At 42.4% G+C, this 142,093-nt stretch overlaps 2 protein-coding genes and 1 long non-coding RNA gene across 8 annotated transcripts in view; all 3 read right to left on the bottom strand.

The window, feature by feature from the left end:
• tmem161b (transmembrane protein 161B) overlaps positions 1–4,748 on the bottom strand; it is a 14,573-nt gene extending 9,825 nt beyond the window's left edge. Inside the window, exons 1-3 of the mRNA XM_079269702.1 lie at positions 4,560–4,748; positions 389–492; positions 1–78 (exon numbers count right to left, since the gene is read on the bottom strand). The exon at positions 1–78 is cut by the window's left edge and continues 3 nt beyond it. Coding sequence (XP_079125828.1) covers positions 1–78; positions 389–492; positions 4,560–4,562 — 185 coding nt within the window. The 5' untranslated portion in view covers positions 4,563–4,748. The remainder of the gene's footprint in view (positions 79–388; positions 493–4,559) is intronic.
• Positions 4,749–20,877: 16,129 nt separating this feature from the next.
• LOC306778863 lies at positions 20,878–58,097 on the bottom strand. Its single transcript, XR_013772075.1, has 4 exons — positions 57,912–58,097; positions 43,748–43,843; positions 25,852–25,950; positions 20,878–21,573 (listed from the first exon to the last, which is right to left on the bottom strand). It is a non-coding gene; the product is annotated as an uncharacterized lncRNA (long non-coding RNA).
• Positions 58,098–64,177: 6,080 nt separating this feature from the next.
• mef2cb (myocyte enhancer factor 2cb) lies at positions 64,178–136,365 on the bottom strand. 6 transcript variants are annotated; one of them, XM_079269589.1, is made up of 12 exons: positions 136,121–136,365; positions 128,487–128,616; positions 105,335–105,548; positions 95,311–95,514; positions 79,397–79,540; positions 79,071–79,208; positions 76,455–76,635; positions 75,603–75,650; positions 70,212–70,384; positions 68,750–68,879; positions 68,251–68,386; positions 64,178–67,962 (listed from the first exon to the last, which is right to left on the bottom strand). In XM_079269589.1, the coding sequence occupies exons 3-12, from the start codon at positions 105,386–105,388 to the stop codon at positions 67,620–67,622; spliced, it is 1,551 nt and encodes a 516-aa protein (XP_079125715.1). In that variant the 5' UTR covers positions 105,389–105,548; positions 128,487–128,616; positions 136,121–136,365; the 3' UTR covers positions 64,178–67,619. The 6 variants fall into 6 exon arrangements, with proteins under 6 accessions (XP_079125715.1, XP_079125716.1, XP_079125717.1 ...); XM_079269590.1 differs by having other exon boundaries at positions 76,455–76,632; XM_079269591.1 differs by lacking the exon at positions 79,071–79,208.
• Between the last annotated feature and the right edge of the window lie 5,728 nt (positions 136,366–142,093).

The following is a 142,093-nucleotide window of genomic DNA, read 5'->3' as shown; positions in this document are numbered from 1 at the left end:
TCTTTCTTCTTCTGTCCTTTTTGTTTCCCAGCTAAGCTCCTCAACTCATCTTCCGTAGGGTGCTGATACCACCGCAGACTGTGAACAAAGAGGAGAGAGATGTGGATTCAGGCTGGGACGTGGACAGACTGAAAGACTGAAAAGAGGACACTATAAAGCACATGTTAAAAAAAAACATTTGTGGCATTAATTAGAGGAAAAGATGAGGGAACTTTGTTCACCGTCCTCTCGGGTCATCCTATATGTTGATGCCCTTTGGTCTTTGCAGAATGATTTAACGATGACTTCTCTTTGAGTTCACGTTTAGATCCTCATTGTTCTGAACTTTTCACAAAACAACTGAGAAAACGGTATCACTCAGAACAACGTGTACGGGACTCTTCCTCACCTGCCACTGCACAGTAGCCATCTCGCGAAGGAATAATGAGGTATGATTTTCTGAATTACACTGGCCATTACCATGGTAACCACCAGCTGCACACCAATCACACCCTGTGGAAAAAAAGGACGGGAGGGAGGGGGGGGGGGGGTTAAGATCACATCGAAATATGAATTACACATGCCATAAAGCAGTTACACATATGAAGTACAGCTTTATGAGGACTTGAAGCACGTCTTCCAAAAGCCCCATAAAAAGTGTCTCAATCATCTCATCGTAAATAGACTTGGTTGGTTGTGTTGTTGGTATTGTGATTGTCCTCAGAGAAGGATGTAGTAATACTCTCAGTAACCATGACCTTTGCTCTTTCCTATAGCTTGACCATCAGGTCCACAAATCTATTTGTGCATTGACATAAAATGTGCTCAACGCATGCATAGTCCAAAGATGATAAAGACTGCATGGCTGTCTTCTATGTTTGGTGCTTGATTAATAATGGAGCCTGAACTAGATTGTTCCACATGAAAGACCACAGCATGTTTCTTGAAAAACACTGTGGGAGGGAAAGTTGTTGAAAGATTAGGCTCCATAATCCTGATTAAGAGCCAGCGCTCCGACACAGAACGACCTTAACTTTACTGTAAACAGAGTGCACTCTGTGTTATTGTTCAGTCAAACCAAAAACATGAACTAAGCCTCGTTAGATTCCTCAAATCGCTCCTTTTCATAAACATATATTGCCACATTTACATAGATAACATATGTAATACAACAATTTTTAACACTCCAGTTTGTCTGAATTTTGATAATAAGGGATTTAAATCGTTAACTAACCAACTACTGTAATTTGAGTAAATGCAATGGTGTAAACACAATGTTCACTAAATTACACTCTGTCTGCAACATCTGTCACAATGTAACAGGAGATTGAACAGCCAGCGCTGCTGCGGTAGGGACCCAAAGATTTAGCAACATGACGAGCTCAATATCAACCCGGCACACTGAGATCAATATTCACTTAGGCTTAAGAGGCCAGAATCATTTCCACCATGCTGCGCTTTCATCCTTTCACTGTAGGTAAGGTCTGCGAGTGCGTTTATCCTTTTAGCAATCATTAGGAATCATTGATATCTGTGCCTGCAGACACTTGAGCAAAGAGAACCAATTAGCTAACTTTTCCCCAATTAAATATTTCCTTTTTTTCCATCAGTCTCAGGTCTTTATATCTGCTATAGGACCTGGGCATGTACACGTTAATCTACTCATCACCTGAATATAAAAGCAATGAGTCCTGCAGCCTTCTCTGTTTTGTCAACATGATGTTTACACATCAATATATTTGGCTAAACAAAACCTCCCTCCCATAACTCTGCTCAATAGAGCCTACAATTCACAGTGAAAGGCTCATTTAAAATGCTAAATTCACTTTGCCTAATGTGCGCTTTGGTGGCAATTTAAGAATAGTTGAACATTTGGTATAGAATGAGTCCTGAATTACTTTCCCAAACTCTTAAAAAACAGTAAAATACAGACTCTGCTAACATGCAGATTCTTAAAATGTGTCCACTGGGTCAGACCGTCATCTAGCGGGTGCTTAGCCTGTCCTGGGAAGCATGAAGGATACGGTCATGTTCATAGTGTCTGTGTCGTTCTCTTTTAACTGAGCCTCTCCTGAATACAATGCCCCAGCTGAGCATTCTCAGCTTTGATAATTTTCCACTTGAATTGATTTTTGCACCATCACCCCTGTTTTGTTCGTAATGCCTTCAGCATCTTTACTTGTGATGTCAGCTCATTCTTATAACAGCCTTGTCTAAAAATGGACCACGCATGTCTGAATTTCAACATTAACAATCCTTTATTTGAATATTTTACAAGAAATCTGGTTTTGGGCTTCACTGCAATTAACATGCTAACCTAATCTCACATAGATCCTGCTTATAGCATCAGGCGAACTTTCATCATAGTTAACAATTCTGCGGACAATACTAGTAAATATATTTCTGAGAGACGGTTTCTGTCAGACTGCTTTAGGTTCAGGAAGTGAATGACATCGAGGCAGGACAGATGATGACCCGTACACTAGACCTACATTTGGGATTGGTCATGGGACCCCCAGTGACACTCAGCATGGGGTTAGCTCCAAAAGCTAAAGTCCAGACCTCTTCTGGAGTCACAGAGGGGAGAGTGGGTGACATTAATTTGGCAATTATACTTGGTAAGATGTGATGCGTGACCAAACACAACCTCTGACTCAAGACATCCACCGTGCGAGTAATGGTCACGATATATAGGTCAAAAGCAGATGGTCTTAAGTTTGGTGGATGTTGACCATTCTCTGTGGGAGCCCTGCAAAGATCTCAGGCCTGGGGGAAATTGAGCCAGCATGGACTCTCTTATCTTTCCAAGTCCGTTTGACCCCCTCCACACAAAAACCAAATGAAATCTGCAGGGGGTAGAGAGTCGGCGCTGCAGTGATAACCACCATCTTTAAGAGCTCAAAGGCCTCACTCCTACTTTGCCCATGAAACTAACTTTGAAGCAGTGAAACCTCTCATTGACCGACGCTTCTCCAGTGTCATTCATCTTGACTTTTGTTTGGTGTATTTAATCCTTTGAAACTTTTTTCTGAGTGGTGGAAATATTAGACAACATTTTGTAATCGAACTATTGCAGCTGTGGTTAGAAACGTGACATACTCCGTATCGGAATGGGCTAGGGAACGATGGTAAGGGTTGCCAGAGGCAACTATTTTGAGAAATTGGCAACCAATTATTGGCCTTTGTTAAAAAGTGGTTGCCACTGATGGCAACCACTTTTTAACATGTGAAAAATAGGGACAGCAAACTGCAAAACATGCACTCCAGTCTCTTTAGCTGTGTGTGAGAGGAGACAAGCTAATCCAAGAATTTAATGCTGAAGGGCTAATGGATCTGTGGTGAGAATCAGTGCAAAGGGCCAAAAAACAGTGATTCCTTTTTGAGGGATCTGTGAAGAACATAACAGCTGCACTACTGGTATGTTGTACACCAGGAACAGAGAGTGGACACATCAACACTGAAGATTAAAATGATGTAAACTTTGTAAAGAAACAAAAATTACAAATAATTGTTTGGTTACAGAATTTAAGGTTGTATTCATTTATATTACATCTATATTATTAACCTGGCATATAACTGCATAGTATGACTGATGCTTTGTATTGTAGGCAGAAACTAGATGACATCCTGGATGTTTGTTATGTCTGCGATATAGTGTAACTTAAGGTTGGTTTTTTTGTCACCCCTTCCACTAGTATTGTATACACTGGTGCTACACTAAACTGGAGAACGTTAACTCAGATTGTTAACGGCTTGTTTTAAAGATGACCTGCCTGAAATGTAACTGCTGTAACAGCTGCTGTAACAGCTGCTGTAACAGAGAGATTCAGCAGAATGTGGACATTATGATTGACTGATAGGAAGAAAAGTCACTCACCTAGTAAATAGTCATAAAATAATAATTGAGTTCCCCAAATTGTTAACTAGCATCCCATCTTACTGTTAATATTGTCAGATTTAGTACTGGGTGTGTTGAGATTCAAGACACAAACTGTGTTTTGGAGGAAATGTGAAGATTATTGGCATTATTATGCACACTGGCATGGATGAATACAATCAATCATAAGTAAAAAAGGTAAGGAGACATACACACAGTGCTGTAATTAATTAACTATCAATTTCACTCAGTAAGTTCACAATGCAAACATTTTCCAGACAGGTGAAGTGAAGGTGAGCACACCTTGACTTCTCCCAAAGGTATCCTGCTGCCAGCTACGTTAAGCTAACTGCATGCTGGTGCATTTAACTCATTTTCAACATCTAACTTTACCCTGAAACTCTAATGTCAGCAAAGTTACCCAAACACACTGTATGTGAGTGAACCCAGTGAACGGATCTAAAATGTCTAACATTAGCTAAAGAGCTAGCGTTACACTGGTCAGCCGGCCACAAGTACCTGCTCTGGCTAGCAAGCTAAGCTAACGTCACACTGCACTCGCGATAACAAATTGGCTGAAACATCAATTGCAAAGCAACGTTACCGTAATTTCGGCATGAAAATTGATGTCAACGACGAATCATCTCTCAATGAAGTGCGAGGAATGTGAGAAACAGTTAGGTCCAGGTGCTGTCATACTCACCATGTTGATGCAGTGCAGCTGAAACGGACTTTACCCCAACAACACTGAGCACCCCGAGTCGGAAATCAAGCGGCGAGGAGCACATAAGCCTTTCTTGCGATGGTTATGCACAAAATGAAGGGGTTTCTTATTCAAAGTGTCAACCTTATTCTTGCAGAGATGGGTTACATCGTCAAAAAAAGCAATGGATTCAACCTCCGCTACCAAGTGTTTTCAACTGCAGTAGAGGTCACGCTCAAACTCCGGGTAAGAAGGTGTCTTCAGATATGCCTGTAAACAAAGAGTACAATCCGAGGATTCAATTATTCGCATTCTCACAAATATATAAAATAAAACTCTTATTATGAATACTTTGCACTCACTTGTATGTCCTGTAATTCTTAATTTGATTTAATAATTTTACAGACGTTTTATTTTTTTATAGGATTAAACAAGACCACTATAAGCATTAGGACCTTGACCACCGCAACCGGAAGAGAGAAAAATATACACCACTACACATGACTGGCAGTGGACAGTGGTCACTCCGACGACTTGGCAAATAACACAGTCTCCCAGTTTCTCCTTTTGTAGATCTGCCTCTCTGGATGTGATTATTGACAGCATGCATCGTACTTTGCGGCTGTATCAGCTGGTTAATTAATCAAGCACTGTGGGCTGTTTCAAGGTGACTGGTTAACATTCAGGGAGGCTTGACCCTCACAGTCTTTGCTAATCAAGTTGTTGAGTACTATAAAGTCAATAACTGAGCTGAAAGGCATATCAACTAATAATTACAAAAGACGGGCTACGACAATGTAGTCCTAACGAACCAAATGAAACCTGTCAGAAGGAGTCATGCATCTTATGCATCTTAAGACCAATGTCCACATAAAACCATCACAAACGACAAAGAGGTTGCTTTTAGTGATTGCATTTTAACATTCATGACCACAATGCATGGCAGTTATTGTATGAGCTCTCAATGATTCAGGGATTTTTTTTATTTTACTGACATTTAACATGAAATCCTAATAATGCACAAATGTTACACTGTTCTGATGAACAATGATGGTTTCATGTAATGATAAAGAGCCAAAAGAGCTTCCCTGTATGTGAGTGAGAGGTGAAAACCCAGGATACATTAGAATAAGCAGCTCTACCCAAGCACTAAGTATAATTTCAGGGTTCTGGCAGTTTTCTTACCATTTTGTGATACAATATAGTTTTTCATCACTATATCTGTAGTTTATATTTTATGTTGTACTCCTAAAGGAGTTACTAGACTTGTTTTGCAAAACACAGTCTATGGCATTTGCATGAAAAGTGAAGGATAATAAGTGAGGTTCTGCTCAAGTTTTAAGACAATAGCTGCATCACTTACAGCATTAAAACAACACTTAAACAATGAATGTTGATTTCATTTCATTATAAATCAATAAACTGTTGTACTTTTGATACTTAATTACATTGTAGGCCATTGCTCATACTTTATAATATAATAAATTAGCTTTATTTAACATTCAGAGCATTACTATAGCTGCAAACAATATTAGTGAAGTGATGTCTATCTGAGCAGAGAATGAAGCCAGTCTTCCTCTGTGTGTGTTGTTATCAGAGCTTCTCCTTTGTTGACATAATAAGGCCGGCCACACGTGCATGTTAGTGCATGTTAGTGTACGAGAGTGTGCCCCGCTGGTGAGCTCCCGACCGCTGCTCTCTAATACAGCTGATAACACCATCCCGACCGACAGCGTTATCCCCAAAAGTAAACACTGTTAACTTTGTCAGCACTTTTGCCAAAGTTAGCATCGTGCATCGTTGAGCCGGCACTTTGAGAGCCGTTGAGAGGCAATCAAAATGCTTTAAATCTAACTTTTTTAATGCAGTAGGATATACTGCATATGGAGTACTTTTCCATTAAGTACACATTTTGAGTACCTTTTTCATCACTTCAAATAACATTTTGTTTGTTTCATTGTTTCATAATGCACTGAAGTGAATCAGTGAAGATCCCAATAAAAAATCTGTGAGTGAGGAATTATCTGTAAAGTTAACCAACAATTTACCATCAGTGGAATTTACTGTCAGTGGTATTACTTACAGTGACTCTCCTGATCATTTCAGGGAAAGGAGACTTTTCTCATTTAATGTTAGTTCTTCATATATTTAGGAGAGGATTAGGCACATCAAGTATCAAAACTTAATTACATTAATAAAAAAGTGTAAGAATAATATTTTGTATTCTGTGTATGGTTCAGACAACAAATGCTGAACACTCAAACACAGTAAACAAGCTTTTGCATTTGTGCTTGCAACTGTCGACACAGAGTGGCTTCTACATCAACATGTGGGTATAAAAGGGGCTATGCTGTATTTGCACATGCGCAAACGTTGGCTAAGCCCTCCTCTCTTATTGCAGGGAGACCTACCCCACCCCTTTGATGCATCATATCAGCCCCATATTGCATGTAGACACACACACACACACAGCAGGAGTGCGTATCCGCGCTGTCTCAATCTACTCTCTCACACGTTTCCCATGTAAGAATACATAAATTCAGCCCAGAGGCCTAGAAGGTATCTTTCTCAATATTGCTGTTTACTAATGATGATGTCGGTAATGAATGCAATTAAGTTAAAGTAATACACTATTTCTTTAATTTACATCAAGACACACAAAATCGATTTTGAAAAAAAAGGATGTTGTTTCACAAAAGTGGCTCTAGAGAGACACTAGCGATGTTTTATTTCAGTATCTGGGTTATTCCATACAGTAACACTGATTTCCTTTTCATTTATAATTGAAGGGAGTCTCATACTGTACATTCTCCTCATTGTATTCCATATCACACTCAGCACTATTACAGCTGCTGTTAGAACTGTATTCTCGATGGAGCATGCTTTTTTCTTTCATTTCTTATTTCAGTGTTGGCTTGTTCTTTTTAGTCAGGCTTGTTATTTTTAGATGAAACATAATAGCCAGGATCTTCAGTGTACTGTTATAGTTTCACACCCTTTCCTAGCGTTTAATCCATATGACATCTCCTCCATGCATACTGGTTCATTTTGAGGTTCAACTCACGAGTCTTACAATAGAAATAAAGATGATGAGAATATTACAGTAAAAATCTCAGACTAGTCAATCAAATAGACTCATTGTTCAATGTCACGATTCATTTTTAATGGCAGCGCTTTTTGTGTGCGAGTGCTGGTGAGCATTAAACATCGTTTCCTTCTTTTATTAATCAAACAACAGTTTGAAAAGTGTGTCACAGATCTCAGCAGTATACCTCGAAGCAGAGGAGGAAAGTGGAACAAAAATCCATGTCAACTCGTCACCAGTGAGACTGAAAATGGTTCAGAATGTAATTGTCTTTGGTGCAGCACCTCCTTCTCCATTCTCTGTAATCTAGACGAATGCAAATCACAATGCAAAATGCAAATACGACTGAATAATTTATGTGCAGCGTAGACTTCCTTTACAGAAAACCGGGAGCTTTTTGCTTAAATAGAGTAATGTGGCATTCAGAACACACATTTGGTCAACCGCAAAGATGTACCATAGAAATTCACTGTTAAAATTTCAGTTCAACAATTTAGTGACGGTTTTGAAGGTATCCGGATTAAATATCTAGTATGCACAATCTATTTCTGGATGATATTATCTCAAATGCAGGACTCTACTGTGTGCTCTCTATATTACTGAATGCTGGACAAAGTCAAGCTCTGCACACATCAAACAACAGACCTGTCTTTATCTGACTGGTTACACATTCAATTTGATTGTCCGTTCTTGATTGCTTTGTGGTGTCGATATGTAATTGGGCCCATGTAACGGCAACAAGAAACTAAATTATACTTGAAGTGATTGTAGGTCATGTCTAACAGTAATTTATTTATTTGTCATTTATTTTTGCGTTTAGTGCAGCGGATTGTTAAATACCTCCAACGTACTGCATGTAAATGTCAATCCAAACCACAGTTGACATTCGATCCCACTTTCAGACACCACGGTGCCTTTGCATCCAGCACAGTAGCAGCTCCTTTGAACGTTCCTTTTCAATACGTCAATCAAATTTTTGTAAATCAAATTGAAGCACATGCAGATTGCCTTTGTATTTTGTTTGGATGCTGGGAAAAAAAAAATGTACACCCATTACAATTAATGACGTTCATAAACACTTGAACACATACATTTAGTCTTTTTTGAGGAAAAGAAAAAGCTTCCGTTTCTATCCTAACGCGTGGCTTTGTTCAGGCTTCTCCCTCGGTGGTTTTTCCATCAGGGATTGTAATTAAGCAACAACATTCATGAGTGGGCATGCTCATTTAGCCTGCGTCTGGGCTTATACAGCTTTAGAGGGATGAAAGAACAAATCCTGGTGGAACAAGGCAATGTATGCTATAGCTGAAGTGAAAACATTGCAGGCAGAATAACAACTAATCCAAAACTTATCTGCATGTTTTTTTCAGTGACATTCTGCAACATACAAGTTGTTTTGTCATGGGAAGAGTATATATTTTCTATTCTTGATGTGCTTTAGGCTACTTTGCAAATACCTTACATCGTCATACTATATATTCGTACATGGGACTGAAATTATTTTTCTAAACATGTTTAAAATATCCCTATATTCTGAATTATTTTCATATTTTTGCTTATGTATAAACAGGTAGGAGAGCATAAATATCCTTGTATTTCACAAGTGTCTTTTATATGCATACTTTCATGCCTAAAAGCTGACATTATTGTGATTACTGGGGTTAAAAATGTAAATTTGGGTGCATGGTAGTTGGACAGGTGGAACAATTGCTTTGGAGGAGGGCAACATAATAAGACAAATAACAATAATGATAACAACAATAAACAACATTGCTGACATTGGTGATTTTTTATAAAAGTAACATTAAATCAGGTTTTAAAATACTGAAAAACAATATGGTACACTACAACCTTACATAATGATGTTGTATTCTCATTTGAATATAAAATGGTCACAGAAATGTAATTAATTTTCTGCTTGGTGAGGCTGGCTCGGTAATAACATCTCAATATAAAATCACAATTATATTCTGGGGCTTTCTCTTTGTAAACCATGAGATTAATCTGTTCAGACTGAAGAATTATATCTCTTTTTCGGCCTCTCCTTAATTGTTCAAGGATTTTGATATTTCATATTCATAGTATGCTAAGCTACCAGGCCATGTTAAGATACAACAATGAACGAATATGTAAATTTCACTTTTGTTAAGTGTGACATTGGAACTTTTATGCTCTTTATTCTTATAAATTCTCAACTTTACACTGGCAGAGTTTATGATTTTAAGATGTATCAAAATTTGCAACCGATATCTTGTTTTAATTGAATTGGGTTCTGTGGTTATCCATTAGGTCAGATGAACCATGTACAGCATAGGGTTTTTTTTTTCATCTTCTATGTTTCACACACAGAAAGTCAACAAACTCCGAATGCAACATAAGGCACAGTGGTGTGCTCGACATCACATTGGCTTACCGGCGGTTACCACCTGTCTGCAATCCACAAAATCAATCAATTGTAAAAGTGTTCGGATGGGTGTCGCCATGGCTCGTTTAACAGTATTTTTGTTTTTTTACTGTATATTTCATTTCCTGCTATAAACTCTATTGTCTGTTGAAGTCACAGGAAAACACTGCAGAGCGCCATTGCAGCACCAGATAATATGAATGCAGATTCCCCCCCCCCCAATTGAAGACTGATTTATATCGGAATTAGGCTAGTGTGTGAATGTGTATGTTTGTGTGTGTATGTGTGTGCTCGCATCTAGCAACAGACACAGAGGAATAAAGGCAGAGCTAGAGGAAGAGAGAGAGAGAGAGAGAGAGAGAGAGAGAGAGAGGGAAAGAGAGAAGCTCATTATAATCAGGCAATTATGCTGGCAGAATTAGAAGCGTCCTTATTTTCTCTTGTGGCAGCCTGAGTGTGGAGACGCTTTTTAAAGTGACTGCAGACTAATCCATGGATATGATTGACTGTCGTGTGCTAAAATGGAGCATCTTTAGTCGTGTATGACAACAAGATTTGCAGGTAAAAAGCCTGTGATTTTGGCTTTTTGGAAAACCGGTGACTCAAGCAGGTTCTGGGCTCTAATTTGCATTGATGAGGATTTTTTTTTCTTTCTCTCCTGCTTGAGGTTTTCGCTCAGCGGTAGTGAGAGACGAGGGCAGTTATACACGCCTACAACTCAGGACCATGGCTGTACATAATCAGTGCTTTCCAAACTCTGGTATATAATTACACTGCATGTTTTTTTGAGACATTTTATTCAATTTCATGTGGTATAGTATGTGCATTGCTGCTGTTGTTGTTGATGTTGTTAAGTATCAGTGACAAAGAGTGTGTGTATGTGTGTGTGTGTGTGTGTGAGTGCATCATGTATGCTTTATCCCTAAAATTGGAATACATTTTCATTATAAATCAGAATGTTTTGAGGACACAAAAATATTTTTGAATAAATGGGCTGTCAAAATATAATGGGGTCAAGAAATATTGTAAAAAACATTGTGATGTGATTTATTTTGTACAATGTATAAAAAATACAATAAAAGTCTCACTAAGTACACCTATTTGTGAAAACTCTTAAATCCAAATAAATGCTCTGTTGTCATTATTGAGTCAAGATTTGACAAATATGTGATTGTGCACTGATGGCATGTTTGAGCTAAAGACTTTGACCTTAGGTCAAGGGTGTTTGACCAGCATTTGACTCATGACCTCTACTACATGTCCTATCAACTGGCCTGTTAATGTGTATTGATCTTCGCTCCCTTGAGACAGAAAGACTGAAACATATTTTTGTCAGTCTTTTTGGATAAATAGTTTTACCCCTCTTTAAACACATGCAAAGATATTGAAATACGATGTTTTTTTCCATTCCTTTATAATTCAAAAAGTCCTGACATCACAACAAAACAAACAATGATAATTATTTGCAACATTTTGCTTGAAATGACAACATATCGAAGATATGAAGACATCCTGAATGTCTGTCGTGACACATACCAAACACCCCACATCTCCCACCCGTTTTCCACTTGCAAAAAACTTGGCAATGGTGATTGTCTGCCTGTGTGTTGGGAGGGAGGGGGGGGGGTGTTAAGATGAAGTGGAATGACGACTCCCTGAAAGTTCTCAGGGAAGTGCTTGTGTCTGGCCATGGAGCAGGCAGCTGATTTGGGATAGGGTGTTAGCATAACAAAGGGCCTGAGCCTGTGAACTTGGGGCACCTTTCGACCCTGGCGCTGTGGGTATGAATAGACTCCGGGCCTCCCCATAGAGCACCCCCATGGCTAGCCTGATCATGGCTAAATTGTTAATCAGGGTAATTTAATATAGTTTTCAATATGCCTCATCTCTCATCGGGAAAGCATTCACCGCCTTCTCGCCTTCCCGTCCAAAAATAAGGCCCCCACTATTCAACCGGGGCGAGACAGGCAGCTGCAGGTCTTATAGCCTTCTCAATTAAATTGTTCAAACATCAACAACACGAAGGCCTCAGCCCTGTGTATGTACGTGTGCGTGTATGTGTGCATGTGCACTGTTCTGTGTAAATCTGGACATACGCATACAGTTGTTGGTGAATGACAGTGTGGGTGATGGAGAAGAAAAGGCGTGTGATAACTCCGACGCATTTTTACTGTACAGTTCCTGGCCTCTGAAACAACTGCGGGGCCTCACCATCTTCGCTTTCCCAAAGTGCAAGGCCACATATTTACTTTGACCTGTGCTCGGAAAATGAGGAAATGAGGCAGTGTCTTTAAGCTCCTACATGACAGACAATCGCGGGCATTCTTTTCTCTCTAACCTGAGAGAGAATGAGGTCACTGCGAGCAGTAACTCTCGGTCTCAGGACAGATCACGTCAGCTCTCCTGGTAGAAGCGTCCAGTAGTTGAGGTGAGTCATCGCACTCCTGGCCCTAGTTTTAGGCAGTGCGAGTTAGAACAACCCATCCACCCACACACACACACACACACACACACACACACACACACACACACACACACACACACACTTAATATCACACATGCACCACACAGGGCCTGCTGGGTCCTGACTCTACCATCTATAAATACATACTGTAATCGAGAATGACTCAGACACTTCATGGCTCTCTGTGGGGAGGCAGAAGATGGAGTTGGGAGGACAAGGAGTCTGTAGGAACAACAAAAGAAAGCTAGCGTGACCCTGTGTTGGTGTTATCTTCGTGTACATTTTAGCTCCAAGGCAAGCTCAGCAATGGCATGGTGGCAGTAAAATGGAGGACAAAGAACAGGAAGTAGTTTTTTTTCAGAAAGTGAAAGCATCCCGAAGCCACAGCACCATGTCCCGTTTACTTTGTATCCCCACCAAAGCATGATTTATTAGGATTATCAATGCAGGGAACATGTTTCTGTTGGTGGTGGCACTTAACATTGATTTTCAAAATGTTTCTTTCTCGCCCCAATATTAAAAGTAATTTCTGCACCACTGCTATTTTTGGCAATGCAACGTTACACCATGCGTTCATATTTTCTGTATAATTTAACAGTCATGCAAACACTGATGCAAAAATACTTTTCAATACCTTAAAAGTAAAGTACTTAAGTTAAAATACAGATTTTCAAATTCAGGGAGAGAGTTATGACATACAGTGATTCAATTAATCTGTGTGTCACAGCAACACTTTTGAACATGAGGTCCAGTAATTTTACTTTTGTATGTTTTTGAGAGAACATGATTGGATAAAATATTGAAATCTGAAATCAGACAAGTTTTTCTTTTTGATTTTGGGTAAAATAATCATCAGAATAATCAATGAATTAGTTGTTTATCGAGTAAGTGACAAAATAATCACAAGATGAATTGATTTAAAAAAGAATTGGTAGGTGCAGTCTTACACATCACCGACACAGATATGAAGTATAATGTTTTTTGTTCGAAAAAAGAAAAAAGCACCCTAGAAACGTTGCATATAAAGCCAGTTAGTTTTGCCCATTTATAGCATTTATGCAGTTTTGTGGTTATAAACTGCTATATTATGCTTTGTTTTCAATCACTCATTATGTGCTTTATTACATACCTATTCCGATAGAGTCTCAGCCAATATAAGATGGTTACGAAGTGCAGATGATATGATTTCGAATGATGACACTCTGTGGCTGATTTATTTATGCACTGTCGACACCAAAATGTATCCCCCTTATTTAAAAAATATTCTCACCTTTTCGGTTACTGATAAAAGGTTTTGTTCACATCCTTGTCCTTTAAAAGTGTTTTTTTCAATATAACAACGTATTGATGCACACATGTAGTGCAAGCAAACTAATTAGCATAACACCTCGCCACGAGCAGACACTACGAGGAGTCTCAGGCCAGCAGACCGTGTTCCCTTGTGGGCCATTGAATAGAAGTGGCCTGCTCTTGTGTACTCGATCTAAACCTGTATGTTAATTTATGCTGTGTGACGAGATGATAATTCATGCCTAAATCATCAAACTGCACCCCCCAAACCCCAAAATCCAGACATGGGTCTGTGGGAACCAAGGACCATAAGTCAACATGACACCTGACATATTCGCATCACCCACATTGAAACAAATTAGTTAACCAAATTAAAACAAACTGAAGCATCAGTTTAACTAAAGATTGCTTTATTCTTTATCACCACTTATTGTTCCATATTCCTCCAAACTGTTTGTACAATAAATGAGCAGCATTTACTATGTGGTTGATTTTGTTGGTTCTTATGTGTTAATAAATGGTAATATTCTCAAAATATTGTCATATCGGTAAAATACTGCCTCGATTTTTGTTCTCCTCTGAAAGTCAGTAACTGCTACGTACATGCTTGTAGTCCAAGTTTCAGAGTTTGGATGTCACAGTGTTTGTTGTGTGGCTAGTACGACAGGAAATAGAATTCATTAACACGGAAACAAAAGGTATTGTAGGCCCCTGGGGGGACAGGGTCTAACTGGGGTCAGGGCTATGGGGCCTTGTCTAGACGACCTGCTTTTGTGGTTGCCAGGTCTTAGCCTCCATCTCACCCTTTCAATAGGAGAACTTGACCCGTGTCTAGCTGCCGTGGGACTCAGAGACAAGGAGAGATGGACTGACGAGACAGTGGGAAGTGGGGATTAAGTAGTGACACTGAACATTTTAGTGGGATCAAATTCGGAAATATATTTTTACTTTTGAACTCTCAAGTTACTCTGTCTCACAGCTGGGGATTCACCCCAAAATGGGCATGACTGACTTCAGGTCTTCCTTCAAGGCTGAACTTCTACATCTTTCCAGTTCCTCTGTATGGGTGTGCCACTCCAAACAAAACTGAATACAGAACATATCTTTTCATAAAAGGAGTTAGAACCAACGAATGACAACACCAATACGGAAAACGCCAACGTAAAAACACCCATGATTGTAAACGCCAAATTCACATCAATCCCTCCTACTCTCTTAGCTCCTGTCTTGGTGTATGTGGAGGGTGCAGCGTGGTGCTGCGGGGCATGGTATAATTGAAAGGCAGAAGAAGAATACTGCTTGTTTAAACCAACCAGCAGGCAGTGAGAGCATGATGGAGAAACAAAGCCGGAGCCCCAGGAGCGCGTGACACGACATCACTAATGGCAGAGCAGAGAGGAACACTGCCTCTTGTTTAGTTACCCGTAGTCCTTGTGACAACCAGCAGCTTGAAGATACCACACAATTGGCAACAATTCGCAAATTCAAATCTGAAGTTTGCACAGCTATGTTGAGTTGGTTCACCAGGATCTGACGGAGCTCTCCTGGGTGCTGATTCCAACGCTTTTTTCCATTTTGTTTAGGAAATATATTGTCAACCATCAGTGTAATATAAAGAAATGAATATGTATTTTGTAGCCATGATGGCTTCATAAGTGTTGCTGTAAATTGAAATCCATATTTTTACCTTTGATACAGTTTTCAGGCCGCCACAAACACATGATGGAGGGCAGAAGGAGCACTTATGGATTCACTTGCTACGGCACATATCACTCCCTTCCATGTACAGTATACTGTAAATACACATAGCGGTGGACAGTAAGTGATAGGTGAGTGAACAAATTGTAGAGAAAGCAAAAAAAGCTCTTCTATTTAAACCCTTCCATTCCACATTGCTGTTGTTTTTTTTCATCCTATGGATGAGAGTTTGACATGGGCTGTATCTCAGCAGTATATGCGACAGCAGCTGTGAATTCCCTCAAAGCAAATCACCTGGCATGTCTGTCTCTTATTGACCCACATCAGGAATCCCCACCCACCACCTGCAAGACGGCGGCTCATTTTAGCCAGCAATAAATATCAATATTACATATCAATAAACCCATCTGAGAGGTGGGGAGAAATAGCGGGGAGGAAAAGGGGTGAGATTGAAAGGGGGGTAGGATGGATGTGAGGAATGAGAGAGGGTAGAGGAAAACGGGGAGAGAGAGAAGAGAAAGAAGTAAGAAGAAAGAGAGAAGAAGAAAGCGATGGCTGCTCGTCTGTTTCGGCCCTGTGGTCTCGTGCCTCCTGGGACAGCCGAACACTGTCAAGATTCTACACTTCAAAATCAATCACTCTCGGCTGAGCACAAAGAGAAAGACACACACACACACTCGCACACATGTCCACACACGCAAACAAATGTTCATTCGCAGAAACATGTTACAAGCAATGTCTTCTGTCCAGCTTCAACAAGGCAGCCTTGGCAGTGTGAGACAGTGGGCTGCTGGGAGAAGAGAAAGTCAGATCACCAACTTTGTCTTACAGAGATCGTCGATGCCCAATCGGGGGGACGGGTACCTCGGGGCGTGTTTCTAAAGTTGCTATGGGGGTATGTGGAACGATTGTGCAGTAGCTCTCAACTAATTAGTGGAAAAAATGATGACAATAACAAACAAGAACCCCCATATGGAGTCAGCTGTAACATTTGAACACTGTTGCAATTGAGGGTGCGTGAAAACAATTTCGATAACGGTCAGAGAAGTCGAAATGGTTGGCTAAAGGTAATGGAAATAGTTGAAATGAATGGTATATGATGGATGGGGTCGATGAAGCTGTGCTTGAGTTCATCGAACAGGGTCGTGGACAGGGTCGGACTAAAAATGAAATCCAGACCCGGCAAATTTCGTCTGAACTCATTTTCATGGGCTATTGCTGATGAAATTATTTCAAAGTTTGTAGCCTATTTATTTCATTATTATTATTGATTTTGTCCTCATCTTTCATTGGCCAAGTTTGATGACAGTATGACACATTTTGTTGTCGTTGACGCTTCGAACAGCCTCGATTTTTCCTCATTGGTAGCTCTGCTGCTAACCGGCTAGCTCCATTCACACTGTCGCTACATCAGCTAGCTTAGCACTATCAGTCTCACCTGAGGTCCTCGGCCTCCTCTTGACCCTCTTCTCCGATGGATCGTCAGGAACTTGCTGTTACTCTGTGTGTCCCGTTAACGTTACTCTTTGCTCCTCTTCATTTGGTTCCCCGGAGAACTCCTATCACTGCATCATCGACGGCTAGGACGTTGCTTTTTAATAAGGAATTGGTTATCTTTAAACATTTTGCAACTTTAGCCTCAAGTCATTTTCTTGTTCCTCGCTGACCTTTTATTATTCATTAAATTTGTCTTTTCATTCAACTCCATTCTTTCTGTCTAGATTGTATTTAACAGAAAGAGTGTAAGTAGGCCATAGGTAGCCGATTGACAAGTTTGTTACTGTATAACCCCTAATCAGATGTACCATTCCAACATAGTGAGCACCGGCAGGTCCATTTCTTTCACACTTTGCACCTATAGCTAGCCACTAGGTGCATAGCTGAGGAAGTACATCAGAGGAAAAATATTGGGAACAGCTGATTTGCAGAATAAGACATTTAGGTTGATTTGGACAGAAAAGTCGGTTAATTTGTGACATTGTCTTTATTTGAAAATATCTGCTTTTTCAAATAAGCCCCTTTAACCCTCAACCACTTTAAATAATCCAATCAAACGCCAGTTTCGAGCAGCAGATTTCAGTTGTGATCTTAAACAAGCTGCTTTTTAAAAATCTGCTCACATCTTTGTAATGCATTTTATAGCGCCATAACACTATGTAGCCGGCAGCCTCTTTGGGTTCCAGATCTTCTTTAACCAGAGATTTAAACACACCAAAGGTAGTTTCAGCAAGACCTCATTTTTCTCACTGTGAAGTTTCCAGACTTGGAGTTCTGTATCTTGTCACCTGTTGGGATCATGGGGCGGATAGTACTTGTGAATCTTCTCCCAAACAAAATAAGATAACACAAAGTCCTGCTATCTGTAGATAAAAGTGAAATACTGTGCCGTCTATCGTGGAAAAAAAAGAGCAGGGAGACAAAGAAAGGAACAAAAAAGTTCTATCACATAATGGAGTTTAGAAGTTTCATTCTTTACTTTTCTTTGCCAGCAGCTTCCAAGGTCATGTTCCCGGGCCAAAAAACACCTTAATGAAAAAACAAGCATTTTGATTTTAGCTCTGCATCAAGAGTATAATTCATGCATTTCTTTTTTTACTGCCTTCAGGAGATCAATGCTGTGTAAGTGTCATCTGAGATCTTTGTGGTTCCCAAATGCTGTTGGCTCAATTCAATTGTACTGAAAGATGCAGACAGCTGCGTTGTGATTCAAGGAAGACTTAAACTAGGCCCATGTCTTCACCTGTTTGAATCTGTCTCTATTAGATTTCACTTCGCATTCATCGACCAGCTAATGTGATGCAATATGATATGTGATGAACATTGTGTGTAATGGATGAAGCCATGTTATAAATGAAGTATCATCCAGATACTGAATCGTGTTGTGTGTATGTACAGTATATGTGAGACCCTGAATGGTTTTGCATGTTTTCCAGCCCAGGATCTAAATGACAAACGTATTCTCATGCTGGAACCCAGGCTCATGAAAACATATTAGTATTCTTGTCATGTCAGGAGAAAACAGAAAGAAGCTTTGGGCTCTAAGAGTTAAACCAACCATGATTTTAACAGTTTCTATAGCTGCTTAGGGAATCCCAAGTAGTTGGATTACAGTAATTATATTATTAAAATAATCATAATGTAAGTCTAAAACACGACTAAAATTTGATGTGTGGATTTGTTTAAACTGACAAAACCCACAGTTGACTTATATTGTGTCCTAATTTAAATTACAGTCATTGTGTTACCCAATAAATGTTCTACATGGGAATATTTTTAGTCCACTATTCCCGTGGATATACAGTAAAAGAAGCATTTAAGCATTTGTGAGAAAAAAAGCCAAGGCTCTGTGCAGCTTTGATGTGGAGTAGATACCATTTAGAAAGGCAACATACAGACCATTGCATTTGGTTTTCAATTAGAAAAATTGAATACCAATATGTCCTAAAATGAAACTTCATCTGTGCACATAGTGGTCTTTTGACATTTGACCTGATTTAGGCCTTCAGACCCATTTAGTGAAACAGCATACTGTATGTACTGTAAACACAACAGTAATTAAATGGACATGTGTTTCTCCATAAGCATCTATGTGCATTCTGTGAATATATTTATACATACACACACTAATTATGACTTTCATTGTACCTCTCTAATCTTTGTTCCTTTTTATTTTGGAAATAGTGGATAATTGTTGGCCTCCAAAAAAGATTTACTCTTTAGTTTAACTGCTCACAACTCACACACATGACACACCTGTCATGTGTGTCATGTTGGAACTTCTACTAAATGAATACGCTTTGTGACCACCTTCATATATATTAAAGCATTTCTGTTGCTGGAAATTGCCCGCGTTTGATTCAGGCCAGACCTGCAAACAGTGGTACAAGAACCAATGTAAATTAACTTTTATTCATGCACTCTAAGATCAATGTTCAAGTGCAAACACTTGCTCTTTCACAGATGTTTCTTGAATATCCAAAATGACATGATCATGATAACATTTAATATGAAAGAAATGGCAAAAAGTAGATTAAGATTGTGCAGCTGTGTAACACCATGTCAGTCGGGGTTCAGTTGTATGCTGCACTCTGTAGATGTGGCCTCTGTGTCATTGCCTCTTTTATTTAACTGGATTTAGGTGGCCATTGGCGAACACAAATACAGTATAGACCAGAAACCAATAGCAGTTTATTTCATTATATGGCTAATTGTCTCAGTATTTTTGAAGCATTTTCTGTCAGCAGCAGGAAAGACTGGATATCTTGCAGAAGATTTCGTGCTGCATCCTTCAAGTTGATGCCAAGACATGTTGGAGCTATTTTAGCACTCCTGAGACACTTTTTGTTGAGGTTTTCCTTTTCCTTTTGCTAGTTACCTGTAGATGTGACACTGCTGGCTCCAGGGCATCCTTTGTCTCATCACAAAAGCCACTAGCAGTTGATACGAACATCAGTGGACACTCTCGGAATACACACCACCTCACCTGTCACACTGTAACAATCACATCGACAACTTGGTGCAAACACTGTGTGTAAAAATGTACACAGACACAGCCATCAGCTTGGATCATGTCCTATGCGACCAATGACGTGTGTGCGTTTGTGTGAGTCTACAGTATGTGTGTGTGTGTGTGTCTGTCTGTCTGTCTGTCTGTGAGGGGATAGGTGGAGGCCATCTTTCATCTCTTGCTGTGATCAGGTATTCTACATGATATGATATGATGATACAGGCCCAATTAAGGGATGGGGTTGTGTGAAAAATGCGATGACAGGGCAAGCGGAAGAGTAGACTGTGATCTGACATCTGAGAGGGAGAGAAAGACAAGGGAGAGAGAGAGAGAGAGAGAGAGAGAAGAGAGAGAGAGAGAGAGAGAGAGAGAGAGAGAGAGAGAGAGAGAGAGAGAAAGGTAGCAAGATAATGCATGAGGGTGGGGGAAGACTAGGGGGGGCAGACAGGACTGAAAGACGGTTGTAGGAAAGAAGGGAAGAGTGATGCTGGTAAAGGAAATGAAAATGGGGTAAGCGTGAGAAAAATAGTGAGTATGAATGTTAAGTAGGGAGGGACAGAGAATTAATGTGATTAGAAGGGAGAAGGGAAAATGGAGAGGACCAAAAAGATGGCGAGTAATGAAAGATAGAAAAGGGAGACAAATGAGGCTTCTTTCCCAAAGGAAATAATTTGTCAAAGATGTTATGGATCCTACTTTTGATCCATCTTGTAGAAGTTTAAATATAATTTTAGGGAAACTTTGAGAGGAATACAAAAGTTAGATTGTTCTACTTTTCTTTCAAAAACATAAACCACGTCAGGCAGCACGGAGAGGAAAAGGCAGCAAAAGTAGATGTAGTAGTGGAAAAGTAGTGGAAAAGAAGCATGGCATCATTCTTGTCTTTAATTGTTGTTCCATATTTTGCGCACACAGGTACATTTTATTTGGCAGACATATACAGCACACACTGTGAAATGGAGCTGATTTTAAACAGGGAGGCTTCTTAGTACTGTCTGAACCTGTTTCCCCACATTTCGTTAGTCTGTCAGGATAAACTACAACTGTGTCAGGTGTATGATTTTGATCGGGACGCATGGTGCTTTGATCACCCTTTCAGCTTTTATCAGCGTGCATGCTCTCTTTTCATAGCCAAATAGGACCCAATTACGTCAAGCACATTGTTCTTTACCTGGAGTGCCAAAGCACTACACAGAAAGGAGGAAATAACTCACACTAAAACATCACTTAAAAGAAAAGAAAAGCCTTTATTTAGCTGTCAAAAAATGTACTTGTTAGACTCAATCAATTACATGAAACAAATACAAGTTTCAATGTGAAAAATATTTTCAACCTAAGTATCCTCCCATTTAAAATAAATGAGTACAAGGTCACAGAATTTGTCTGTTTGACCGGTAGTACAGTATGATATAACCAGTTGACATAAATACAGAAATGGAGAGTACAGTGCAGGTTCAAGTGTTGTCGAGCAATGTGAAGCTTAAGGGAGTTATGAGTGGACATCTTGATGCTCCTTTCTTGATGAAATTCAGGCTCCTCTCTCGTTGATCAGGATGACTCATTTACCTAAAAAGAGAGAATACACAAATAATAACACCTTAACACCTTAAAGACATTCCAAGAATCTTTGTAGCTGATTTACATACTATTACATATTATTACATCAAAGCTCCATGAAGAACCTTTGGTGAATTTTCACCACGTGTAACTCGACACTTTCGAAAGCAAATCTTTTCTTAGAAACTATATGTGTGAAACCAAGTAATTATTCCCAGCCAAAAGGGATCTTACAGCAACCTGTTAGTTGCAGTTTTTCTGTGACAAACACATAACCTCTGTGTGTACAATCTGCCTTTGCTGAGGGACAGCACTTGTAGAGTTTCATCACATCCCAAAGCAAGATCCTTGAATGAAAGGAGTTCAGTGAGCTGTGAGTTCCCGGTGTACTTGACAGTGACAAAGGCCTCAACAATAGCCGCTGACATTAGTCCCCCTCATATCACGCTGCACTTTCCTCCCATTGTTTGCGCTGCACTTCTCACATGTATTGTCTTACGTGATGTCCTTAGAACCTGATAAGACCTACGGTGAAAGTTTTTGTAGCTGAGGACACAGGCCTGGGAGTGTCTCAGGGTTACAGCTGCTTATTATTCTCTCATAGCGACTGGGACACTGCAGGGTCTGGGGAACGCCTTATCGGATCCCCTTTACACCCGGCCTAACCTGGGTTACCTGCACCTCCAGCCCTTTCTCCATTACTCTTGCCATACCTGACACTCCTTCCCCCAGAAAGACATTATGGTATTACATTTCTCTGAAACTATAGAGCGTGTTGACAAGCATGAAAGGTATTCTGGGGTCCAACATGAATCTATAGGCTGTGCAGGACAGCTGGGGTCATTTGAGACAGCAAGGACTGGCTCAGTTAAATCTTCAGTGTCATTGTCTGCATAAGACAACAAAAGAAAACCAACACGTCATTTCAGGATCCCATGACGGACTTGTTCCTAAAGGTTTACTCCAAATGTATTTGCTGATTTATCCTGTCAGACACTTGAAATCTCTTGAAAGTTGCTAAAAGTCAGCAACTCCCTTCAGTTTTTTCCAAGGATTAAAAATAAAAAAATACAAAAGTACTGTTTTAGCCACGTTGTCTCATTCAACAAATCTCTCTGATGTTTGGCTGACAGTATAGAACAGTTCAGGCTTGGTAAGGGGTCCCTGGAACATCAACACCCACACTCAACTCAAATGCAAAAGATGAAGGGAGGTGCATTCAGACAAGCCAAGCAAACCACGCAGCCTGCACACAGCACCTCAAGGGCACACACTGCCTTCCTGGCCTGCCTGTCTATCTGTGGCAGCTGATCTTCGTCAAAGCTACATGTGCCTCTCTCTGCATCCTCCTCATCTTCTCTGCTGACACTGTAGTTGTGCAATGTGTGGAGCTGTGTGTCAATTGTGTGTGTGTGTGTGTGTGTGTGTGTCCAGGGCTTTGCTGATGGTTCTCAGTGCCTCTGATATTTGGGTTACATCAAACAAAGGATTTGACATTCACCAGTTGAACAGGCGGATTAGCGCTTGATGTTTATAAGGTGAATTAAAAATAGCTGCAACAATGCTGCACAAAACCAGTGCAAACAACACTATACATGAAAATCTGTTGCAAATTTAGGTCCTTTCACAAAATGATCTACATTGTAGAATCATTATTTTTGCTCTCAGACCCTCTACATCAGGGGTCTCAAACTCATTTTCACTCTGGGCCACATCAGCATCATGGTCGCCCACAAAGGGCCGGTTGTAAATGTAACTACGGTACTCATAACATATTGTTAAATAACTGTCTCTGCATTTGATTATTGTTTATTCAAGTGTAAAAATGTTGTACATGCAGTTATATAAATGTAAACATATATTTAAGCACATTTCTGTTGTTATAACTTAAATCCTTTTAATTGAGGGTTAAGAAACCCACATTACTCTATCAAAGATCAAACTATTAAAGAAAATATCAAAGACAAATATCAAACACAAGTTATTACAATAACTTTGTTCAATGCTTAAAATCCTTTCAAGGGTGTGTTTGCACAAAACACATGAAGTATTTCATGTGTTGTAAAGCCACGTTTAAAGTAGTCTTCAATGTACTCACAATACATTTCCATGTCAAATGTACAGTAACCAGCCAAAGAGCTGCTTCTATGACTGTGTGTTTAAGTATCTCATCATTTTGACTTTCTATTTCATAACTTTGACTTTCAATCTCATAATTTTGACTTTCAATCATCATTTTGACTTTCTATCATAATTGTAACTTTCTATCTCAGAATTATGACTTTCTATCTCATAACCTCGACTTCCTATCTCATAATTTCGACATTGGGGATATTTATTATCAAGTCTAACTTAATAAAAAAAAAAAGATCATTTCTTTTTTTTAAACTTTTTTTTTTTTTTGCTGGCGGATTCGCGGGCCACATACAATGATGTGGTGGGCCGGATTCGGCCCGTGGGCTGGGAGTTTGAGACCCCTGCTCTACATGTTTCCACTCAAACATCCAGACAGGTGGACATGTAAAATGCCTGAAATGTAACATACGCATGTACTTCTGTCTTATAGTATTTAAGGACACAACAGTTACAAAGGCCTGTTAGTAGAAACTAGATGCTTTACACAAACCATCTTCTCAAAACAGAATAATGGGTGTGAAGTCAAAGTAAAGTCAACTCTTTCAAACTGGGGCATATTTGTACAGTCAGTTGTGATCAAATTTCATTGACTCAACTGTAGAAATGTATTCTACTTTACAGCAGACCCACAAGGCACTGCAACATGTTTGTTGTCAGTTTATCTTGTATTTCTTTCTTTTTGATTGCCAGATTGACCCAGTTTGACTGAATCAAACTGGTCATTATTGGTGGTGGGTAAACTTTTCTGATCATCGATTTTCGCCTTGCTCCACACAATCTGTGTTCAGTAATGTCATTGTCCTGGCGCCTTTGCAATGAAACTGATGAAGATTAATTATACTGTATTAGCCACGACAGGAACAAGAGCCAAAACATGGAAAAGGGAATATTGCTTAAAGTGTAATAATTTTCAACACGTTGTAAGCAACATATAGGATTTTAAAAAACTATATATTTCTTTTGTCATTCTAATCTTGTGCATTTTTCAATGCCAGTAGAACCAGATTTTCCAAGACCAGATCCACAAGCATGGATAGATGTCATGCTCTCCATCACAATGCGCATTTATGCGGAAAAATGCAAGATTTTTTGGGAGTGGTCTCCCCTCATCCACAAAAAAGGATTTCATGTCAAAGTATCCCTCGGGAAATCGACAAAGGCAGAAAGTAGTGCCTTGTGTTGCCCACGTCTAATAACAGGGTCGAAGAGTTGTATGCCTTGCTCTCCTTCTGCTAACTATTCCCAGTAGAGTGCAGTCAGATGCCTCCACTCTCCATGAGGAGGCAACTGATGCTGCTGCTAATCTGCAGAGAATAAGACTCAACTGAAGCCTATCAGAACTGAAAGAGACTGCTGATACAGACTCAGTGCAGGATAAACCTGATGAAGACACATGCATGCACACATCCAGGTGCAAACATGTGTGACTACTTCATTTACATCATATAATCTAGGACTCGGGTCACGTTGGACAGATAGAGATGCCAACAAACAGACTGGGGGCAATAAATACACACACATGTATACAAATATACAGATATTAATACCAAAGATGCACCACATGCAGCTATGACTGACACACAAACACATCTCTCCGCCATCATATTTTATCCCTCTCCTACTTTCTCTCTATATCTCTGTCCATGGTTCTGAACATTAGGGAGGCATATTCTTTTTCATCTGTCAGTATGGATGGAAACAGACATGTTCAAAACACACAACAATGGCCTCGCCAGCACCAAGGAGGCTCTATGTTGTGTATGCTTGAAACACTGCATTACCTCCTAAGTGTCTAGCAACCCCAGTATAGTAAATAATGGATGCTACTCTTCCTTCAGAAACAAACCCTCTTTCACTTCAGGCACCAGTCATGGTTTGCCTGTATAAATGCCCTGTCTGTGTCTTCGGAGAAATGGATAGCACTAAAATATGTGGGTCAGACGATTTCATTAGCACAGCATTTCTCTGTGTGTCTCCTTCAATCAGCCGTCTGACAGAAGCAATGTCACTCAAAATACAGACACATTGATACAGAATTCATGGAGAAAAAGCATGCAGCGACTGCTGATCCATAGCAGGGAATTCGTAAAATACAGCCCATATTACAAGATGGCAGATATGGTGATGCTTGAAAGGAGAGAGCGCAGTCACCTCTGAGATCAGCTGAATATCCTTGACGTCTTCAGCCTGAAGACTCCACATGTTATGCCATTCGTTTCTGAGTCATGATCTACGAGGTCTCCATCCAACCTAGAACGACAGGATAGGCGTAATGTTTAGTGCTGTAGACGTACAAATACACTGAAACAAGTACACACACATGCAAGGTATCACAGCATTTTACAGACCCCGCTAAGAATCAGACTTTATTCGACGATGAGAGTCCACGATTACTTATTGCTTTTGCTCTTTGACCCACTACTTTGTGCAGTTAACTCAAAACACTAGGCAGGAATGAACAGGACTACTTTGTGCCACCACGCAACTCTCTTTGGTCTCCCTCCCCCATTCATTCTGAGGTTACATCGAAAGAGTTTCAGCTATTGTGAATTATTTACTTGGTTCACCATTCGGTCCTTTAACCCCTCAGCAAATGCACAGGCAGTCAGGGTTAAAAATACACTCCCACAGGATCTGAGTTTGAGTCTACATGCATGTGTGTGTGTGTGAGCGTGTGTGTGTGGGCAGGGATGTGGGTTTGAAAAACACACGATATAACCCGTGACACATAAAGCAGCTTACATTCTCTCTTGTACAGACACACAGGAACTCATCAGAGCATCATTATGTGGGTACTTTCTGAGTGAGAATCCAGGCCGTCCCAGATGGGATTATTATAACACAGCTTGATCTGTGCAAGACAAGAGCTACGAGTGTGACTTTGTAAGTCACTGTGTGTGTGTGTGTGTCTGTGTGTGCGTGTGTGTGTGTGTGTATGAGAGTGTGTGTCAGTGTGTGTGCATGTTTTTTAGAGAGTCAGGGAGTCCTGACCTGTGCTTCATGACCTGAGTGAATGTGAGGGCGCACCTCTCTGTGACTGTGAACGTATAAAATACGGTAGCACAAGAATAAAACTGTGCCACGCCGAATCATAAGAAAGAAGGCGCTTTTCTTGACAACCGTGTCATGGCCAGCATGTATCCAGTGGACATATTCATGCTGAGCCTCTCAGTCAAAGGCTGAAATAAAGGTCTGTGATACATGCCTGTCTTACAACTGATAGAGGCTGCAGCAGCTTCCCTGCCTGACTCAGTGAATATGAATGTCACCGAGATATGTGGGCCTTAATGGATACACACACACACACACACACCGACACCAACTCTACAAGGCCATGTTGCCGTGGTATGTCCCTGGCATGCAGCAGTGTTGTCATGGATACCCCCAGACACATCCGCCATCCCATAAGCGGGGGGATGCTGAGCGCTTCAGAGGGGTTGGCGCAGAGGCCCCCCCCCCCATCCCCCAAACCCTCAACCCCCATTCTCTATCCCCTTCCCCCAAAACTGAATCCCTGTCCCTTATTCTCCCAGAAAACCAGCTCAGCCTCAAAAGAGGCTCTCTGATTGTCAGCTGGGTAGGCCTGGAAGAACACAGCTGCTATCTTGTCCCAGTGTTGGGGCCTCCATTGCTCTTAACTGGAGTGGGTTGTAATGTAACCGGAACAATAAGATACAGATCGAATACCTCGTATGCTTGCGCCAGTTTAAATCTTGTCTGAGAAAACTTAAAATATATGTTGAACAGGGAAAATGAATGCCGTTTTGTGAGTGTATGGATGTGTGTGTTAGCTCTCAGGGCCTTGGTTAAGCCTGGAGTTTATCCTGATCCTTTTCATTAGCCATTGTCAATAATTCAACATTGCACTTGCTTTAATGGTTAAATGTGGGCAAACCCTCAATTCGCACACATCCACACTGACACGCACGGACACTCTACTTAATAGCACTCCCTCTCTTGGCCTGCGCCCAATGCCACTGAGGTGAATATAGATGTGTAAACGTGCACATAACACAGTGCACCTAAAGCTTTCAAAAGCAAATACCTATCAACCAGAATTCATTTTCCCCCCCTACTGGGCAGTCATGTGATCTCTTGATTTAGAGAAGAAATGGTTTATTATTTCCCTACGAAAGTCTGTTTTACTGTATATCAAGTTACATTTGCAATAAAAAAGGCACATCAATTTTCTACTCTGAGGTAATGAAAGGGTTAATCTTTTATGATGCGTCCCCTCTTGCCCTTTCTTTCATATTCTCCAGTATGGCAGTGCTCAATGTCTGCACATATACTGAAAAAAAGGATCCTCTTTCATTGGAAGGCTAATTTGAAGTGTCAATTATTCTTATGCAAATTAAGGTACAGTTTCTCACGTCTGAAATGGGTTCGGGGCACAGATGGGTGAGTGTGTGTGTGTGTGTGTGTGCCTGCACAAATCTCCCTCCAAAAACATACAGCGCCATTCCATCCCCCCCCCTCCAACTCTTCATCTATACCTCTTAGGGAAGAAAGCTGACGTACAAAGACAGCCGGCATAATGGGACGAGGATATTTGCATGCACATTGTCCACACTGAACGCCAAACAGATCATACATTGAGAATACAATGGGTCAAAACAGTAACAAAAGCATAGGAGTGCAAGTAACCACCCAAAACATTTTACGACAATACGGCGGCGTGGTCTATGTTGTCATGTAAATAATGGGATGATGTTGGGTAAACAGGTACACCACAAGAGATGTATCACGGGGAGTGTTGTCGGCAAACAAAAACTATTTACTACATTTTATTTACTACTTACTACTTTTGTCATTTAAACACTTTTCAGTGACATTCTCTTTTGCTTTTGCCATACCAGAGGTGCAAGCGAGAAATATAATCCCAGTGCAGAGCGAGAGGAACAAGAAGATCCTGTTCAAAGAAAAGTGCGAGAGAAGGAGGGAGAAATAGAGAGCGACAGAGTGTGTCTAAAAGCATATGTTCGTGTGTAAGTACAGTATGTGAATGAGGGCACGCTCCTCTCTACGGTAATTAAAGCTTTGGCCTCAAATCTGAATCTGGATGAGAGATTTAGACTGACAAAGAGGGACAAAGTGAGGAAGAAAAAGGAGAAAGAAAGAAAAAAGAAGCAGACAGACAGAGGACTCTACAAATAGAGTCTGTTGTCTGAACCTCTCAGCTGATGTGATGGTTAAAAAAAGAAGAAGAAAAAAACCGGCTTTTCAAGCCCAAAACCGGATCAAACAACCTGCTGTGGAGTCCGGTTACACCATAACAATGGCTTACATTCACTCTCAGCCTCAACACACAAGCAGCTTTTACCTCAAAGGGTGTAGAGGGAGAGAGTAAGTCTGGTTTGGAGGGTGGGTGCGTACGGGTATGGAGGGGGGTATAGCGTTATCTTAGACGATAATGGTGTTCAACAGATTAGATGGATAACAGCCCAACATGTTTGTTTTCAACTGTCGACTTCTGCAGCTCTACTGAGATCTATGGTCAACCCCGCAGGCACTCTCAATCTCAACGAAACTTTTAGATATTGCCGGAGAAAGTGGAGTACTCTGATAGATAGCGTTCAAAACTCTTAGATAAAGACAACGGGTAGAAGAGAAAGCAGTTGAGGAGAGATCATTGCCCAAAGTAAAATATAGAGAGGTCTTTGTCAGAAATCAGTTATTGCCCGACTGATCGCGTTGAACATTTGATGGACTGTTAATTGACTGGTGAATGAATGAGGTTTTTTTTTTACACTTCCCTTCATTCGCTCAGATTTTAAACTCGGGCATATTGACGGATTCCTAAAGATATCTTATAGCCAACTACAACAGTCGTCGCTGTAAGCTTCTCTGTCCACAGCAGACAATCTGATTAATTACAGACACACAATAGACAGCTACTTTCTCCTAAGACCCTGCCTCTCAAGCAATGAAAAGCAGGCCTGGCAAATTGTATTTGTTTTACATTGGTCCAGTAGTTCTGGAGAAATTAGTATGCAGTCAGGGATGGGAGAGCTTGTCAAGATCAGGGGGAAATCTCTACCCACCCACTGGGTGGATCTACATTCATGAACAAGGTTGACAAGAAAGCTGACTGGTGTAAAGGCAAGGAGCAAATAAAATGGCAGAGACCATGAATATTCTTTTTCATAGGAGAACACAGAGAACACCTTCGTAGACAGGCCCTTTCTCTATCTGTCTGTCTTGTTTGTCAGTTCATCTGTCAAGACGTTCACTCTCTCTTTCTCTTCTTCACACCCTCTAGCCCCTCTTCCCTTTTCCCAAACTATGTGTCATGCATGTCAAAATGCTAGTTTCCGGCCCTTTTTGAGGGTGTTCTGCTGGACCATAGAGCGAATAAACATCCATGTCAGGAGAAAGTGATCTGGGGCCCTTCTCTCACTGAGCCCGAGCTCTCCTGGGAAACACACCGCTCATACAATGGATAGAGGAGGCCTTTTGTTGAGTCTCTGGGAGCTGTAGGGCTAGCTCTGGATCAAACAGGGGAGTGTGTACATTTCTGCATTTTTCAAACACACACATACACACACACACTCTCTCAAGAGCAAACCACATGCGAGAGTGAACACACACACACACACGCAAACACACACACACACAGATTCACAGACTTTCCTCTGCTCCTTAAACTCAGTGTGACTAAGTTAACTTCTTCACTCTTTTGCAGTATTACTGAGGGCAGCAAGATGCATTTCAAACAGCCAGCAGGAAGGGAGAAGAGACAAAGAGGAGAATGTTGACGTAAATCAGCGTTGGACTGATGTAGACTGGTTTAGTGTCAGTCCAAAGGGGCTTTCTGTTGCACTACATACAAATCACAGTTCAAAGCCTGTGACTGGGCTCCCTCCTGGGGTCCAAGGCAGGGAAATCCTCAGAGGAGGTATCCAATTATTGTGGGTAGCCTATGTGTGTGGCATAGTTTTTTATTCCATGTGCTAGAGAAATTGCTCAAATATTTGATCTAATATTTGGCATGAGATATTAGGGGAAGGGCTGCACAGAACAGCAAAGGAGGAGAAATTGCAATTGTATTTAAGTCTCAAAGAAAAAGTAAAGTGAGTACAAACTAGTTGCACATTAGTACAATTCTGTATAGCCCTATCAGCTAGTTATGTTGTGTTTATCATGGTTGAAAAGTGTGACCAAATGTTGTGGCAATACAGACACTGCAATACAGAACTTCCGCAGTTTATCCCCTCTACCCAGAACGCATTTTAATAAATTTCCATTCGGGCCTCTGCCTTGCTCCTGGTCGTCTGCCCCTCGTGTAGGATCTGTGGGAATTCTCCTCACTGAAATGAACTCACACCGTCTGACCCTATTCATCCCCAAGACTGCACTTTCTCTGGTACTCCCCCTTTTCCAGCCCCCCCGGTTTCCCACAGACCCCCTCTTTCCTCTCTCCCTCTCTCTCTTTGCATCCTCCCCTTCTTTCTCCCAACCTTCCCACTGCCCCCCTCCAAAGTCTCTGCCTTGCTTTCAACTCCAATTTTGGGCACAATGAAGTTGTTCTGGCTGACAGTTTGGCCAGTAGAATAAGTGTTGTTTGAGCCTGCTGTGTGGCCCTGTAGTGGGCCCATTCTCCCCCTCCCCGGCTCAGTTACCGAGAGCCTTGTTGGTGGGACACGGAAGCCATCCGTCCCCACGCTCCCACCCTGACCCAAACAATTAGCTTCAAACTGCACTCAGGCTCACCTGCGCCTCCTCTTTACATACTTTACATTTACTATTTAATCCTCCACTTCTCAGCAAATGAACAGCACTTTTTGCAACATGAGATATGAAAGTGCATAAAGGTCTTCAAACTTCTTTCTTTCACATTCTTGTTTTTGTTATTCATAATACCGAGTTCTTCATGATACCATGTGGCTCTCTTCCATATTGCATCTGTCATGGTGCAGTCCCTGCTATACCACAGCCAGGTTGGCCTGATTTACTCAGTTACTTCATGTCTTGTAGGACGTGTCAGAATGGATTCTGTATTGGGGTCAGCTGGAAAGACAATGCCTGCAGCCCTCTCTCCTCTGTCGCTTTCAGTAAGCATCAACCGGTAACCCCCCCCCCCCCCCCTTTTTGCCCCCCTCCACTCCCTGTGTTTCTATGCCAGTTCCCTGTTTCTCTGTTCCAATGAGTTATCAAACAAGCATAAAAATTCACACTATAAATATTCTTCTTGTGAGTACCCCCTCTGACACATACACAGACAGAAGTACACACACTCACACACACACACACACTCACACACAGAAGCCAGGACATGAGAAAGTGGCTGAGAGAGGCCCTGATGGGGGGGGGGGGGACCATATGTCCAGGCGTTGTATATCAGTCGGCTCACCCTCAGCGCTCTGCCAGACCACCATAACTTAGTTTGTCTTCAGCACAAAGTTTGGTCCAAGCTTGGCTGGGTTCATTAGGAACCTATTCTCTGGAGCCAATGAAGCTCAACAGACCTCCAACAAAGGAGCTAATCACACCCACTGCTGCTCGCTCTCTCTCACCTTCTACCGTCTTTAAAAAACTCTATCTCCACCATTGACACAAATTCTCACTCCTTTACGAAATATAAACCAAATATGAATAATCAGTTGGTCAAATAATGGTCAACTGTCGACCAAAAGTCAGACTATACAACACAATCTGCACACTTCAGTGCACGTAGAATAAACAATCACAGCAGAATAGCTAAATGATGACAGAAAATAGCAATGGTCCAATAGACATACCTTTCCTGCTTTTGTGTCTGGACAGTCTATGCTACAGAAACAAAGCTGGATAATTGTGTCTCTACTGAAGATTCGCACCTGCGACGGTAAGTGCATTTGAGTGGACTTACGAAGTGTTATGTTCTCACCTGACAGACACTTTGGTGTCTCGGATGCGAGCGTTAGTGAGATGCGGTGTGTAGAATGTACGACCTGCCAACAACAATGTGTTTGCGCGTGCATCTGAGTGCATGTGTGTGTGTGTGTGCAAAAGGAAGCGATGCACTGACAAAGGACAGCCCCAGGCTGCTGAATACTTGAAATGACCTTGAACCTCAGCATTCTCCATCCCCATGGCTGCAGGGACGGTGAGCATGTCTGTACGTTTGTGCGTGTGTGTGTTTGAGAAGAACAATAATGAGGCTTTGCACTTTGTGTGTGCACGGAATAGCTTCCCAAGATTTTGTATCACAGTCAGGGTCAAAATATTTCCCAAGAATCTACAGTGAATATTGTAGGTGAGATTGTACGGCCAATGAAATAGTGAGTGTTTCTTTCTACAAAAGTGGACATTTTAGACATTTTCTTACAACAAAGACATTATTGGACAAGTTATCGCCCTCATGAGGATAGACCTCATGTGTTTGTACGGTCTTATCACATGAGAGTGAGCTATTCCCTTTAACGTGTGCCCCACCACCTCCCTGCCTGCAGTGACTGTATTTGCTCACCCTGCATCCAGCAGAGAAAGAGGCTTGCGCCATACCATGTCCCCTACTGTGCACACAGGCTTCAGGCAAGCACGAATGTGGCTGATCTGGACATGGCTTAAACACACAGGATGGTCCCAAAGTACACAAATACAAACACAAACAGACACATATTTGGTGTGCATGCGGATGAAAAGGACTTGGTGGGTTAAGAATGGCAGTAGGGGGTAAGGATGGCGAAGGGAGACCCAGCGAGGGGTGGTAAAGGCCATGTCGACCGGCCCTGCTCGGACACAAATGTCAGCAGCATGACGACCTGCACATGGAGACCCAGCGGTGAGGGAGCACGGGAGACACTCAAGAAGAAACAGATAGAGGAAAGAAAGATACATTACTGACCATGAACAAACATAAGGTAGAGAGAAAAGCGTGAAGATGTAAAGAACATATTTTGAGGGCAGGTTTTAAGAAACTTGTTAAACCCAAAATGATTAATTTAAAGGAAAGTGAACTGAAAGATGTAACACAGTGCATTTTATCTTTCATGTTGTGTGTGGTTTCTAAATGATTCAGAAAGGAGGAAGGAGTCAGCAAAACATGACAAAGGCAAAGTTTTCATGCAACCGCTATGAAACAATTGTTTTGTTTAACTTATTTGTACACTAGTGGAATATCAATTGATTGGACTTTACTAATTAAACACCAACACCTAAAGTATTTTTCCAAACCCTGCATTACTCAAACAGATGCGATCCTGTGTGCATCCCTCCCTCATGCCCAACCATTCCTGCTCCCCATTCATTGGATGTTCAACATTTCAACTTTTAAAGTGAAGAGAGAACACAATGCCCTCTGCAGCCGAGAAACACTGAATACATTATAAGCATTTTGCACTCGCACTTGAATATTCCAACAGGTACAAACAAACAAGCACGTATTCAGTACACACTGAGGAAAATGCAATGTTATTTTCTCTCTTTTAAAGGTCAAAACACAACCCTCTACCATTCTGTAGCACTTTGAAGACCAACAAAACACTTCATGCACTCAATGTTAAAAGAGATAACATCTACTTTAATGCTCCTCAGGTAAGAATAGAAAGTATGTACAGAATACATTTCTATATCCATGCGTGAGTGAAGAAGCTCCTATATACAGTGCAAGCGGACTGTAAGCAGGAGCCTTGTATTTCATGTACAATGTAATCAACGGGTGTGTCTTTTTTTCTATAGGTACAAACAGCACGAGTGTCGTGGGATTTAATTTGAAAACAGAAAACACACATGCAAACACAAAGACACAAACGTGTAAACAGACAAAACAGACAAAATGGTAGCGATACAAACTTAGATCCCAAAGGACAATAAAGGGGCAAAATCAGACAATAGAGGAATAAATCTTTTGAAAAATGTGAGAAAGATATGAACTCAACATTGACTTTGCGCTACATTGTGACATATAATGTTGTTACCTACACGCATGGCATCCGCAAGCTACACACTGAACAACATTGTTGTCAAGGTCAACGTAAAATAATGTGAGAAACGTAAAATAATATGACAAACCCTCTTATCACATTTCTGTTGACCTGAAATTGCACTTTTCTTCCAAAAACCATCACACAACCAAACGCTATCATGATCAGACACAAACATCTTCTGGTCCTTGTTCATTTTGCTCCCACTTAGCATTTGATCGTGAGATTGGCTGAGTTGTCTGAAGTTTACGGTTGAGAAGGAAGCTGCTCATGGTAATACACATGGGGTGTTAAATGTGACGGTTGTAAAAGTTGAATTGAAACACGAAGTAGTGCTGAAACACCAATCATTTTTCATGTTGGAAAAAAAGAGAATTAGCTGTTTTTCAAGCCTACAAGATTGATTAGATTGGTGATCAGACCAAACACACAATCTCCGGATGGCCACAACATGTGTAAATGTCAAACAATAGATTCCCTGAACCCAAACCAGAGGCCACTTTCTTTTCAGCATGCACCGTTTTTGGAAAATGAAAGTCCTACATCCTGACTCTCAATACAATTTTCCACTTTTCCTTCATTTCCTTTTGTTTCCTCCTTTTCCAACCTCTACCTGGAATCACAGCAAAGTTCCTCAGTGAAAGCAATGTGTTCTACTTATCACCGACACTTTTACAGATCCCCAGCTAGACAGTGGTGATTTGTGCCCGTGTTAAGGCAGAACTACTCCTTGCCTCTTTCACAATATAGATTGCTGCCATTATCTGGAGCTATTCGTCGAGCTGACACAAAAAAAGACGAAGAAAACATGGGATGGGGGGGGGGAAAGGATGAAGGAATTTCAGCCAACTGCTGTATGAATTGCTGATGAGATTGATAGACAATTTGCTATGCAATTGTCAGTGTGAGTCACAAAGACATTGTCATGTCTGATTCCCATCTTGTGGAGCCAAGTTTTATTGGGTAGTGTGTGTTGTCAGAGGACAGCTTTCCATTGAGGAAGTCCAATTAACATTACAACACTTTTATTGGTATAAATGGTCAAAATAGGGTTTGGGGATTCATTTGATTAATTAATATATTTGCTACTACATGTATGCACACACAAACACACACACACACACACAAACACACACACACACACACACACACACACACACATTCTACATCGAGCCCGGACCTTTGACTGTAGCGAAACCTGACTAATATTTCAACTAATTTGGAGTGAATGTGGCGGAAATGCAAATGCAACACCGTCCCCTTTCACATTGAGGAATGAAATCAAATCTTTTGTGGCCCCTGGGCATTGAGGGTGGGAAAAACGGCGAGGCGAGGGGGTTCCTTGGGCCACTCGCTTGGGCTGTGAATGAGCCAGTAGCCAAGCGGGAAAGATGGTGTGCCAGTGGTGTGCTCTCTGCTAATTGATTGCCTCAACAAGAGCATAATGTATTCTATTGTGATCATCCTTTGCCCATGTTCATTAAGCCAGGAAGCAGCGTGATCTTTTCTTTTCGTCTCGCTCCTGCGCCTTTCCTCTTCCCTGCTCTTCTCATCCCCCCTCCCAATCCTCTTCTTTCTGTCTCTCTCTCTCGCTCTCTAGCTCTTTCCCGCACCAGATGGGAGAGGTGATGCAAAGGTGGTATGACAGGGATGCATCCCTCGCCATCCCAAATGCAAAAATGAAGAGGAACAAAGGACAGATGGAAGAAATAGAGTAGGTGGCTGGTAGGATGATGCAGGAAGGAAGTATATGGATGAAAGGATGAGGGGAAAAGACAAGGACGAGGTCTGAAGGCTGAGAAGATAGAATGGTAAGGACACAAGAGGAAGATAGTGTGAAACGAAGACACAATGCAAGTGTGAAAAAAATCCAGATCAGAAAGCAGCTCTCCCCTTCTTCCTCCATCCCTCTCTTTTTCTCCACTTCCCCCTCCTACCCTATCCACTGTTCCTGTCAGGTTCCCAATCGCTCCTGCTCTCACCCGCACCTCTTCCTTTTTACCCACCTTCTCCCCACTTGCCCCTTTTACACCCACCTCCCTTTCCCACTTCCGCACCTCACCCCGTCTCTGGTTCGCCTCTTAATAAGAGTTGGCAGGACAATAGCACCATTGTTGCCTGTGTTTGGGAACCCTGGACTGAAACAATCGCTGTTTACCCAAGCAGTGGCACAGCCTGGACCCTCTCGTTCATTACAGCTGGGCCAAGTCTGATTAAGTCTGTTCCGCAAATGCTACAATAAGCCACTTAGCCAGCCACTACGACTCATCCACTCTCCTCTGCCTTCTCGCGCTACCTCCATCTCTTTCTCCAACACTTCCTCTCGTCTGTCTTCCACAGTCACAACTTTATTTACTCTGTATATCCCTGTTTCCACTTTATAGCATTGTCAACCCCTGATTTACATGCTGTCCATTACCAGTGACCAGGAGAACCACATTTACTGTAGGAGAAGGGAAATAAACCCAAAGAGAAAAGAGATACAGAGGAGAGATGGTGGATACATTGCAAAGTATTTCAAAAAACGTTAGTTGAATCTGATCTAGTTTCAAAATGACCTTCATAATCTAGGACAAAGCTAATTTCTTTATTAAAAATTCCCACTAGGTTTGAACATGCTGCAGGCTCTGGCAATATGACTGACTGCAAGAAATAGGAGAAAACTCTCTTTCCATAATAGTCTCAGATCATAAAATAAAAAAGATTGACATGGAGGTAGAGACACACAGAATCAGTGGATTGAAAGCATTTTCACTCAACCACATCCCTCAGCTCTGTGGCTTGTAACAGAAGTATGCTACCAGCACTATGCAAAACAGCATCATGAATATGCGTAATTAGGTGGGACTGGTGTCATTTTTCTGGGTTATGGGATGTGACATTTGTGGGGCAGGAGCATACATCAGCATAAGCACGACTGACAAATGCATAATCCCTTCCTCTGCAATCAGGCATTTTACACTTTGCAATACAAAATATACAATTTGCCTTCATACACTTAACAGCTGCCTGCAAAAAAAAATGCACAAAGTAATTCAGGTAAACACACACAGGCATGCATACGTACAGCCACGCATGCATAGACATGCAGTAAAGAAACTGGAAAAAGCTGTGTGCATATGGCACTAAATGTTTGAACACAAATATAAACTCAAGATCACAGTCCAATTGTTAAAAGGACAAGTAACACAACAACAGAGAGACAGAGTACAAGCAGAAAGTAAAAGTTGCACTGTGTCTAAAATCAGGAGACATGAGGATACCAGAGGGACACAATTACTCATTGATGATGGATAAAACCTGAAATAAAATAATAATAAATATATGGACTTGCCTTGAAAGGCAAGACACAAAGACTGCTATAGGCAAGCAGCGAGGTTGAAGCAGGACTGATACGCATGAATGTTTAATGTTCGACTAGATATCAGTTGGTAATGAGCTTTAGACATTGTTTTTGACCAGGAAATGCAGCGCAGCTGATGAGAGAGTCCAAGCTGATTTATATCCTCACATTTGTGTGCACATTGTTGCTGAGAAAAACCTGGATTATAAGATTTTCCGCTTTTGTACAGTGACATTGAATCACTAAGCATCTATTGTATAGTGTGCTTTTTATTTTTTCTGCATTAGTGTTGAATTTAGATGAACCTTCAAAAAACCAAATATGTGAATACACAAATAAGGACAGGCACATAGTGACAAAAGCATCTATTAATAATTGGATAATATTCTTAAACAACCAGACACACTCGAACACACACACTTACACACGCACGCACACTTTCAACACACCTCTCTGGCTCTTCAGAGAGAGCCAATTTATAGATACTGTACTGAACCCCCCTCACCACCTCTCATCTCCCTCTTTGCCTTGCCCCTTTCCCTTTCCCCATTCACCCATACAGAGACACCCACACACCCACACACACACACACTGCCACAATCTACCGCCCTGCCACACATACCGGAGGAGGGGAGGACACATCCCTCATAGCACCCAGGAAATTAACTTGACATTTGATGCAGACAGAAAAAAAATACATTTCAGTCGGGGGGAGGAAAAAAAACAAAGTGTACTAAAGCAGAGATAGCATAAACCCATCCCTTGTTCACCCTTCCCCACCCTATCCCCCCTTAAGCCCAGGGATGCATTCGAAGGGGATTTCAGCGATCTGCAATGCAGACGCCACTGGGTGCCCACGGAAAAATGAGCTTCATCTTTTGCCTGTCCTTCTCAGTGTACGCTGTCTGTCCCTCTTTGTTTCCATCTTTTATGATGCCGGCACTCCATCCATTTTCATATCCACTTCCCCTCCATTTGAGTTTGTGTCTTTCTATTTGGGATGAAGTTGATAGAAAATGTATAACAGTATTGCAGGATCACTTGATGGTGCCTGTGTTTGAAAATGAAAGCACACTACTCCTTGTGAATACAAATATTCATTAAGTTAAGATGAGTACATATATTTTTTAAATTGTCGTTGCCATGCCATTCCTTTAAATTTAGCATTTGTCTTCTAAAATCTCACCCCTGATTCACACAAAAATGCCTTTGCTGAGTTGTTAAATTTAAACAGCTTTGGAAATCCGGGGTAATCCCTCCGAAATTAACATCATTTGGGAAAATAAACAATAAACATTTGCCCACCGGTTGCAATTTTGTACGAAGCAATAACAGCAGTCATTCCTATTGCTCACACATATACTTATATTACAGTGCACCTACAATTTCATCTAAGCAGACTAGAATATAAAGTGCAGCGTGATCTTGCATATATTTGATAAGATTAACGATCGCATCAAAGGCCGCCTAGTAACCTCGGCAAGGAACCCAAACACCACGAGCTCGAGCAGACCACAATTAATACATCATTATGCTGCTACAGTTTATACCCGTGAACACACACAGCAAGACCGCCGACCAGCTAGTGTCTGTCTCAATACCCCCTGCATTAGACATGCAGGAATGTTAACATCATTATGCACAATTGTGAATGTCTGTCTGTGCCCTCCCCCCTTTTACTCCCCTACCATATTGTGTCTGCGGGTGAGTCTGTGTGTGTGTGTGTGTGTGTGTGTGTGGTGTCTGGCAGAGGGCAGCATTATTTAAATATGTTTTTTTTGTATGCAAGTTGAAACAAATTACTTATTGTTGTATGGCTATGAGAACCTCTAAATGCAATATTGTCGAACCATGTCAACATTAAGATGTTGTTAAGGGAAGTGATGCTGCAGCAATTTATTTCAGGAGAAAATACATGCTTTGCAAAAACTATTGAATATTAGTATTTTACTACTTACTCTCGGATTTATAAATTAGGATTTAATAACAATTTGCATTCATTTGTGATAAAACACACTGGCATATTTACACACACACACACACACACTTTGTTTCGTATTATGAATCGTGAAAAAAATGACGATGTGAAATTTAGGAACGAATCAAATGTACTTTAAACCTCAAATACACATTCAATGTTTTTGCACTTTCTGTGCAATATCAGTGATATTGTCCTGATACAGTATAAAGGTAACCCAAGTGTTTTAAATATTCATCGTGAGAACCAAATCAAATACCCAGGAAAATAAATACAAGCATATTTTTCTTTTCGTGGCGAAAGCAAAATGGCGACTGACCCATTTCATCATCGCCTAATCCCCCCCAGTTACTGATCACATTCATAAAAATGTCACATGTTTGATAGAGTTGAGGTTTTTACTGGGAGAGCGAGGTGGGAAGGAGGAGGACATTCATTAGCACTAGTGTTACTAATAACTGCTCTGCATTTCTCTGAGGCGGTACCGTCACAATATTTCATCATCCCAACACACACGTACTGCAATGCTGTTTGCAGCCATTGTATTCGCATTCAAGGTGTTTTAGAGCAGCCTCGAGAGTTAACGCTATTCATTTTGTTGCATCGTTAAAAATAAAGAACAATATCCAGCAGAAAAGAAAACAATACAAAGCTACTGCACATATTGTTCAGGCATTGGGAGCAAAACACATCAATCCAGTATTTATAAGCAGAGGAAACTTTACAAAGTTTGCTTTACAGAGCAAAATAAATTTGGAATCATATTGAAACCACTATATTTGAAGATTGTCCGGCAAGTGTTGTATACAAAGTGCTTGGCATCCCTCTGCTTATGCAAACTCCCCTCCTGCCACCTCACTATTCCTTGCTGCCGGCGATTTGCATTCATCTGCATGATTTTACAATGTGCATATCCTTTGTTCTGACTGTATGATGATGCAGAAGAGCCACCCCCCACCCTAGCAGCGCTATTACACAGCCCGCTGAGCGCTACTTGGATATTAAATGGGAAAAAAACCTGTAGTTGTATCTGTTTTAATTATACATTGATAAGATTTCCACAAATACCAGACTCACTCCGTGGTACCCCAATGAAGATGTAGTCCATTAGAATGAGAAAAAAGAGGAGTATGTTTTAGGTTTGTGGAATTTTTTAACAACTAAGGAAAGGACATATTGTACCAAGGGATTGCACCCAAGCATGACATATTGAATTACTTGACAAGTAGGAAAAAAATAAAAATGATCGATGGAGGGTGAATCAATAAAAAGGAAAAAAAAACCACCTTCAACATATTTTACAATATTTTCATAAATAATGTGTATTTTCTCCCTCTGTTGCCTCCCCGGCTTTAGTCATGTCTTATATGTGTTTGCTACTGTATTACGTCATCATCAATAATCAAGCCTTTGCATTGAGCATGCTATCTTCACTGTTCAGAATTGTTCATTTTGATGTTTGTGAACAGACCTGCTGCAATGCTTTCGTGAAGTCTTTTGTTCTCTGTTGTTGTTGTTTTATCTGAGACAACATGCACACACACGCTGACGCTTTAGCACTCCTTAATCATGCAGACAAATGCGGACGACTTCATTAATCGCGCTGGGCTTGCACTGATGACACAGAAGCCGGCCTACAACTGGAGGCTTTATATCCACGAATGCGGGCGCCACATTATAAATACTTACCCCCGCTAGCACCCTAATAGTAAGCAGCTGCACTCTAAAATATTCATGTCTGATGAATAATTATGAGTATAGTGTAGCTAATGATGAGATGCAATGTCAACAAACTATACTGTATCCATTCAATGTTTTCATGGGGGCTTATCATTTTGGTATTGTCGGAGCAGTGACAAAAGATCAGTCACGGCCATAGAAATGTTAATATAGAGTCCTTGTCCTTATTTCAGGTGATATTGTCAAAGTACATCTGTAGCTGCGAAGATTAAAAGCTGCTCTGGTTTCCTGTTGCAGCTTCAAACCCATGACTCTGCTACATTCTGCTCACAGGTAATGGCTGGTGGGGGAAAAGTCTACCACTCTAACTAAATAATGCAAAGTTTGATATAGGGGTCTAATGACCCTGACACACTTTAATCTTAGCAGAGGGGATGAGGTCTATCTCAAGATGATACTTTTGTAAATGTTTGCAAAGCTGCTCCACAGCTGTTGCGTTTACTGTATCTTATTAGGTCATCTAGTGAAACCCTTTGAAACTGAATTCAAAAGTCAGCTTTTTGATGCTATTTAGCGAGGTGTTGGATGTATAAAGGTGTTGACCTGCCTCTATTGCGCAGTGAAACAATCCTGGGGTCTCAGTTACAATAAAAATATGTGGACAGTAGATACAGAAAGATACACATTGTGAAGCTGTAAGATATTCCGTTTGAAGCTGTGCTATGGTGGCAAAAGCGTTAATTTCATACAAAAAGGTCATTTGTGGAAATGCACTGCAGAGTTCGCTATAAGGCTCCATCTCTCTGTGGTATATTCTAGATGGCTACAGACTTGAGAACTGACTTTTCCTACCCAGTGACTTGCCCTGCCCTTCTAATTGGCCCTTCTGAGCAGTCCACCAAATGTGTGTAAGAGTATTGGGAGTAATTAGGACGAGTAACACCACCGCACACACTGAGGCCCATGGGCGCTGACATACCACCTCTTTCGTCAGCCACTTATTTTTTTTTCGAGCGTCACCAAGAAATAAACCTTTGAACACTGAGAACTCTCAACAGAGAACATATAGAATCACCAGGGTATTTTCATTTGGTTCAATTCTTTCCTACCAAAAGGTGTCACTCTGTGGTATTGTCTTACCATTAAGGGCATATGCATGGCAAAACAAGTGCTACTGTATATGTTCTGCTGACAGTGACAGTCAATCATTTCAGCTAATTGTGCACAGCGTGTATCCAACGCTTTGCACCACCTCAGCCTCTGTAGAGGTCACCTAGTTGTCATAAAAGTGGAGTCAAAGCTGAAATTAAGACAGCATGGATGGTAATAAGCTGCTATAGAAATAGAAAAAATATTTCCTTGTCATGAGAGCGAGCTCAGCTCATTAAAATGTTTTTCTCTCTTCAATAACATAAAACGTCACATGTAATAATGGCCGGAGGGTCTAATTGATGGAGCAAGATGTCCTGCACGTAATGCAAACAATGCCAGGGCGATGGCAATTACTGTTACCACGTGGATTGCAATGGTTGATGCTACTGTTGCTAGTGTGTGTGTGTGTGCGTGTGGATGTGTGTGTGTGTGTGTTTTGTTGTTGCGATGATGAACAGTGAACAGTAAGCTCTGTTTCCCCCTTGCTTTTTGTCTTTGGTATGGATCACAGGGCAAAGAATGGGTCATGGGATTTGATATTGCCCACATTGCCTGAGCTCCCTGTTATTCTGTTGCCTGTGTCCTCTGGACCACGACTAACATCTATGGCTTCATCCAGCACACACATGGGCTAACTTTGCTGCAGGCAAACAGACACACGTGAACACAGACTCACACATGAGCAAAGATAGGCACAGGGGGAAGAACAAAACCCCTGCCAACAAAGAAATCTGTCCGTTTTTGACATTTTCAATATTGTATTTAAATGAATCATATAAATATCAAAATAATTTGCCTAGTAAATATTTCAGAGCTCAGTGACGATGATTATGTTGCCAAACTTGCAACACATTCTTCGAGTGAATTTCATTGAAGAAAAAAGATCCACCCACATACATGGAACAAAACAGACATGCAGAACTTAGCCCATACAGGCTAATACTGCACAATCACACACATATTTTGGTTTTATTAACCCAAGCTTACCTCATGTGGGTCCAATGGACAGCAAAATCCCAGAGATCTCGTCTTGACCTCTACTTCCTGCTGGCTGCAGTTCTCCACAGCTCTCTTTCTCCATCACTGCAGCAATAAAATCATACACAGGCAGGGAGTGAATGTGTTTACTTCGAGTTAACCTTTACATGTTGAATAACTCTTCTTGAGCAAATCACAAGTAACATGTTTCCACTAAAAAGAAAGGAGGGGAAAGCAAACGCACAGTTATAGGAGAGGGAAACAGAGGTAGCATCTACCATTGCTAAGTTGACTTGCAGTAATTCAAATTGGCAAATTGTGCAAATGTGAAAATGTCTTCTCAACCTTTGCACCTTGCCACAAATAGCAAGTCAAACTTGGTAACGCTTTTATGGCACAGGAGCAGCTGGTTTGCAAATCAGAAGGTCATTGGAGTTATGTTTTTTCATACTTGAAAATATCAATGTGAGACTTTGTTTGATGTTAAAATAGACGTCTAAAGTTGTATTATTGACGCAAAGACAGTCTACTTAATGATGTCATATTCAAACTGAGATACTTTCAGTCTAAGTCTGGTGTATGCTGCTTGACCTCTGCCCTGCCTCCTCTCACTAGCCGTGTTTCCATCCACATATTCCATGCGCATTTTGACAAATCACATTAGACACGATGTATGCAGACGGGAAATTCCATAAAACTTCCTCAACTGCGAAAAATAAGTTTCTACGTTCACTTAAGGAGTTTTTTTTGTGCTTGACGCAAAAAGAGTTGATGAGCTTAATCGATTACAGAATGCCATAGCTGAATGATGTCATCATCATGCTATCATCTTCAGATGGCATGAAACGTGATCAATACCAGCTGACATGAATGAACGATCAAAACTTTCCCAATTGAAACAAATTGAAATTCAACATCAAGGTCAAAAGTCAAATGTCAAGGCCCAAGGACAAGTCCATTTGAGGTCGAAGGTATACCATTGTAGATTGTAACCAGTTTGATTGTAAGAGCAGTTTGAGACAAATATTTTGAGCTCACAGAGCAACACACCAATGAACTTGAATGCATCCTTAAAAGGGAGTTACAGTCTTTCTATTCATTTCTGTCCTTTAACCCTGCTGTGACTGCTGACACCATCCCCGTGTAAAGATAGCTTTCAGAAACTGGTCAGATGTAAAAAATACTGCAGCTGAACAAGAATCACTAAAAAGTGCACTTTTGATATGCGATAGAGCGGTACATTTTATCATTTGATTTTCATGTGGTGGCTATTATGACTCATTGGGAGGCCATACATACATACATGCGAACACACACACTCACACTCACACACACACACATTGTACGCAATTTCCTAAATAATTGTGAGGCTCTGCTGGCATGTCAATATCAAACTGACAGATGCCACCTTTTATTAGAGCTCCATATCAAAGCGCAAACACTCACACACACATACATAATCAAACACTTGCACTTGCGCTGACACACTCACTGTCACAACGCTGCATGTCAATATCAATAATACAGCACACAAGATTATTATGATTAAGGTCTATTTTTTCCTTTTTATTTATGGTTTTGACACATAAAATAGCCTACAAACTTTAAAAAAAAATGCATTACAATCAAGGATCCTGAAAAGAATAACAATCATAATCTTTAAATTCAATTAACACTTCAGGAGTAACAGGAAGAACCAATAAAAACAATTAGGATATCTTTATGCAGGGAATATTCTCATACTCCCATTGCAATGATTTACGCTGTTCAGAGTATGTTTTGCGGTTGTGTGGCAAACCAGTGTGTGTGTGTGTGTGTGTGTGTGTGTATTTCTAGCCCTACGGCAGGGTTTAGGGTAACTATACAGCTCTCCCCCCTCCACCTTCACCCCGTTCCCTTTGCGGCTTGTGTGGCTTGTCTCATCCCATCTCCCTCCTGCTCCTCTATCTCCCTCCTCTGCTCTGCTCCCCCCTCTCCTCACCACTACTCTGCTTCTAGCCTACATGTGTGTGTAGGATGGGTGGATGGGTGGGCTATGCTGGCGACGACAGCGGCAACAATCATCCCATGCTTTCTCTAAAGCAGCAGTGTGGTGATGCAGAGGGTTCTAAATCGAATGTAAATTGCTTCTGTATAGATATCATACGTATAGGAATTATAAGAAACGTGAGGAGGAACACATCATAGACCGACAAGGACTCTGTTTATAGAGTGGGAAAATAAAAAAAGCATGCTGAGTGAGCTGCACTGATTTGAAAAAATTCTAAAAAGAAATTCAAAATTGGAAAACCACATATATCTTGACTTCAGTGATGCAGAACTGACTGTGCCTTTCTCACACGGTGCGACTCCTCAGTAATTGCACCTACATATATTACAAAAAGAAGTAGTCAAAGAACAAAAGCACCTCCTTACTCTCCACCTCAGTGTTTCATTATCCAAAGTCGAGGTCTGCTTTGCCACCCAGCTCCCCCACGCTGTCTGTCTCATTTCCTCCCGGTAACAATCCATTAGCCAACGCCAGGCTCAAACACGCAGTCGCTTAATTATTCCCACTTCTTTGGCAGCACGACGGGGCGTACCACTCATCAGAGGAAACAGGGGAACAGCTGATATTGTATATATACTTTATGCATGTAAAAAGGGGCAACAGGCTGATGACGAGGACAGCTCAAATATACATAATACCCACGTACATACTTCTAGTATATAAACATAATCACTTCCAGATAGATACACACAAACACAGCTATATACATGGATCTACAGAAACACATCTTAACATCAACGAACCATTCTAACCGAAACTCTAATAGTAGTCAAATACCTTCCATGACATATTTCTGGTGAACCGCATGATTGTGTGTCGATGCCCAAAAAATAGGTATTATGTGTGGCATAATTCATCTTGAATAATTTCCTGCACATTCTTCCTAATGCTACGCCTCAGGAGCACTTCAGGATGAAAGAGAATGCTAATGCTGTGTCTGTATCTCACTGAACAATGTGTGTTTGTGGGCTGTACGTGTGTGTATGTGTGTGGGCGTGCCGGTGTGTATGCCGCCTAACTAAGCACAGTTATGACAATTAACAGATCTGAGAGGTCAGCTACAGTATGTATATGTGACAGTGATGGTGAGCGAGACAGAAAATGATAAGTGGAACAGTATAGCACTGATTTAATAAATTAGCAATATTGTCACTGACTTCTTTCTCTGCTCTAAAGCATTTGTATTGTAGATTTTTGGTGTAACAAATGTAATACTCTCACAAAGAGAGCAAGTGTTACCAGTTCCTGTTGACAAAAGGTTAAGTGCTGCACCTTTATCATATTGTTGAGGTAAGCACATGCATTTGTGATGACTTTGATTTATATGACGAGTAGCACTTTAAAGTGGCAAGCTCTGGTTAAAGGTTATGACGATTAAATAATGTAATGAACTATTTAACACCTTAAATTAACACGGAAATCTGTAACTTGAAATATTTTCAACATTTGAAGATTTGATTTTCAAAAAATGCTTTGTGTGTCAAATCACAATGTTTCGTCAAACCGGCCTCAATAAAAGACAACATACAAATAGCTTATTGCGCAGGAAATGCACAGCAATGGTTGATTTAAATTCTTAAATATTACCAAATACCAGTTTAGTTCTGAAGACGGTGCTAGCGTTAGTGCTCGTATCTAATAAATGTCGTGCATTAGAAAGCTAAACACCGGCCGATCTCGTAGGTGACAGTAATCGAGGGAATTAATACATGCAAATGAAACACTCAGCATGCAGAGCCGCCGATGACAGTAATTGAATAATCGACTTTCAGAGCTCTGCGTTCCTCTCCATATACCACACAGAAATTTGTATGCGTTAATGTGTATGCGTGCGTGTGTCTATGCCAGCGGACATTTTAGGTCTACCCTCCTCACACTCTCACTACTGCCAAACGCCTTAAGATGGTGGCACCTTGAGGCAGAGAGAGACACTCATAGAGAAGCCAACCTCCTCCTCCCTTTCCCCCTTCTTCCACCTCGGGTCCTCACGACAACACAGGACAGGCCCCCCTTCCTAACCCTTAGACCCCCGAATAAATATTTAATTCACCCCTCTCTAATAAGGATATTAGGCGAGTACACCCCAGCCCTGGCGTATATGCATGAATCCTTTCTCATCAAATTTACATAAAAGGGCCAGATGCTAATGCGAGCATAGCACCTACTGCTCACTATTCTATATGCACTGGTATGGCTCCCTAGTCCGAGAGCCCATATAATTGAATTGCCGAACAGCATATATTTTTCAAATGGTTCCCCATATTTAAATTGCATCTGGGCCTCAATACCATATGCTTTACAGAGAGCGCGAAGACGGGCATATTTTAATTATAGCGGCGGCACGACTACAGCACTTATGCTTTTTTAATGTTTTCTGAAGCCCCTCCTCTTCTATGAAATGATAATACCGACGTGCTTGTGCATAATGTGAAAAATAAAGAATCTGGATGTTCAGACGATGAACAGAGGTACACGTTGGGTTTTACAGTTGGGGCTTATTCAAACGTTAATTGACATTTCAACAATAAAAGCCAATTAAGGTTTGGAAACTGCATTATTCTGATAACGTTAGGAGTTTACCAATGGGAAACTGAGAGCGAATACAGTTAGAGACAATTAGCATGATCATTTAGAGAAAGGTGCCTTGATACTGACAGATTGTGGACGTACATAGGGTGCACTGTACATAGAAAAAACAACATGTAGACTACAGAGTATAACATATTTCATGGTGAGACTGAGCGCCCCGATGTTTGTAATTAATAGAGGATGAATAATGCAGTGACACGAAATATATTATTTACACCCTTTTATCTTCGAGGAATATTCAAAGCATATTTCAGATGCAATTATACTAATTTATTTATAGTGCACAGTATTTGAATAATCAAAAGCCTGCAGAGCACAGATATCCTTGAAGACAGGCTGATAGCCAGCTTTAGTGCAAAAATAGCATTTATACACACAGCCTTATTGTGCACTACTGCTGCCTCAGTGTTGTTATATAATAGTGCAGCAACATCACTGAAAGTATAATGTACTTGTTGCAATTATTATCACTGGCAATATAGGTAGAAAGTGTAAAACATGGCATTTGTATCATATTCTAAAGCCCTACAACATTTGCAGTTAGATTTTGTATTACGTTAGTACGTTGACTGTAAGTGTCATCATATGACTATTGAATCATTTAAGCAGCAATGCCTAGATATCTTACACTCTGACGTATTGCGAACATCATTATCAGCTCCCACAGTATTACTTGCATTACACTTGTAATTCGACAAATTATGTTGACAACAATGTCACATGTGTTTACTAACAAGAGACACTGAGACAAGATTATGTTATCTTAATAATGTCTACAGATGATTATAAATATATACAGTATGTTCAAAAGAATAAAAAGGACAGTTGCTCTCCTGAAAAATCAAAAGAGTTACAGAACTGTTGAGATGGTTGGACTCATCTCAAACATTTTCTGTTATTTTTTACTCATCTCTTGACTAAGATATTCGTAGAATCCATTTTGGCACAGCACCATTTTGGCTTCTTGACACTTCACTTGTAACGGTCAGCATAATGTACAAATAAAGGAATAAGTAAAAGCTAACTATTTGAAATAGGCTGACCATATGTGTAATATTATCTTCATCTTCATTAGTTTCAGAGTATCTGTGCCATGGAAGTGGTGTTTCACTGACACATTTTCTTGGACTCATTTTTAGTTCTGGGCTGAAGTTTCACTGAGTGGTAAAACTGTAGAAGTCTGTTTTAGTTGCATATTATTCTGTATGTCATAACAACCAAAAAGATCATTTTACAACACAACTCTATCACTTTCAAAGACAATCACAGTATGTTATGTATGGAAAAGATCTTTGACGGTCTATTAGCATGCCGGCCATGCATATTGTCGCAGTTAGCTGATAGGGAGGGCCGTACAGCGTGGCAGAGCACAGCATGCCCGCTGCTCCCCACAAGACGCTCAAGTGGCCATGCATGATGTCATTAAAAAGGGCCCAACCATGACATTCCTTTGTGGCTTATTGGCAAGTTATGGCTGGCTGGTCTGTTATGGAGTGAGGTCGATCGGATCCCTGTTAATCGGCAATGACACCATTAATGAAGCCGATGGCGCCCTTTGAGTCAGTATGTGTCAGTATGTGTATGTAAAAGACCAATGTACAATCTCAGCCTTTGTTTTGCTTTATATATATATCAGCCACAGCTCTAGAGAAAACTAGAGACACTTAAACTAAATCAATTAACCAATGCATGTGCGGTTACCTGACAGGAAACACATTTGAACACTGTAATGTGTCTGCATTAAGCCACGGAGAGAGGGAGTTGGTGGCATTATGGTTTCTTGCATAGAGCAGTCTACACACACACACACACACACACACACACACACACACACATACAGAGAGAAAACAGGAATCTGTCCTGCATTGGCAGGGGCTGATGCTGCCATGCGCACGGTGATCTCACCTACCGTTGCCGTGGCGACACCAACCAGAGGGAAAAGCCTTATTGTGTGTGCGCATGCGTGTGTGTGCGTGTGTGTGTGTGTGTGTGTGTGTGTATGCGCTTGTGATTGTGACAGAAGCTTGAGCTGGAGGAAGAGAGGAAGGAGGAGGAGGAGGAGGAGGAGGAGGAGGAGGAGGAGGAGGAGGGCCTGCAGGAATTCACATTGTGCCTGGCTTGTTTAAGGTTTATGCCTCATTCACTTACTACACTTTATCAGGGGGAATACTGAACCGGCCCTTTCAATTATCAAGGCAATAAATTCAGCATGGCTGTGTCGTTAAAATAGCAGGCCAGTGCTTTAATAGGGAAAGGCCAGTATATGGGAAGGGAAAGGGTGCATGCAGAGTAATTTGCATATAGCTATATAGTGAGACGAAGATAAACAGGAAGAGAAGCATGCAGGGCTTCATGAATACATGATTAAACACTGACAAGCATACAGCTGCATGCAGGCAAACACGCATACTGCACACATGCATGTAAGCTTCACCACTACTGGCACATCACTGCTCTTATTTCTCTTTAGGCAAACAGACAAAGTGAACTCCCCTACTACCAGCTGGTATTGTTGAATTATATTAGTGATGAAGCGCTAACTCAGACTCGGGGTCATCTGCTCATCAATGGGTGGCGGTGGCCTGGCTTGCACCACAGCCATGAATGCACTGAATTCATTACCTCTGGTGCACAGATGGTGTCTGGCTGCCGGTCTCAAGTTCAAGTTCATGTCCAAGAGACACACACACACAGAGAAGTAGATAGACATGGCCCAAGCCAGACAAACAGACGTTGACTGAGACGCAGCTATTGTTCCCTTTCATCAACATGATGTAGTGGCCTCACTAGCTATCCGAGACGCCTGGGTCAGTTAATCGCAGAGACAAACGCACAGGAAAACATACACACATGCAAACACAGACATACAGATGCACATGGAGTCTCTCGCCCGACCACAAGCCTCAGCAACATGATTCCAGCCCTGCATTTCTGCTCAGTTAGCCTGGATAAAATAGTTTTGACTGTAGCTAATATGGCAGATGACGCTTCACTGAAGAGCTGAATATGACAACGTTTCCGACTGAAAAAAAGGAGCCACATATCTAACCATTTTGTTATTGCAAAACAATCTGGGAGTAGGCCGCAATGAGACAGCCATGCAACACATGTATTAACAAATGGCACCCGTATGACGACTATATCCACATCCTTTGTCTGGCACAGAAATGACCCTGGGCTGATACATATTATGAAGCTGCTACTGCACCTGCCATACACAGCACAGAGGCAAAGAGGAAGCACATAAAAACCCCGGGAACGCTCGTATAAAATATGCTGATTGCCCATCCAATGAATATGAAAACACCTTCCATGGTCACCATGGTTTTGTTACTCAACAAATCACGTGACAACAATGGCTGCGGCCCACTGTATGTGTGAGCGTGGAAGATGGGCACAGCCAAGCGCATAGCCCCCGTTTACTGAGGAGAAGGAAAGGCGACCGTCACCACCCATTTCTACACGCATAGTCAAATCACACGGCTATATTGATACATATGGAAATGGGGCTCTTTGAAATGAATGGCGGGGCCTTTCTTTCTCACCAACATGCAGGAACACTTCTATAAATAATATAAAAGCATACTTCTGGCCACCTCACACACTAGAAGACACAATTCAGGCTCATTTATAGAGACACAGGGAAGAGTGGAAATGCACTTTACAGTATCAGGTACATTTTTAAATTGAGAAATGTAGTACACGTCATCATCACAGAATAGAGTTCATTCATTTTAAGGACTCGCGGCTGCAGTGGTTGTCAGTGTTCATAAAAAAGCACTAATGTGAATTATATTGGTGAGATGTACTCAATCTCTAGAGACAGGCAGTAAAGAACATGCCAACTAATACTGCATCTCTCCTCCAAGCAGCCCAGGAGTACTGAAAGTAGCTAAGAAGAGAGATGCATGCAAGTGTGATTTGAACTTGTTCAAACATGTGATGCTGCTCTCTCCTGGCAACAGTATTTCAGCATTGCATTTCCTATTGAGTATGTGGACGAAAGCCCTTTTTGATTTGATGCCTTGAAAGATCATGGACTTCCAGTTTAGTGGAGTGATGAATTGAGCCAGATATTTAGTCTATCTTGTGTATCTAAAAAACATACTGCATCTTATAAACATGCAGCTTGAATATAAATACACAAGAGCAGTTGTTGTCTCAATTTCTTGCTTGACTGAAGAACTCAACAAGCCTGTGCTAAGAAAAGATAGGTCGAAAAAACTGTACAGGTTTTATGAGAGAAGCATACTGGGAATTCTGGAAAAACGTAGGGAATGGTATGAAGTGGAGGCTTAGTTACAGAAGTTTTTTCCCTAGTCGGGTTGTCATTTAGTGTGGGCCCCAGACTTGAAAACAGTGTTCTCTTTCATAAAGCTAGACGACTATTTCAATCGACTTAACCGAGAACAATACAACGTGTTTTATTCATCGCTTCTCAACCCAAATTGTGTTCTCAAACTTTCTTTCGGGTATTGTATGCAGTCTTTGACAGGGGTCGGGAACAAGAGACACTTGTCTGACGGTGTGAGAGAGTCGGCAAGAGACTTTTTCAGCAAAGGCAGTGTTGAATTCAGCCACTGTGGCTCTGTTTAACGCTGCACTGAATAATCCTCTGTTGCAAAAGAAAAAGCCAGAGTCACAGATTTCTGAACATACGCTAAACTTGAACTATATGACTGAATCAGATATTTTTAAACCCGAAAATGTAAAGACATACACAACTTAAACAAGGTTACGATCAACGTGGATGAATGTTAATTCTCACCAGGCATATGTTTCGAACACGTGGTCTACGCCGGAAACAGCCTGTCATCTGCGGATGCAACCATCAAGTGCGTAACAGCCACCTCAAGTTGTGTGGGGTTGGGATGAAAAACATGTATTTATGATAAAATAATTGCAACTAAGCCATGAGTGCTGAAATAAACCATGAATTAAAAAATACATAAATTATATTATATTATTTTTACATCTGAGACCTGCCATATGTCATATGACTCATTGAAACATATGTCATAATATGTAAGTGTTGGATTTATCTGTAAAGCGCGGATCTATACCAATATTCCACTTATATGTTATTTTCCCACATAATATATGTTTCTGGAAATTGCATATGCTTCTGACAAATTTTCTTCCAGAAAGCTTCATATCGCAAATCCATTCACGGCCAAGTTCAAATACAAACAATGCACATAAACGTCACCTGTTGAAAAACCCCAGACTTCTTTATGAAACATCATCTGCGCTATTACAGATTCTCAGGAGAAGTACAACAACGGGATCCGAGTGCTGAAATGGGGCCATGAAGGATTCCATACTTGCAGCACATCCCTTTCAAATTCATACACCCGCATAGTTTTAGGATAATGACCCAAAGTCCTCATTATCAGTACAATTGGCGAGACATTACGCATTCAAAACCGTTACTACTCCAACTTTAGGAGCGCCGCGTCTGCTGGGGCTGGGAAACGTCGCCTCTTTCTTTGGGGATGCAGATGAGTCTGGTGCACTTGACGTCTTTTCATGACCCCTGTCGGCCCCCATCCCCCATCCCCCATCCCCCCTCCCAGCCCCTCCAGGCCCTCACGGCGCTGCCTGTCATATTGGGCCTGGGCATGGCATTGCCACTTGCCCCACCGAGCGTGGGAATGGGATCGTCCAGTCGTTCACATCTCCTGCACTGCGGTTAACGGAATCAATTAAGCAGGCCCGACCCCCCCACACATTTCCCCAATCCCCTCACTCTTTCCCCCCTCCTCTTCTCCCCTCTCTACTGCCACCTCCCTCCTTCTCCTAAACCCACTCCCCCACATCTCTCCCTCTCCATTTTTGTCAGTTCAGTATACGTCCTAATTATTACTGTTTGGGATGCCAGCGCCGTTTCCTGGCCGGACTTGATCATGCTGAAATAAGAAGCACACGTGGGTTGCTACAGAAGCCATAAATGTCACTCTTTCATTCCCACGAAATGCTCAAGATGAGCCTATGAATTCAAATTGCATTCAAATGAAATAACATTTAAAAGCATACCCTATGTTAAAGGATCACATATATTTAACATGCAATATCAGGGCTGAAGGGAAGTTTAGTGTGTGTGTGTGTGTGTGTGTGAGAGGGAGAGAGAGCGAGAGAGAGAGAGAGAGAGAGAGTGTGTGTGTGTGTACATGTTTAAATCTGGATAGGTGAGCGCGCAGCAATGACATTATGCTCCCTGAAAAAAGTGAATCATAAAATTAAAGAAAATGCTAAAACAAGGCTGTCCATACTGTTGGAAATATAAAATAAATAAATGTATGTACATTGTGGGGGGAAAGCAAACATAATCTCAAGATGAATGTCATTTATGAATAACACTTGGTCCATGGGAAAATTCAATAATATGTCATGAGTCCTCCACAAGTCCTCGACGAGTCTGGAAGTAGTTTTTACTTTCGGTTATCTAGCTTTATGACGAGCAGAACACTCATACAGCTAGATAACCAAAGATAACAACCCACTTCCCAATCTTCAGCAATAATCCACATGTACATTTCCTCTTCTGGTCTCCAAGTTTCCAGCTCTCCGAACTCAAATGTGTTTAGCAAAAGTAATCAGTGTCCTTTTTTCAAGTCACATTGTGTATTATATTCCTTATATTCCCCTTTTGTCATGGAGGGCCACTATTGCGCAGCCCGGAGTGTTATACACTCCACGTAAAAAGAGAGCAATTCTTCGAAAAAATGATATATAATCCCAATGTTAATGTCATAGTTGAAGAAGGCCTTGAAAATCGCGGGTAAAGTGCAGTCATCCTTGCACATGGGCCCTAATTTGCAATGCAAATAGCTCCAATCCCACAAAAGGCTCTTTCGCCTCTATTAAGTCGTTGTGGTAGCAGCAATATATCCTGTGAGGCCGGCGGAGAAGAAACACGGTAGAGATGGGGGGAAATCCGTTTTCCTGTGGAAAGTGCAATAACGGCACAGGGAATTACGACGCAAATGTTTCGGATTATGAAGACTGGAGGTTGTTTTTTGGCCAAAGATTCTTAAATTGTCCGTTCACATCCTGCATTTACTTAAGGAGAGATAAAGCCGATGACTCTGAGCCAAAGGGTCCGTTCTGCGGGCTGCATAGGCGGTCGGTCTGAAAAGAGTGGGGGAATAAGGGCCATCCCCAAACGATAGGGGGGCTGGGGGTGGCCAAAATATGGACCAACCCCGGTGAGGTCAAAGGCCTCGGACCACGGCAATGTAACTGCGGTGATGTCATGAAAAAAAATCGCAAATGCACCCTGCTATCCATGCACAATCTCCATCCATTACAGTGAGCGCGCTGGAATAAGTCCGCCTTGCACCGAGCAGTCTGCACGCACTCTCACTCACACGGGGATGAAAATGGATGTAAGGGAAACCATATGTTTTTTTACACAGAAAGAGAGCAATTCAAACGCTGTTAATGGAAGATGCGATCAGATTTGGTATCTACTAGATAATACAAATGAAACAACTCTATTAGAGCATCCCGGAGCTTCCTGAGCGCCAGCGTCTTCTGTCTCCTGCGCAGGCTGCCTTTTCTATTCGCAATAACACGCTACTCGCTCGCTCATTGCGTTCCTTCTCACATAAGAGGTACCACTGTGTAAGTTAAATTTCTCTCGCGTACTCGGTTTTGCATCAAATTCTTTACTAACCCCGTGTGTTTTTTTGTCATCGTCGCATCCGAAGGGTAGACTACAATGGTATTCAGGTCGCCTGGCGATGTCGCCTCACGCGAATTAACCCAAGCGCTTCACCCTGTACGAGCGTGAGTGAACTCGCTCACTTTTCCACAGAAATGAAAGCAGTTAACCAATAGCTTAGCACAAATGGCTTAATGTATAGGATCTCTGCAAGTGGGTCAACAATAACAAGCAGTGGAACATGTGATGGATCATGCGCAGGAGCATGCAACTGCAGGATAGTGACTCCTTTTATGGTACCTTGTGCACATCTTTGATTCTGTTTGGACCATAAAAAACTCCTAATTCAGGAAAGAAAGTTAGCCTCTGACAACAATCGACTCAATTAGTGTGTGGCTGCATGTGTGAGAGAGCTTGTTTGTGCATGTGTGTGTATGTGTGTCTGCACGCGTGTGTGACAGGAGAATTGAACTATCAGGTGGTGATACATTAACACCGTATTATTTGTCAATGGCATCATCAGCTTCTTTTTTTCTCTGCATGGGTCGCATTCACTTGCTACAATTTATAGATCTGGCTCTCAAGTTTACTTGTCGAAGGGAGGGGCAAATCAGAGGTGTTTTAATGAGCAAACATGAGTCACAAGGCCTGTGCATTTCAATAAGGGATCTCTTACAACAGCACTTTGTCCCTCACATGTTCAGCCACAGCTATTGTATTGTTATTTATTTGTCTCACTCATCCCTTTCTAATTAACATATTCCACCTGCAACATGTGACATGTGACACACTAATTAGTCCAAATGTCACTTGCACTGTGGAAAATATTCCAAATTCACAAATTTACGGATATACTGTTCAGCTCTTTTTTTCTCGTGTGCCAATTTCTACACATCCACAATCAGGCTGTCCCCCTGATATGGAGCTGGTGAATACTAAACTGTAAGGCCAACTTGATATCATTAAGATCAACACTATAAAGCACACCTCATTAGGGTAAATGAGGCTTCAGAATAGGCCTCCCACACAGAGGCCATGGTTTAATCACAGCACATCATTTTTGAAACTTACAACCTGCTGATCCTCTAGAAATTATAATAAGTTGCAAGTGTTACAATGCTGAGAAGCCAAAAAACACCAGAAGGGCGCGATTCTATGCGTATTGTTAGCTATATTATTTGAACAAATGAGGCTTTCGTGCGTAATAACGCATTGATGAACAGTACAATGAACGGTGTGTATTCAATACATTGTGTGGCGATTTTATTGACCCTATTCATGCAATGTGAACCGAACTTTCTACTTTTGTTTGAGCACATTTCATCTCGTTTCCGGAAGAATAAAAATGCTGACGTTTTTCTGAACGTAAATGAATTTGTATCATTTCTAATCTCAAACTCATCGCTCCCGAAAACACATTGATGATAAAAATATATATATACAAATAGATGATCTTATATATATATATATATATATATATATATATATATATATATATATATATATATATATATATATATATATATATATATATATATATATATATATATTTATTTATTTATACACCTGAGCCTGAGGCCGACTTTGATAAGTTACCGGTCAGTTGGAGTGCAGTTGCTTCTAAAAGGTGCCGAAAAGTCGAATCAGTGCCTCCTCATTCCAAAGTGTGAGGAAACACTCACAGTCACAAACTTTACATTTCCTTCTAATGTAAACTCTCGCCATGAATCGTCGGTCATAATCAACTTTTAATATAACAAATACACTGATCAATAGCCTTATATTCAACTTTTGCGCACACGGGACACCTTTACGCACACGAGTGCCTCTACGCACCCTATTAAAACAGGCACAAAAGTTACACTTACTTCCTCGAGGTGAGTCAAATCACTGCAATCGATAAGAAAGCGTCCCAAGCAGGGGAAGAACAGCGGCGTTCAGTTGGCTCCGTGTGTACCATGGTGTGGTATGTTCCCCACAAATATCCCAGCCGTAATATTTGGTGGGGGGGCATCACTTTAAAATTGCCGTTAACACTCAGTTGCCTGCATTAGTCGTGCTTCGGCTGCTCTGTGCAAAGCATGAGCATATCCCAAGACGAAGAGAAGGAGGGGGAGGGAGGGATGGGGAGAGGGAGAGAGATGTAGGGAGAGAGACAACTTTCCCATAACGTCTACAAGCACCAAATAAAAAAGTGCATGCACAGTTGAGCTCTCGGAGTGTGCAAGTTTTTTCCCCCTGTTGGTGGTGGGGTGGGATGAGGAGGGAGGAGGTGATGAGGAGGAGGAGGAGGAGGAGGAGGAGGAGGAGAGGGGAGGGCGGGGAGGGTAAAGTCCATCCTTCTGTGTGAGGAGAGGACGTGCTCTGAAATTCAAACAAGTTCCCTCGGTTCTTTTGTTGCACGCACGAACTGAGGCAGCATTGTTCGCGGTCTGGCGTGGACCTCTCCCTCCTTTTCCCTGACGAGGTTACGAAGTGAGCCTCGCAGTTGGGTGGTAATGAATTTGCTGCAGGCGCTTCGCTAACACGCTTTGACAAACGGAACGCATTTACCGGTTTCCAGACAGAGGGGAAATGATTTGCTACATGCAATTCCCAAACTAAGTTTAGAATGAGGTCTATAATAAAAAGAAAAGGGAAAACACCGCGCTTTCAACTTCTTTAAATTGTTCTGATTGGATATGTGTGTACAAGTTATGAATTTAACCTTGCTCCCAGTGGCCTAATAACAAGTGATATTATATTATAAGACACAAGCGCGCGTGTACCCTCCAAAAGTGGACACATACACACACACATACACACACACAGCCTTGGGAGAGAAGGGAAAAGAAAGATAAGAGAAGTATTTCACGCAAAATAAAGTTGAATGAGGTGACCTGTCTCGTCTTCCGCTAATTATTGATGACATACTTTTATTTGTTTAGTGAATATGTTATAATGCTTGACTGTTTTTGAAAAACGTGTAGGAGCGCTTTATTGTGCAAGAATATCAATTATCTCTGTCTTTGGCGCAAAAGCTTTGGGCTGCACATGATCTGTTATTTTCCCCGGTCACATTTTTTTGGATTTGTAGCTATTTTTCTGTTATTTTTCAGAATGTCAGATAAAAATAACAATGTCAGATAATCATCATGTGACTGAAAGGACAGCAGACTGGGAACGCAAAGAATCCTCTCTCATATTACCCCCCCCCCCCCCCTCCCTTTGCCTAATTGCAGGCGTAACCATTAGATTCAGCCGGATTCACGTTTTAGTTTAACAGCGAGGGCACGTTCAATGACGTAGACAAGCATATCAGCTACGTGCAGCCATATTTAAATACATCAAGGCAATTAGCGCATCAAAATATGCAAATCCCGCTTACTACATAGTCCGCCTGGCCGCAGTCGGAGTAATTTCTCCCCAGCCAGTTCTTGGGTTTTTGTTTGCTGTTTTGAAAGCCAACATAGCCTTGTTTGTTTTTCCAAGAGGCTTCGTTAATGTGAACGGGACAGACGGGAGAGATGAAGAGAAGGGAAACCGTGGCTCCTGCGTCGAAAACCGCCCATGCGTAATGAGACGACCAGCTCCGCCATTCTCAATACTCCGACGCCGTTGGCTCTGGTGTGCGTATTATTTTTCATATTGATGATTATTCGGTTGTTAGATTTGCATTGCACACTTATCGTTCAGTGTTTATGTTTCATGCTTTTGTCTTAAGATCGATGTAAAGTCCTTGTTTATCCGCTTATAGCGATTCAATTTAGTACCTAAAATGTCAGAATTCAAATTGTAGGCTCATGAGACGTTGGATGCAGTGACACGATGTCAGCGGCATTGTGGTCTTCTGAAGTTATTCTTTAATCTGAATGATGCAATTCGAAAGGCTTTGAATACTCATATGCAGCATGCATGCATGAACAAAGAGCTATCTGTTGGGCAAACAATAGAGGAGATTCAGAGGTAATACCGAGGAGGTGATACTTTAAGATGGAGACGGCTGGCTCATAATAGGAGAATGACACGGGCTGTGCGAAAACTAATAACCAAAAAGTCTCCTGCCCAGTTTGTAAGAAATCCAGTGACGCAGCGCTGACATTTAGGCGACAATTGCTCAGGCTGTCTCTTCCGTGTCCGTGCACGCGCACAGTGCCAGGGACGAGCGTGCGCATGCAAGTGCACTGCGCTTAGAGAAATATATCTACTATTACGACACAATATAAAATAGAAGACAGACATTTATATTCAAGTTTCTCTATATGTATTGTTTCTCCGCTTGAGTCGCACTCACTGCGTTTGTGTGATCTCCACAGAGAAAGTTTGTCCTAAATCAAACGTTACAACTTACCTCCAATTAAAACAATCCAACTGTCCGACTGCTGTAACTCGATGCTTAGCTGCGTGCGACGGTTCTTTCAAGTTGGTGGGACGTTTTGCGAACTTAATGGCATCAGCTAAAAAGGATGCAGTCCCGATAGGCTACTCCCCTCTCATTGAACCTTGCTCTTAAACTGCTCGTGGCTCAACACCAGTGGTCGAGCTGGCTCACGTAAAGATATTCAAAGCCACAGGAGTCCAGTACAACCTATGGGCTCCTCACTCTAAAGTCATATTCACTCATTACTTGTTAGAATATTACTTCTACTGATAGGTTGCTCGATGGGAGCTTAAATAGCATCCTCTGTTGTGCACCCACGTTTTTTATCACCACCTTAAAGGTTTCACACTTTTTTTAAAATTAAAGTATAATTTGTCCAGTAAAATACAGGTACATTCATTTTAATGAGTTCATAGAAACGGAACGGGAAAGTGTCTATGAGGAGGTTGTTAATTCAACTAATCTAGGCCAACCTCTAATTCTTTCGATTGGTGGGTGTCATCTCATTAAAAAAAGAGTTCAGTTCGTTGAGCCAACATTAGCAGGCCAAGTCGCACGAGGTCTTTACTCACCTATATATTTTTAATACCACTATATTTCTCTTGACCAGACAGCTCAGTCTGTAATGGGAGTTAGAGAGGAGAGCAGTGCGCTGCTCAGTGGTCCTCATTTGAATCATATGGATAGGAGAGACACAATTTATGGACACCGGGTATTCTCCGTGTTCCTGTGGATTAAACGACTTGGCTGCATTTAATAGCCCATCACGGCGTTTTGTGACAGTGCAGCCACAGGCCGCGTGTTCGAGTCAAAGCAAAACAACAGGCTTCTTCCAAACAAATAAGATAAAACAGGGGACAAACAAATAAGACAGATTTCCGTATTTCAATTGTATATTATAATGCTTTCATATGGAGCTGTAATGTGAGGCAATAATTTGGCAAATATTTCATTTAAAACGAGGCAAGCAAAATAAGTGTGCGCTAATTTCTCTCCAGAAATCACCTGTGAGACAAAAAAAACATAATTACATGACATCAGCGTTATGATGCATTGTGATGCAGTTTGTAACAGAAACATACGAGCCTGGAAACACTGTTTTGAAAATGGTGGATGAAACACCTCCAAGTTAAATAACCCATGCTGTTTTTTCAACAGCTTACCTGTAGTTTTTAAGGTTTGAAGCTTTTTCGCTTATAGTTATAAGGGACAAACACAATATGTGTATTATACGTATAAGCGTATTTGTATTATTATCATGTATTATTATGTATTATTATTGTTATTATTATTATTATTATGATTAATATTTTACCTCTTTTCAAAATCGAATCTTAAACAATAAAGATTGCAACGGTCAGGGAGGAATATATATCTTACGCTTATACTCTCACAAGAAAAACATTCGTTCGTGAAGCAGTTTGTTTCTACAGCAGATCTACAGCAAGGAGATGAGGATGAGGAGGGTGAGAGGTTTTTTTTGTTTGAGGGGGGGGGGGGGGGGTAAGACGATTAAATGGTGACATCTAGTGGTGATTCTGGAGAATGTTGATGATGGAAATGTGGCCAGCACACTGAAGTGAATGCAGGTATAATTACATACACAGTGGATGCACGTGCACATTCTTTAAATACAGTTCCCTTTTTGTTGAATTGCCACAGCCCAGTCAGATAATATGTCACACCTGACTGGTGTCTGCAAACGGCACTAAACTGGACCTATTCATGCTGTTACAGTTTAGGTTTCTGCAGAGTTAAAACATTATTCAGGCGTACTCATTTATATTTTATTGGCTATGAGTTAACATAGATATGTTGTCATGATTTTTTTTGCAATGGCATTTAGATTGAACCTGAAATGTGCTTTTTCCTTTCATATTCTTTGGCCTTGTTCTTGTTTTTTATTTGCCTTGATCACATTGAAGCAAACAGTTCAAACGGTGACAAGTTTTGCATCAGCCTGGCCTTTTGAGAAACTGTGAGAACTGTTGTCAAAATCGATTATTTCGGACAGATAATAAATGATGGTGCCTCCACTGGCTTTATCAACCTTCTTCACCACAGGCTTCTGGAATTACCCCTTCAAATTCACTAGACGCTTAATGTAATAAAGCAGTGCAAGGACTTCTTGGAGTGCGGCCTAATTCAAACCATGCAAGACAGTTTAGAATTCATATACTGCAGGAACATCGTCGTATGTGTACATTTATTGCAGTAATACAGCAAGTAACAAAATACCGTTATTATATTGGCATATAAACCACCAATTGAGCAACGTAAATCATAGTATGATTTTTAATCAAATGATTTGGTTGCAGCCTTCAGTAGACTGTGAAGGGATTTCACTGGCGTTAGAATTTCGTTATCTTCGATTTCGTGCACACTTGTACTGAAAAAGCCACGTGTTTGTAGTTACATTACATGTGAAATTTAAGAAAGAAAAAAAAGATCCAATTAATGTTTCATCCGCTTTTTTGATGCAAGGTTGTAACACACACTTTCGTGAAAGTGTTTCTATTGAAATGATTTGATGTATGGACTGATTCATTTAAAGAGAACACAGTTCATAAAATATGTGTCCAAACCTGAAATGATTTAAAAGATTCACGTATCGTCACTTCAAGCTCGGGTTGTCGTATGAGGAGTCAGCCTAACAAGATAAAGATTTGATATGAACTGCATCTTATAATGGCGTGAGCCTGTTCTTTCAAACAGTATTATCCTAGACGCTAACGAAAAAAACAAACAATAACTCTTTAAAAATCATAGATAGTATATTAGCTATATAAAATAAGTTGCTACAGAGATAGGCTACATTGTGAATACAGAAAAAGTGCGAAAAACTCACGAACAAATTCGATTAGAAGTTTTAATATTTTTGCGTGATTGTTTTTATCTTAACTCGCTGTGAATTATAAAGAAAAATACACTTGATTTGTAGGTCAATTAAAATATCAAAATGCGAGCCATGCAGAAGAGAAAGATCGCAAAGAAGCGTCACACCTCCAGCTCAAATGTGTCTAAATTGTCTAAGTGTTTGCTTCTTGACACCGTCGTTTAATCACACCATCATCTCTTTGTAAATGCGTATCTGTTCTTAAGTATTGCATTTTCAGAAGCCACAAATGCATCATCCACTGTCATTATTTAATACGCAGTTCTTAACAGCTCCACTGCAGGTTATGTGCGTCAGACAGTCGCACACGATTGTTACAGGGTAACACAAAAAAGAAGAAAGAAAAGGAAATTATTTAACTGAACTTCTCCCTCTTATTCTTCTCTTTCTCCTTTCCTTTCTTTTTCCTTCTCCCTTTTATTTTGGAATGTAACATCCTGAGCAAGCCTAGATCATTTGAATGTTTCCACATCTCTTTGATAAGCACATCACTTTTTGCATTGTTTATGTACATGTTTTTCCCTGTGACTGTAAGGTACATTTGTATTGTCTGTGGCATAATGTATCACTGAGAGATGATGATGCAACTGTACTATTAAGTGAGATAAAGCTTGTCTTTAAATGTCAAATAAATGTCTTCAATATAAATACTTGTGTCAGAAAGCCATATTTTTCAAGTGAAAATGAGGCCGTTGTCATTCTTTCAATGTCACACAATGTCTTGACTTAAAGGGAAGCTGCTACATGGCACCATACCCTGAGATTCATTCAGTAAATATTTTCATGTTGAGTTTTTTTTTTCTGCACAGAAAGTAGAGCCACCGTTTCGAGATGCATGCAGAAAAAAGTCAAACACAATGAAATCACACCAAGTCACATCAGGATAACTAAGAAAGCCAGTAACTTTACTGAAATCTCTGCAAAATACAAAAAGCCTTCCCCTCCATCAGAAGAGACTTTTATTTCATCCTCATACGTTTTCACTACATAAAGCTTGAATCAAGTGCCTTGAGTTACAGAGATGTGGATTTAATTATCTTAGTCTCAAGTGGCGACAAAGGCCAGCTTATGCCGCTGAAAGCCTCTTGCCTTCCAGAAAACATTAGTTCCAAACCTCCACCATTTTCAGGTTTATACAAGCTACATTTGACACTACCAACTGACTTTTTCAGCATTTTAACATATTACTCTTTTGAAAGAAATGTCCTTTTCAGCTTTTGAATACAACTTAAATAAACCACAAACACGGTGGAGCAACAAAGAATCCCATGTGAATGTAGGGACCTTAATCAATGGTATTACATGGTTATTACACATGGCTGTACAGGTGTATAGTCTCCTCTTTTCACTGCAAGTGACTTCTCAAAACATCAGCTGAGGTACTGCTTAGGTAAATTTTGAGGTACCAACATTTAGTCCATTATAATAATGACAAAAGAACAACTGGTCAACAGGTGATGATGAAGAACGCCTTGAAATTGAACAAACAGAAAAAAAAGATATGAAGACAAGTTTTCTTTGTTGTCTTTGGTTCAAATTATTGTCAAAACTACAGCACTGTAATCAACCGTGAGGACATGTTGGCATTATTTCAATCAGTGAGCAAGTAGCATGGTAATTAGTTTGTGGTCGGCTTTGATCAAGTGGACAGCAAGCATGCGTTTCACATGATCAGGCCTGAATGATGTTGCCGATTCAGAGCAAATAACAAATTGTAAATACAAAATATGTTTTTTGAATATAATCTTTTCAATGCACAGGGAGACAAATGAGCAACAAAAGAGGTAAATTGCTGTGGTTGGTATTGACATCTAAAGCTACATTTGACTGACTGAAATTGAAATGTGAAACCAATTGTACATTTGAGCAAATTCTTTTATTGTCTTGTTTCAATGCTTGCAAAAACCATGAATGAATGTGAAAATAAAGTTGAGTTTACAACACAGAAATGCCACTGGCTTTGGTTTCTCCACACGTTTGCTGCCTGAAACATCATGTTTATTTTTTTTCTCAACCTCTTTTGTATTGAATTAACAAAAAGAGAGAAGAACACCATTATAGAGGCTCTGCCCCTGTTTGACTACACATACTGTATACAGTAACAACATAGTGAACCTGCATGAAATATGCACATAGAAATATTATAACACTTAAGTGACAGCAGATACGGGAGTGGGAGGCAGAGAGATATGTGGCTAGTTTCATTGTTTAAAAAAGAGTAAATCAAAACAGCTATTTATTTAAAATAAACAATTGTGCTTCTTTCATACCAGCATGATCAATTTGTCCTTGTGTATGTGACGCTGAACTGTCGTGTGACATGTGGTAAATGATGTGAAACCCTGTTCTGAAGAGTGGAACATGAGGCGTCACAGGACGACACCGAATCAAATTCGCTTTGCAAATGATCGGGGGTAATTAATCACAATGCACTCACAAAATTACATCATATAAATATGATTCAAAAAGAAAAAAATGTTATTGATTGGGTCAGGGCATGTGCAACATCTGGAACACAAGCTAAGATTTGAAATTGAACTGAACATCGCTATTGTCAATAACATGTTTTACGAGATTAACATTATGAAATTAGATAATTAAGGCTAAGAATGAAATATCTGATGCATTCAAATGCATCTAGACATGGATGGAGGGTCAGTCATATTTCCTCATCAGTATGACAATCATGTACATCATGTGTCAACTTTTATTTCTTGTGTCATCCCGTTCCAGCCTCATGACATTTTCCACTAACAGGTTGTGTTTTAGCATCCCGGCCTGTCTTTCCCTCCGTCACACAAACCCTGGCAATGCTTTCCAGCCGGTTTTGAAGTTCAGACTGAATACACGCCTGAACAGCACTGTTCAGGGCTCAAATTAAACAAACAAGACAACATGTGCAACTGCACATAGAAACTCCACTAAGAAACCAACAAAAAATTAGTATATATATTTATATATTAGAAAGCTATACACAAGCATGTTAATTTCACAGATTTTTTTTTTTTAAAGAATCTTAATATTACCATTATTATATATAATTAGAAATACACGTTTAAAAACAAACCTCTACAAAGATAAAACAGTTTAGCAAAGCATTGGATCTCAGTCTGTCTTTAATGGCTTAGGGCAGCGACGCCCTGTCGATTCCCCTCTGGGCGAACTATCCGTCTCTTATTAGCAAAGCTATCAAAAAACACATTCTGGCTTATAGAAACTACAAAAAGCCACAAAAATGCTTTGCATTGTATTCCTTTCATATGAAAATAGAAGCAAGTGTATCGTACAATTGTTTTTTATTTTTCCTTTTTTTTGTTTATTCATACTGAATATTAATACTGGATCCAGAAATTTCTTGATTACACAAACGCAGCTCTTAGATCAAAGGCTGGTCCTCGCTCGGCTCCGTTGGTTTAAGGGGAGCGCTGAGATCATCAAAGGTTCCACACGTCTAGCATTGGGTCTGCCTGTTTACCTGTACAATTCTTCAAATGTTGCATAATAGCTTTTTCATTTCGTGAGTAAATAAATCTTGTAATGTCTGGCAACTTTTGACCCCTGCCCTTCCCCCCTCGACCCTCTATTTACATAAATACGTTGAACCTGCAACATGACATCATCAAATGTCAACACACATTTTTGCAAGGGAGAACTGCAGAGAAGGTATATAGCAATGAAACCGACACTGTACACATGTATTGTTTGTCCAACTCAAGTGCTAAGGTGTTTTCCATTGGACACACTCGCTCTCATGTTAATGTTTTTTTTGTCTTTTTTTTTTGTCTCACGTCACTGATATATATCGCTGAGGCAAAGTGTAAGTACGTTTTATGAAACAGAGTACCTGACTATTTTTTTTGTTTATTTGTTGATATGCATATATGTACACATACACACACGTGTAAATATATATGCATACGTGATTCTTTTTATCCACACACAATACAATTTATGCATAGTTCCCCAACAGAAATACCCCCAGATGCCATCCCAACCCACACCCACCCTCCCAAACCCCCATTACAACACCCCACTGGTTTATATAATGTCAATATGTATAGCACACACACTCAGCAAAAAGAAAATAAAAAAGGAAAAGAAATTACAAACATATTTCAGAAAAGGGCTGTCCCTTTCATTTCCTTCGGCGTTAACGAGATAAAAGGAGAGAGGCCATGGGGTTGGGTGGTTGAGTGACTCGTGATATCAGGTGAGAGGAGGAAGAGGATCTGACTTGGGGGGGCATCGTAATGCTGCGTTGTCGGGGGCTCGGGGTAACTCGGGGTAACTCGGGGTACTGCCGGGGACAGGACAGAGCTATCATGTCGCCCATCCTTCTGACAGGCGCACCCGTTTGATGGAGGGGCTCTCGCGCTCGTCCAGGGTGGGCCGGGCAAGTCCCAGAGGTGAGTGGAACTCATTCCTGTGCTCATCACGGTCGCTGCCCTCATGGGAGCTGCTACAACTGCTCAGGCTATCAACGGGGGAGCGTCCCGAGTCCTGGCGGGACGAGGGGTTCTGGGGAGGTGGTACCCCACCGTAGCCCCCCGTGCTGCTGGTGCGATCTCTAGGAGGAGAAACAGGTTCGGACTTGATGTGCAGGCTTTGAGCAGAGGGCAGGGAGAGATTTGAACCCTGACATAAGTGAGAGCTAGAGCAATTTCTGTAGGAAGGAAAGGAAACGCAAAGGGGTTACAGAGTTACAGAGCAAGAAACAAAGTGATTTTAAAGGCAGTCTGTCACAACCAAACATGCATGCAAGCATGCATACACACACAACACACACACACTCATATTGAAGAAAACAAGGAGTTGTGATATTTATGTTCGACCTTGCGAGTGAAAGTTGAAAACAGTGAAGGACTCTCAAAAAGTCATCTCTTGTGATTTGTGTGTTACATCATGCATTTCACAACAGCACAACACCTCAAATTAAGTTCAATGCACTCACCCTAGCTGGCCGAGGGCTGAATGCTGCATGTTCTGAAGGTGTTGCTGTTGCCACCCGCTCATTGAGCCGAGGTGAAGGGAGCTGCCGCTGTTGAAGCCAGACAGGGAGGACAGGTCTGCACTATTCAGGGAATACTCTGAAAGGAAGGAAAGAAAGGAAGAGCAGGAGGAGGATTATAGGTTGTTCAAAGACGTCAAAGTACAGTTGCTAAGAGAAGGCAGCTCTGATGAACGCTGCTGTGATGTTACATGAATGAGTTGTGTGTTTGTTGGTGTGACAATAGCACCCTCTGCAGTTGGACCGATGTATTATATTTACATTTGGGAAGTATGTGCAGGTTGGGTTCAAAAACAACACATGTACCTGAAATGGGTCAAATCATTTTTACACAACTTCTACAACAAAACTTGATGAGTTGGGTTGTTTGGGTATAGTACAGGTGAACTGAAACTATACTAGACGACACTAATTGAACGTATAAAGATCACACAGTACGTACCGGTACCATAAGAAGTAGAGATGGCAGACGGGTAACCGCCCATGCCCTGTCCCGGAAGAGTGGGGGTTGCTACTGATACCACTGGGGTGGCCAATGACTGAGCAGACTGAGAGTTGTTTATTCTCTGGTTCTGTGACAGAGGAAAGGAAGACACAGAGAGCAAGAGAGATGGAAGAGGCTTGAGAACATGAAGCCAACTCACAGACAAAAAACAAACAAAAAAGTGCAACGAACCAAGAAACTTTTTTTTCTTTAATTTTCTTTCATTTCTTTCTTTCGCTCAACAGATGCTGAGAGAATGAATGTGATGCCAACTTCTGGGGAAATTAATCACTTGACATGCGGCACGGCTGAACCCTGCCAACCCTATCATTTACCACCCTTTTCCGAGGGCCCGCTGTCGCTATAGTAACACCATCGGTCTCCAAGGCAACGCAGGGTAGCGACGGCAAAGGGAGAGACACTTTACTGTAGCAGAGGGGCAGGAAATAATGGAGGTTTGATGCGAAATGAAAGAGAACTCTTTTGTTGCCCTTCATTTCTGAATTCTGAACAATACAAGTTGTGAGCTATACGTGTGCGACGCGAGACTCTAGATGAAGGTGAAAAGATGAAAGGAAGGAAGGAAGGTGACAAAACGGCTAAGGCAGAAAAGAGGCCAGGCTGCTTTTACTCTGACGCACCACTGGATGGCACTATGTGCCCTCACAAAACGTCCTCAGAGGTGACATTGGAGCCTACAGCAGAGTCAGCAACAATAAAGGTTAAAGTTACTCTGGAGTCGACACGCCTTTTCCCCAAAAACGCTGTATTTTGATGTAATAATGTCAGTAGTGAAGGATACAACTGAATGCAAATCCAGACATCAGACTGAGGTGACTGCAACACGCTCAGTTCTACAAGGCACATTATGCTCCCAAGAACATTATCTTAACCAGTTTCTTATTAGAAAAGCTTTCAAGTTTGAAATTTCTAAATCTGAGTGGCAGTCTGACTTACCAATAGCAGATCCACATCCTCAGACTGACGGCATTAAAAGGGGAGGGTAATCCATTTCAATTAGTGAGTGCGAGTGAGAATATAGAAGTGGTGGCTAAGTGCGGATCAAGGGATGGAGCAGCTGTAGGATTGAGCCAACTGACTGAACTAAAGTGAAAAGAGGATGCAAATAACTATTGTAATATACACACCTTATTAGAAAGACAGGAGACATATTAGGGCCTATTGTATAAGCGTCCGCTTACGTATACAGACACAGCAGAGGAAATATATCTGATATCAGACTTGGGCCAAAGAACATGAAAAAACAAAAGTCCAAGCGTATCTCAAACATGATCTCATCAACCCAAGTCTGATATGAAGAGATGAAAGCAGCAGAGGGGACATGAAAGGAAATCAACAACAGCAAACACACCCGAATAGATAGGAAGACATACAGTGGGGAAATGGAAAGATTACTCACGATGGAGGGCATGTTGTTCTTGACGCCAGGGGGGATGAGCACACGTAGGTCAGGTTTGCGGTTGTTCATGCCTAAATTCATGGGCGGGGGAGACTTAGCCTGCATGTTCTTGTTCATGCCACCTGGAGAAACCAGCAGACCTGGTGAGTTGCGATGGTTCCCATATCCATTTCCTGAGAGAGCAAAGAGAGGTGGGGGAGAAACATTTAATATTCTTGAATCTATATGTTATCAAAGCTGCTTCTGAAGTTTCATGAATCTTGGAAAGCCTACTGTTAATGACGGTGTAGCCTAATGAAGAACTACAGGAATCCATTTTCACCGTGAGCTCCTTTTCACTGTTTCTGTCTCATCTCTACTTCCTGTGGCACACGTTTTATTAGCTCACCATTCTGAACAGAGTTGCAAATTATGTTTTAAGAAAGTGGTGTACACTGGCAAGGCAGATAGTCAAACAAGCGTGCTGTTTTTTGCCTTGATGATCACCACTGTTTGCTTGGCAGTCATACAATGAAGGCACCCACTTGAGAGGACCTCACCCTCCACCTCTGTCACTGTCAATTAAGGCAACATGTGTCCTGCAACAGCCAGTGAATCGTGTAAAAACATCTAATTACGGGTAGCAAGACCACAGAGGGATGGGACCCATCATTTGGCCATCAGAGCTAAACACATGTGTGGTTCTTCCAGACAAAGACCCTGCCTTGGGGTTTCCACCGGATCAGTCCCCTAAATACGGAGGACCGAGTGCAGCACCCATTTCCTGCTCAGAAACCGGTGGGGCGAAATCACAGCACATCATAAAAAAAAACTGAGAGTGGAGCATTCTTGCAAGCAACATAGTCTTTGTTTCTAACCCAATCCCACAGGCTGTTTTTCCCCTTACTTTTCCTTCCTTCTTCCAAGGGGTAGAACACAGGGCACTGTGTGGACGTTCCCACTTGAAAGACGGGCAGGAATTATACGTTAGACATAAATGAATTTCCTAATCATATACTCCGGGGGAAAATGAGTCGCAGATGTCTTCCTGGGCAATTTCCCTCGCTGATCTTTGTTTAATTTGAGAGCGAGGTTTTTGTTGTTTGGAAATGAAAAGTCTCAAAAGCTCAATTTGAACAATCTGAAGAGTAAACGACCGCTAGCGGTGAGAGAAAACGTGTGTGTGACTGCTGGAGTGTGTATGTGTCTGTGCCTCTGCTGGCATGTGTGAGCACGTACGAGTCGATGTTAACAAGCCAGACTTTGTGTGTGATTGTATGTTTTGCTGCATACAACTTTGCATGTGCAAGGTTCTACAGAAGTAACATTTGTCTGTCACACTGAGAGTATACGACTTGAGACTCTACGAGACATGCTGTATGACTTCCTTTGCACGAGCCATGCATATGGATGCACGTGTGTGTTTTGTATTGGACCCTCTTAGTTCCAGTGTCAATTTCACATTAGCGAAGAGGCAGCTGCCTCTTCAGTTTTCCTACTCTCTCATTCTCATGGCTGGCCCTTTGTGAGATTGAGTGGGTGCATGTGGAGATAGATGAATGAGACCTCACACACACACACACACACACCCACACAAAACGCACACACACACACACGCACACACACACACTTTAGTAAATAACCCAGCAGGAAGTACATCAGTGTTTCTGTACAGATGAATGAAAAAAAGAGACTGAGCTTTAGAGAGACATTAATACACACTTTGGTCAAGATGACACAGACTTCATCTTGGTGACAGTTAATCAGACATCTGTGTATTGCCGCCCTGTGGAGATGGCTGCAGTCCAATCAATTATCTGCTAGATGGCTATGATCATGAGTGGCAGAGGCCAGCCCTTAAGCGCTTCGAAAGTAAAATCATTGGCGAATTAAGCTCATGAAGCAAGAACTGTGACTCAAATCATTCTATTCTGTAGCTTTTAGCACAGTTGAATTCAATACGGACACATTGGCTCAACCATAATATCAGCTGAAGACACTGCAGCCAGAATCCATTTCAACTCCCTTCTTCAAATGCTACTCTGCACGCTCGAGCTGCGGCGCAGGCTGGCATCAACCGTTTACAGGAAGTACCGAAATTAAACGCAGCTCAACCAGGGGTCTGTTTTGCTGCAGTTTAAAATTCACACATAGAGAACAACATCTGATCGGAGATCACGATAAACAGCTTTTTGCTATTTCTGAGGTGTGAAGGGGACAGCTGAGGTCAAAGCTGAAGGATTGCAATCTGTCACTATAGGTGTCATGGTTACAACTTATTGCACCTCGAGATACATGTGTTTGACAAGCCACCCCTAGAGTGTTTGTTCTCGCTCTCTCTCTCTCTCTCTCTCTGTCACACACACACACACACACACACACAAAGGAGAGGTGTGTGGTTAAACTCATACATTTTACTGTTGCTGAACAAATTTCTGATGTCCTGTTGTGGTCTAACAGGCGCACTCCGTTCTATTCCCCAAACACACACACTCTTCCGTTGCGGTTTGGCTAAATGTGCATTCAACCCTGAATTATCCAACTGAACTAAGGTGTCACACTCACGCTTACAACTTGTACAGTTGGTGTGAGGTGCTGCCAAGATGGAGACAAACGTTGTATGATCTACTGAACCCGACTTGTTGTCAGTTCTTGTATATCTGCTCTGTAGCTTGTATTTCTGTGTGATTTTGACCAGCGATGTCTTCAAGATGTAGCTTGTATGCAACTCATTTGCAGGAGTAATTGGTTCCGTGATGAAGGTGAGAGGTGACTAGAGTTTCTCGTTAATTCCTCTCAGTGCTTTGCTGATTGGAGCATAGATGACAGCTACATAATTGCACAAATGGAGGTGGGAGATTTTTACAAGCTGGGGCCTTCGTCCGGAGCTCCCTTCATCAGCTCTCTTTCTCTCCTTCCTTCCCGTTCTGTCTCCTTCTTCACCTCGCGCTCTCTCCTAGCCAGCAAAGGAGTTGACAGATTGAACACATACGGTATATCAATGAGCGAATGCACGTGCACACTTCCCATAATATTTCCATTGAAGAGACATGATGACTCAGCCTTTTAGTAACATGCCCTATTTGTCCTGGACATGAATTACCTGGGGAGCTCGTGTGATTTAGACTTTAACCCATGACTGGCTTTCACGCGGCATATTTGTACTGGATAAATAAAAAGTCTGTGTGTCAATTCAATTTAGTCGCCATATCCCAAGGATTATCTCCAGATATGATTGAAACATAGCGTATATTCATGAAATATTTTCATGATCTGCCATGAACAGTAACTCTTAAGTTTGTATTTTCTACATGAGAAGTGAAGTACACGATACACTCAAGTAGTTCGAGTAGTTTCAAGTAATCATAACAAAAATAGACTTTCCGTTGTTTCCTTAAAAATTCAAAAGAGTGAAGGATTTTATAATTTATTGCAACTTTGTAATTATTATGAACAGCATACAGACAATTTGAAAGTCATTTGATAACTATACTAACTAAGGCTTTGACATATTTGAAAATGTCAGTTTGTGTCATGACTGTTCAAACGGACTACTCTCACGAAGGTGAAACCATTAGCCATACATACTGTAGCTACATGAGCCGACTGAATTGTTGCTGTAAATCAAATCTATTATTTCCCCTGTTACCTGCATCATTGTTAGCCTGGAAAAGGAAAAGAAATAAAGGAATCTTTTGTGAAATGACAACATATATAAAAGACAATTTACTGAGATGAGTTTGGTCAAATGTATATTATCAGCAGTTGAAATGTAATTTTACAGATTGAGGACATGGCAGATACTTACGGGATTAAGAAAAACTTCCCTCCAAACTACAGGAGGACCCAAGGCAATGCTAATTCCATGTAACAATCTGTGATGTTCTCTCTTTACAGACTATGACATCTGAGGCACAAAAGAGGTGTTATGTTTATGTGCATGTCTGAACCACACACTCATCCACACGCTCACAGACACACACATGCAAGGCACCTCCTATGTCACTTGGGCCAGGCCACTTAAGACACTCATACACAGGCCAGACAACTACTTGTACTATCAGCTTATCAAAACTTACTGTGAGGAGAAGAGGAACATTAAAACGGTCTTTGTGGTGCCACAGCGGCTGGGCCACCTCACACTGAGTCACTTAGAGGAACATCATTAAAACGGCTGACCAAGTTCATAGAACACTTCCATCTGTGTTCCCCCACTGTTTCTCCTTTGCACACATGCTTCCACCATCAGTGGATAATCATCACTGGGGTTTCCCCCCCCCCCACACACACACTCTTTTTCTGCCCCCCCTGGATGAGATTTAAGAGAGCTTTGAATGGAATCTTTTAGCTCCCACATGACTCTCTCTCCACGTCGTGTTTTTCGCTGCTGCTGAGCAACGCACAGCTCTCACAGAGCGCCTCTGTTCATTCGCCGCGGTGACACAAAGGCTACATTTGAAGCATGCTCTGCAGCACGCCGTCGCCGGAACACACGCCACAACAAATGGCCCTGTTGTCTGTGTGTGTGTGTGTGTGTGTGTGTGTGTGTGTGTGTGTGATGAGTGACCAGACAGAGAAGCCAGGCATTGACCCTTTGTGATGGAGCCCTAGGGGCCAGACAAGGCTGCCCAGCTGTACCCCTCTGACCCCCCCACTCTCCATTTTTACACTCTGCACTGTACGTCAAGGCTGTACAATTTAACCCTTTAAAAGGGAGTCTCTTTGGCATAAACTTGTGCCTGACATGTCCTCAGGGACAAATCCACCGACACACAGAAGCTAATACATAAGATTCCTTACATGTTCCTCAAACATGGGTTGCTCCACAGGATCATTATGGCATGGTGAGCCACTCCTAACATTGAATTAATTTGGTTGCAGACATATGATCGCGGTTACTGTGTAATGGGTTTGTGTGAGCTCCAAATGGGAGCTCGCGGTGTTGACATTTTGAATTATCATCCAAATCCAAGATGTGGTAGACATTTTGAATTATCATCCAAATCCAAGATGTGGTAGACATGAAGAGATGGCTCATCTTATAGAGAAACAGAGACAATTCAAGAGTATATTCAAAAGTCCTGCACCCTTTCTGACTGCCCGTCAGTCAATTTGCCGCTTCTGTATTTAGTATGATTTTATTTCTGTTTCCCCACACTTGTTCTACCGTTTTATAGCTGAACGCAGGCCGGATGTGTCACAGCCCCAGCACTGGGCAAACATTCCCAGATGAACTCCACGACCACTAACATCAACACATCATGGGCAAATCTCCACTCGGGTTTGGGTTACTATTAGTCATGCATTTTATGGCGCAGAGTGGGTGAGTGGGTGCCATATGTGTGTGTGTGTGTTTGTGGGTGTATATGTGTTAGCAGACAACTGTGTGCGAGAAGAGGAGGCCATTCTTACCAGCACTGGAGCCTGCGCCAGTGGTGAGGTCAGCACCCATGAGGCCACCTGAAAGATGAAAGAGAGAGGAGAGCAAAATAGAGAAAACCATTAGAAGATAGACGCCCACGTAACATCCACGATGCCTCCTGTCTCTTACCTCGGTGGCCTTTCAGAGAACTCAATTTAATCACGATCCACTTTGTGTGTGTGTGTGTTTTACGTGTCAGTACATCATATGTGCAGTGATACTAGAAGTAATACTGCTTCCCACTCAAATCGTAACACTCTGAGCAACTGGACACTGCGAGTGGATACATCGAGCTGCCGTCCAAGAAAAATGACACATTATTATTTTTAAGCCATGCGAGGTGGAAGAGTGGGAGGGTCCAGAACATGTGCGGTTTGGTGTGGATGCTGCGAGCGCCAAAACTCATATTTAGTTTGTGCTAGCGCTTCTAGCATCCAGTTGTAATGACAGGGTGAGGGTGTGGGCAGCAGCGCTCAGACCAGAGGGACAGAAAAAGGACTTTGGACAACAATAACAAACCAACAGGCCTGATTTGCTTATGTCACCACTCAAAGCCTGTACATAGACATCCCATGTGTTGAACCTCACCCTAAATCAACGAGACTGTGGGCTGGGATTTAATATGCAAAAAAATTACTGAGCGAGCAATATATGAATATAGATTTGAATGAATTCACTGCTTTTAGATTTAGGAATATTACAGGTAGCTGTCATCAAATAAATTCGAAGTGTGTGTCTATTAGCATCACAGAAGGGTACACGCACAGTTGAGAAGGTAGAGAGATTAGATAACAGCGTGGACATGGGTGTATGGAGTGCATGTGAGGCTCTGCTTGTGTTACCTGCGCTGGGGGGTCTGTGTGTGACTCCGGGAGACATGCTGTTTCTCTGTAGGCCGTGGTGCGCCAATGGCAACAGGTTGTGGTTGCCTAGGGAACCACCGGGATGGCTGTAGATGAGATTGTTCTGGTTGCTAACGGGAAGGGACACAGACATGTCGTAGTTCGACTGGGGCACGGCCTGCTGAGAGAGGGAAAGAAAGAGAGACACAGGAACAAGTTTGATTAGACTAAAGAGAGTAATTATTGCAGTGAGTGAAGAAACTAAAACAAGGCCTTCGAGCAGAGGAATGGACACAGGATGAGAGAAACAGACGTGACAATTCACTCCAGGAACACGAAGGAATTCAAAATTGTTTGACTATCTGCAATAAAAACAGTCAAACAAAAGTTCTAAAGGACAACATTGAACAGCACGGTATGAACGGTAGGAGAGCAGCTTCCAGGACAAAGACTAAAAAGGCGAGACAGTATGGATGGAGGAGGGGAGCACTGAAATTAAAGGGTAAGCATCGAGAAAACTCCTCCCAGAGTTGCTCAAATTGCCGCCAAGATGATGGGTTTGAAATACTTTGTCACTCAAACTTGAACCAGAATTGGTAACTGTATCTTTCTGCCCAAGGCCGAAGATTTTGTCGCTGATTCGTTGTGACATTTGTCATTGTGATGGCTAACGGCCGACCTGGAAATATTATTTTGTGGACATTTATTTCCCCTGAAATACATTCCCGGTTTTTTTATATTAGAGAAATAAGAAGGATTTACTGGGAGGACAGCCAATGGCATCCCATTGTTCTAAAAGGGCTAAATATAATTCAGTCTGTCTTTACCTCACGAAAAAAGTCTGCAATATTTCTTGCAAAAGTAGCTTCAACACTGGAGAACTGAATGCAATTAGGTATAATGTATTTGCCTGTCACATGGAGCTAATGCAAAGTGTAAGACAGGGGTAGACTCAGATCAGTCAGCAGTCTCATCAGGAACATGAGAAGAGGTAGCCTGTCGGCCCCGGGCGTCTAGTTTGTCATGTTTATTGTGTCACTTGGCAGAAGGGCTTAACCTAGGGAGTGCCCTGGAAGTGGTTCATCCTGCATGTTAGCTTTAGGAAGTAGAAAATAGGGCCCTAAATTACTGCCATGTGTCTCAGAGCCATGGAGGGAGTGCATCAGGGGGATCATCAGCCTGGCTTACTTGGAAGTGGAATATGTGCCTTAGCGCTGCTTTGTCTTGTTCTTTTTGCAGGCCAAATATTATTTCATTGCGGGTCTCTAAACGTTTCGCTTTTACTGCAACTTCACATAGTGGTGGGCTAGCCAAAAGCTGTGGAAGCTTCCTTTTATAAGTGAGGGGTTGCCTCTGGTTATGTTATATCTTTTTTAAAGACTTTCAGTAATTTCTTCCATCTCGAATTCCTTGTTGGAGTTTTTATACTTCAAGATTTCCCTATGCGGTGTTTTCTAAGAGTGAGGGAGCTGTCTCAATGTGTGCACATTTGCGTGAACACACATCCCTTCGCTGGGTGTAAGGGCCCCGTCTGTAAGCTGTCCTTTAACTGGTGCCATCCTTCCTGTTTTTAACTCATCTTCCTCCTCGCCTCTCCCCACACTCCCCTGCAATCCAGAGGCCCAGTGCTTGGCAGCCACCCTGACCACACGTTGAACTGCCACTTGTTGTGTGCGGAGCCCCCCCCCCGCCCCTCCAACGCCACCACCCTGCTGTTCCACCCCCATCCCCACCCAGCTCTGATCCCAAACCCACCCTACACCGCCACGCCATCCCAGCTCACCAACCCCTGCCTTGCTTCAAACCAAATGTCCCCCTGCTCCACGTGGCTTAGACACTACTGTTCTTCTCTGAATGATCTACCATGGAATTATCTCTTTCTCTGTAAGGCTACAGCACTAATCATTCCAGTATGGCGCTTTCTGAACGACGGGCAGGCTCAGTTTACATAGAGAGCAGCCTTTATTTTGTGGTTTCTGGCTTCTGGCTATAGATTCGATTATTTGTAAAATGAAGACAATATAATACAAATTCAGCAGCTTGCATGTTTTGACGTCTATTAACGAGATGCTGTTAGGCTACTGAAGACTTTGCCTTCAATTATTCCAGCAAGGAGTAGAGATAATTGAGTTTTGTGAGGTACAGAGATACGCTTAAGAGTTTCTGAATGTCTGCTGCTGTTTCATTGCCACAATGCCTGTCCTTGTTGTTACGGGTGACTGAGCGCTGTGTTTTGGTGCAGGAAAAGCGCATGCAGACCACACCTCCCCTGAGAGCCAGGCAAGGCATTATGGGTAACGGGTTCAAGGAGGGAACCCAGTAAGGTTAAAAGAGAGAGAAAGTCTGCAATTATGTAGCGAAAGTGCCTGCTCGTTATGGTTACAGTTGTGTCAAATTAGAGGACCGTTTCTCAACTATAATCAAGCAAAATCAAAGGAACTGTAATTCTTTTTACTGTAAGTATACAATATCAATTCACTCTTGTCTCACTCTCACTTTGTGTATTTAGTCTAGTGGCAAACAATGGTGGTTAGCTGGGTTAGCTCAAGAGTTACTGGCAAGTCAGCATTTTGTTAGCCTGCTGAGGATGCGGCGTAGCGTCAACCCAGTACTTACAGGTATCTTATGAGTTTGAATCATGTGATCAAACTCCTCGTTAATCTGTTTGTATTTCTCCTCAGTGCGTGGGGAGAGGACGAGAGCAGACTCGAGCTCCGGGCTTTCGCCGCCTTTGTTCTCCTTCTTGCTTAATGCCTGCCAGGTCCCACAACCACAGAGACGGACGGAGGGAGACACAAATGAAGGGACGGAGAGATGGGTGGTAGGAACAGATGACAAAAACGAGGAGACGAGGACGAAGCGACAGAAAGCATAAGGGGGGAAAAAAGGGAAAGAGAGGAAAGAAAGGTGAGAGGAAGGTTCGGGGTTTAAGAGGTACTTACACACAGTCTCTGTCTGCTGATCATCAGATCAATGTCCTCGTTTATTTTCCTGTACTTGTCCTCGGACTCGGGACTGTGGCCGACCGAGTCGTCTGCGTCGGGGTCTGGGCTGTCACAGCCGTTTAGGCCCTTCTTTCTCAATGTCTGCAAACACAGCAGTTGCACAAAATAGTTGAAGGGCTTTGGGATCGGGAACATGACCCAAGTGAACAGCTTGGGAGGGACACATGGTGATGACCTGTGAAGAGGTACCGTTTACAATCCATCCTGACAAAAGACCCAATTACAAAACTATAACTACTGTATTGATATATTTCAATGAATACATTTCCAAAGCACTTTTTCTCTCTGGGAAAATTGTGTCTGTTTCTGAGAAATTGTTCCGCAAAAGAAAGTAATCATCTTGGCAGGCTCCGCCAAACATCCATCAACATGGGGGAGACACGAGGATACACCGACCGCTTTGTGAACGAGAAAACATGCAGCAAAACATTAAAATGGCACAAAGGATTTAATCGCATCCAATAGCGAAACATAACAAGTGATCAAGCTCTTCACCCAATGACATATCATGGACCTTGAAACCTCGTAATTACACAGGAAAAGGAAAAGTCGTAAAAGTAAAATACATTTTAGAACCATAATCATCAGTGTTTCAAGAAATAGAATTAAAATGCAGTTGAAGGACTTGAGTTCATGACTGTGGTATTATGCGCTATTAGAAGTGGCAGTTTCTGTTTTGGCCACCTGATGGCCACCTGCCCCCATTAGACTGGCCAGAAAACAGCAGACAGGCAGACAAGCGCACACTCCACTCGCTCACCACTCCCTCTGAGGGGAAGAGAGACGCAGACAAAGAGAGCGTAAGAGGGAGAGCGCTGCCTCGGTCCTTCTTTAGATATTGTTGACAACCATAACAACAGGGATAAGTTTCAGAGGACATTACCGTGTGTGATAGCACGAGGGTATGTTTGTTTGAGCAAGTAGGCATGTACCGATAGGTGCTGTGTTCATTCGCCCCGTAAGAAGAGACAAAGACAGAGCGAAAGAGAAGCAAAGTACAGTAGCTGACAGTTAGAGATCTCATCAAAGGCCCCCCCCCACACACACACACCTCCTCTCCTCTCCAGCCCGCTTTCACTCTCCTCCTCCCCCCGCTTCCCTCTCTCCTCCTGGCTTTAATAAAGGGAGATTAGTCTACAGGAGGAATATCACGGGCCTGCTCCTGTCTGTGCAGTCGTCGCTTCACACTGCGCTCTCCTACTTTCATCTGAAGCTCCATATCAGACAGACGTAATTAAATTTACTTTAGCACACCCTGTATTTGATGCTGATCAAGTGTGTGTGTCTCTCGCTCTCTCTGTATATGTTGTAGTGTGTGTATGTGTCTGCTGGTGTGAGTGTGTGTGTGTGTGTGTGTGTGTGTGTGTGTGTGTGTGTGTGTGTCTGTGTGTGGGAGGGGAAAGAGGGGAATGAGTCTGTGCATGTGTGTGCATGTGTGGGTGTGAGAGTGGGTGTTAGCGTCAAGAAAAAAAGACAGAGAGACTGAGCAGGAGCAAGGAGGAAGATAGATGCTAAGATAAGTTAATCCCAGTGAACTTCTTCCTCTCATTTGTTTGTCTCCGTCAGTACTCACTCACGGAAGAGATACGAGTGCTAGCTACTCCATCACAACCAGCAGCCGAAGTGACAGGGAGCGATCTGCCTGCTTAGAAAACAAATAACAATCCAGTCATCTCTCATGTCAGCACAACAAAGGCCTGTTTTGAGTGTGGTTTTAGTGAACTTAGAGGGCTTCTTTTGTGTGTGTGTGATAACTGTTTGATTCCTGAGGCGTCTCGTGGCGAGGCAGCTACTGTAAGCGTGTCAACATTTGCTGGCTCTCCTCTTCTCTCTCTCTGAATTCTCACGTGGCCCCCAGAGTGGAAATCTGGAATTCTGAATTTGAAAGCGTCTCTCACATCTTTTGACAGTCTTCAGGAAATCACACCAAACAAATCAACCAAGGCGGTGCAGGATATCTGACTTCTAACAGACCCACAGTGAATCAGGCACTCTTGCTCCATCAGAGGTGGATGAGTCAAAAGAACAAAGGGGTTGCAAAGGTTTAGCAATGCTGTCTTTTTTGGCAATGGCGTGAGATGTAAAACTTTTGCTATTTCTTTGGTGTAGTTTCATTCTGGCCTCGGCGATGCATCATATCGAACTGACAAGAGCTGAACCAGTGGCCTTTTTCTCTTCACATGAGGATGCATGCAAGGAAAAACAACTTTTCTTCCTACTTGCACATATTTCCCCCACCACCTACCGCCGCTAGCACTGATTGCATGAGAGATTCATTTCCACTCCTTGGAAGAATAGCAGTGGGGCATTGCTGGGGGGGGGGGGCGGACGAGGGCTGGGGTAAAGGTGACACCCATATGGGGCAACTGAGCGCTGGTCTCACAGGGGGTTGGGCAGTGGTTGCGTTGGGTGTTGATTGGGTGCAGGGCATGAGTGTTATATGACTTTGAAGCATGTGGCCCCGGCTAAGCTTTCCATCGGGGCTCAGCACATTGAGGGTGCGGTACAAGGACGGTATGCCACTCATCCCAGTTATGCCCACCTGTTTAAAGACATCACACCTGTTGCCAAAGGCTGACACAACCCAACAGCGAATCAGATCCGTTGGAGTGCACATATAGCCAAAGAAGGGCCTCTCACTCTTGCGCTTTCCCCCTCACCGCCCTACTCTCGTCATCCTATATATCCTTCTCCAATAGCCCATTGCTTAATCTGTGCCCTGAATTTGTTATGTGTTTCATGGCTCTGCGCCACAGAGTCATCGACTGCTGCTCCAAACAAGGCTCTGAGTCTCTCATTCAGTGACATCATCACGATATAAGACACATCAAAGACGTACAATTCAAAATGACGGAGAGAATAATGATCATTGGAAAAGGAGCTGCTACAACTACATTGAAAAAAGTTGGTGTGGGTATGAAGCGCCAGCATGAAAATAGAGTCTTTGGGGGATATGCTAATGAGATGAGGATTAAGCAAAAACACTTTGGTGCAGTTCACTTGTACCAAGGATTCTATGCACAAAATATTCCCCCAAATGATCATTCTCATATCCAAATTATTCAGTTTCACAAGTATCTGGAATTTTCTGTTTCATAAAGAAATGCTCATTATTTTATTCTTCCAAAATCACTGCTGGCATGAAAGCCAGAGCATTTCTATGGAGCATTGTTCAAGTTTATGGCAATTGTATTGCTTATGATTACAGTTAATTCATTAATATATTCTTTGGTCAGTCAGTTCATTTTGAACTAAAAATAAGACGAATCAAACTAAATTTCCTGTACAGTTTAACACAACAGCAAAATGTGGAAATGCAATGAAGTGAGAAACCAGTTCAAAAGAGAGAGACTGATGGAGAAAGGGGGGTAAGAGAGAGAAAAAAGCTACACAGCTACAATGAACAGTCACCGGGCATGCTACAAGAGAGTGAGAACAGTAAACGTGAGAAAATGAGAGGAAGGAGAAAAAGTATTACAGAGAGGAGAGACGAAGCTGTGTATGCTTGCTTGGCTCTGGTGTCTTTCTCTGTGGCCCCTTTGGAGGCTTGCTCCTAATTAAACTCCTTCTTCATGATGCTCCCTCATGGCTCGACTTGTCACAGGGCCTGTGTGAAGCAGGCACAGCATAGACGCGGCGTCCTACATATTTAGACCCCCGTCTCATCGGTATACCCTTCAGCTCTGCCCCCTCAGCTAGGCTGGCCTAGACTGGGCAGGGCTAAGATGGGCTGGAGGACTACAGTGAGCAAGGCGGCCAGGGCTGGATTGAAATAATCAGAGGCAGGTTTGAGCTGCAAGGGAACTGAATCATATTGTATATTGCTTGGTGTTTGTACATCTGTCAAAGATTTGAGTTCTCTGATGTTTTAATTGCAGGAACAAGTCCAGCCTTATACTCCTTTCATAGTTTAGGGTGTGGGTAATAACTTCATGTAGCTCTTGAGAAAAACTGTGGAGGGTATTTGGGTGTGAATTCAGGGTGGCCCCAGGGGGTCTACGAGGGACAGCTGACGCCTGCCCAGAGCTCCTGCCATACCAGGATCCGTCTGCTCGGCATTCTGCCGCCCTGCTCACCCTCTCTATCCCTCTATGCATCTTTCTGCCCCCATCTTTCCGTCTCAGTCTGTTTCGCAGTCTGTCTCTGTCTCCCTACCTCTGTCCTCTTCCCCTCGTTTTCCGCAGCACTACCACGTCTCAGCAGAAGCCGAGTCAAAACATTGCTGGCTTGATGGGTACATCTTTATTTCTGATAGACTTGGGCTAGTTGCTGGGTTGTGTTTGGAAAGAGCTTCATTGCTGACCATTCCCCTCTGCAGTTATCTTGGCAGTGGCTAAAGGGTACGACACATTCAATATTGTGTTTATGGCTGTTGGCGACAGCCAGGCCAGTGAATGTTTCTCAATGTCTTCAACCCAATGGCTGACAGCTTCAGCGAAAAAAAACCCTCTACCAAAACAGCCAGTTATAATAGGCCTTTTATATCTTTGCCAGCACTGTATGGTCTTCAGAATACACATACTATTGTCAGCAAAACCCAAGACTTATAAAAGAAGATAGTATACTACCAGAGCACAAAGACCTTTCCCCCATAAATGCAGCAATTTATGGTTTGCAGTATATTTCAGCAGGCGATGGAAAACAAGTTGCTGACAGATGAGCGCAATAAGAAAGCACTATTAACTGTGCCACTTATGGATAATCATATTTGATGTGCTGTTAAATTGTAAAATTGTACAGGGAATAAACAGCTTTGCCGAGCAGGGTCTCAGCCGCTGTTTGTCACAATGTTAAAAATGGTTGAGAACAGATTGAGTCACTCTTGACTATCGGAGACACTCCTTGAAAACATGACGGTTTGCAATTTACACAGACCTGCCTTCAGAATATGTGAGCAGGTTGAGTTGACTTACTTATTGTATTATTACTAATTAATGGAAATTAAAAGGGCTCCCAAATAATCTTCAAGAAAATGTCTTTGGGGCTACAATATTTAAATAGGCTTTTTAAAACCAATGTATAAATGTCTGAATGGGTTACGATAGGCGTAACCACACATAAATCTACAGTACGTGTCCTTTGACTGGTCTTCACACTAACCTACAAACCCACGATTTAGATCACGACTGTTTTAGGGGGAAAATGTGGGGGAAAAGTTTGGAAAACCAGGGAGCAAAGTCAATTTTGTCAGAGCAGATTGGTAAAGAGCAAAGTGGCTCAGCGTCAGTAAGGGCGAAGCAGTGGGGATAAACGTTGTCCCTTCCCATCACAAATAACAAGATGGAGGTGGTCATGAAGTGGACCTGCAGTGGATTAGGACCCCCCCAGCACCACTGCACAATAAGCGCACTCAGGGTGGCCTTTCTAGCGGCACAGAACGGGTAATAGTATGTTTGAGATGTGCTCTCATTCTCTATATTTCTATTTCTTTTTCTGTCTGTCTGGCTCATTCTCACTTGCTCTCGTTTTTGTCTCCTCGTCCTCTCTCTCTCTGTCTCTCTCGCTCACTCTTTCTTTCCCTCTGCTTTTCGTAGTGGAGGGAACATCAGAGGGATCAGGCTGGCTTAGCTTATTGGAAGCAGATGGCAGACCAAAGGCAAGAAGGCCACAGCTTCATGAAGCGTGGTTTGAACATGCCAGGACCATGTCGAGGGGCATGCCCATGGTTGATGGCTACACGGTGTGCCATTTGGGGGGGGGGGGGGGGGGGGGGGGTTGATTTTGTAGGTTACCAATCTGAGGAATGGGACCCCCAACTCACAGCATGTCCCTGCCTGCTTTTTTTTTCAGTCATCATCTGTGCATCCCTATTCACTGGTTGAGGCGACGTTTGAAAAACTATGCATCAGTGACTTGGTGGCTTTGAAGCCCCTTACTCCTGGTGCCCTGCTACACTATAATCAGGAATCAAAGGCTGGCGCCTGGGATCCATCAACCTTGGCAAAGTGGTCGTGTGTTCAGTAATAACGCTGGCTAACTGCGTATGTAATGACTAGCTGTCCAGGGATTACTAGGTTGACTAACCATAAAAAAGGGAGTGAGAAGTAGAGCACACATTTAAGAGCAGTGTTAAGAGTAAGTGAGTAAGACAGAAAGGGTACTGTGGGCAACAAGGTTCCTTCACATTTCTCCAAAGTGTGGCAGTGCGATGGCGCATGTGCTAAGATCACCATTAAGAGCCCGCTGCAGACGAGAGCCCACTTACAGACAGACAGTTCTTAGCTAGCCAGTACATAGCACAATACCAGATGGTGCAGTGTTTCCCATATGGGATAGACAAACACTAAGCACATGTCAGAATCCAAAACTGTTTGCTACAGCAGCATCCCGGCCCTGGGAACAAAGTGGTCATTCACACTAGTCACTACACTGTATAATTACCCTGATAGACATTATGAGACACAATGCCAGCTCAGTGAAACCGGATAAAGAGGGCACTTATCTCTGCACCCTTTCCATCCCGTCTATGCTCCAGTTGCATAATTTGTCTCTATTCAAATAAGAGAAATGAGAATGTGTCTATATGTATTTCTGATTCAACGTGAAAATCAATTCGCGAAGGCTAATCTGGAAAACACTCTCATACTTGCTTAATATACTGTAACATTTTATTTCAGTTATTCACACGTCACTATGTGACTGTGACATTGTCAATGAAGCTTTCAATTACATACTTTAAATCACCATTCGATAGTTATAGTTTAACAGCTTCAGCTGAATGATTCCAGCTCTGTTTGGGTAAAACTCAAGCGACCCTCTATTCCTTCTTTGTCCCCCCCACCGATCGTCACTTATCGTCTTTTGTCTCTCCGTCTCTTATCGTGTAGTGCCACAGCAGGAAAAGCGAGCCTGAGGGAGGCCTTGAGTAACAATGACCAGTCGGTTGACCTCTATACTGTGACCATGAGTTTCCACACCCTGTCCAAAGCAGTAATCATGGCAGGGGAGGGGCTGAGGCCAGGGGGGGGGGGGAGCTCTAGGCAGGGCAGGGAATGCCATCTATAAAAATAGATCTTCATTATTCCGAACTTTCCACAAATAGTTTCAAAGAACAAGGCATCATTTCATCTTAATGGCTGGCGTGAATTGTTTTGGGCTGTGTAATGGAAAAGCCTTGCCTTTTGGCAGCGTGGCCTCAGAAGTGGCCTGCCTCGTTCACCGCTCTACACCACAGGGACCACATATTGGCACATTTCAAACAGTCTATTTTTAAAACCTCTTTTTGTTGTTGTGTGCGTACCTCAGACTTCCGCTTCAGTATATTGAACTTAAAAAACACCTCTGACAGAGATCCAAGTGCTACTTAGTTTCTTGTCTGAGGTTCTGCTTTTCTGTGCAGCGGGCGGCTGATGTGGAATAAAATGCTGAGCCTGTAGATCATGTGCATTATCTGTCATCTTTGCTTTTAGCCACTCTTAAGAAGTGGAAGAGGCATATCGTCTATAAAATAGGAACTCAGTAAACTTGCTCGCTTTATGTCTGAGGCTGGCGCCGCGGACAGATGTGTTGTAGTGCGCCAGCCTACAACGTATGACAGGCAATGTTCAGCTGCGTGAGGTTGTGTGAGGTTGAATCTCTCTCAGGGTTTGTTACTGGTATCACAGGCAGACCGGCTGACTTTATTCTATTGACACAGATAATCTAACTTTCCAAGAATGTATTTTCTCTGTAATAAATAACATTTTTTAAAAACAACCAGACAGGAAGCCTCTGTTTGGTAAACTGTGGGGGTAGAAAAACAAGTGAATTGAATAATAGACTTCTTTATCCGAGGGATCAAATGTTTATAGGCACAGCAGGGTCTCAGATCAATGGCCTTATGCATGTGGTCGCCGAGGGCAACTCTTCATGGTCGGTCCTCAGAAAGAGAGACGGAGGCTGAATGAATACTCAGACACTTCGCTTACTCACTCCTCTGTTTCAAAAACAACCCCCACCCACCCTTTTTCAAACACAACGAGGGGGGAGTGAACGAGAGAGAGAGTGATTCCATGCCTATTCTTCTACCCTCTTCCAGCGAGGACCGCCAGCTAGGCAACTATTTTTAGCCTCACCACACACTATTTTTAGACCAGTACCACTTTTTGAGGCATTTAAAAAAAGAGTACATCAAATAAGAGAGTGATGGTTGTGGTTGTTCGGGGGTGGCGCTTTATTTTGACCATCTAACGAACTAGGTTTTAAGTGTAAAGGAAATAGAGTCGAAACATGGATTCTTTTTTACTTTGTATTTTTTGTCTCACCAGCCTTTTCTATGCATTAGAATGAACAATTTTCTATCTGAAAGCTTCACGTCCAAACCAAAGAGAACATAGACGGGTTTAAATGGGTAAGGAGGAGGAGGTCAAAGGCATGCCTCTGTTTGTGATACTCACCACACTTTGAAAAACGAAAAGTGTTTCACATATATTTAAAATATGTGGTAGCTTGTTTATTTTTTCCGCCACCAACCTTAGAACTTGTTTGTAACTCTGGAAAAGACTTCCAGAGCAAACTTTACCAAGATTAACACTGTAAATATAAAGTATGATCTGACGGTAGAGGTGTGTGAGAAGTTATGAACAGTTCAAGAATTTCTTCAACCTGTAATTCTCAACCCTGGCATCTACTAACTAAGCATTTTTTTTTTTTGAAGATGTGCGGTGGGTTGTACACAAACTGTCATCAGGGTCTTTGTTTCAACAAACTCAGTTAGCGTTCCAATGTCATAAGGTTAATTTACTTCGTCAAAGAAGCTTCAGACCTTAATCCTCAGCGCAGCAGGAAAAACAAGCCATGTTGCCGATCTCTCCGTGACTAGTAAACACTGAGGCACTGTGATCTCGGAGACAACCCCGCCCCTTACCTCCACCCCATGTCGCACCACATGTACCCTATGCTTAAATCCTCAAAATGACTCCGCACTAAATTACTGTGGACAACCGTAAGACAGGAGATATGATATAACTCCCTTATTTCTCTTGGATGCTGACACATGTCAAAGTCGTACAGGGTAAATTAGTGAAAGCATTCAAGCCAGAGTAATTATACAGTGTTTGAGAGCCATGAGAAGAAGTCATTCAGTGGGCTGATCAACACGGAAAACTCCTTAGGGCTAATGTTCTCCATGCTGTTTAGAAACCAAATAAGCACATAGAACAGCACACATGCTGGAAAATATTTTCACAAGAGCGAGGCATGAGAACATGAGCACACTGGCACTTCAGAGAGATCACATGTCCTGTTGATTTATGAGAATATTATGAGAAAGCAGAGAAAAAGATCTGAAATAAAGACAGGATTTTTTTGAGGTAAATGACAGTGAAATCCGTCAAATTAGTCTCTGTAGTGTTTAAAGTGTGTGGAAAATCATGTTGTATTGCTAATTGAAACATTGTGCAAGGCATGCAGTGAACTGGTGTGGATATGCTACATTACTGGTTTTCTTTTTGCCATCTTCCAGACATACCTGCTTGATTTACTTTCTCTTCATGTTTCTTCATTTCCATGCCAACACCCCGCCCCCTCCTCCTTTCCTCTTCCTCCCTCCCTCCCTCCCTCCAGTGGACTGTCACTGGGCTGAAATCACACCTGTGCTTCTCACACATCTCGGCACACGGGTGAAACATACGCAGGGTGAAACATGGTGAGGGAGCTTTGCTGAATCTCATTAGCCAAGCGGGTAGTCATTAACAGAATGACCTTTGGAAATAATTACCAGCCTTCCTCCCTCCATCCCTCTTTCCCTCCCTCCTTCTCTTCTCGCACTCATCCATCGCTCTGTCCCTCCCCTTCCCCCTCTCATTTAATAGTTCCTCCTAAGTGAGGACAGAGGGAGAGAGCAGGAGAAAAGAAGGGAGAGAAATTGGTTGAGCATAGGTGGCGAGGCAGGTCCCTGCTGCTGCTGTTTAAGATTACAGGGTGAGCTGAACTTTCAGATTCGGTTAATCTGCTGGAAATGGGATTGGCCAACGGCCTTTCCTCTGGCAGGTAGGCAGGTCAGCTCAGCACCAAGAGGCATGTGCCATTCCATGTGATACTTGAGCCAATGGCATCAGAGTGTGCTGTGCTGGCTGAGGTCATCACAATGCCAACAGCTCTGCAGGGTTCGAGCCAATTGTCACCGTGTATGTACACACGCATACACCCATGCAGTGCAGTCACTGCGGGCACACGCGTACGGAGGCCAATTAAACTTTGTGCGTGTGAATACAAGCACAATATCTTATATTGTAAATGCAAATACACGCAAATGTGAAAGCATTTGAGCCCTCAGGTATATCCAGGCATTCAGGGGGCATAGTTCCCTCACTAACGCTTTAGTTGTTTCACAAACCTGTGTTCTTTGTTTCAACAGAGGGGTAAACAAACACATTGTGGAACAGGGATTTGGCACAGCCCAAGTGTGTAGTTGGATTTGGGGCCGTTCAATCACAGCAAGAGCCAGCCAGCGCTGCTTAGGCTTGATCTGCAATCATCGGGAGGGTAAAGAAAGGACTCTTTCATTTGCTAACGCAATAAACCACCCCCGTACCGGCATAACAATTCACCAATAAGAGACGAAAGTGATTGTTCTTAAGCAGGTAGATACAAAAATAGAGGAAAAAGAAAGGGATGGATCTTTTCTCTTGTAATTTCCCACCACGGCTTCCCATTTCTCCTCTAATGCCGTTCTCATGTCCAGGAAAGCAGCCTGGCAGACAACGAGTATGGGAAATCTATCTGCGTGTTTGACTGTTTTATCTGGAGCCAGGCTCAGGGTGTACTGTAGACTGGCCAAGATGACACATTTGGACCCTGCTCGGACATCCAGTGATGGGAGGATCCGCCTCTGTGTTTGCTTTCATCAAGCTACGAGAGCTTTGATGAGCTTGCGTGTCTCTTTGAACAATTAGCATTAATTAAGAGGACCTCCCGACTTGTTTATGTAACAGCTGATAACAGCGTGTAGTGCATGTTTTATTATAGTCTCTGAGGGGGAGACTGCGAGTTTAGATACCACTGTACCCTGCATGACATGTGTGGCTTGCAATGAAATTACGCATTTAAAAAAAAAACATGTCCTCAGTTTGTTTCAGATTTCCACTGTTTTATGTAATTATTATAGGTTTCTATGGGTCATGAATTGTAAATGTGATAATACTTTGGATTAACAACCATTTGGATTAACAATGCTTCTTTTGTTTTACCACTTGTGCTTCAAAGAGGGGTAGCTTTAGTTTCTTGGTCTTTTGCTTTCACAGATATTTGTGGAAGTGTCATTCCCAGCTGAGACTGTTTTCAAGTGAGTCATCAAGATCACTCCTCTCTCTATCCCTCTCTCTCTCTCTATCCCTCTTTTTTCAACCTTATATTTCGGTGTCTTACATACATTGACCCATCCATAGATTCAGCCGAATACAAAGAAACATCTAAGAGATTATGTATGTTCAATGAAAGAGAAGAAAAAAGAGTGAGCGAGGGAGGGATAGAAAAAAGCCCTCCAGCCTCTTGTAAACATGCTGTAGCTAGAGAGGCTGTGCACCGCTCTCAGTGCCACTCTCTGAACAACGCTAATTATCAACCAAAGACATGCTAATTACATAGAGCTTTATTGCTAATGTAGCAGGCCTCTATGCCATCCGCCCACACTCTGAGCTCCGCTCCCCTACCTCTGCCTCTCCTCCCACTACACCTTCAGGCACAGCGGCAACAGAGGGAGAGCGATGCATGCAGTTTGTATACTTCTAAAGACAAGAGCTTCCTACAAATTTGAAATTAAATATGCTGCATATCAGATATCATTGAGTGTTTTTCCTCTATGAGGGGGGACCTAGATTTCATATGCACCTCTAAATCCAGCCCCCCCCCCTCATGTTCTTGACCTCCTCCTCATCATCCTGCCATCTCAACAGGAAGTCCGCTTCGCTCCTGTCTACACCCCCCCCCCCCCCCAAACTCAAAAGCCCACCCACCATAATGCACTTGTGACGTAGCCTAGCAGCGGCACATAAGGCTCGGCGGGAGAGATCCAACCCACCGTTCCCCTCGCTCACCCTCCCTCCTCCCACCCATGCTAAACGTGCTAGTGTCAGCCCCGTGGCCAATCCCGTTAGCACAACACAGCTGAGGATGAAGGCCTCTTCAGATCGATTTCTGCCGCTGTGAGTTGCTCAGAGTCCTCCAGGGATCACAGTGTAGGTAGTGCTCCACGGCACTCGCCCCCACTAGGCTCTTTAGCGTCTTCCCCTGACACGGCTGTTTACACGTTAGCCATCCTCTGCGCTCTAATGGAGACACTGTTAAAGAGAGCGCTTCAAAGCGGGGAGCTCTCGTCACAGGCACTTGCTGAAACATGTGACAACTCTCTTCATGGGTTGAGCTGGGGCAGGGTAATGCACTGGCGATACAGTGGCTGAAGGGCTTGCTGCATAAACGACATCAGTCCTTGCAGGCAGAGTGGATGCTAGATAGCTTAATGTTACCTTTGATCAGGATTTGTCTTTCAACTCTCAGATAAAACTTATTTCTAGGACTGCCTTTTTTCACCTACGTAATATTTCAAAAATCAGGCACATCCTATCTCAAAGCGATGCAGAGAAATGAGTTCATGCATTTGTTACCTCTAGACTAGATTACTGCAATTCCTTATTTTCAGGCTGCTCTAATAAGTCTCTTAAATCTCTCCAGCTGATCCAGAATGCTGCAGCTCGTGTACTAACAAGAACTAAGAGGAGAGATCATATTACTCCTGTATTAGCTTCTCTGCACTGGCTCCCTGTAAAATCTAGAATAGAATTTAAAATCCTTTTACTTACCTACAAAGCCCGAATTGGTCAGGCTCCATCATATCTTAAAGAGCTTATAGTACCATACTGCCCTACTAGAGAGCTGCCATCCAGTGATTCAGGGTTACTTGTGGTTCCTAGAGTCTTAAAAAGCAGGATGGGAGCCAGAGCCTTCAGTTATCAAGCTCCTCTTCTGTGGAACCAGCTTCCCGTTTCAGTCCGGGGGGCAGACACACTCACCACATTTAAGAGTAGGCTTAAGACTTTCCTCTTTGACAGTGCTTATAGTTAGGGCTGGCTCTGGCTTGCCTTGGACCGGCCCATGGACAAACTGGTAGAGGCAAAAACTACAGGGGGACTTCCTACACTGAGCACCTCTCTCCTCCTCTTCTTCACCTCCGTCTGTATGCATTGATGTCCCATTAATGCTCATTACTAACTTCACTTCTTCCCCGGAGTATTTGTGCTTTCTCGCCTCACAGGATGACCGCAGTTTTATCTGGACACTGGTTCTTCAACCAGCCATGGCCCTGCTGACACCTACTACGATCTTCATTATTAACATTATTAATCCTATTACCGATACCATTAATGCACAGTACTGATTTTGTCTCTTCCCCGGAGTCCTTGTGCTTCCTCTCCTCACAGGTTTCCATGGAGCATGGTTTCATCTGGACCCTGGTCCTTCCTCCTACCATGACCCTGCTGACTCCAACTGCTAATATCACTTTTATTATTACTCACATTACTATTTCATACTACCGATACCATTAATGCACATTATTGACCTGCTTCTTCACCAGAGGCTCTGTGCTTTCTCGCCTCACAGGTTCCTGTGTATCCGGGTTTACCTGGACCAGGTGTTGCCTCCTGTCGTGGTTGTGTCATACATTAAATGTGCTGTAACTACATTGAATGTGTTGTAATTCACTATCCTGTTCTACACATGACATCATTGCACTTCTGTCCATCCTGGGAGAGGGATCCCTCCTCTATTGCTCTCCCACAGGTTTCTTCCTCTTTCCTCCCCGTTAAAGGGTTTTTGGGGAGTTTTTCCTGTTCTGATGTGAGGGTCCCGGGACAAGAGGATGTCAAATGTGTAGATATTGTAAAGCCCTCTGAGGCTAATTTGTAATTTGTGATTTTGGGCTGTACAAAAATTAATTGAATTGAATTGAATTGAATGTAATTGATATAATGCACAGAGAATCATTTTGTATCCCTTCTGATATACTGGGATACGATTAATTTTGCACAAACTGTGGCAATTCATATGTATTGCTAATAAGATGCAAAGCTTTGATTACACAGCGTAGATGTAGACAGCGTTACTGATTATTGAATGTTTTAGAATAACACATCATATTATCACAAAGATAAAACTGATTTCATTTATAAAGGAATCTAAGCTTACAAAGATGTAGCCTCATCCACATTAACAATTCAAAAAAGACTCGATAATATGAATGACAGGAAGGGAATAAGAGCACATCCTGCATTGCAAAAAAGAATAAGCTGTTATGCTGTCTCTCGTGGATTTATTTGTGTTCTAAGTACTGTCCATGGTAATGCACCCAGTCCATTCTCTTTGTTTTCGTCATTAAGGTTAGTCGTATGTTGAGTGCTGTATCCCTTGATGTATGGGTTACATTAACACACTACATATTTGACTGCACCAAATGTACATGGCGATGGAACAAAAGCAACACATTTATGCTGTTTTTTAACCTCCAAATATCTAATTATATATAGAATGGGAATAATGTAATCTTTTCCAAAGCAAAATACATCTGATATGAATGTGTGAATTCAAAAGGTTTATAGTCAGGTGCAGAGTGCCATCTGGAATAGCAGGACTGCTGCCGGTGGGCCTGTCCACCCGTGGGCGGGTGACAAGCACAGCAACACTCATATGAATGAAGATAAAAACATGTCCCATGCTGTTTGATCCTGTGTTACACTGGACAGCCAGCTCCATAGGCGTGAGTGTGCTCAGAGTATACGCTCATTATGTCTCACTGGGTACCCACTTTTCTTTCGGTATTTATTTTTTAGAATGGCAGACTGCTGTGCATGAACTGTGACCAAGACACCCGAAGAAATTAACATTGTGTTACCATCAGGTGCCGATTGCATTACAAACTGAGCATGCATGCACAATAAAAACAAGTCAGGACACAGTTGAGGTTTTCTATGATCTCTAAACTGACTGAATTGTACATGTTGGATATATTATCGGTATTTGTTATTTATCACCATATAAATAAAGCCTACTGCAAAAAGAAACTCCTATTTAAATAATTCATGTCGCAAGCATGGATTATGTGAATTATGTGATATTTTCATATTGTTGAACAATATAATTTATTCTTTGTGGCACAGTTTAATCAGCAAACATGGTGTGTGTGTAAATGTGTGTGCACAAGAGAAGGGGATAAACCCTGCATGAATGCATGCAAGTGTGTGTGTGTGTGTGTGTGTGTGTGTGTGTGTGTGTGGCCCGCTGAGCTACAGTGTGAATGTTGCATGACAGGTTCACGTTGGGAGCATAAGAATCCTGGAGGGCGCCAGCGTCATTTCCTGCTTTATCCACCTGCCTACTGGCTGGCCTGACAGCGCTGTTTAACATCGCCTTGAGCCATACAAGCGGCATGTGTCCAAAGCAAGTCAGATCAACATCCTCGTCTAAGAGGCACATCAATGGTGACAAGACACCAAGGGCAGGGGCTGGTGATTGCACACCACAGGGGACTGTCTGAAAGGTCCAGATCAATGATAGGCTAACACGTTTTTGTTACAAAGTACACACAATACAAGGAGGCAATTTAAATAAACATATTCTCTTGAAATTAACAATATAATGCAGGTGTTAAAATAGCTTTTTTAAATTTATATTGGGACTGGACCCTTGTGGAAGACCGACAAACTATGGGAGCAATTATTTTTTACACTGTGTTAGGTGTGAAGAACAAAAGAGAGAAGTAAGGGTTGCTAAATGAGTCACAAATGCTGCAACCATCTGTCTGCTTGTGCGTTGCTGTGTGTTTGCATGCGTGTGCATGAGTGTGCATGTGATCCTGTGCATGTGTGAGCGCGTCTTCTTACCTCCACAATGTCGGAGTTGGTCCTGCTCTCATGGGGCTCGTTGTACTCGGTGTATTTAAGCAGGACCTTGTCCATGTCTGTGCTGGCATACTGGAACAGCTTGTTGGTGCTATTGAAGATGATCAGGGCGATCTCACAGTCACACAGCACGCTCAGCTCATACGCCTTCTTCATCAGGCCAAACTTTCTCTTTGTAAATGTCACCTGGGTAAAAGAAGGAGATAAAGAAAATATATATTTTCACCGTGAGGCATTGAAGATTTATATTCACACATCTAGTGTCCCTGAACTGAATGTGATTCACCTATAATCGAATCAATCATACATGTCTGACATGTAGTCATAATTTAATTATAGAAAAAAAGTCCCCCATTCTCTCAATATTCGCTCTAATGAGAGAATAAATAGAAATCTGACGTAACTTTTAGTCTTTAAAATGAGTGATTCTCAGGGAAACTGAATTAAAGGAAAGTGGAGTCTGCTGATGGTTCAATGCTCCCTGACTGTAACAGTCCATTGACTCCACCAGGAAAAAAAAAAAGAAGCTGGGTTTGTATTTAGGGAACTGAAAATACTCAGTCTCAGACAGATAACGGTTATTGCGCGTACATCAAAGCGCACAGAGGTTCATCATACAACATATGTCACGTTAAATAGTCTCCTTTTCATGCCCCGAATGTGCTCGCTCTCTCATTCCCGCTTTGACACAAATAAATACACAAACCTATAACTATTTTCATCTAAAAAAAAATAGCTGAGGCATACTATTTATTTTCTCAGTGACATTAACACACATTGTTCAGTTTTTTTTTTGCCCAATTAACCACCTCTCATAGTGAATAACAAACCATTGATATAAATAACGGATGGGTTCCCTGACTGCGCTTGAAACTAAATATTTGTGAGAGCTCAAATAGTGACAATACAGTCAACTTAAACCACAACATTTGTCTTCTCTAATGGGGCCTTTTCTCTCTCTCTCTCTCTCTCTCTCTCTCTCTCTCTCTCTCTCTCTCTCTCTCTCTCTCTCTCTCTCTCTCTCTATCTCTCTCTATCTCTCTCTCTCTCTCTCTCTCTCTCTCTCTCTCTCTCTGTATGTGTATGTGTGCGGGGCCCAAGATTGGTAACTTAAATAACACACGCATACAAGTGCCCACATTGTCAAAATAGAACAGCCTCTATTCCTCTATTGTTTGGATCAAAACTAGAGCAGTGAAAGTGAGCTGCACCTGCTTTCCTTTCCAAGCCATGTGCAAGCTTTTTGGGCTGTATGGGAAAACAAGAAAATGTGCCACTGCCAGCTTCCTTGTCCGAGCAACACTGCGTTTTTGCATTGAACTTTCTTTCGTTTCATTTCCTTCTGTGACTGTGTGTATTATTTACATTGAAGCTCTGTATTGACAAAGCTTCTTCCAGAGGAAATACTGCCAAAGCTGTGCCCAGCTGGTGGCTAATGATCTCAGTTTGTTGATTAACTGCATGTTTGTCTATTCTCTTCTGACACTCAAGTCGGCCAAAAAACACAGAATGAAAACCTCCCAACACTCAGTAAAGTAGATATAAAGGCGATAACCGTAGACTATGAAAATCTTTGCAAAGAAAGGCTTTAAAGAAGAGATCTCCGTGTGTGGTAAACCAGGGTAATGCATGATTTGCGGCATAAATCTATCATGTCTTGCCCTTCAGATTCTCTATTTACTACTCTGAGGTCTGAAAGAGGAGATAGGGTTGAATGGCTATTGATAGATCGTTTTGGATTTCCTGAAATAATATATCCCAGGATGCACCAGGGAAACTGAATATCGAGCTATCCCTCACCTCCACCCTGTCTGTCTCCCTCTCGACCGCGAGTAGGTAAAACCTTGCATGAACCGCCGTATCCTGGACCAGATAAAGTTTTCCAGTGATGTCATCATGTCACGCCGAGCTATGTGTCAGACAGCAGAGGCTGAAACCAGAGAAACGGACGGCATTCTAACTCATTACACAGTGGCGTGTGCAATGTCAGGTTCTGTACCGCAGCACAAACACGCACCTGATTCACCGACGACATGGGCAGAGAACGTTCCCCTGGGCTCTAAATACCATGCTGACATTTACGCAGTCATACTGAAAAAATGAAAAAAAACAAGTCACATTCTCAATGCCGTAAGATCAAAAGGCATCTTGTGGCAATAAAATTAATTGTCATTTCCAACCCACTCTGGGCTGTACGGTGCAAAATTGAAAGATGCGCACCCTACAGGGGTCTGCCAGCTTTACAACCACTGAGCTACAGTGCAAATCGTACACGAGCGAGTGAATAAGATGACAGGACGGTAGGACATAAGGTCAAAGCAGACTATTCAGGAACAGGACATGTAGAGTGTTGTCTTCCCCTGGTATTTTGATGCAAGGGGCATCGGGGCAAACGCAGGACACAGCTAGCTGCCGGCCCAGCTCCGTTATCACCCACTCACTCACTCAGTCACTCTGCTGGCGCCATTAATGTTTCAAAAGGTGGCACGTGAGGTCCAGAGCTGCTCGTCTCAAAGGGGAGGTCCACATGCCCCCCCCCCCCCCCAGCAAACACAGCAGTAGTTGTTTGAAGTTTTACCTGGATGACACTCATACGCTGCTTCTCATTTCAACATGTAAACAAATTTAAAGCAGAATCCAATCAAAGTTATGTCGAGCATCACACTGTAAACGAGGAACTGTGCGTGCATTCTCATTCATTCTGCTTCTCATATTGACCGACTTTAACAACACCGCAGGAAGAGAATGAGCGTGATTATGAAAAGCCTTGACTGACCAAACAACAACACCTACATAAATATCACACCGCACCCCCACATCTCAATCTGACACGTACAACCTGCTACCTTCCAAATCACATGTATTACTAACGTTATGTACATACATCCATAAATACACAGGCATCCATATACAGTGCACGCTTGCTTGAAGAACTACACGCAGGTTTCAAGAGAGTTTCTTGATGGTAAATACTGATGCAAAACATCTCGTGAAATGTACTTATTTGTGCTCTACCTGAGCTATGTGATCTTTACGTTTAGTTTTCAATTTTACAGCTTGAGGTAACTCTGTCGTGACTTCATGGCCTCACATGATGCCGTCATGTGACCCTTTCAGGCCATCAACATTCAAGCTGGTGCTGTCACCACCGGCCTGTGCTGTGCAAGGTCAAAACGGCTCTCGTCCCACACAGCAGCTGTAAGTGCGCTGGACCTTTATTCGACAAGCGACTGCTCTGCACTCTGAGTGGGTCAAACATATGCTATGACTGGCTCAGTGGATCTACAAACATGTACATGCATGTGACAGTTAAAGACACTGGATGCCTTTCTGAGCAGAAACATGTTTACGACATGAGGACTGAGTATGTCAAAAAAGTATATTCTATGTTCACGATGTGGTAAAATGTTATGATAATTGAGTTATTTTGTAAGCAGCGCACTAAATGGAAGACCAATACAAGTTTTACCATGTGACAGTATTTTCTAAGTAATGTAAGTAAGGGAACTTATTTCTATGTATCACTGCGTATAATCTTATATCTAATTCATCTGTGAATTTTTTGAAACGCCATAATTCTGATGCTTGGGGTTTAGCCTTTGGATTGTTGTTAAACCAAAGAAATTGTAAACGTCCCCTATGTCAGAGTGGGTGTAATCTTTGTGTCCTGGTCAGAGGGTGCTGCTAGACACACCACTGTGTTAATAACGGAGAGCATGACGTTGCAGCACATTTGGAACTTTACATACTGGTAAAAGGGCCCAGTGTGAGTGTGTGAGTGTGAACCCAACTGTGTCTTTTCACAGTAAATTGGTAACCAGAGTGTGAAACCTATCTTCACACGCACACAGGAATATTTTGTAGACAATTTAAAAAATGCGTTGCGGTAAAGACTAAATAATGACATAATGGGACACTTCACATCAGCAGCTAAAGCGTTTAAGAGATTACACTGTTATGGAAAACCTTGTGCAAGAGATAATAAAAATCTTCCTTCAAAATTTTGGATCCTTTTCGAAAGAGATAAAAACACCCACTCCACCCCATCATATCGACTTAGTATATACACCAATACCTCTTTTTACATGCTACATGAGTCTCAATTACATTTGGCACATAATGAGCACTCTGTCAACCCGTAGGCATAAGCATCGTGTACATACACTGTGGACTCATAGTGACACAACCCTTATTCGTTCACCCCTATCCTCCTCCGCCAACCCATCCCAAGAGAGATTTAGACACATGCACACACAAATGCAGTCAGACACCCCCCCCCCCCTGTAAACACCTAAAAGTGTTATCATCATATCTCCTTTCACAGCACATCCCTCGCTATTGTACATTTTCGTTCAAACCAAAATCATTCAGCTTTTCTTTCTTCGTTTTTCTTCATACTACATGTTTGTTTCCATGTAAATAAAAGTATGGTACCGCTAGAAAATAACCAACAAATGACAAATTATGAAAATAAAACAATCTGCTCTGCTCTACACAATTGACTTGTCACATTTCCTCTGGAATAAAAGGAGAAAAAACGCCCAGGATAAACAGAGGGACGGAAAGAAAGGAGGGATAGTGGCTGATTCTGTGCCACATGGGTGAGAGGGGAGAGAGAAAGAGGGGAGGGAGGAGGAGGGAGAAGAGAGGGGGCGGACGCACAGGAAGCACATTTGTATGCATTTCCTCTCATAACAGGAAGAGGCCAGTGGCTTCCCCTTCACAATGGCTTCGCTTCTGCTTCCCACCTCCTGCCTGCTTCCCTGGGGGAGGAGGAGGTGGAGGAAGAGGAGGAGTGGAGAGAAAGGCACCAAAAACTGCTGGTTAGCAAACCAAACATGGCTGTGCGGGGACACACACACACAAGCACACACACACACACACACACACACACACACACATGGATGTCAGTCAGCTATGGAGCAGCACGATTTGTCTTGAGACAAACACTTATCCCATTGTCAGGGGCCAAGCAGGAAGACACGGGCTTATGCAAAAGGAATAAGAGGAGCCCAAGACCTGGTCCTGAACTCTGCTTCACAGCCAAAGAAGCTGTTAAAAGGGGCATTACGACAAAAGAGGCTTTGTCCCACCTCTAATATATGCTCTGCTCTTCTAAAACCCCACTTATCGTCCTTGTTCAGTGCGTCCTCATTACACAGTAGGAACAAGAGGCAGCAGACTCCAAACATTTATTTTTTCAGTGTCTGAATCGAAAGTGTCCATGCACTTTGAGTTGGTTAAAAGCTGACCCGTGGAACTGATTGAGCGGTGTCTTAATTATGCCGATTTTAGTTATAGGTGTCTTAAAATACATGCCAGTTTAAATTGTTCTTACCAAAACTTGTAATTACATTTCAGGACAGCACTGTAATGGCTGGCTAGGCCACTTCTCTGTATGCTCCTGTTTACGCTGAAAAACCACAGCTGGAAAAGGATATGCCCACTGACAAAAAGGCCCAAGTTAGGGGCCGGAATGACAAAAATAACTTTTTTGTCATTCATTTGAGGTGGATAAACTTCTGACACTGTATACTTAAAGCAAATGATGTCCACGCACATGTAATTGTTTTAGTGATTTCTGCTGCAGGTTTTCACAAAGCGTTCTTATGATAAGCACAGCTCAGAATTAGCTTCTAGTAAAACAGGGAAATGTATATGAGCAAGTAATAAAAAAAAGAAGAAATATATGAATGGCCAGTCTACAGTCGGTATGTGCGACAAATGTATTTTTCTAATCAGATTTCATGAATTAGGACTATTTCATTTTTTATAGCCAATATACAACTTGATAAATAAACTGACTTTTACTTTCACGAAAGAACAGAGAGATAGCGAGACCAACTATCACGACAGAATGAAAATTAGAGAGGTGAGTTGAGAGAGCCATGTGAAGAACATGCGAGCGAGAACCAAAACGAGACATGAATTGAGAAGGCATAAGAACACGACAATACAGCGGAGAGAAGGTGCAGAGCTTCGTGAGCCCTTTTCAGGTGAGGTCTCGAAGCGCTGAACATATGACAGAGAGGAGTGCCACCCGCTGGGGTAAAAGAAGGAGATGGTAGAAGGTGGGAAACAGAGAATTAGAGGAGGGGTGCAGGGGCGAGGAGCTACCCTGTGGGCCTCATTATTTTCCTGCTGTTAATTTCACTCGCACATTTTCTCACCCCAGTGCTGTTGATTGGAGGAAAGAATGCTTTGTCGCAGAAATAAAAAGAGCCCTTATTTCAGCTAGCTGCAGTTAACATGGTGAGGGAATAGAGGCGGCATATGTGGGCATATGCAGGAAGACATAAAAAAACATTTTACCATCTCTTCCAGCCAAGTGTGTGTTAGTGTGACTGCTGTTTGTGGGAGCTGGGAGATCCTGATGTTTTACTTCCTGTCATTCATGACCTGATCCATGTTTAACCTTTGGCCCTGGGTCCCTTCCCCCTTGAAAACCGCATGTCCCTCGCACACACACACACACAAACGCACAGATTTGTACAAACAAGTCATCCTAAATTAAGCCCACTGGGTGTACTGGCTGGAGAGGTAACACTAATTAGAGCCAATTGCAGCAAATTAGTCGATCCACAAGGCCGACTCCAGAGAGATAGACACGTTTTAGGTGTGTAGATGTTTACAAGCATGCGTTGGTCTACGCTGCATAAACCTGACACCAAAATACACCATCTAAGTATGTGATTGACTGTATGATCTGAATGTCAAAAATCGATACCAGTGTGTGCACAAAAATACCTGTGCATGCATCTTGAACTGTACGTGTGTGCGTGTGTGTGCGTGTGTGTGTGTGTGCGCGTGTGTGTGTGTGTGTGATCTAGCTGTGGTAAGAGAGCCTGCTCTCTGTGAGCAGCCCATGAGTTTATGGCACAGGGGGCTCTTTCATGTGCCCGAGGCTGGGAGAGGGTCTGAGTGGTCAGGGGGCTTGGAGCCAGGGCTCCACACTGCTGCCCACTGTCCAGAGCACCGGGAAGCCAGTCAACGCCAGGGAGGCCTGGCCCTTCTGTCCCTGCTCTGGGGAAGTGTTTCTGGGCCTGGGGGTGGCAGCCCAAAGTGGCCGCCCAGAGAGAGAGCCAGGCCTTGTGCCTACTATCATACCGCCGCTGCAGGGAGGGCAGGGGTTCGGGAGGCACCGTAGCCCTGTAGGTGGCAAGGTAGCGTTGACAGCCACACAGAGTGGTGCCACTCTAAAGAGGACTGCAGTGTGTATAGACATTTAAGAATCAGGGGAAATGTTTTATTTATTGTCTATTTCTATTGCTATTTTGGAGTGAAAAGGTTTTTAACCATGTTCTATTTCATAAAACTTTAAGGGCTTCTGAACATTCAGATTATATCAAATAAATATCTACATAGTAGATATTTTGTACAAATCATAAAAACATCAATCTGTTAAATGCAGACGACCATAGAATAGTTTTTATTCGTCTTAAGGTAAACCCTTTTAGACATAAAACAATAAATCATCTGGTGTTTATTTGGGTTGGGCTCTCTGACCTTTCCTCAAGAAGGAAGTGAAAATATGCAAAGCTTCCGTTTTTTGTTTTTTTTCTGAGAAGAAAATTTAAGTTTTCTGTCTCTGTCTTGTGATGTCCGCCTCTACGAAATGTAGTGATGTCATTTATTTAGGCCGTAGGTTGAATGACACTAAATGACATATGCTCAGCACGCTTGCCCACATGACTGGATGACTTCATGTCAATAGGACTTGCTATTTGACGAAAACATACAACTAAATAAGTAATCTATCATATCAGAGATCAAAACAACAAAATACAGTGACAAATTGATTTTCCTCTCCCTGAACCCTCTCTCTCCCTCCTCTCCTCCCTTCTCCTCTCTCTGTAAGTAAAGCCCGGATATCTCAGGCATCGATTCGCCTCAGGTGTCCTTCCTGTCTCCCTCTTTCCCTCCTTATCCGCAGGAGCCGGAGTGCCTGGTACAACTGGCGGGCCCAGCCGAAGGTGGGATGAGAGAGAAGGGCTGAGATAACAGTAAGGAGGAGGTGTGGGTGCTGCGGCAACACGATAGCTTTCGTCCTCATCTGAAACTCTGTGACCTCCTCCTCGCTCTTGTCTTTCCGTCTGCCTGTCTCACAATAACATACACACATGTACGTTAGGGGCGTAACGGTTCACAAAACTCACGGTTGGGTTCGGTACGATACAGTGGAGCCACGGTTCGGTACGTTTCGGTACAGTAGAAAACTATAAATGCCAGAGAAATGTACTTGATTTTAAAATATATTTATTCATTACAACTAACATCATAAAGTTATTCTTTGACTTTGAACAATGATGGAACTATACCTGAGTGACCCATCTTCTTGGGTGTCTTCTTAGCAACACATAAGCATAAAAAACAGAAACTGCTCCTTAATGTTATGGAGTATTGTTACTTACAGCTTGCTTACATCTTGTATTGTTACTTACATCTTGCAAAAGAGATTTTTAATCTCAATGGGACTACCTGGTTCAATAAAGGTTTAAAAAAAGTTTTTTTCAAACGTATTCGGTTCGTCATGCGTACCGAACCGTGAGCCTCGTACCGAGCGGTTCAATACGAATACGCGTACCGTTACACCCCTAATGTACGTAGATAAATGCGAATACAGAGAACATGGGTGCATACTGTCACACCTCCCTGTATATTTATTAAATCTTTCTTTCTCAGTCTCTCCTTTCTGTGCTGCAGCTATGACTCTAAAGGCACCCTGTTTTGGAGATGAGCACACTGTGTATCACAGACAGTCAAACCATTGCTACGGGAACTTTCTTCTTCATCTCAGGTTCACTTCACATCCTCGCTCTCCTCTCACCATCCTCTTGCTACTTACACATCGCACTCGTTGAGACCAGTCATGACAGGGGTCACAATCTGCTTCAATTACTCCTCCAGTATTGCCCAATCGATTCCTTGAGCCTTTTTATGTCACTTTCCTCTGGCTGCAAACGTTTTGCTACAGCCCTCTGTGAGAAACTGTTGAGGACTATTCTTGTGGATGTCAGACGATAAGGAGGCAAAAGCGATGAAGTGTGTCTGTGTGTTCATGCAAGTTGTGTGTGCCTGTTTGACCTGTGATCTAGGGGCCACGTTAGCAGCGTATGGATCCAATTGGGCTGCCAGGATGCTGACAGAGTGTCAGTGGTCAGTCGTGCCACAGGAAGTGATCAATTGTGGGCCTCGAGGGCAGTGAGAGAGCTCTGTCTCTATCTATTTCCTGCCACAGAGGCAGTGTCTGCTTGAATCACGCTGTCCACAATTTATTATGTCTCTCTCTCAAGTAATGCCAGCTGTTGTTAAAAAAGTGTCTTGCAAGAATTCCATTGTTGCTAGGTTCATTATAGGTTCGTCTGTAAAGTCTCGCTGGTTTGAAAACGTATCTCTTGTGCTGTGCAGCGGAAAGCTACAGCAGTCCTACTGTTACCGATTTAGCTCAGGTTTGTTTGTCTCCCAGGCTGCTCTTCATCTCCACCCTGTTGGCCCACTCCAGTGTGTCACTACAGACCATCCCATCTCTGTTTGGTTGTTTGTTTATGTTTTCTCCGGTGCTACCACCCTCTTCCCGGTAATATTCCACTGCCGGTGAGCTAAACTGGGTGGCATGGTGTGAGAGGCCGGGTGTGTGAAGGGTGCTACAGTTGCGTGCAGCCCGCAGCCCTCAGAGCGGGCAGTGATATGCTGAATGTTTTGTGAGATTTACAAATCTTCTCATGCAAATCCCTGTTTGGAAAAATCCTCCTGGTGCCCTCACACTGGTTTGTTGAGATTGTGGGGAAAGAAACCTGCCATTATAACCCAATGGAACACTTCCACCCAAAGCAATAACAGTGCTATCTCTGAATATACCACTCTGTCGCCCAGTTCACATATTGCCCAGACTCCCTGAAGACCTTCATTGTTGAGGGGGTGTAGGGTGTTTCTCCTTCCTCCATCCTCCACCCCTTCCATTCTTCACCCTCATACTCATCCATCCTCCCCTCCCCCAGGGACTTACCTGTCTGTTGCGTTCATCCATAATCCGCGTGATCTGAATCTTTTTCCTCCCCATCGTCCCAGTCTCTTTCTTTCTCTCCTCTTTCTAAAGAACTTTATGCTTTCTTCTCTCTCCTCTTTCTTCTTCTTTCTCCTCACTCTTCTGCTCTTCCTTTATCTGTCTTTTTTCTGCTTTCTATTTGTTCCAATCAACTCAAAGATTCCAGCATCCGTACCTGCAAGAAATAAATGGGGAGGGGGAGGAGAGGAGAGGGTAAGCATTAAATGAAATGAAATATGGCAAAATACTGAGAGAAAAAAAATAAATAAAAGTGGCATCGTGGCAGCCACAAGGGAGGGTGAAGAAAGACAAAGAATCTGTCAGCAATGTTGTGAGAACGGCTGTGTTTTTCACTGTCGATATCATGCAAATCAGCTTTTGCATTTTTTTTCCCAGCCACCGACTATGAGAAGAGACAGCGCTGTCAGGATCTCGCTTCGTTCACAGAGTTTGACAGTGTTTTGGAAGTGCCGCTAACTTAAACGCTCTAATCACCAACACTGTAACATTACCTCCAGACTGAGAAATACATTTTGTTTCTTCCCATGAACTGCACTGTATTGACAGTGGAGCTGCCATACACAGCTTTTTCTACTCTATCTGCTGCTCATCGCCAAAATGGCAGACATGAGTCGCAGGATAGGATACAGATGTAAAACCGAGATCACTCTTGCCATATTTTGGCAAAAAAAAAAGCCAAAAAAAGACAAGGAGACGAAAAGTGCCAAGAGATCTTTTGAAACAGGGTAGAAGGACGTTTCGTAGAGACAGAAATCAAAAAGAATTCCAACATGAACCTAATCCAGCTGGAGACATTGCATTTCAGTGAGAGCATCTTAATAAATGCACTTGCGCGTGTGCTTGTGTGCACACGGCGAAGTGCGTGCGTGCATGTGTTCGAGGAGTGGAGGCCAGCAGCTGATGAGCTGGACTGCATGTGCGAAGAAGAAAGCATGCGCTCCAAAAAGTTTGCGTGAGGGAGTGACTCTGTGTGTCCACGCGTGCGTGCACATGTGAGAGTGTGCACATGTTTGCGTGTGTGTGTTTGTGTGTTCTTGTCTGAGCTTGGCTAAGCCAGAGCTCCAGTGCATCTCTCCAGAGTGCTAAAGTAGGCCAATCCAATCTATCTCAGGGAGGAGCAGAAGAACTGTTGTTGTGTTTTCTTTTGACAGTAGAGGTGATAACGTCCCTCGTTATGCAAATGAGCATCCCATTATTTAAGCTCAGTGCAATGCAGGGGAGCTGTCAGCGCCGTCACATAAAAATAAAAAAAAATTCCTCCATATACCCTGCCTTTTTTTCTCTACTTTCCCCTTCTTCTCTCTTCTCTCCTTTCTGAACCAGATTTCCGGCACCTGGCAGCACGAGCATCAGACATTGATGTGGAAGACGACACTGCTTCACCAAAAGACATGTCAGTCTCAGTCTCTCTCTCCATCACTCTCTCGCTCTCTTCTCTCATATCACCTTGCTCTCTTCCTCAATCTCTCATTTTCTCTCCTTTGCACACTCCCGCACACATACATGCACATTGTAATGCACTTCCGTTCCCCTTCTTTCCTTTTTTTGTCTTCCCCTAACCTGAATCCATGTATTTATTGAGTAACATGCATAGCACAGGAAAGCTCTAAACCCCTGAGGTGAGCGTAGCACATTGCTATGCACTTGACCTCTTTGTGCTAGAGAGTAGGACATTGATAATGAAAGTGCGTAATAGGGACATCCAGGGATACTGTGTCTCCGAGTGACAGACGGAGGCATAGCAGTAGTACATAACTGTAGATCTTTTCATTTGCAGCAGAAGACACAGGCTGTGTACTACCTGCTTGGATCCTTCAAGGCCGAGGGTTCTGTAGTGTTTAGTTGAGTTAGGTTTAACTATGATGATGTAGGCGATCTGGAGTCCATGTGCATAACATAGATTTAGTCAATTTATTACATTTTTAAGGAATGACATCACACTGATTATCGTGTATATTATAAGATTCTTGGCCAAAAACGTCCATCACACAAAAATGGACGACAAAGTGAGACAATACAATTTGAACAATGATGAAATACATGACAAAAACCTCCCTGGCTGATGGTTTGGAATACGCCCACTTTATGGAAGAAATGAGATGCAAACATAAATGCATCATTTGGCAGTTAGGACAACAGCCGGACTGCACCATCATAATAATAACAAGATCTAAAATAACTCAGTGGCAGCTCTGAAGAGGCTATCCAAAACATTTTAGCATTGCTTTGCGCAAACACACCCATCCATAGACAGAAAAACAAAGAGCTGCCCTCTGGAAGAAAACAAAGAAGGATGTTGTCAGACAAACTAGGATTACAAGCCAACACTAAGGCGCTTGGCACAAGACAGCCAGACAAGGATATCAATCAAGCTGGCGTACTTCAATCACAGGCTGACAAGCATCCTCCCCTCCCAGTCTTTGTGCTCAACACTACCCAGCCCGGGCATCGCTCCAAACAAGGAGGCGTTACCTCCGTGATCCCTGCCTTCTGGCCTCCACCTCCTCCTCGTTCCTCCCACAGCTCACTGAGCAGAGCTGAACCTCTCAATGTCAACAACCACTGGGGCAACACCTTAGGCCTTATGTAACATTAAGGCTAAGACTAAGCCCGTGTCCTGAACATTTAATCCCTGCTTTTGGCTCTCAGCAGCAGCTAACGCTCCCCGAGGTGAGGTTCTGCTGCCGCTTAGCCCCGTGGTGGCGTCCCCCGCCTCAGCCACCCCCTCCTTCCCCATCCCTTCTCACTCTTGCCTCCTCTACCTCCTCCTACACAACGAACCTAGTTCCCCTTCCCTCTGTCCCCACCTCCCCCCCCCCCCCCATCCCGCCAACCCCCACCGACTTTTCCTCACACCCGCCCCCGTCCCATATGAGTGCCAGGCAGCTTCTGGATGAGAACTGAGTGCCCACCTCCTCATCGGGCTCCCTTCCCTCTTATTTCCTCAGCGTGGATAAAGCATCAGTTAATTTAACAGATTACCACTGAATCACTCAATCCAATTTAGCCTCATGACGCCAAGACAGCGGAATGGAGGGGAATGCAGGAAGCAAGCACTGCGTAGTGAGGATGGTCGAGTGGCACAGGGCAGTCATCCTGAGCAGGAACGTTTCGAGGGGGACTGACAGTGACACCTGACCTTGAGAGGGCAGATACGGCGAGAAAGAAATAAGAGGATGAATAAATGAAGACAGAAGAAAGAACTAACAAGCTTGTCCACATAAAGCCACTTTGCTAATCCCAATGTAAGGCGTGGGGAAAGACGGAATGAGCTGTGAAAAATGACGAGTACACTAAAGGGTGCCTTTATCTGCTCTGTGGAGTCTGACTAATGGTACGCCTGCATTCACACGAGCTCGGTAACTGGAAGGAGGCTGGAGCGAGCGACTGCTATCGGGTCAGAGAGCACGCTCGCACCAAGCAGACAGGACAACGGTTGCTCCTCTGCTTGTTTTATATCCTGGGTCACAACTCTCTGCGCTTTGAGTCGGAGAGGTGACAATGAAAGAGAAGGAGAGTGGAGAGAGGAGAAACGGAGAAATGAAGAAAAGGAGAAAACAGAGGGAAATGGAGTGAAGCATAAAGAGGGATCTTTTGAACAGGCACCAGGCCTCTCCAGGGGGAGGGGAAGAGCTGTACCCACGACCCTCCCATCTGTTAAGCAGACGGACAGCGAGAGCGAGAGAGAGAGAGCGAGAGAGAGAGAGAGAGAGAGAGAGAGAGAGAGAGAGAGATGAAGGTTGGGGGAGGATGGAAGAGATGGAGAGGGAGCAGCGATTCAGCACATAGATCTAATGAGCATTCTCTCTCTCTCTGAGTCTCAGAAGTGGAGCTGAGAGGACGATGAGAACATATACACTCAGTGCACCGCAAGGCTTGATTCTAGGTCGCCTCTCTCCCAAGTGTTTAGTCACTAAAAACTAATATACAGCACATGGTGCTTTTTCACATTCTAATAGACGGTCTGTAGGGTGCTTGTTCATGCGACTTTGTTATTGAGGACAGACTGCTGAGGATGACTCCTTTGAATCAAGAGGAGGCGACTTTACCTTGACTCATGCTCGGGAGTAATTTGTTACTTTAAAAGACAGCTGTATAGTTTTGTTTGCGAATGAGGAGAATTTAGAAGAAATCCACATGAACCCGAGTTCCAAGAACAAACATTTTGCGCAGTTATCTGTCAGATGTTCCAGTGAAACTGGCACTCTTGTAAATGCAGCGTGTGTAGAATTTTGCTGATGCCGATGTTCTCGAATCCTAATTCTACACATGGTATAGCAAATTGGGGAAGGTGATTTATCATGACAGGATTGGCGATGTTTTTCCAAGAAACCCCACCTCGGCAGCACAGCTTCGGTTCATGGTACATCTGCAACACATTTGGTAATAGCATGTGTCCTGAAAAGAAAAAAAGTATATATTTATTGCCAGTATCCCCTATCCTCCTAGGAAATGTGGTTGTGAGGATTTGAAATAACATATTACACTGCAGTAAGTAAACCTTTTAGGAGGTGTATGGTACATTAAATAAACGCTCTCTCTTTTTAAATAAACTCCCATTTCCGAGGACGAAAAAAAAGCGTTTTAATATGGTTTTCCAAATACGATCTAAATGTCAGTACACACTGACAGTGCTTCGTTTTTACTTGAGTATTCCTGTCATGTAGAAGGTTTTCTACATGACAGTTTGTACCTTGAGACCATTTAAGTTCTTTTCTTTTCAGATGTGTCGATTTTTGGAGGTTTCTTTCTTTGGGTTTTTGATGTGGCTATGTACGCGTGGATGGATGGAGACGTACCAGCAGAAATGAGAGGAGGGGAAGGATCAAGCAAAGGAGCGAGTCGATGGCCAGCCAGGATGGGAACGGAAAAAATAAATGTGTATCAGGTCTCATTGTGCCTCTAATGTCATTACAGGCAGTGACTCCTCTATGTGGCACGCTGCACTCCCCATCTGTCAGAGCGAGATAGGCAGGGTGACGAATGGCTATCACTGCTCCTTCCCTCGGCCCCCACCACCCCCACACCCCCACTCTAATGTCTGTATCTTTTTGCAGCGCTGAGGGAGAAGAGTGACCTAAACCTGGGCGGTAGCCCACGCGTAGGTGGGCCTCTACGGCTCTGAATCTCGGCAGATATTAGGGCTAATTTAACATGTTAGCGGCTAAAGAGATTAGCAACATGTACATCTGGGGATTAGAGTGATAGTGGTGGATCATCTCATAATGTGCTCATTCCTTTTTCATTTTCCACTGAGCGTTCTAGCTAAACTTGAATTTGAGACAATGTAGTGTGTGTGTGTGCGTGTGTGTGTTGGAGGATATGTCTTCATCTGTCTCTCTCTATTAGCTTATGATTTCGTTGGATCATTAGTGAGACAGAGACGGTTTTACATGTATTCTATTTTCAATCTCTATGCGCCTTAGAACTGAGACACCTGTCTATTGATGAGGTGGAAAGTGAGCCAATAGCCTTGGTTGGCACAAGTTTTATACACTCTGTCAAGCACTCGGAATTGTGATTGACATTGTGGAACAAAGTATGTTGTTATAAGTAGCAGCTCAAGTTCTACAAGATGAGCTCTACATTTTTGGCCAACCACAGTTCAACCAATTTCTCAACTGGAAACTTTATAATTTAACTTAAACTTAATTGATTTTCATACTAATGAGACTCCGCAGTACTTTCCCCTCTTATCCTACAATCCAACAGCTCTGCCCCGGGGTCTTGGAGGACAGAAAGACAGGAAACACACACACGTGCAGACACACACACACACACACACACACACACACACAGACAGCTCAGCGGAAGGATGTGACATCAGCAGGCACAGACAATCAAAGGTGCTAAAGGTGCTTCCTTCCCCAAATCACTCTGTTAAGAGAGCAGGAATTGGGAATCAAACTAAGTAACAGCAGATGATGTGCAAATAAACAGAAGCAAAACGCCCTCCTAAAAATGAAATACTTTACTGTAGGCCTTACTTCCCTAAAACGTGGCCTCGTCTGAATTCAATTAAACTTAACATGGAAACCTTAACTTTTTCAATGAGGCAACAGAAGATAATGTGACAACACTGACTTGGAAACTGGGTTCGTAAAAAAATGTAAGTACAACACATTACAAAATAGTGTACTCATATAAATTATATTAACTTTTGAAGAAACTGAACTTTGTATGAAGCATATTTTGGGTAAAGATGTCCCTGTGATTGGAGTGGCACAATATGAGATCAAAATATCAGCATTAACAGAAGCATTTTCTTAATTTTTAACTGAAAACAGAATTGACATTTGTTGTCAGTTTTTCATGTAAAAATGCGATGTAAAATTCTTCACAATTGTATACACTTTATGTATCTGAAGTATTTTTTATTTATCGGGAATTTAAACAATATTTAATGTAGTTGTTCAGCATTGGAGTATTTGTACATTACCTAACGTGGCCTTTGTGGCATTTAAAATCCATTTTCTACCAAAAATATTGCCTATTTAATTTCCTGTTGTTGATGTAAAACACTTTCTGTTAAATATAAAGACTCTCATGTATATATTTTATGATTTTATTCTTTATGAAGAGTATTGCCAACTGTAGTGAGATAGTGTAAGGTAGTAATGAGTGGGTAGAAAAGGAGAGGAGTACGGAGTCTGCCCTTCGTTTGGGCAGCTGCACGTCTCACTCAGCACCAGCAAACAGGGGCCTTGGGCAATCAGAGCCGCAATGGAGGCAGGTAGCCATCCGTCAGAGCCAGTATGGAGACAGGTGAGAGCCATCTTTCCATAGCCCATTGCTGACTTCCCCAAGGACAAAATGACTTGACACAATGCGTCAACCCCGCTTTTTGAAAGGAGGCCAATGGCTGTAAAGCCGCAGCTGCGAGGCCAAAGTCAGACGAGCAAGAGGGCACACATGAAGCCAGGCGAAAGCTAGACAGACGGGGAATATGGAGGGAGAGTAGCCGTTGTGGTTAGAAAGACATTCCCTGTCGATCGTCAGCAGCTTTGTGTTGTGACGGTGGCTTATAGTCATGAGTGATCAACAAATAAACTTAGAGGACAGCAATGACACACTTCCCACACACACATACCCTTGTGCCATGCTGGAAAATAAATGGTATCAGAAAAAAGGAGAAGAGAAATAAAAGCAGAAGCATAGGAGAGCCACAACTTGGAGAGGCCCCGGAAAGGCTGGAATGAATCACCATTTAGTGCATTCAGTCTTTCCATGGCATGAGCATAAGGTGGGGCAATGAAGGCATTCAAGTAGCAAGATAAAAAAGATGATAGAGGAAAACAAGAATCAACCTAAAGGTGACACTGTATAAGGTGGAAACAGAGGGAAGAGCATCAGCGTAAGAAAGAGAGGTATTGAATGGTTTTGAATATGGAAGTGGTGCAGATTGTGGTGAGACGCACATCTGATGTTTAAACGCAAATAACTTCCCGTAAGTTTCACTTGATCAACACTGCCACAATTTCTTTCACTTCTTTCTCCCTGTCCGTCTTTCCAGTGGTTGTAAAGTCATTTAAAAAGCTCTTCCGCAGGTCATGTTTTCCAAGCGAGAGTAAACCACTGCCTCAATTCATGCGCCGCAGGACCCAGGTGTGACCAACTGCTGAAACTGAAGGGATGGGAACAGAAAATGGACACACACCTACACGAATGATCACACACTCGCGCAAGAGTGCGTCTAGGTTCACGGATAATCCCCTGCTTATCTATTATGTTCACAAAGCAAGAGTGAAAAAAGCAACTCTGTAATGAACAGTATAAACCCTTCAATGAGTACCCAGCCCCCACAGGAACAGCCGGGAGTCATGTCACTAAGAACACAAAGCACTGACATATTCACCCAATTATGTTCCCTGCCGAGAATGACAATGTCTCAGGATGTTGGCAGTGTTCTTCAGCGGGGGGGAGAAGGGCAGAGAGTGCGTGTATGTGTGTGTGTGTGTGTGTGTGTGTTTGTGTCAGAGGTTTGAAACAGAGGCTAAGGGCTTGTTGCTGCATGGACCCGCGCTTACTTATGTTCAAGCGCAGCAGACTTCAAAGCAGTCGTGTTGCCCGTGCTGCCCCCTCTGCTTCACCCCAAACTGTATCAACACCAGACATCATGGTAAAGACGAGCCACTGATGATTCCATCACCCCCACCCCTTACTCTCTCTCTCTCTCTCTCTCTCTCTCTTTGCCACAGCATTCTAATCACCCTAATTAAAAGCTTTGTTCATTTAGGAATCTCTGATGACAATTTGTTTCACTCTACCCTACAGCAGTGGTGGCTGTGAAGAGAGGAGAATTAAATCTGATCTTCTGACAGCAATTATTAAATGCTCCCTCCTGGCCTCAATTAAGGCCCGCAGGCTATTGCTAACATGGCTAACCCTCATGCAACCACGAGGTGCCTGCACACTTCCCTTTTCTTCACCAGTTTTGTTTCGTCACCCTTTGGGGCATGTATGTGTGTGTGCATGTGCATCTGTGCGTGTCTATCAGCTTGGTGGGTATGGAAATGCATGTTTGCTTTTGGGTCGTTATCAGTTTTGAATACTTGCTGATGGAAAGAGGTAAATGAAATGATTTCCTTTCTTTTTGCAGGCTTTTTGTTGTAACTAAGTCAGCATGTGGGGGCAGGCAGCTCAACGGGGAAGTTGTGGAATTTACTATTTGTCCTTGTCTCGCTTCATCAGCACATTTGGATCCCACAATGAAACTATTACGTGGAGGGCTTACTTTTGAAGTTGTGACTGAAACTAGAACTAGCAAATACTGAAGCTGCTGGCAATCTGCTCTACTTATCGACTGTTAAGACTTGAGTTCAGTGAGCTGAGGACTTCAACTTATATGTAAAATCAATAAAACAGGCACTTATCATAATTTAGCATCACTCTATGTTGCACTGGGCACACTAATCTTCAGGCTTGGCTGCGTGCATGTCTTACAAATGAACCTTTAAAAAAATAATACAAATTCCAGTTAACAAGAAAGAACTGTGCCTCTCCCTGTAATTGTGACACTCCAACAGCAGTATGTGTCATGGTCGCAGCCTCGCTGAGCTGAAGTGAGAGCCACAGCACTGCTATGAGTCTATGCACGGCGTGCGGGTAATTTGCAGAGAAGTAGAAGGTTGCACACTTCAACAAGGATGTCCTTCATAGATTCGACCTTCTGTTTTTTTTGTTTTTTTTTCTTCCTCCTCCGGTCCCTGTGCTCTGCTAGGAAACCGAGTAACCTAGATCGTAGAGTAGGGAGAGAGAGGGATTGTGACAGAGCAAGAGAGAGACTGAGGTAGAGAGAGACTGAGAAAAAGAAGCAGTGGGATTGAAGAGAGACAGAGTCAGAATCTGACACCCCATCACCCCAACACTAAAAAAAAACCTCTACCAGGATGATGTCAGGTTCACTCCTCTTTTTTTCTGGTTCCCGCAAGCTGATTGTGCTGATTATTGGTGAGCATCGTTTCCCTGTTGACGCTGCGCATCATTAAACAGAGATTGTTCCACTGTTAGTGTTTGTTTAAGCAGGGCTGGTGTAATGTTTCCAGGCACTGTCTCTTCACCACAGACACACAAACTCACTCACACACACACACACACACACACACACACACACACACACACACACACACACACACACACACACACACACACACACACACACACAGAATGCAAACTTGAAACACAAGTCGTATGCATCGCATCTATAATTTATGTTGCTCCCGTGCTTTGTTTCAAGTCAAACATACAATTAAAGTAAATTAAATCAAAAAATGTACATGGAAAAGGGTCTTTGAAATATGAATCTTTGTCTGCACATTGCCTGAACTACTCTCACAGCGCTTTGCAGTTCCCAGAAGAGAGTTGGTGGTGGGGTGCATGAGGATAAAGGTTGTATGGAGTGTGGAGGGCGTGTGGCGGCATACGGTACCTACAGATCAGCCTCTATTTAGGGGAGTGGCCCCACCAAGGCCAGAGCCGGGCCAGACCCAGTCCAAGCCTCTCATTAGTCTTCGGCTGGGTGCCGCGCTCCTTTTTGGAGTGGTTAGGGGGGAACCGGCGAGGGTCTGGCAGTTTCACTATACTCCACTCCCAGCACCATCACAACCAAACCTCATCAAAGCGAGCGCTCGTAATTTGTCACAGAAAGCAGCCAATTAACATATGTTAAGGGAGGAGGGACGTCGTGAAGAAGGGAGTGGGGGGGAGTGAAAAAAAGATAGCGTATGATTAAAGAGTCTGCACAGCTGCACGAAATCAAGATGGCAAAGAGAAGTTTAAAAGAGACCTCAGACCCAGTAATCTGATAAAGCTTACTGTTACTTAACCCCCATAAGCTGTGGAGCGAGGCAGAAGGAGAGAGAGGGGGAATAATAGAGACAAACAAATATTAAATTACTGCTGTGAAGTTACATGCTCTGGCAGAGTGCCTCTGCTCTCAATGTGTGGCTACAGTGAAGGCCACTGTATCACACGGAGATGACCCTCTTGCCAAAGCACGACTGCTGTTTGACCACGTTCTATTTTTAGCCCACCGCTCACCAGGAACTTATTTTCTGTTTTTTGTTGTTGCTTTTTTTTTAGTTTTTACTCCAAAATGTGAATGCCTGGTGAACCACAGCATATTAGCTCCCTTTCTCATGAAACAAAAAGGTGTTTTTTTCAATTTTCATTGATTTTTTCCATCACAAAGTCTCAGACAAGTTGCTTTTCTGACTTGTTTGTTTTCCTTCAAATTCCTCTTCCTCATGGTTGGTTTTTAACATGCTGTGTGGTTATTTATGCGTGTGTGCACGCCTGTGCGAGACTGTGTGTCTGCGCGTATGTGTGCATTTATGTGTCTGTTATTGTTGATGTTGTTGTTGTAGGAACATCTTGTGAAGTGAGCTGTGTGATATTTTGCCTTGTTGTTGGATATGGTGGCAGGCTGAATGCATTAGCAGTGCACGCCGATGCCATTCTGTGTTCTGCCGTCTCTCAGCCACCTCTGCCTTGTCTCTCTACCGCTACTGATCACACAGGCTGACAAGCAAGTTTGGGTCTTCGTCTGCCGCACCATCCTTCGGTATACGTGGGCTCCGACTCTTTCAGCGAGAAAAATAAGAGAGGCGGGGAGGAAGCTTTAAACAAATTTGAGTGATTTTGGAATTGTACGTCAAGTCGTGGGGAAATCCCCCCCAAACAGAGAGGCAGCAAATTTCAACAACAATTCTCCATTACTAATACAGTTATTTGAAAATAATAATTACAATAATAATACAAATAATAATAATAATAATAAAAATAATAATTATACTGTTAAATAAATGAACTGTTATTTTGACTGGAATCGGAGATGAAAATTGACAGTCAAACCACAAATGGCCGACAGAAAAGCACACTCTTCACTATATATAAATCATGACTGTTTCATTTTTCCTCCTCTTCCTCTTTCTTGTACTCTTATCCTCGCCATCACGCATCAATCGTTATTTATTTATTTTTCCTATTTGGGAAGTAAAGGGCTAGAGCGGAGGAGTGAAGGAGTGAAGGAGTGGGGGATGGAGGGATGGCGGACAGAGGGGGCTGCGGAGAGTTGTGTTTGGTTCACAAGGCCCGCTGCTTGGTTGAATTTTTCTCTTCTCCTCTCCTCAGCGTTGCGAGCTGGTGGTTCAGTGAAGGACCTGGCTGCCTGGAGTTCCCCCCCCCCCCCCCCCCCCTCCACTCAAATCCCTCTGCTGCGAGCACAGCTGCACCGTTCACATAACCTCGCTTGCCCCCTCCTACTCCCTCCCCCCCGGCTAATGATAGCAGAGCACGTCCCCTCCACAAGGCAACAGCTTTTTCCACTTCATGTACATACACACATACGCACAAACGTTGCGCGCATGCACGCAGACTAGTGGGCACAACATATCCTTTTTCCTTCTCTTCGTTCCTTCCCTTCATTTTTTTTCTCATATCATTCAATTTCTTCACCCTGAGAAAAGTCCCCTGGCCTTATGACCCAATGAAGGCCTGAGAACGTTACCCCCCCCCCCCCCCCACAAACCCGCACACACAAATACACACGCTAAAGCTCCCGTTTTTTCCCCCCCTTCGTACAACCCTGCACAGAAAGTGACCTGCATCACAGCTGTGTGTGGGAATTTGTATGAGTGGGTGTGTTTGTGAGGGGGTTGAGTGTGTGAATGTATGTCTTTGCACATACCTGTGCATGTCAATGTTCACACCGCATATGCGGCTGTGTTACTGCACGTGTTGTACATTTACTTGATGTGCAGAATTCTGTTGTGTGTGTGTGCGTCTATGTACGCAGGGGAGGAAGGAGGTGAGGGCAGCTCTGGGCTTCTGCTGCACCGACTGTGCATTATCCCAAATAAACAACTCATTACACGTGTACTTAACCAAGGGGAGCTGGCAAGCAGTGGAAGCTAATCCCCGTTACCGTTCCTTGCGTTTCTCCACCGATTAGGCTACAGGGGAGAGGAGCGCAGGAAGGTAGGCTGCTCAGTGCAGGAGAAGAGTGAAGGAGGCGGCAAGAGGGAGAGAGAAGAAAGAAAAGCTTTTGAGTAAACTTCCCACAAGTGCCTTTCTTACTTATAGCATCCCTTCTCACTCTATCCTTCTCTCTCCCGCTACCCTCTTGCCTTCTCTCCTTTCTTTTCCCTGTGGATTTTGCACTGCTCTTCCTTGTTTTCGACCATCTCTCAGAACTGGGTCATCGACAGACTGTGCGCCAGCATTTTGAAGAACATGGGAGGGAAAAAACAGCGTGTTCTTTCTATGAGAACAATCCCAGGCTTCTTTAACAAGTAGCGCGCTTATCAAATTAAGCTGTCAAAAGCACATTAATAACAGGCAGCACAATTCCCTTCACAGAGGAAGAGGGGGAAAAAGGGAATGATTTCTCTTTCACCGTGTGAAGAGACAGTCCACCAAGGGCAGTACAGCTTTTCAAAGATGTCTCCTCTCTATTTCTCTCTTTCTGTTCCATTCTTAATGTGATTATGGGGCCCCTGTTATGAGGGGGCAAGATGTAGAGTGCCACTCATTTAGAGGGTGACAATATCTCGGGCTAGGATGCAGCGGGGATGGTGCTCATGTTTAACAGAATTACAGGCTTAAACATGCGCTGAATTTCCACTTTCTACAAGACAAACTCCACTTGTGCTGGATGACAGTTAAACAGATAAAAGAGCATCCCGGGGTGATAATGTGGATTCGAGACCAAATAATAGATGGTCCGACGGAGGAATATGATGCCCAGCAAAGGATAAGAGGAATAAGCAACGAGACTGTTACCCGCCCACATAATTGAGGTATTAACTGTGAGTTTGATCCTGGATGGTCTGAACCTTTTCATAATAGAACAGACTATGATAAATCATTCCTACCATCAAACATCGTTGGCAGTGACGTATAAGTTTGTTCACACATTGTCTTTATTGAGCGCTCCATCGCACCAGAACACTGATTATACCCTCAATGATGTGGAGCCGGATCATCCCGTAAGAAAGCGAGAGCAGAATGTGAGGAAAACAACGCAAATCGACGCAAAGAGAGAAAGTTAACACTCTCAGTGCCGTTCACATCGCATATGACTGAGACGCTGAAATTAAATTAACAAGACACCTCGGCATACAGATGGCGGGGTGGAGAGAAAACCACCCTATGACCTTACACGCGTAGACTAAGTGTCAAAAAAACACACTTCTCATTTTAAAGACTCTCTATTGTGTTGCCATCTTGACACTCCTATTATACACTGCTCAGTGTCGGTGATAAGAAATTAACTTGTAATTTATTTTGTGAATCTGTACTTGTAAATCTGACAGCGGCAGCTAGGCTGCTCACCCTGAACTGCAAGTCCTTTTGTGTTCTACAACAGAGACGGCTTTTCTCACACCCTCAATTTGAGTCCCATCCTGTTTGCTCGGCCCTGAGGGTGCTGCTCTGCTGTGGCCCGGAGTGGGCCGGCGGTGGATGGATGTGACGTGGAGGCTCCGGGACTCTGCTAGAGGGAGGCTGGAGCCACGACAGGTATCCCCCCCCCCCCCCGCACTTCCTCTGCTATTTATAAAACCACGAGTCCAGCACAGGGCCAAAAATAAGACGGAGGCCATTTATATCGCAAATAATGAAGGCGGCTCACTCCTTTCCGCACACACAAACGCACACTCCAGGAGTGTAAAAAACGAAACCATCTCTGTGCTCCTATCGAGCATGCTCACACACTAACACACACACATACACACACACACACAAACACACACACACACTCACAAACACACACAATCACACACACCAGACAAGGCTGAGCTATTTCTGTAGAGAGCACCATTTAGGAAGTGTGGGCTGGGTGCCAGTATTCTCCTCAGTATCGTCTGGGCGTCATTGCACTGCCACTGTCATACAAACTCACCTCTTTCCTCCCTCACCCGCTCCTCCCCCTTTCCACCCAACCCCTTGCTCCATTGTCAGTGCTCTCTCTCTCTCTCTCTCTCTGTGTTTCTCGTATACACGCACACACACAAGGTTATTTGTTTTTCCACTGGGTCGAACGACAGGTGAAAGCATCTATTGGCAGGATGAAGAGAGTGGCTGGTGTGAGATCACAAGGCCCCACTCTGCCCAGCAAACCTTGAAGTGAAGCGCCGGGCTGGAGTTTCAAACAAAGTGCCCCCTCATTCATTATACATGCAACTGCACTGGAAATCTCCTTCCGCAACACCATCTCTTCTCTCTCTCTCTCTCTCTCACTCTGCCTCTATAGGCGGCTCTCTTTCTCTCTATCTTCTCCCTTTTCTCTCGTTTTTTTTTTTTCCCGACAGAGCATCCATAAAGTATGAATAAAATTAATGACATCACGAGCTGCACTTTGGAAGAGCCACTGTAGGAAAAAGCCATACATCACATGGCAGAAGGAGCCGGGATAAAAAAAAATTTAAAAAGTTAAAACAAAAAAAAAATCGAGAGAGAGAGAGAGAGAGAGAAAGGGTGTAGGGGGGTGTTGCTTCACCATTCTCCACCTTAGGGGCATTTCATATTGCTGTATGTTATTGTGTGTTATTAAGTCTAAGATTTCAGATACACTTTAGCTGAAAAGTTTGAGCACAATTAATTTCTCTCTTTTTCAAATGTCTTCACGTAGCAGGCAGCAACACCCCTTTTCTTTTCTTTGCCATGACTTTTTTTTCTGAGTAATATAAGTGTTCAAAACAGTCCGGTGCTGCGCATTCTTTTACAGGCTGGCCTTTGGTGTGGGAATGGCACAGATGACAGTGGAAAGGAACACTGGTGTGGACTTTGGCAGGACACCGCCTGGTTAAGCTGTGTGCTGTGCAGAAGAGGGAGAGCACTGAGCGTGGATTCTAGCTGTTTCTCGACTTCGACGGCGTTAACAGCATTTTCAACAGCACGGTCCCCTCGGAGTTGTTCAGCGAACCTCCTGATGTTACAGACTTTGACCCAGAGAACTGAGACTCGAAAATGAAAAATAAGCATCGCATTTGAGACTTTAATATTCGTCCTCAGAGCAGAAAAAAAGAGATAGACTCATCAATCGCGCTGCCTATTAGTGGCAATTTAGTGTGACACTGTTTTATTAGAAGAGCAACATCACACAAAAGCCTGACTTGGTCAAATCCAAGTCCCTATTCCTCTGAATCTGGCGTGAACACAAGATCTGTTAAAATACGCAATAGCAATGTGAAGCTCTGCAGCAGCGTGGATGGGGAGCAGTGGCGGCAGCGGCGCAGATTGTGGCAGGGCTTTCAGATGGATGTGCGCTTGTGTGGGGCCAAGGCACAGAGCTACCTCTGTGCGTCTCACTGGACTATGTTGCAGAATGACTCGGCTATGTTGCAGTCGTGACAAAGATAAATTACAGCCACTGGAAAACATTTTTTTTTTCTCACTCGCTCCCTTTCTCCACACCTCTTTTCTTTTTTTTGGCACTGGGTGTAGTCCAAATGTGTGCCATACTAAAGGGAGATGGTGAAGACGGAGGGGGGAGGGGGGGACTCTGAAAATATATTAGGGGTTATGAAGCCGCTCCTCAACGTTCACAGGTCAGGTACTGTGTTTTATGATGGAACATGCCTTCTGTCGCCAGATTTATGGACATGGACAGCAAATACTTCTCCCTGAAACTAACCCCTAAAACACACTAAAAAGGATTCCCAGTAAATTCTGGATTTACCACACAACATGTTTAGAGCAGCTATTACAGATATACACTGTATGTATGTGGTGTCACAGACTAGGCGGCCTGGATTCTGTCCATTACACCGCTGCTGAATAAAGATTACAAATCTCACAGGAAGGCAACTAAAGTGTCTGGTGGGGAAGTCAATGAACGAACATATGAACGTGTTAATTTAACTCTCATTTTCCGATTGAAGTCTTGATGCTGAGGTATTCAGCCTGATCTGAACCATCCAATGTTTAGACAATGAAATCCAACCTCTGTTCTACTCTAAATGTTTCTCTTTGTCTTATCATTCAAAGCCCTCTGCTCACTGTACTCCTCCTGCCTTCTCTCCTCCCAGACTCCCTCCCTGTCCAAATATTTCAGGGAGCAGGCCTCACGTATGGTGAGGTGTCTCTTTAGGTGGGCTGCAGCTGACGATATGATTGTGTGGTCAGCACTACTGAGCAAAGACCACCCAGCAGGCAGCTGCTGCTGCCACAAAGACCAACAGGCCGGGCAGGAAACAGGAAACAGGAAGAAGAAGGCAGGACATCCTGTTCATCAGTGTGTTAAGCATGACATCACGAAAGCATCACTCTTTAATGAAGAATACCTGTTCAGAGGCCAAATATTCTGTCGCTCTGCTCTTAAGTCACCTAAGCTCCAGTACATTTCTATCTATGTTTTATCTCTGTGTGTTTCTGTCTCTGTGTTTCTGCGCATCATTCTCAGTTTGCCTTTTCAGCCCTCACACTGACACTGTTTTGCAGACTGCTCCATCATTCCAGACATCAAATCCTACCCTCTTCAGTGTGAGAATGAAGGAGAAAAAGAAATACACGCCGTTTCATTTGAATACACACCAGCGACAACCTCGCAAAACTCGAGACAAAAAAACAAAAACAAAAAACACAAAAGCACAAACATTCCGACGCGCAAACAGACGGCGACGAGGCACAAAGTTGAACGCACACACACACACACCTCCCAGACACACAGCACATACTGACAGACAAACACACAAAGAAACAGCAAACACAAAGCACAGCACAGCCAGAAGACTACTTTATGCAGAAATATTCTAAAGTGTGTTTTACAATACAATTAAACATCAAAGGCTGATATATTCCTCTGTGATCTTGAACACCCCAGTGAACAAACCCCACACACCCCCATCCACTTACAGCGTACAGAGAAAGTTGCTGAACGTCACCGTTACTTACTAGATAGAGACAGAAGAAGACTTTGCATCATTATGCAAAAAAACAGGACATATTCAAATATATGCATTCGATCCACCATAAACCATTCAAGGACTGTGTTATTTACTTTAGATTCTTACTTTTTTAAGTTTCACGATTAATCGCAGCTCTCGTGAAGATATACAGACAGTACTCCAAAGGCACAGAAACATTTGGGTAAACATTTCTAACATGCACAACAGTTAGGACAAAGAAAGGGAGGTCTGTTTAAAATGAGGAAATAAACGCAGGGTGAGGTTGAGCCCGACACGTTTCATTCGCAGTATTAAAATGTATCAAAACCATGAAAAGACTTTTCCTTCCATGTAGCAAAAGAGGGAACACCTGCCTTGTGCAATAAACAAGAATACAACAAGCCCTTGAGTTATTATAAAACTGAGGTATTTCCATCTGCTCATACAGGCAAGAAAAGGAGTTATTCTAAGCAAATGGCTCAACATTGCTACAGTATTTGTGTCAGATAAATGTACTATAAGGAGAGGTTAACTTTATTCTATCACATCTAGATTGTTGGTGTTCTCTGTTCCATTCATTTGAAAGAGCAAAAGTACGCTGCATTATTTACAGGATACACAGGGATGTCTCTTGACAGTTTAAGATATTATACGCTCCTTATATATGAGGTAAATATGATTCTCCACAATTGACTCTTATATTACCTTCTTATTTGAGCCAAAGGGCATGAAGTCCAATTACAGCACTTCAATATCTACCTGCAGATCTTGCCAACCTACAATCTGCAAATGAGTGTTTTACTGATGTTTAAACTGAGCAAACTCTGAAAACCCTTTCCAAAATATTTGAAACCATTCGTGAAAAGAAAACTTTAAAGCATAGCAAAAGGGGCCATTAAATTATTTGCTGAAACATAAATGCTTCTGATGTTTCCATTAAGGATAATGTTTTCATAGAAGGAGGGAATCTTGAAATGTGCCTGCTGTACAGTATTACATGTGCTCTGAGGCAGCACAGTGGTATCCTTTACTCCTTTTTTTTTTATATTTTTTTTTTTAATACATATATAAAGGTGCACGAATTATATTAGACATTTATCATTAAAGATATAAGCAGCAGTCCATCCTATCTATGCTGATGTTGTCTGAGCACTTTTAAAACACATGGAAAACCCTGACCATGGCACACAATGTGTCCGTTCCCTTCACTTAACTAAAGCTCTGCTGAGCCCCTGGTGTACAGCAAAGTGCCCTGACAATCGGCTCAATGCCCTGGCCAATCACAGGGACACGTGACCTTCTAATCCCTCTCTGTGTGAAGGGGTAAGAGTTTGTTGTCAATGTTGGTTTTGTGAATCAGCGCCCAAAATCTCAAATGATTTGTCATGAAGGAGAGGTCTTAAGAGAATACGAGAAACAAAAGCAGCACGGCCAGTGAGTGTGGGTGTCGGTGTGATGTGCATGTGATGGTGTGTGTGTGTGTGTGTGTGTGTGTGACAGAAAGACAGAGAGTGAAAGGAGGAAGACCATGCTTTTGCCTCTGCATTTGTGTGAATCTGCATGCGACTGCATACGTGCATGTGTGTGTGTCATAGGGTCTCTGAGATTACAGAGCTTGGCTGACAGAGTCCTCTGTGTGTAATCGTGGGTCCACATGCGAGCGCTCACCTTCCTCTGAGCGGATTAACCTCACGCTAAATCCCAAGAGAGCAACAGGCCAGACAGGCCACACAGAACAACTTCATTGACGATGGGCAAAAGGGAAGGCCAATGCGTAAAATCTTTTTATAGACGAATACACTTTAATAGATTTGTTCATGAATAAACAACTCATATAAAACACCATAATATATTATATAAAGTAATGGGACAATGCACAGAGAAGTACTTTTTTTTTTATGGAAGAAATGTACGTCACATGTTGCATATACTTTATATCGGCTGTATCATTTTTAGTGAAATGTAAGTGACTAAGTGTATGCAGCACGCTTTTCACAGAGTCACAAATTAGGTTGATACGCTGTAGTAAACAGAAACACTTTATCACTTTGAAAATATTCTTTGCCCTCAAAATATCACCAACAGGCCATTTAAAAAAATAATAGTTCTTATATATCTCAAAATATGCTGTGCATATCATATCAGGTTTATCATTTTGAGAAATTGAATATATCTCTACCTTAAAAAAAATGTTTAACTTAAGGGACTGTATTTCTGTCGGTACTATAATTGCAGTTTAACTTTGTAACAGATGCACAAGCATATCCGTACAGATATTAACGTCTATGCTTATATTAATGAACGTGAGTTAAATGCATACAACCCAGTCAGTTCCTAAATCTGTCCAAATTCAAATGAAATGAGTAATTTAAAATGTCATGAGCATCAGTATCTGCGCATTGCATCAGTGGGCTTCATATTCACACTTTAAGTACATCACAAATACATCAAATTAGTTCTCTAAAGCTGCAACCTGTGAAAGTTGCCACAGGTTAATTATGGTGTCATTATTAATCCTCTCACTGCAACAGGTTCAATTGAGCCGCGAGTGTGAACTAACCTCACTGATGAATTATAACATTCTCAATGTAGTGCAATAAGTCGAAACAATCTCAGTTACAAAGAAGAAATTATAACACACCTGAACCAGACCTCTAAAACCCTGATTCACAGTCAGCATGAACGCTCAAATAAGTCCTGCAAACTGTGTTTTTCTTGTATTGTAGTTTGGAAATGTTTAATGTTTACACTATTCATTCTTTCTAATATATTTAATGCAATTTGCCTATGTATGGGTTATCCTGATTTAATGTGATTATTGTGCTCATTAGTGCACCTCAGTTTAGTCCGTGTAAACCACTGGTAAATAATGACATATTCACAAAGTAAGTAAGGCCATCTCATGTGCAGTGACTTTACCTGCATCATGTTGCTTTAAGCTAATTATCTGTAGTAAAATAAGTCAAAACTTCTACATGTATTTTTTTTAAAATTTCAATTGTCTTTGAAATAAAGTTTTCTTATATTATTTTGTAAAATCGTACAGATCAGGTAGATTAAACACGACATTTTAAACTAAACATAAAGTGTAACTTTTCACGTGCCACCCCATCGCGCAGAAGAGAAGAGCGTACTGTGTTATGTTATATTATTAAGGAGGGCAGCGTATTGAGTAGATGTGGCTTTGGGACTGCGCGCCTGCATGTGGACATGAGAAAGCTTCACAAGGTCGACACAAGAGTAACATTACTTAAAACACGAGACAGACCTTGACTAGCTCCTAATAGACCATAAACAGCGACCTGATGTCAGCCTGTAATTATATGACATAGCTGTCACCGGCATAAGTCGATCAGGGTCCCAACAAATCAATAGACGCAGTAACTGTACTTTGTTGAGGAGGAAGCGCGCATCAAAATAGACCCTCAAGTTTCCCTCTGGAAGATTGAAAATACGGATCATATGACGCAACGTGTCTTGTAGATGTTTTGCGAGTGAGTGCGAGCGCGGTACTTACTTTATTTCGCATGAAATTGTGTCCGGGTGAAGTGAAAGATACAACAAGCGGTCCGCCGGTTGTTTGGTCCGGCCGACTGACAGGAGGGGTTGAAGCTGCTGCTTGATGGGGACGGACTTAGCCAAGACGCACTTAAAATCCAGGAGCGCAACTTAGCTGAGGACGTCGCTGGGAGGAAAAAAAGTAACCTACAGTACGTGGTAGGAGTCTCTATAATGTCAGAGACAACTACTCCCTCTCTCTCTCTCTCTCCCTCTCTCTCTCTCTCTCTCTCCCTCCCTCTATCTCCCTCCCTCTCTCTCTGATCGGACAGTGTCTGCTCAGGAGGCGGCGAGGACGCTTCGCCTGGTCTCTCTGCGAGGTGCCGGTGGAGCGGTGATGGTGGAGGTGGTGCTGGTACTCTGTACTGCTGGAGGTCTGGATCTTGATGGTGATGTTGAGAGGCTCTTTCTGTTCCTTCCCACAATCCTGACCGAGTCTTTCCCCAAACCCTCTCCTCTCCCAGTGCGACGAGAAATAATCGATTTTTTTTCTTTTTCTCTTCTCTTTTTTTTTGACTCCTGAAAGGGGGCGGGCTCACATTTCCCAACTCTACTTTAATGAAAGAGGCACGGCTCTTAATGCTTTATTATCGCGCCAGCCCCGATAGAGCGGACGGACAATTAGCTGCTCAGAGAGGACCACTAGAGGAAGATGATGGGGGATGTGTGCTTAACTAATGAACCAACAGAGCATCTTTAGCCGATTTACAGCTAAATCCAGCCGCCAAAGTTTATGTTTTAGTTGTGGCCTGTTGTTTCATGCAGAAAAAAAAGACAGAATAGGCAAATCTCTACACTCAGGAAAACTTCATTTTATATGCTTCTTGCAATTAAAGTAGATTCAACTCGTATATCTTGTTCAGTAAACCCCAAATAATAGAATCATTCAGTTCTCAACAGATGTATTCCATGTCTGTGAAACATTACTGCGGCCTCCCGTCTGAGTCTCTACAAACTTATACCTCCAGCGCGCCGCCAATCATTCTGCAGGACCCAGCTATCTCCTTCAGATAAGCCCTGACACAGACAGTAAGCATGGGGGAATTACCAAGCCTTTATCCATCCCACCAAATGATTTCAAAACATCCACTCTATTAGTGTGAAGATAAGAATTAGAACAGCAAGTTTGCCACTTCAGATAAGACACAGACAGGCAGTCTGTACAGAGATGTATCCCAGATAGGCCTTGTTATACTGTGGTTCTATTATACTCACATTATATGGGCGCGGTATCAGTTTAAAGAATGGAAGAACGGAGCCTGTTACACTCCCATACACCAGCAGTTCTCACTCTCGAGTTTTCATCAGTCCATCCTCAGAAAAAGAAAATAATCCTATAACACATTGTTTGGAGTCTGTTTGGATTCATCTTTTTTGGGTTGAAGTTTTACACAGTTGATAATCGTTTACCATGTTTCATTCTAAAATCATTCAAGGACGGTGTAGCCCCTTAAATTCTCCTTTTCTTGACTTTTAATCTTTTCCTCATCTTCATCGTATTGGCAGTTGAGCACCATCCACTTTGTACAGAAAATGTTGGTCCAGCCACACCTTTTTTTTGTCTAAATGCACACACACAACGAAGCATTTTCCCTATGAGCTTACAGCTTTGCAGCACATGCCTGTCGCTACAGACTGCGTGAAGTGTAAGTGGACACCAAGCAGCATCCTAATCTTTCCCTTCCTTATAGAAGTTCACCTGTGAAGCGTAAACCATGTATGCCAGTCAGTCAGTCAGTCAGTCAGGGTACGAAATGGCGGGACATGAAATCAGTTAATAAATAAATCAAGCTGCCTAATCTGCTTGACGGGCGGACATTGCAGCCTGTAACTGAAGCCGCTGGTGTCTGATGACTCGGGATACCTTCACATCACCTGACCCTTTAATCTTGAATCGCATTTCCTCTGCCCCCCCCCCCCCAGACCTCCATAATAATCAATAAGGTGTAGTCTATTAGAGACAGTGGGTTCATAAATGCAACATGGCAGATATCAGTGGCGTCACATATCAGCCTGTATGACGCATACAGGTTTGACACCCTCAGTAGACAAGTTCCTCCGTGCAGATAGTATACATGCTACTGGCAATAGCATTAACATATCTCTGACATATGGAAACTTATGGGTGCCTGGATGATCGTACATACCACGTTCAATATTCCTTCGTCAGCCGTCTTGCGTGCCCTCAGTCTCGTAGATGTCTGTGCTGCCTGTCAGCAATTCATCGGAGAGGTCCTTTCAGTGTTCACAGTGCTTGAGGTTGTCTTTGGTTGGCACCTGGGAGGGGAAGTAACACAGGGTATATAGCGTGAGGAGGAGAAGAGAGAGTGAACCTCCCATTAAAATGGTAATTGTTTGCATGCACATAGTGAGCAGGATCCATGTTAACATGTGTGTGTGTGTGTGTGTGTGTGTGTTTATTGTCCATATGAAGTACAGAGAAATAAATGGGGGGAGGTGGATTGAATATATTTGAATGGTGACAAATCATTAAACGAGGCAAACACTGGCTCATGCATATTCATAAATGACTGTCTAACTTGTCTACAGGGATAAACTTATAGTGAAGGCATACTTACAGCCTCCTTCTATGCTCACACATTTAATGCAAAGTAGGACAGACCTAATGTACATTTTGCTCTTGAGACTACTAAGTGTGGGTCTACGGCTAAATCTGACTGTAGAAACAACTCAGAGCATTGTAGCCAGATTATTGTTACATTATAATATGCCATTCACAGTGTGTCACATTATGCCTTTTACAGCTGATGAATTTAGAGTTATAGCAACAAGTGTGATCAAACAAGCAAAGCCTGCTCGAGGTTAAATATTGTAGTTTGTAGCATTTGTGTTATCTTGAGCCAAATTATGTTTCTCATCAATGAAAACAAACTTGATTATTAGTCTCTTGCTGTCTGAAACTTTCCCTGCACAACTCATTAGCCAGAACACGCAATCCAGAACTTATATTATGATGTGTGTGTGTGTGTGTGTGTGTGCGTGTTCAAGTGTGGGTTGACAGTCTCATCAAAGCCTGATGGAGAAAAATCAACAGTTTGCCAATACAATTATGTAATTTCAAACATGTCATAGTGTGTATACACACACACACGTTAGGCTTTTGGGTAAATGCAATTTCGCAAAGGTTTGGCATCAAATGCGCATAAAAAGAGAAGAGGGGAAACTGCGACTGCATGTTAAGTCAAACACATAAGTGCGGTTTGCTGATATTGATCTTGCTTGGATTGTTTCTTAAGCCTCTGCTGGCAGTCACTTCACAGAGTGTGTCACACACACACACATGCAAAGCAGCTCGCCTGAAAACGTGTGTGTGTTTTTTTTTGTAACGGCGGGAGAAAGAAAGGAATGCCTCTCTCAAGCAAAAGATAAACACTAACACATTTCCAGGGCAAACAGGAACAGCCCGGCCTCGGTGCAATCTGTTGTCGATCACGTTCACGTGAAAACACAATCTGCCTGTCACAGTAGATGATGCTGTCAAGCTCTCTGCCTCACTGCTCCTGAGAATTAGCCCAGTGCTTATTACAGAAGCACTACAAGACACATGGAGTACTTGTTGTATATCAGACATGTCTGAGGATGCTTCAAGCTTTATTTGGTATTTACTGCTTTCAGTCATTCTTCCTGCGTTCGTTCCCTAATGAATATGAGAGACGTTTGGTGTTTTGACAGTCGATTGATGCGACATGATGTGACGACCAAGCTTCACAGGGGTAACAGAAAGACCTGCAGGCCAATTTAACTCACAGGCTCAGCTGGGGATCTATAGATCTTACTTCTGCACGTCTGTGTGTGTGTGTGTGTGTGTGTGTGTGCATGTCTTTAGGGTCGACCTTTATGGTTGTTTGAGGGACAGTCTCAACAACAATATTTTAAGACTGAAGCCTAAATAAATAATGCTAATATTTAATTGGGACTTTATAAATAAATATATCAATTATCATTATTATTAGAATCATTAGTATCAACCAGAAGGAAGAGCCTCTGAAGAAGCATCATGTATCATTCGATTCTGTGTTCTTAGTTGTGAGAAATACTTACGCCAGAAGAAATAAACAATGAAGTAAAATGAAAAAAACTTAGTCTTATACAAGTGTATGTGTTATGTGTGTTTGAGTGAATAATGTGTGTATAGTCTCCATGAAAGTTTGAGTGTTAATGACATTCATATTGAGCAGCACTTGATGAGCCTGGGTTCTGTTCTTTGGGGGAAAAAAACCTTCTTTAGAAGTAATCTTGCACTTAGTAGGAGAGGTGTGAGACATTTGCCTGCCAATCCGCACTTGGTCTTTGTGTAAATCAGCGTTATATTACATATGATTCGGAGATCCTTATTAATAACGTTTATAATGAAACTCAGAGGGCAATATCATCAGTAATTATAGTTGCATGAATTGTACCACTGTACAGTATAATTAAGGGAGCAAAGGTGAGAAAATCTGTTTTAATTAACTGAAATCATATGTCCTCATATTACAATATATATAAAACAAAGAAATTCAATAATGTGAGCTTCGCCTTCCTAAATTTGGATTGCAAGCAATATTACCTTGATAACTGAAATAATGCAGTTTTTGACTCAAGACCTCATATATACTGTATTAGCACCTTGTAATTACCTTTCAAAAAAATGTTATATGTAAATATAATATATTTGGATATGGTAGATAACTTACCTTGGCAATTGGAAAAGTCATAAATGACAGCTTATACATTCATTCATTTTATTTTCATCAGGTTCACTTTTTTTTTTTAAGCAAAGAAATCAGAAATAAGAAATAAGACAATGAACAGATTTTTTACTTGAACATTAAATGATCCCACATCTCATAAACTTACATCCACCTCAGTCATTTGAACTGCTACAGCTTTAGTCAGCTGCAATTCTTTTAGTTGTCTAAGTAAGAAAAAAGGCAAAGGACAAAGAAAAAGTTCTGTCTACTTATCATTAGCTGCTGTGTTCTATAAGGGTATGACTCATTCTTCAGCGAAACCATCCAGAGCCTTATTTTCAACAACATGTTTTTTTATGTGTGGTTTGGCCATGACCTGTCTGGCCAGCAGTAAATTCACTGTACCATTTCATATATTTCCTTGTCCTTACAGTTCCGTTTCAGAACAGCACCCTGTTGGATCAAACCATACAGGACAGACTTGAATGCAATAATAACAAAGTCAGAAGGCCTCTGGAACTGTAATAGACATGTAACAACCCCTTACCGAGCAGTGTTAAAGGAGAGACGGCGCTGGTGATTTGCATGTGTCGTGTTTAACCAACAGTATTCTGTCTGTACACCTTTTATGCATTATGGATGAGGCACAAGCTGAACAACAAGCTCTCCCTTTGTTCTGCCTGATGCTCCAGTTACATCACAGGAAAAGCCCCATGGTCCTGTGACTGCGCTGACTGGCTGAGACACAGTGCCGCTGGCCGAGCTGATGATCGGACCTGTTGCTTCTTCACTTTGTATACGATCTTCTATTTGTGAATATGTAGATATGCGGACACACACTCACACATGCTTTGCCACCTGCTGAGAAGGTTCACACTGATCTGTGTGCTGGATATATGAAACTTACAAATTGAAAAACCAGACTATGTCGTCTCTTGAATTGAATGTATGATAAGACATTTTTTTTCCACAAGACAAACAAGACAAATAACATTTTAATATTTAGAAGTAAAAGCAGCTGTTGACAAAAATGATTTGATTATTCTGACTGGATACCTGCAGATGAAATATCTTGATTAAACTGTCAAAACTGCTCACTGATTTTACAATCAAAATGCTTTAATATCCTGCATGTCATATACGTGACAGGTGCCATCAGTTCACCACCTGCTACATATGAAAAGCACATTTTGCCTGTAGAGGTGCATTCAGGCACTGCTGTGTAATAAAATGTGCTGCCTGCAGGGGAGCTCTGCATCTTTCTCAGCACAGAATAAACTGGTTTACTGCATGGGTCTATTGTAGGTCTCCATGCAGAGTTTCAACCCTAGGTTATTCTTATTCAGTGGGTAGCATAATAACATTTACATTCAGAGAAACCATCTAAACATTTAAGTAAAGTCATTTTACTGTCACCGAAATTAAATATCAGTACCAATGATCCCGTGTAAACCATTTCAAATATTCTAATTTCAATTTACTTTCTAATCCCAGCCACTGGCACGCCTCTCCCCCCTCCTCCTCTCCCTATGTCTTCTCTTGCAAGTTTAATTGCTGGACCTTCTGTCCGTATATCAGGGGCTCAAAGTTGTCTTTGTCTGCACTAGATTGCTTCATGCGAGGGAAAAAAAGAAACTCACTTCCAGCTAATGGTTTTTCCTTTGTGGTGGAATGGTTAGAAAGTAATTCCATATGAACTGCTCTGACACGGGAACAGTTATTTCATTGTTCTTGCTGCCCTTTCTCTTATTGTGCGCTTAAAGGGGAGAGATGCCGATGATAGGTTTTTGTGTACAAGTGGTGCCCACCAGTGTTTCCTGAAGTGGTGCAAAAGCTGTGTCTGAAACAGTGATAATGTTAAATATGCAGACATGGAATAGATCCCAATTTTCATGAACAACATGAAAATGGGTAAATGATATGAATCAAGAACTGTCATAGCACAATGTGGACTTCAATTACACATTATTTTCCATTCAAGAAAAATGACAGGACTGGTAGTTTGTTGGTTTCGATGGACTTTGACACGAGAGACCGGTGTTTGTTTCCCATTTCCTATAACTGTCAGCATCGGCTTTCTTTAACCACGATAGTTCCCTAAACTTAAGCAATGAAACAGCATTCAAACCACCATCTTTCCTTAACCTTAACCAAGTATGTTCTGTGACTGAACCTGACCAAATACTAACCATAGTGGTGGCTGTTAACAGAACAGTCATATGAAGATATTTTATAATGTGCGTTTAGAAAAGCACTGAGAAATTGAGACCACATCAGAATATGGGTTGTTTTGGAAGGCAATTACAATATATTTGGTTGTATCATCCATTGAATTGTTTAAGTGCCACTCCAAGAGGCTCCATTCTCTGCAAGGTACTATGGGAATTTTGGGATTGTTACAGCTGTTACAGAAATTCTAAAATATTATTTTAGTTCAGGCCAGTCGTGTGATCTCAGTGATTTCAAATCAGGGTTTAGCATAACGATTTCCGTAGGTCATCATTTTATTTCTATTTTACTTATAATGTGTTAGACTGACAGGGGCCTAACCTGTTTGTGCTAAAATGCATTCAGCTACAGCACAAAAGCCTCCAGTCATCACTGTTTCCAATTCCCAGAGTAACCATTACACAGCAGAAGTCCCTCCCGCAGCTGTTGACCTCAGCCAATTCCCCTGACAATTAAAGATCACTCAGCATAGCTATGCAACTTCTCCCACACTCTCAACAAGCAGCTGATAGCATCTCACTGTGAAGAAAAGCAAGTGGAGTGGAATATAATGTGTGTCTAAATGAGGGTTTCCCAGCTCTGATGCATAAAGCGAGGCCTAGCGACCATCGGCGCGGGCACCGCATTACACGGTGGAGCTCGGCAGACGAGCGGCAGCGTCTTAAGCTCTTTGTGCCTCCAGGATCACCCCCGACTCATTCTTATTCAGACATGATCAGAGGGGAGGCAGGCAACTGAGATTAGCTGCAGATCAAAGAAGCTGCCTCGCGCCAGCACTCGTGTTTTGTAGATTTAGGCGGCCCCGGCACACAGGCGTTGTACAGTGACGGCAGAGCGTCATACTGTTTTCTGGCCTCAGCAGTGCTCAGGGGGGTAGATGGAAAGAGAATTTTCATACGAGAGGCTGGACCACTGCTGGAAATGTTCCAAAATGAAATAAAAAAGAGAATGAAAAATAAGAGAAAAATGACTATGCCATTACTGTTAGCCATAACAGTGGAACAAATCACATTCGAAACTGCTTCCATATGTGTAATAGGCCTTGATTTCTGTGATAATTTATTTTACAAATGAAATGCACTTTCCACAGTACCATACTTAAGGTAACTTAAGACCACCTGGATCAGTGGTGCCCACTAAATAACCATGGAAACTAACTACTACCCTATCTACTGCTATGCTTTCTGTCAGCGGCTGTTACAGAGTAATCAAACAGCAAATTACTTCTATGCTGCTTTGCAATCCTCCCATTCATTTATAAATAGCATTAGATTCAATCTATACGCACATATCAGACATTAGTGGAGATGAACAAACATCCCCCGACACATCATGACGAGCAGCAACAATGAAACTAACAGCAGAGTGTGAAGGTGAAGTGACAGGATGAGGAGAGTTTCAAAGGCAGAGAGGCAACTGCGTAAGAGCGCTCGCCACCCTACGGAGAAAGATAACAACGCGCTTCCTCAACTCCGCTGACCATCAAAGCCGTGGAATTCAGGGGCTGAAAGCCTAATAAGTGAGGACTGAGCGGTTCCTGTAAACTGGGTCAAAGTTTCTCAGGTTCTGCCTCTTTGGGTTAACAGCAAGAGGACATGTATGAAATAAGGGACATGACTGGATGTCAACTTATATCTTTATATGCATTTTTAAATCTGTTCATTTCCTCTATTTTAGCTTGTTACAGTGTTGTTTGCTCGGAGAGGGTTGAATGAAACGGTTTACATTTTCATTATTAGTGTTAGTAGTTGTAGTAGCATATTGCACAATAAAGCAAGCGGATGCAAAACCAAAATCAAAAAAAAATTAAATTCACAAGTATGTCAAATTCAGGAAGAATATTACTTCTCCTTTCAGTCCCTCCAAAAGCTACAGTTAAATCAAATGTTGATGGAAAATGTCCAACGGAGTCATTCACCACTCATTAAAATCAAACAAAGCCTTTGCTTTCGTATGAAATTCCATTGGGTTGTTTTGGGACACGTGCCCTACAGCGGAGACCGTTTCTAATTCCATATGGTGGGGAATGAACCCCACTCTGTTCATTTAATGTGACAAAAGTGTTCTCCTTTGTTTCTAAACTTTGCCCAACATGTCTTACTGAAACACACAACTGTGTGACACATATTGCTACTGAAGTGTGTAGTTGCCACTTAGGTAGCTACCTTGAGGGAGTGAGTCATTTCTAAAGCAAACAGCATGTTAAGGTCATGCTCTTTTCTCTCGCTGATAATTCCAGATTGTGCAATGAGATGTTCTAAGCAATTACCCTTAAAAGTACCAGCAACCTAAACTGACTGTGAAGAATAAGGAGCAGAGAAACACAATATAAAGTTCCACTTTAGCGACCGAAACCATTTGTCTTGCCTGAGAGAAGTGAAAGTGTAGACTTTTAAAACTTAAACACACACACTTTCAGGAGCCTCAATAAGTGATTCTCCAAGTGCTCCACAGAGGTGATTGGCAACAGCTGGGACGTGACTCCTCCCTCAGCTTCTCTTGTGTCTTTTGACTTTGTCAAGAGCAGGAAAAACTCAAAGTTAACACCAATTAAGTGTATCTTTTGGCCTTGCTCATACTGGTACGGTCTTTTCTGTATTGGGCAACATGACAAAGGCATCATTCACTGAATCCAGCAAGGCTATAATGAAACAATTAGGCAGCAACACTTCAAAATGAATTTCAGTTCAAATTGAGCAGCTCGAATATCAAAATTATGGCTTAATCTGTTGAACATGTCATGACCCACTGTGCGGAGCATGGTTTTAAATACTGACAGAGACAGGTTTTCCACCGCCAGAATGAGATCCAGAGGAGAGGGAAAGAAGGAAGGGAATAGGTGTGCTGTGAAAACTCACCCGTGCTGTTTCTCTGCTTCCCCAGGAAGTTACACCCCGCAGCACCAGCTAAGGCCCGGCTCAATCAAGCGGTTCAAAAGTAAAAAAAAATCTAAAACAAAGACAAATAAAAGAGATAGTTGACTAAAAGAAAACAAAAATAACGTCAAATTTCCTGAAATCAATGTCCCGCATGTGATAAAGCCAGACCAGCTGGCTTTGAATAGAAACCCCCGTTTTGGGATGTGATTGCCCCCGATCTCTGACTGAACTGAAACCGGGTCTGGTTCTTTCCAACCACCCCCCCACAACCACAACCACCCCCCCTACCCCCACTGTCCCAGTTGAATCCACCTGCCCCCATCACTCCTCGATACATTTAGCCTTCTGAGGGATCAGTGACACCCAATCCCCCCTCCAACCCCATTCCCCTTCCAAGCACACACACACACACACACACACACACACACACACACACACACACACACACACACACACACACACACACCCCTTATTGCCCCCCTAAGAATGTTGCCATCTTCACAGTGGCAAAAAAAAGACCCCCCTCCCCCTTTCTCCCCCTTCACACATCCACAACTCGCAACTGTACAGACCACATTCTTCTTTCGCAACAGAGCTGTTACAGAAATAGGTATGCATACTTTGCACACACTTTCAATGTGTTTCTTTAACCTTTCTGTCAACATTTGACAGAAAACACAGCAGACTATATTAAATGGGCCGGATCTCTAAAACCTGTAATATGGCCAAACGCAGATTAAGAGCTCATTTAACAGGTTATTATTCTTTAATTTGATGACCTAGGGTATCAACAGCTGCAACAAATATTAAATAAACACTGCTGTACAAACACCATTACCCCTCTCTTAAACAGCATCAGTGTAATCGACGTGAATCATAAATAAATTACCCAACGGAAGAGATTAACCGGCTTTGATAGCATCTTGTCAAATGTCAAAATACCAGGTGCAATGGTATACACCTATAATTTGGTAATTATAAGCTTGTTTAACAAAGTACATCTATGACTAAAATCCGCCTACAGTTTTTCAAAGGACCACAATACACAGGGAATGTCAGTTTTTCATTAATACCTGATAAAAATCACACATCGCCATCCAAAGAGAAAAGTGTTGCATTTCCCTAAGCCGCCGGCATCCTGAACTGACTCTAAGCCATTTCTCCATCTAAATGATACATTCAGTAGAATGTACATATCAACAAGCTTAAATACCAATATCCTCTGTGACTGTCTCACATCAGGGTACTGTGGGGGTGGCACAGGGGTAATTATATTCTGATCAAGTATTTTGCAGTTTTATACCTGATGCCAAAATATGATGATAATGACAGTGAATCACACGCCCAAATTAGCATTTCACATATCCGTCTTAAATCAGCCGATTTGCGGATGTGGAGATTGATAACGTGAGGGAAAGATGAGTAGAATATAGATTCGTATTTTCCCAGAATGCATCCAAAAGAAGAACAACACAGCGAGAGGAGATAAAACAGTGGTGTTCCCTTGATGATCGCTATTCACACTCTTCTGACAGTGAAATATATTTTGTATTGATCCGGTTGTATTGTTTACATGTTTCTGGGCACAGGTAATCAGCTAATCGGTTTATTTTTGGGAAATTTCTGTCGCCATGACTACCTGCACCCCCTATACATCGAGGGATCAGTGTCTGCCCGGTCTGGCATTTGTGATGACTTCACGGCCAGGAATTCAGTCATCTTTTTGGGTTGGGGAGTGGATGATGGATGTCGGTGGGAGTTCATTTAATTATGACATCCCCAGATGAGGGAGCGTCTTGATCAAAGCTTTAATGTGGTGACGTGATCTGTGCTGCACACACAAAGCTAACTTATTGCTTTTGATACAAGAGTTTGAATAATATGCAATCATTTGCATGTATACTCGCGCATCAACATTATGCTGCGTTCATTTTTTAATGGCTTGTGTATTTTGACTACAGACTTCCTCTGCTGCCGTGCCAGGAGGAGCCTGGTGAGCGGACATTTTTAGCTCTGTCTCCCTTTTTAATGGGGCTTGTGGAGGGACTATGTAAAGAGACAGCGGACTAAAGCCCGGCTGTCTTTTTATGAGAGTGGTTCAAGGAGGGGGAAATCAGCGAGCATGCATGGCAGTCTGTGGCACACTGTCGACCACAAGAACCAACAAGGCTAAAGTACAGTCAGTGGACTTCAAGAGAACATCCTGTCCTAATCGAACGAGGACCAGCCAGTCCAGCGACGCTCTGTTTGGTCAGGTGTAAGGATTTTGTGTAGCCTATGTTCAAGCATGGAATCCACTCGTTAGTGCACATATGTGTGTTTATGCCCATATTAGTGTGTGTCCCCGAGGGGTGAGGCCGCGTTGTCCGTGCTGTGGCTCACAACACTGTGGGCTTCGCCAATGGTGAAACACAAAGTGTTCTGTCAGCGGAGAGGTGACAGGCGCTCAACGGGAAACGTGGCATGGCCTCTCCTCTGAAAACTCCTTTCACCCTATTTTATTTTCTCTCTTTTTTTTCTGTTACTTCATCATTAAATCATCAGCAGAAAATTAAAGTAATTATTGTAATGAACCCACTGACAGGTTTATGCAAGTCTGGGAGGATTCATGAGTGCTTCTATAACAACTCTACAGTAGTCTGGGGCAGCCCTACAGTCTGGCTTGGAGCTGATGATTAGTTTTCTAAATTCATTTTTACATGATAATAATGCAGAAAACCATGGTAGAAGTAATGATTTGTTGGTGAATATTTGCGTGTTTGTAATCCAGAAGGATCATTTTTTCTTTTGCTGACAAAGCAGTGAATGGCGTGAGCTGACTTCAGCGTGTCTGCCCAGCCCTCTGCTCCACACAAGGTCGCTCTGTGTGTGTTCGGCCTCCGAGAATGAGGGGAGGCCACGGCGCACAATCACCACTAAGCACATACCTCTCTGCCCCACAGCCCCACCAGCCCAGACACAAACCCAGGGGCTGTATGTTTATCAAGCGTCTCAGGGTAAGACTGCTGATTTAGGACCACTGCTCAGGTCCCTGAGCGTTTTTCATGGCGAATCACTCTTAATGAAACAGATTTGAAGCATTGACTCTGAATCAGCAATCAAAACAAATGTGATTCGCCTGGTAAAAAGCAGCTGAGGCCTTAACCTAACTCGGAACACAGTGGATTAACAAGGGTTGACCGAACCGGTCCTCTGGAGCTGTATCCTGATGAGCTCTGTTGGTTTTATAAGAAGCTCCCTGTGACAGGATCTGATAAAACACAGCATGGAGGAGGGTTGGAAAGAGAGCTGGAGAGCACAAGAGAGAAAGATTGAGAGAGACAAGGACATAGAGAGACTGGGAGAACGCGAGAGTGAGCGAGCGAGTCCACACCACAATCCAAAAACAATATTTTGAGTGAAACTTTACCCTCTCCATCTGGCTCTTTTGAAGGGTGGATTATGACTGGTGCCATGGCTAACTCTTTATCCCACACTGTTCCTTCTGTAAGTCCACTCTGACATTTTTCCTAAAGGACAGTTACACAGGGAATAAATGCGAGTCCTGTGATTACTACCGAGCACTCAGAATATAAATCAAACACACTATGCACAGTTTTTAATTGAATGTGAAATAAATGGAGGCCATGAACATACTTGCTGTATGTAAATCATAAATCAAAAACATAATGAAAGTTATACAGTATGGTGTGTTCTTGCGAGTGGCAGCAGAAGCTTTCCTCTCCTCTTTACTTCCCATACTGTGATTCAAACGATGGCCTCAGGCACCACATTTAAAGAGACGGGCGGTCCAATGGAAATGGCGGAAACGTGAAAAGATATTAAGAAAAGGGTAAGAAGGGGCAAACACAGGATGACTTCTTGATCAGCCATATCTAATATAAGCTTTCACAAGCGGATTGGACCAAACCTCGCAATATCAAAAACACTTGATGAATATTCACGCTTTAAGTTTTAATCAGTGACGTTGGACACAGTGCAACGACATCATTCAATCTCACTGCTTTGTCTCTCATTTGTTCCTCATATTGCTCTTTGCGTGTTTTCACCCCTGAGTAAACCTCCATGGCAGATGTTTTGACTTGAAAGCCAATAAGAACTGAGACAGTGATGAACTCGTGATGCCATTTGATCCCAACTAAACAAACTGTGCCATGTTCAATAATGCCACATTAACTCAGTATATGATCCTGACTTCCTTTGAACGCCTGCCAAGCAAGAAATTGCCTCTTAGTGTATTTTTCAAAGTAAGGCTATATTTAGCATCAACGCATTGGAGTTGATCCTTAGCTTGTTGAGCCAGAGCATTGCATTTCATATTGCCAGATATGTTTGTAATGTTAATGCATTTACAATGTTTGTGTAATAACTCATTCAATTTAAACATCCGCTGTAGGTGAGTGAAAAAAATATAACACATAATTGTCTGAGAAATCGTTTAGCAGTGTATTTACTAAATGGACTGTGCATTAGTTCCACATGTAGAACCCTTTCTATATATATGTATGTACACATACACACATACACATATGAGGGTAAAATAGTAAATGATAAAATACTACTCTAATACTAAAACGTAAACTAAACTAAAAGTAAAAATACACAAGCATTTAGGCTAAAAAAGGATTTTACAAAAGAGGGTGAACTCATTTGAATTAAGTGAAGTTGACTGACGGATATAGAAAATATTTGTTATTTTTTGCCAGTAAAAAATAACTTGTTCACAGGACTCCCCATCCTGCTTTTAATCCAAAACTATAGAATATAACTATAGAATGTATATATATATAATCATTCTCTTAAATTCGAGGGGAGTCGCATGTAATGAAAGAGTAAAGTTCTTTTTACAATTACTGGCAAAAAATAACAAATATGTTTTATATCTGTAAATCACTAACTTTTAACGTATTTCAAATTAGTTTAACCTCTTTTTGCAAAACGCCTTTAAGCCTGTATGCTTGTGTATTTTATCTTTAAAGTTTTGGATAAATGGATTGTAATTATGTTGTTAATATATTGAAGAGGTTGTGAAATAGTAAATCAAGGTAGTGTCCAGAATCAATGTGTGCTGAGAGTGAGGAGAAAGTAAACCACTGGTGATGTCTGTGTGTGTATCATGCCAGCGTAAACTTCATGAGTTATTGACACCCTCTAAGGGAGGGAAATCATTTGCTCTCTTAACTTCTCCTCGTTACACACTTTGCAGGAAATTCACATGTTTTCCAACTTATTATTTCCATGTTTTTTTTTGGAAGTGATACATCACTTTGATGGCTCATTTTCGATTTCTGTTAAATATGGGTTTCATTTCCTAAACCACCAACGCCAGATTAATTTATCACTTTCAAAAGCTAAGATTTGTTATTGTTTTCTCTGTCTGTTTACCTGTATATATTGCTGATTTGTTAGCAAATCTCACAGCAAGTCTTTGTGGTTTTGCTTTAACATAAGTTTGCTGTAGTTTGGTGTGGATGAGACATTTCCAGTTGACCCTATAGGTCCCTTATGCAGCTGGATTCTCGTGACGTCACAAGTCACGAGAGAGGTTACGAGCGTTACGAGCATTTAGGTGTGTGTGAGACGAAACAGAGAGCCTGCTGTTCGATCTAAACAACAATGGCGTTGAATATAGCATCAATTATATCAGAACTGGAGAGTATTTCTTTGTTTAAAGAAGAGCAAGGAACGGAACTGAAGGCTTTTATTCATGGCAAATATGTTTTCGCTCTTCTTCCAACTTCGCTTGCCCTTTTCCAAACAGTTTCAATGACGGTTTCTCAGATGGTGTAACAAACTGTCCGGCAGGTCAAGTTGAGGACCATTGGAGGTAATTACATGTTGGGATGTAATGCTAAAATCCATCTGTACCTCAGCCTGAATAGAATTTCTGAAATGTTTGACCTTTTACGTATATATTTGTTGGGTTGACATACAGAAATGACAGTAATTTGG

This window comes from Melanostigma gelatinosum (assembly GCF_949748355.1).
Source record: "Melanostigma gelatinosum genome assembly, chromosome: 6".
Taxonomy (NCBI): domain Eukaryota; kingdom Metazoa; phylum Chordata; class Actinopteri; order Perciformes; family Zoarcidae; genus Melanostigma; species Melanostigma gelatinosum.
Note: the sequence above shows the minus strand (reverse complement) of the source record. Positions and strands in the feature narration are given on the sequence as shown.

What these genes read in the sequence shown, in the direction of transcription:
- mef2cb (XM_079269589.1), bottom strand. Translation starts at nt 105,388, where the DNA reads ATGGGGAGGAAAAAGATTCAGATCACGCGGATTATGGATGAACGCAAC. An exon ending in CCAACTCCGACATTGTGGAG is followed by an intron (nt 79,541 to 95,310) that starts GTAAGAAGACGC and finishes CTGTGTTTGCAG; the next exon opens with ACATTGAGAAAGAAGGGCCT. An exon ending in TCAGCAGACAGAGACTGTGT is followed by an intron (nt 79,209 to 79,396) that starts GTAAGTACCTCT and finishes GGGACCTGGCAG; the next exon opens with GCATTAAGCAAGAAGGAGAA.